The sequence below is a fragment of the Panthera tigris genome, chromosome F3 (genome assembly GCF_018350195.1).
Source record: "Panthera tigris isolate Pti1 chromosome F3, P.tigris_Pti1_mat1.1, whole genome shotgun sequence".
Taxonomy (NCBI): Eukaryota; Metazoa; Chordata; class Mammalia; order Carnivora; family Felidae; genus Panthera; species Panthera tigris.
In genome coordinates this window covers 44220716-44360310 of record NC_056678.1, presented here as the reverse complement: position 1 = coordinate 44360310, position 139595 = coordinate 44220716, and the positions used below count along the sequence as shown (strand labels likewise).

The window sequence follows — 139595 nt, the reverse complement described above, 5'->3', positions numbered from 1 at the left end:
CCCCTCCCCTCCCCTCCCCTCCCCTCCCCTCCTCTCCCCTCCCCCTTCGGGGATCTGAGCCATGTGAGTGTCTTTGGGCAAAACCCATACATCTGCAAAGCCACCAGGGTGGATGTCGGCCCCCAGTGGACACAAGGACAAAGGCTTTCCAGGCAGAAGGGACTCTCCACCTGACCTTCAGCTCAGGAAGGCAAGAGTCATGCCCTTGTTCATTGTTCTCTTCCTCACACAGAGGCACAGGTAGACACTAAACTGTATCTGAGGAACAGCTGAATGAACTGTCCTCAGAAAACACCAGGGTAGAAGCTTCCACAGCCTTCTTCCTGGACCCATGTCAGTACCTCACAGGTCCCTTCCTGCCGTCTCACCTCGGTCCTTTCTTGTTTAATCTCTGATTGTTAGGTCAAGAGTCTAATAAATAAGCCTCTCCAAGTTCTTGAATGGTGATAAGGCGTCCCCTCAGCCTTTGCTGGAATAAGCAGTCCTAAAAATATCTTTCATCACTTCCTCGGCTCTCCTCTTGGCCCATCTCCAAGCCCTTCCTCACATTTCCTCCTTGGACCTGAACCTGAGCATTCCTGGCTGGCTCTGCCGGGGAAGAGAGCTCTCCTGTGGAGAAGCTTGAGGTGGGGGTGGTGTGGGGGTGGGGACTGAGACGTGAGAGCAATTTTCCACTTCAAGGGCCTCCAGCCAGGAGACTGCCTTCCTGCCTGGGTTTCTGAAACTCTGCTCATTCAACCGGTCTTATCTTACCGCCACCAACCCAGACTCCTTCCTGGCATCCTGGGAGATTAGTCCCTCCCCGGCAGGGTACAGTGTGATGATCTCATGCCATAGCTTTTGGCTCCTGACCTTCATCATTTCTCAGAGCTGCTTTAGGGAGGCCGTTAGAATGCAGATTCCCAGGCCCCATCCTCAAAAATCCCGGCTGGGGTAAAGCTCAACCAGCTTGTTCTTAACAAGAACACCAGGTGCTGATGGTCCAGAACCCTGTCCACGGGCCACCTCTCCAGGAGACCAGAGGGTGGAATGAGAGGTGGATGGCTCCTGCAAGGAAGCAGAGACCTGATGTTGTTGCCCACGGCAGGCAGGAGGCAGATGGAGGGATGGGGCAGGATACCAGCCAGGACCTTGGAACTAGCCACCATGGGAAAATGAAACCCTCTCCCACCATTCCCCCAACTCAGGGCCCAGAGAAGCAAGAAGTCAGAGAGGGAGAGGCGGATAAGCCCGAGAGAAGAGAGAGATGACACGGCCTGGCCGGGCAGCTTCTGTAGTGACAAAGGTTTCACTGGGTGCCAGGGCACCAAACAGGCAGAGACCGGATGCCTGGTTGACAGGGACATCTGATGGCTGGATAAGGGGACAAGGGCGGGCAATGGTCCGCTTCTACACTGGGTGAGTGGCCCCTCAGTGACCTGAGTAAGGTTGTGCAGCTGCCCCCCTAGTCTCTGCCTCTGTCTTTTAGGACTCATTCCAACAGCCCAGCTCAAGGCTTTTGAGCTTCCCCAGCCTAAACGCGAGCAAAGAACACTCCCCCGTTGCCCCTTCATCCCATCTCTTCACGGGACCCTTCCACAGTCCTGCAGTCCAACCCCTAGATTCAACCAGGCTCCGGGCGAACTTGCTGTGCCCTCCCCAGCCGCACATCAGGGAGCTCTAGGGGGTCCCAGGCAGCATGGGGTTCAGGAAGCCTGGCCCGGGAATTCTGGCTGTGCCAGTAACAAGCAGTGTGAGCTGGGGCAGGCTCCTGGCATTTCTGATCTCTGGTTTCTTCGTCTGTAAAGGAAGCCCAGAGTGTCTGTAAGGATCAAACCATGAGATACCCTGTGAGGAGGAGCCTAGTGTGAAACACTCGCTCCGAATGTTCTCCATGCTCCTGCCATGGTCATGTCTGGGGGAGAAAAATGAAAGGAGACGCCTATTCAGTTTCTCTGGTGCTCAAGGAGGTGAATTCCAAATAAAGATGTCCTCGCCATTGCTCCTTCTGCGTGGTGGCTGGCACTCTCTGGAAAGGGAGAGCTTGACCAATCAAATAAATGCATGCTCTGTTGACTAGACAGCTGGCCTGGCCTCGTCACTGGCCTTCAGACAGCCTCCCTCCGTAAACCCCAATCCTAAGCAACTCCGAAGTCTGCAGACTCCAGCCCAGGCCAAGTTCTGCCATCAGTGCCCAAACCAGGTCACCTGTCAGCCCTCTCTCTCCGCATAGGCCCCGCCCCCCCCCCCCCCCTCCAAGAGCAGGCTCTAGGCCTTCCTGTTTAAGCCCAACCTCACATGATCAAGTTCCAAAGAATTGAAATGCCATGAAAGATACACCACTCAAACCATCCTGAAGCTCATCCCGCTCTGGGGCCTTAGAAGCTCCTGACGGTTGTACAACATCAAGTGAGGTCACGGTGGCCCAGCACGGAAACTCAGGGTCAGGGGGCGTTCTCGTTGATGGCCTGCCAGGGACAGTGTTCATTGCTCATATTCAGCAGCTTTGGTGAAGAAGAGACCCTCCCTGGCAGTGCTGGCCACTGGGAAAGACCTTTCTGCTCACAGCCCAGTGACAGTACAAGGAACTGGGGTGTTTTGCAATACTTTCTACTTTCCAGAGCACGCTGAATGTTAGAGCTGGAAGGAGCCTCGGGGACCGTTTCGTCCCACATCCCCTTCACATCTCCACTTTACAGATGAGGAAACAGGAAGTGACCTACCCAAAAGCACCTTGGGAGGGAGGGGCAGAGCTAGAATCCAGACTTACTGGCACCCTGCTCTTACTCTGAACCCCACTGGGAGGGGGACAGGACAAGGGGCTAGGAAATGTACACAGTGCTCAGCAATCATCTTTCGTTTAATCTTCTCTAACCTGTGAGGTAGGTGTTCTTAGTAGCATTTTAGGTGTAATCTTGTGGGAGGGGGCTCAGAGGGGTTAGGGCGCTGGCCTAAAGTTTCACAGCTGGTGTATCTGGAGCTCTGTGCCTGGGAAGCCAATTAGGACAAACTCTATTAGAGACTTGAGTTCTTCCAGTTTATCTGGGCTTAAGGGAAAAGGGCCCCTTGCCTTCCAGGCAGGAATACAATAGTGGGCATCGTGCTGGGTGGGAGGGAAACTCGCTTCCTAAATTCTTACCCTCAGAACCTCCTGAGGGGACTGTTCCCAAGGTTATACAACTACTGGAAGTTAGTGGCAGTTCTTGAGACCAGGCCAACATGAAGATCTTCTGTTCTTAGGCAGTTGGCTTTCTCTGTAGCCCTCCACCTTCATATAAAAGTCCCATGATGGGGACAGCTACCGCGACCCAGAACTTAGTCACTTACTCACTCATTCATTCAACAAACTCCTACCGAGTGCCAGTCATGTGCCAGGCAGTGTGTTAGACGCTGAGAATGCCAAAGTGAATAGGACAGCCCAGCAGAGCCAGACGGGCTGGGTCCACCCTGGCCCTTGAAAGATTTGCCACCAGCCTATATTCGAATTGACCACTAGCCTATATTCGAATTGGAGAGACAGACACGTCAACAAGGAATTTGTTGTTCATCATGCTAGGTGCCATGATAAGGCTGTGCAGAGGCTCAAGGAGCCCAGAGAGGGGCACCTGGTTGTGCTGGTGGATGACAGAAGGAAAAAGCAGGCTGAGTTCAGAAGAATGTATAAATATAAGCCCAGCAAAGAGAAGAAAGGGCATTCCAAGAAGCAAGAGTAGATAGCATGAGCAAAGGTGTGGTGACACAAGTAGCCGGGCATGAATAAACTGTACCTGCTTAGAGAAAGATCTGGAAGGGTGTATGCTTAGCTGCTAAGGCTGGTTATCTCAGGAAAATTAGATTGTGGAGGCTTTTGCTTTCTTATTTGCACATTACTATTTTGTTTGAAATTTTCGCGATCAGCAAGAATTACTTTCATAAGCAGAAAAAGATAATACACAAGGAGATAATGTTGCGTGTGTGATGGAACTTTAAGAAGCATGGTGTTTGAGGAGCATGAAATCGGAGGGGGAAACACAGGGAGCTGTTGAAAGTCCCCAGGGCCTGGAGAAGCGGTGGGTCTGACTGTAGGCCCCAGGCAGTGGCTGGAGTGCTCTTCAACTTGGTGAGTCCTTTCCTGGGATGCCGTAGGGCAGCCCAGGGGGAATGTCCATCAGCTTGAGCTGATGTATTCGCACCGATCCTGGGGTGCTGCTGCCCATCCTCCCCCACCCCCAGCTAAAACTCCCACTTTCCGTTAGGCTGGGACCAGGCTGAAGTGAGCCGAGGGGTGGTTTCACTGGTAAGCATCAACGGGTCCCAGGCTCCTAACTGGGGTTTCTCTCTGCCCCTGTCTCTGTTTTACCGCCTCACTCTCCCAGCCTGAACTTGAGTTAACCTGGTGAAGGACAAAATGCCTGAAGCTCTTTGAAGGTCATTTACAAGAAAAAAATATTTTTGATCTTATTGACCTTTCAAAGGAGTTTTCTACAGAGATCACTTTTCTTTTAAACACCCTCAGTATTAGTAAGAGCTTCCTCTATTTGTCCTTTGCCAGAGAAGGAGGAAGTTATACATAACTTGCAAACTATAATTCAGGTGAATCAATCAAACACACACATATTTACAGTTTCTTCATTCAGTGGAGACTGTAGGAAATGGTTGCAATTTGAGGGACACCAACAATGTCCCCAGTCCAGAAAAACTTCTTCACTGCTGTTTGAAATTTTATTTAAGGGTTAGGCACTTCTCACCCTCTCCCTATAGAGGGTTTTTTTGTTGTTTTTTTTTTTCCTTCTTCTTCTTCTTCTTTTCCCCTATGACAAATGCCCTGGAAAAGAAAGGATGGGAGTTAGATCCCAATAACTTAACTCAAGTTTGTTGGTGCATATTTCCCTCTGTGGGGATCACAGTCCAAGATGGTATTATCCACTGCTTACAGGGCTCAGAAAGGGGATGGAGCACCTGGGGACAGGGGGATGAGGGGAGGAGTCCAGCCCACTTAGCACTCCCTCCAACAACCAACTCCTGATGAAAGGACCAACTTGGATTTCCCTTCAGGTCCAGCAGGAGGGACTGAGAGCGATTTTCTAGGCCTCTTAGACTCCATGTACCATTTCCCATGTCCTACCAATGCCTAAAATGCCTTTGCCAAAGTTTGTGCCTCTCTATCTAGGGGATTGGCAGGGCGGGGGGTTCAGGGGAAATCAGAGAACCCCAAGCCAAGGGAAATCTTGGTACAATCCTAGAACCTGCTTTTACTCAGAGATCTGGCAAGGTTTGGGCGGTGGGGTACTTTTCATACTGTGAATGAACCTGAATGTAGAGCATAGTGGGCTAGGTCACTCACATGCACTTTTGAGGAAATACACAATTCTTCGATGACTCTTCTGAAGCTGCTCCCATCTGGTCTGCTCTCTTCCCTAATTGCTGTTATTTGGGGTTTTCTGGCAGCTACCTTTAGGTCTTTCAAAAAACATACCATTCCGTCCCTCCTCCCTGTTCCTGCCGGCACAACATTATTGTATATCATCAAAGTTTTGAGCCTTCAGTGCTATATCTATGGCTTGAGTCTAATAAGGACTAAAAATCTATGATGCCTTTTTCGAGAAACGTCGTGCCCACTGAGCACTGCCGAGTGAGGCCTTCGGGCCCCCGTGGGGACGCGGTCAGGGCTCCCTGTCCTTAGGGAGCCCCATGGGAGTCGGAGAGGCACAGGGCTGGGCAGCCTATCAGGGCCCCGTTGGGAGATAAAAGCGAGAACAAGTCAATACCCAGTGGAGGCCGCAGCTCTGCGAAGGCGGTCCAGTTACAGTGTAACTGGCTATCAGTTATCTAATGTAAATGGCTGGTTATCAGATCCTCTGGTTTGGGGTAGGGAGGTGGGGGAGGGTGTGAAGAGGGCAGAACCCTAAGTGCACAGAGTGGGAAGAAGCTATGAAATGGGGGCCGGGGGTGCCCGGAAGGGCAGTTTGCAGCAGAGAGGAGGCCCGGGGAGCTGAGAAACCTCGAGCACCTCACAGGTCTCGGTGGGCTCAGCCCTGTTTACCTTCAGCTGGTCAAGGACAAACAGAATGGGCGTGCTGAGGTGTTGATCATGCCCTTGTAAACACAGCTTCCCTGCATTTAATGAAGATTAGATTTGGGGATGTGGTTTTGGGTGGTTTAAGTAAAAAAGGTCTGAGGGGCACCCGGGTGGCTCAGTCAGTGAGACGTCTGACTCTTGATTTTGGCTCAGGTCATGATCTCACAGTTTGTGAGTTTGAGCCCCACATCCAACTCTGTGATGACAGGGCAGAGCCTGCTTGGGATTCTCTCTGTCTCCCCCTCTCTCTGTCCCTCCCCTGCTCCCTTGCTCTCTCTTAAAATAAATACATAAACTTTAAAAAAAGTAAAAGTCTGACTTTATAGAACATAGACTCTTTCCCAAAGAAGGTGGAGCCATTATGCTGAGGGAAAGAAAGCTTCCCAAGAGTACTTATTGTATGATTTCAATTATACAAATGAAGTTATAGAATGGGCAAAATGAATCTGTGGTAGAAAAACATCAGGACAGTTGTTGGGTGGGGGTGGGGAGGGAATAATGGGGAGGGGGCATGAGGGAACTTTCTGGAGCCGTCACCAAGTCCCGTATCTTGATAGGTGTAGGCATTTGTCAGCACTCATACATGGTACACTTGAGATTCATGCATCATCACGTGTAAAACTCAAAAGACGTAACTGCAAAGGATATTGAATTCTTGTTAATGCTATGATGCTGAAGTATTGGCCAAATGGGTACTAATGTCTGCACCTTACTTTAAAATACATCCAAAACTACGAAGGGCGGATGGATGGATAGAGGGATGGAGAGCTGGACAGACGAGGGATAAAGCACAAGTGGCAAAATGTTCATGGTAGAATCTAGATGGTGGGTCTACGGTGCTCGCTGTAGAAATCTTTCACCTGTTCTGTAGGTTTACAATTTTCACGATCGAACATGGATATAAAGAGAACCCAATCATCGCGGCATCATCCTAGTTCCTCAGGACCCTCTCAGCCCTCTCCAAGCCCTCTCCAAGCCCAGGGTCTTGCTTCATTCAACTTGGTGGCTTCTGACTGAGCAGAGAGGCAAGGCACCCCTCTTAGCACTTGTCACGCGGCTCCCCCCCCCCTCCCCCGGCTCTGTCACCTGAGTTCACTTCCCCGGGCAGACCCAGTGACCTGCTGACCACTCCAGATGTCGTGGGCCCGCAGGGCACAGGGAAATGCTGCATCTCACAGACTCCTCACCACTTCCCTGTTCTAAGGACCAAGGAATCTGCTTCCTTGGTAACTGTTTGGCCGGCAGGCAAGCAGCCCCTCTCTGCTGTATTCCAAGCCCAGAATCTCTCTCTCTCTCCCATTCCCAGGCACAGAAATCAGTAAGGGGTATAGCTCCTCTGCACCTCTTACTTCGCTCTTTTATTGCTTTTCTTTCCACCCGGGCTTGAAGATGTTCCCCAGTAGGGACTTACTTATCCAGCTGCCTCTGGGCGAGTCCAGTTTAAGGGTCTCCCCACCCCCACCTTCATCCCCACAACCAGAGAGCTAAGCCTTTCTTTCACGCTTGTGACGACTACCATACTTCTTTCAGAAGGTTCCACGCTGTTCAGTCTCTGATTTAAGATTCTCACCGCAAAAAGTTCTCCTTTGTGTCTAACTTAAATCTTGCATGCTGCTTTTCTGTAGAAGCCAGCGAATCCTGGGGCCTGGGTCTGTGGCTCTCGGCATGTGGGTGTTCTCATGTCGGGTGTGCAGGGTGTGTTTGTATAATTGGTGGGGCAGCAAAAACAGGGGCACTGGGGTTAAACCAACCTTTCTTCCCCACTGGCCCTTTATCCTGAGCTCCACCCAAGCACCTGGTATGGCTGACCCACTCGAGGTGAAAGAGCGAGTCCCCATCCCCCCCCTCCATCACCAGTCTCGCTGGGCTGAGGACTTCCCAGGGGCAGCCTGGCGAGGTCTGCCCCAGCTGGTTAAGCGGCCCACCCAAGTTTACACAATGCCCTCTTTTCAACGTTGCGCTCAGTGTCCAACGCTTCCTGAGCATAAGTCAAAACACGTCGTTTTTCAGCCTGGCAGGGTACAGAAGTGAGGACACAGGCTAGAAGGCAGGAACCTGGAGGTCTGGTGCAAGCCTGGGTATTTCCCAGCTGTGAGTAACGCATCCTCAGCTTCCACATACGTAAGACGGGGACGAGTAGCCTGTCCACATCACAGGACACGGCCAGCAATTAGATAACGCATGTGCACGCTCCCTATAAACCGTAAGTATTCAGGGGCGCCTGAGTGGCTCAGTCGGTTAGGCGTCCGACTTCGGCTCAGGTCATGATCTCACGGTTCGTGGGTTCGAGCCCCGCGTCGGGCTCTGGGCTGACAGCTCAGAGCCTGGAGCCCGCTTCGGATTCTGTGTCTCCCTCTGTCTGCCCCTCCGCTGCTTGCACTCTGTCTCTTGCATTGTCTCAAAAATAAACAAACATTAAAAAAAAAAAATTTAACCGTAAGTATTCTGCAAATGCAAGGAGTCATTAAAGCATTATTTTTTCTCAACCTCCATTAGTGGCACAACTACATATGTCACCTGCCTGCCATTCCCAGGGAGACTATCAAGGACAGCCCACAAGTTACCAACCCACAGGGTGCTTTCCTGACCCTAAAGACTCCCAACTCTTCCCCCTGTCTTCTCAAGCAGGAGGGCTGAGCCCTCACCCCAGGAGGGCTCACCTTCACTGGGGACCTCCATCATGAAGATTCTGCTGTTAGAGATGTGGAGGGCTGGGCATCCCAGCTGACCCCAAACTGGGATCCAGAGTCTGGGTGTGTCTGATGAGCCCATGAATCAGAGGCCCTCCAGACCTCTCTTTGCAGGAGAGAAAGAATCTCTGTGGTCAAGTCTTTGGGACAGAGAAGGAGAAGCCAGGAGATGGGCCTCCATTGGCCCTTTGCAAGCCGAGCCCTGGGAATCGGTCCAGCCCTTACAGTGCTGGGTGCGGGTCTACAAGCAGAAGCTGGAGGGGACTGCGTCCTCATCACACTCAGACCCATGTGTGTGTGAAAGCTAAACTCCAGTACAGTGGAGAGAACCCTACTACCGCGGATTCCAGAACAGAGGAGTTTTTCTCCAACAGCCCTAAACAGTCTCAAGGTGAACAGTCCAGACTGATGGAGCCCTCAGCCTCGTGAGGTCATTGGTGGGCTCAGGTCCTTTCCACGTGTTGCTCTCCCATTTGCCAGGCCACTGTCATCATGCACAGTGGAGGCTGGGTCGCCAGCATGGCATGGGAGGTGTGCCCAACACTTTGAGGCCAGACCCGGAAGCGGGCCCCCCCCCCCCCCCCCCCCCCCCCCCCCCCGCCGCCTCATTCTCCACTCCACTGCTGAGGGCTCGTCATGTGGCCACACCTCACCGCAAGGAGAGCTGGGAAATGGAGTCCAGCTTGCCTCCATGTGTCCTGCTGTAATACTGTCCCCAATGGTAGACAGCTATAGTACCCCAGACCACAGCACCACCAGGGCTGGGCCAACGCAACGTGACACAGACTGGAGAAAAGCCACCACCCGCACTTCTGTGTGACACGTGACGAGGATGTCAGTTACATTGTGCACTGAGACCGTGGGCCCTGAAGGGGTGGAGCTCTAGGACGCAGCCCGGAATTCTCAAGGAGGGCCCCTCTCTCCGTGACTGGTGGACAATAGGCAGCAAGAATGCATTTGGAACAGAAAACCCCAGAGACACCCAGAGCCTCCCAAGGCTGACCATGGGAACCTGCAGCCGAGGAAGGGACTCAGGCTCTGAGTCAGAGGCAGGGGACACAAGCCAGAAAATTGTGGGAAGATCACAATACCATGAACTCACCACCTGATAGGGTGTGGCTGTACCTAAAGCCCACTCTAGAACCCTTGGGCCCTCCCAGAGCATGGCTGAAACCACAAGAAAGAAATGATTCTTCTAACTGCCCTGGGACAGGACCCAGGATGAGGGCATTCAGTCAATGGTAAGCACTTGCGTTAGTATGCCGAGCACATTTTCGTCCGAAAAGGACACAATAGAAGCAGAACACCCAAATCCTATGCTGCAGGAAGGTAGATTTTTGTAAACCATTAGAGCCAAATCCCAAACAGCCCGTGGTCAGGCGTCTAGCTTCGGTTATCACCGGAGAGTAGTATAGGAGCATAGATGCAATCAGAGCAAACAGGGCAGGCTTCATGGAGGAGGTGTGGCTTGAGGTGAAGGACTGGGACAACTGAGAAGGGAAGGGAGAACATGTCAAGCCGAACGGGGAGGCGGCACGAAAGAAAGGACAGTGTTGGGGGGGTGGGTACTCGGGAGCTTCCCTGTGTGTTTCATGCGTTACCTTGTCTTATCTGCCCAGTGTCGCTCTGACGTGGGTGCTGTCATGATCCACATTTTGCAGAGGAGGAAACTGAGAGCTCAGAAAAGTTCAGGAACCTGCCCGTAGGCACACAGCTTGTTCCCGGGGAGCGTGAGCCGATCCCATGTTGCTCTGGTTGGCGGGTCTGCTCTCAGCCTCCTTGCCAGGGCCAGCAGCGGCGTCAGAACCTCCCAGGCAAACTTGCCGCGGCCCTTGGCAAACAGCCCTAACGGTCACACCACAGGCTGATGAGCCCCTGCTGCTCCTGAGCTCCCCGCTCAGTGGAGAAGCCTGGGTTCTGCCCACAAGCCTGGCGCCCTGCCTGCCCCCTGAAGATGTCTTCAGTGGGAATCACAGCCAACAAATGTACCAGCAGGACGAGACAAGCTAAATGCTCAAGAGGCTCCCAGGGAACAATGCCGCTCTGTGAGTAGCCGGGGCTGGAGCGCGTCCCTGGAGCACTGACAGGAACTAGCCCCAGCCGACCGAGGCGTCCCCAGGACTCCTCAGGACCTACTCACGCTGGAGCCTGCTCTCTGCACTCTGGGGGTTAGGAAATGCCCTCCTGGAACCTTTGGACCCCAGAGCCACTCAGCCAGCTTCTGTCATACCCACCCCTGCCTGCTGAGACCCAGAAAAGCGGCCCAAGCTGAAATCCCAGAGCGCCATCCCCTAATTCCCTCATACTGGGACCACGTTCTTAGGAAATTCTGTGCACAGCGGGCTCAGGCCAGTCAGGCTGAGCAGCCTAAGGGACCCTGAGTATGTCCCCGGCTGCAGCGCAGGCTCGGTCCCAGTCCCAGTCCCCACCCCGCGTGGACAAGCCCCTTCTCCAGGGCTGAGAACCTAATCCCTGAGCATGCTCTCACCCCTGTCTTACCCCTTTATGAATAGCGTGGGGCAGGGGGTTTGCTGGAAGGAGGGAGAGGGAAGAATCATGGTGCTAAGCGCCCTGACCTTGGAAGGTTAAAAAACAAAACGAAACGAAATGGAAAAACAAACTGCAATAGGGTGCTTATTTGGGAGAGGGGCGCTGACAGAGTCCTAGACTTGTCCCCCAAATAGCCCCTGGGAAAGAACTCAGGGTAGACACGACCTCCCTTGAACGGAGGGTAGCCGCACCTGTAAGGCTCTGTTCTTGCAAAGGCTCGTGAGAGTCTAGTGCGAGTCTGACACTAAAGAGTCCAGTTTATTCCTCAGGCAGGAGGGCTCAGGACCTGTGGGGTCAGTGGGCTCACCCCAACCCACCGGCTGGCCAGCTGCATCAGGAGCCGGTGAAGGACCACAGGCAGAGGGTCATCGGGGAGGATGCGGGCGAGGGAGGGTGTATACGTGCCCTGAGTCCCACTCCCTCTCGGAAGAGCATCCCTGCTGTTGTTCAGCACCCACACCACAGATGTTCACACTCCCAGTCACGCCCTCTCTCCTGGGCACGTCCCAGAGGCAAAAGGGGACAGCAGGGGCCGGGGCTCCAAAGCCCAGGTGCAGGTGATACGGTGATGGTCTTGCTTTACCACAGCAGCTCGGGAGAAGAGCCTTTCCCGAATCCCTTCTGCCAACTGGCTGCATCCCGGGAGGCTGTGAGGTCAAGACCTGTGGGAAGAGCTCACCACTCCTGGTCCCCTGGGCCAAGGGATCAGGGGCACTCGTTGTGCAGGGGGAAGAAGGGTGTCCGCCGGGGTGAGGTTGAAGCAGTCGGGCATCGGAGAGCCGATGGAGAGAAACAGTCGTGGCGGGGGGGGGGGGGGGGGGGGGCGTGTGTGTGTGCCCGAGGGAAAGGACCTTACCTTATGAAAGCACTTCAGTTTTGCCGTGTGTCCCCTTTCACAGATGAACAAACCGAGCCTCGGAGAGGTTAACGCTTTGCCCAAGGTCGCACGACTAGCAGACCCAGAGTCAGGGTTTCACCATGAAGACTCTGTTCTTCCCGGTATATCTTGATGCCTCCCGAGGGCAGGCGATACGGTCCCTGACAAAGAGCTGTCAGGGAGACGACACCTCGGGGACCTAGGACACCCCCACTCCTGCCAGCAGTGGGACTCAGAGAGCACAGCCATGGCCCTGGGAGAAGAGAGGCCTGTGTGGTGGGGATGGTGGGTGAGGAAGAGTTGGAAACACTGGACCGGGTATTGGGGGGCAGGTACCTTCCATTCTTGCTCTTTCCTGGAGGACGAGAACTGGGAGAGGGGACATGGGAAGGCTCATTTCCTTATGACTCTCCCAAGGTCACAAAAACGACACCTTCTGACCCAATTCTCTTGCAGCCCAGGCTAGGCCCTGGAACCCACGCTTCCCAATTCCGTGTCTCTCCAGCTACCACACTGTTCCCCGAATTGTGTGTCTCGACCCTCCATACCTCACCCTTAGAGGCAGCCCCTGTACTCAGGTTAATGTATGCCTGGCTTAAGGCCCCAGAGCAGATTTACGGCCAGGAGGCCATCAGTCAACATTAATAGACTGGAACTCACCCCCTCCCCACCTTCAGCCTCATTCTCAGCATGTCCAGGGCGGTGTGAACTGCCTTGAACACCCTCACCCAGCCTGCCAATTTCTGGTTCTGAGCAGAATCTTTTCCTCTGTCTGGAAGCCGCAGGACTGGCCCACCCAGGAACCGCATCCCCTGGGCTCTCAAGCCCCAACACGCAGGCCTGCTTTCCCCAAAACCCCTCCCTTAATTTCTGCTTCTCCCAAACCCCTCCCTTAACGAAGTCAACTGGAACTCAGTGAACAGGACAGTGCCCCTCACGTGCCCACCTTGAAAGAGCATCATGTCTCTGGGTAACGACTGAGTGACACCCAGTTGAATGGGGACCGGGAGGGGGTCCCCAAGTAATCTCCTCTTCCCTTTGTGGAGGGAAAGCTTGGTTTGTGCTGGAGTCCTGGGGCGAGCACCGACCTCAGCCCTGCCACTGCATCCCTGCGTGACCTTGGGCAGGTCCCTCCCATCTCTAGGGCCTCGAGCTTCTCATCTGTGACACAGGGAGGTGACTCAGGTGAACCCTAAGGCTCCTTCCTCTTCTCCCTGTTCAATAGGTCTGTGACACTCCCTTTCCTCTGACCTCAGATGCCTGGGGGTCTTGGCCAGCTCCAATCTGACTCTCTCCTGAGAGCCTTTACCCTCCATACTTCAGACCCTGTTCCTCGGTTCCTTCCAACTCCAGCCGTCATTGTGTGTACTCTGAGAAGCTCTCGACCTGCTCCTTTCAGAGTCTTGACCTCCAGGGACTGGCTCTGAGAGGTCTTGTGTCCCCAGAAGCTGGGACCGTACTGGGCACATGGCGGGAGCCCAGGTTCCCTGAACTGGAAGGCCAGACACAGGTTGGCTTCCCCCTACTCACCCTGCTTCCCATACGCTGACTGGTCTAAGATGCTCACAGTTGGGGCACTGAGCCCCTGGCTTCCCTGGGGGAAAAGGTGAGAATTGACCTTGGTATCCCCGCAGCCCCGATCACTCCCATGCCCTCGTGAAACTGGCAGCCGCAGGGCCAAGTCAGACCTTGCCACCTCAGGGCAAGGTGGTGAGACTTTTCTGTCCCCAGCCTTGAGGTGTTTGCTTAAGTCACTGCCCAAAACATGATCCTGCCCACACCTTTGGCACAGGCCCCGCACAGAGCACACGTGCAAGCAGCCAGCAGGTGTAGATAAGGTGACAGGCCCAAGGATGGACAGAGGTGGCAGAATTAGCCTCCTTCTTGGGGGGTTAGCCTCAGTTCGCTCATCTGAAAACTAGCTGTGCCCTAACGGAACCAGCTCAAAGGTGACGTGTGTCAGCAGGATAATCTGTGAATACTTCGGCCTTGTCGGCATAACTCAGTAAATCCCCAAAACTTATTCGGTGTAAGTGTGTATGTGTGTGTGTGTGTGTGTGTGTGTGTGTTCATACTTCCTCGTGAAAGTGGCCACCCTGGGGTTTAGAGCTCAGGTCTCTGGGCACAAGCCATAGCAGGCCCTCTGTGCTCCCACACCTCCCACACCAGGGGAAGTCTTCTCTGACCTCCTTTCTTCCCCATCAAGGGCTGAGACGGGTGCCTCCGCTCTGTTCTCCCGTAGCACTCCTTGTTCTAGAGGACAGTGTTCTCTTCATCCCCTGTCTTCCCCACCAGAGCGAGAGCTTTTCAGGGAAGAGATTGTGTCTTATTTATCTCAGTATCCCCAGAACAGGATCCAGGCACTCGATAAGGGGTGTTAAGCGAATGAATGAATGAATGAATGAATGAACACAGCTTTCAGTCCTGGAGGTGGGGTAAAGTAGCTTTGCTAGCAAAGGACAATCTATGCTGCTCCACTGAGAGGTACGGTGATGCTCACCAGTCTTCACTGTGAAAACAGTGATTGAACAAACCTCAAGACTGAGCTGCTTTGGAAGCAAAACAGTAGTGTTTTTTGCTTTTCTCTCTTTGTTTCCAAGTCTGTCTTTTTTTCTCTGTATTTCTTCTTTCTAATGTTCATTGATTTTTGAGAGAGAGAGACAGAGTGCAGGCTGGGAAGGGACAGAGAGAGAGGGAGACACAGAGTTCGAAGCAGGCTCCACGCTCCGAGCTGTCAGCACAGAGCCCGACGCGGGGCTCGAACTCACGGACAGCGAGATCATGACCTGAGCTGAAGTCGGAAGCTTAACCGGCTGAGCCACCCAGGCGCCCCCATTTTCTCTGTGCTCCTACTGCTATCATCTGTCTGTCCCTCCATGTCTTTGTGTTCTTCCCGCCAGCCCTAACTCTGTCTCGTGGTTTAACTCTACCCAAGATCCCCCTGACATGCCCTTTTGAGCCGTCAGAGCTTCTACCTTGCCTGTCCTCTGCTCATCCAACCTCTGGTCTGGCTTCCTCCTTCCCGGGTCTCCCACCCATGACCAGGGCCCAGATTCTGAGGCCTCCATCCATCTCCCTTGGTGACTTCACAGAAACCTCTGGGCTCATCTAATCCCTCCTCCCCTAATTATACAAGATCTACCGATCTCGAATTTTGCCAAAATGGCAGGAGAAGGGTTGGAGAGGAGAGCTAACAAGGTCTCAGGCCCAGAATCTGTTCTGGAGGCCCCAGCCATCTTCATCGAGGTTACTTTTGGAGATATACCTAACAGGGAGACTGAAAGTGTCTAAAAGGATCTCGTATAGGGCCTCATTCCTAGCTTTTCAGGTTCAAACGTGAAAGTGATATAGTGGACAAAACATAAGATTGGAAACTATAATATCCAGGTTTGATTCCGTCTCTTCCGTCCAGATCTTTCTGACCTAGTGGCGAGTTATTTCACTTGAGTCAACCTCAGCTTCTGCATCTGAAAAATGAGAACAACATGCCTCCATTACATGATTGTTATGAGAATTAAACCAGATCACCTGTGTCGAAGCCACATGTTACTACGGAAAGTCAATCACACTCAAGGGAGACTGACTCACATTAACAAAACTCACACTAGACCAATTGGCAGAGCCGAATGTCCATAGGTCATTTAAGAGACAAATGTACCTGCAGGCAGCCCCAGATGCTCCAGTCAGTTGGGCAATGCATTCTCTGTTCTGAAGGAACCAAATTCCGACCAGAAGTTTCCTCGTCAGGCATTGTACCCCAGGAAGGGGACTTAGTTGTTTGATCTTGATGGCCACTGTCACCCGGGCTATAGGGAGAACCAGATGACTCATCTGCTTTCTAGGAATTGCCTGCCCAAAATTCAGAATAGGTCAATGCCACTGGGCAATGCTGGAGATGCCTAGACAAATCCCTGCCCTCTGGCTCTGCTTTGTTTAAAGACTCCATCACACAGGCCTTCACTTATTCCATAAATCTATCCTAAGCTCCTTCTAAGTGCAGGAGCTAGGCGAGGTGGTAGGGATACCAAAACGAACAAAACTGGCACTGCCCCACCCTTCTTATGGAGTACCAAGCCTTTGGAGAAACACTGACAATGGAAGGCATAACTACCATCAGTCATGATCAGCGTATGGTTACCATGGTGAAGCGAAGGGAGTCATGGGAACCTAGCAGCTAAGCCAATGCAGGAGCCTGGGGAAGTGCTCCCGGAGGAAGTGGCCACGCACACATCCTTCCTTCAGCAGGTGGCAGGGCACGCCCTTTACCCGGTGGCAGGGTGGCTTGCCGTTCTAGCCCTCTTTCATCATGTTCAGGCCCCTGGCTACACCCTGACAACTCTCAGTGACCTCTGGCATTTCTCTCGCCCCCACAGGCAATGCATCTGTAAACTCTCCCCTGGGTTGGGCTTACAGACAATCCCTTCTTTCATTCATTCAACACATATTTATTGAGCCCCTACTAGGTGCCGAAACCAGCTCATTTTGCCTTCCCGCTGGGACTTTCACCCTGGCTTCCAGGGAGGCCTTGCCGAAGCACCCCGTACTGGTTTCAGCCCACCTCCGAGCATCCGTTTTCTTCTGGAGAGATGGGAGGACGATTCAGAACCAGAGCAGCGTTGCTCCAGATGTCCCAAAGAAGGAGCTCTTGGCATCAGGTGGGGACTCTCCCTCCCGGGAGATATGTGGAGAAAGATCCCCCGACCCTCCTACCCACCCTCTTTGAGGTTCTCCCGCAGCACTCAGTGGACATGGGATGGGCAGGCGGCTCTAATCCAGAAGGCAGGTAGCAACCTGAGCAGAGCCGTGACCAGGCAGACATTAATTCCTGGAAGTGACAGAGGCCTATGATTTAGAGACTTGCCAGCCTTCCTGTCACCTTACATATAGTTGCCATAAGTCCTGTTTCTTGAGCTCCTTTGCCTGATCCCAAACCCCGATGTTCCCCCTGCACCCACCTGGGAAGTTAGGAGGGTGAGGAATATTTCCCCTGTGGCACTGGTGGGTAGACCAAGGCGCGGAGCTTACGAGTGGCTTAAAGGCCGGGACAGAGCTGGGAACCGGGTCTCCACTGCAGCCCCAAACCTCCCAAGGGCGCTCAGGGCTTCCTCAGGGCTCATCCCCTTACTCAGGGGCGCTCAGAGGTCTACCGTCCCTCCAACGCACGCCCAGCTCTCCAACCTTCAAAGCAAGCAGCCCCGGGACCCCACCCCTCGGGTGGCCTCAATGGGTTCCATTGTCCAAGAGGCTCTTTGGCTTGACCCCAGCCCTACAAGCAGCAGGACAGCAGGCTCGGAGAGGGGTCTGCCTTGTCCCCTCCTCAAGCTCTGCTGGCTGCCTTGGGGGAGCCTGTGGGCCAGGGGCCCCGCTGAATGTGACCTATTGTCTTCGGGGTGGATTTAGGAAGTGCCAAGCTCCCATCAAGCAGCTCTGCTCCTCAGGTAAAACAAAAAAAGGGCTGTTCATTTGGGAACTTTTTCCCCTTATCTCCTTTTCCTATCTCCTCAGGCTTAGCTATGGTGTAGTGTTCAAAACCACTTCCCCTCGGAGCCAATCAGAAGCCGGGGCTCACCCCGTGGCCCTGAGGTAAAGTTATTTATAAACGCCTCCCTGGATTATTTGAGCAGAGCCCTTTCGCACACCTCGGAACACCTTTCGGCTCCCTGCTCCCCAGACACACCTGCAGCCCTGCCCAGCCGGCCCTGCTCACTCACCGGTAAGCCCCACCCAGCCCACCCCACGGGGCTGGGGGTCATCCCTTGAAGAGGGTGGGCACCGGGGGGCACCCAGAGGAGGAGCGACAGGAGACGGCCGGCCACGGGGGTGGGCTGTCTGCCAACCTGAGCACGAGTGGGAAAGACGCTGCGGCCCCTGAATCTGAGAGCCACCCCCAGCCCTTCACATCTGAGGAGCCCGCGGGGTCCTCACTCCCGTGTAAGGACCTCGGCTGCAGGGCAGGAGGCTGCGGGGAGCTTGCAGGATGGAATCTAGTGGAGGAGGCCTGCCAGACCCCAAAACAGAGTGAGGTGAAAGAAAGGGCTGGCTGTTTTGCAAGGGCTGCTTTCCTCTGCAAAGGAAAGAACAAACATCTTGGGCCTTCCTTGGGGGACCAGCCTTTGAAGCTGCTGGCTGCACGTCTCCCCTCTTTTCAAGTCTTGCAAGCAAAAAGCACATAATGCTGGGCTCCCCAGCCTGCTGTGTGGCTGTCTCCTTCTCCTTCTGCCCCTTAGATGCTCTCTTGCACTCCTGTATCTCTCCACCAGCTTGGGGCTCCCACATGGGCTGCATGGAGTCCCATTTATCCCCATTAATCCTGAGGGGCTGGAAGAGGCAGAAGGAAGGGAGACTGAGGGTTAGGAGAGACCGAGCGAGGGAGGAGTCCATCAGACCGGGGAAACAGGACCCAGGGGACATGGCTCCCAGGTGAAAGCTTCCACACAAGAGGGTTTTGGTCAGGACGGTGGTTTGGGCCAGCTCCCCCAGCTCCCAGCTTCCTAACCCCCCATCCTGAAGCTCTGAGGGGTTCCAAGTCACCCTCAGAAAATGCCCCCATTCCTCAAAATCAGACCGTGAGGTCTCCAGCCAATCTTTTCTCTTTCTAGCATGAACCCCCCCACTTATACTTGGCCCTGTTGAATCTGAGCCACCAGAAGGAAGACCCGAGTTAAGAGTGTGCCCCTAGGAGTGGCATGGTGCCCCAAGTAGGGCAGATGAAGAGAGGGCCATGCCCCTGGATGGCTTCACTCACAGAGACAACCCTCTCCCAGAGCCCCCACGGTCCTTCCCACTCCCTCTTCAAGCCCAGGGCCCCACAGTCCTCCCCACTCCCTCCCCACACCCAGAGACCCACAGTCCCCCCACTTCCTTTTCACACCCAGAGCCCCATGTTCCCCCACACCCTCCCCGCGCCCAGAGCCCCACGGTCCTAGTGTTCAGAACCTGGCAACCCCCCCCCCCACCTTGGGCAGCATGGAGACTAACACACATGTCCCCTCCACCACCTTGGCCTTCCCAGCACTTCCCACACTCCAGCGACTGTTCTAAATACCCATTTGTAAAAAACCCTGGGGGCAGAGATGGACTCTTCTTTTACCTTTTAATGTCCAGAGTCTTCCTAGAGATTGACAAGTAGTGGGTGTTGAGTGAGTGTGTGTTGATCTGAACTGAATAACCACAGCCGGCTCCCTGAAGGAAGGAGATACCAGTTCGGTGCTGACCAAGCTCTGGAGTCCTTGAACCAGACCGAAGGGCCCTTCACTGGTCTCCTTGTCCACTCGCCCGCTTCCAAGTAAGACTAAGCCTATTTTAAGTGTCTGTTTCAGGGATCCCGTGACCTTGGTCTGGGCTCACTGCGGGAAAGTGCTTTGCAAAGTCTGACCTCAATCCCTTTTGCTGGAGCCTATTCCCTCAGCCCAACTGCTGTCCCCAGTAGGGCAAGCAGAGAAGGAGGAGAGAGTGGGTGTACTGAGGGGATTTGGGGGGTGATGGCCATGAATCTCTCCCCTGCAAAGGTACCAGTCCCTAGAACTGCCAGAGAGCGGGAACACAACTCAGGGATATTGCATCCTTCTCTCCATGTGACTGATGAGGAAACCAGACCAGGGGGAAAACGGAGTGAGAAATTTGCCCAAGAAACACGCGGGCAGTAGGAATAAAAGGAATATTGATAAAGCGCCAGGGAGACCTACAACCTCTACCCTCCCTCCACCTGCCAGGGACGCAGTTCCCAGCTGAGAGGGCAGCCCTCCTCTCCCGTCCCCACCTCCCATCCCCAGCCACAGCCACCAGCCGCTCAGAGATGGCTCTTGCCCTGTGGCTCCCACTTTGGATGAGGCGGGAAGGAACCAGCAGCTAGAGCAAAGAGAAAACCTCAAAGTGACCTTTCCTTTCCCCAGAACACAGCGACCGCCCCGGTAGGGACAAGTGATAAGAATGCCAGGGCGAGTCGACCGTGCTGGGGCTGCTCCCGTGCCTGGCACATGTGCCCATCAAAGAACCCCCCCCCCACACACCTTACACATACACACACACACACACACACACACACACAGCAGGGCTGAGGAGGAAGTCAGCCTGGGCCACAATGACAGGATCACCTCCAGACCTAACCAAAACCCCACAGATGGCTCTTACCTGCTCCCGAGAGCATCCGCCCTCGTCTAAAAAGATTCTCTGCTTCTCTTCTAACCAGTCCTGGGAAATTTCGGAGGGACAAGGGCATGAAGAGGGAGGGCGGACTGGATGAACGTATGCAGGAGGATAGGAAAAGAAAGGCCAAGAAAGGCAGAGTGACCTGACTGTGGTTGCAATGCAAGGAAGAGAATCCTCCGGAGTAACCAAAGTAATGGTAATAATAACACGGTCAGAATCCGTGGCACGCTCACCGTGGCCAGGCACCGCTCTGAGCCTCTCTATGCATTAACTTGGGTGCCACGCTGGAGCCCATCTCTGTCCAAAGTATTCTGCTGATGGAGAAAGACCTATGCAGAGATACGCCTGGGAAGAGATACCTGTGGGCTTTCTGTTGTACAAACTCACTGGGGCGGGAGGGGGGCATTAGGGTTCTATGAGGGGCCCTGAAGGAGCCTGGGAGGAAGTCTGCTTAGCCCATAACCCCTCCCCCCCCACACACAGAGTCTAGCTCCCCTTTGTCCTGCCCCCTCCCCGGCTCCTTAGCTCTTCAAGAACCCTGGATCCCCCTTGCCCCAAATGTGACCCCATTTCCCTGCCAAGCCTTGGAAACTGTCCACACACCCACGTCTCCTACGCTGGGCATGCTCTTCCCTTCTGGCCCTCTACTTCCCTCAAGCCCCACTCCTGCCCTCCCCAACCCCCCCCCCCCAACCAGGTCTCTCCAGTAAATCAGGACCTGCCCCTCCTTCCCTCCACAAAGCGGGAGGCGACAGGGGCACCCTTTTGTTCCTCAATATTGTCACATGGCACCTGCTGTTTATCCCTGCTCCCGTGGGGGATGGGAGGCGGAGAGGGGCTGACACTGTTTGATGAGAGGCAGGGCTGGTTGACACACACCTATGGCAATGGGGCACTCGACTTTTTTCAGCGATGCTGACATCACTCGGTAGGGCTGTGTTTGTTTAACTAGGGATCAAGTCTTCACGTCCTCTACACCTCTCTCCCTTTCTTGCTCCCTCTTTCATCTTCCCACCCCTGACCGGGCATTGCAGGAGCCCTGTCTGGGGGTCCCCGAGAGCCCCTTAACTCTCTGAGAACCCCAGAGCTGTCTAAAAGAGGCGGGGCCTCCCGCCACCTGGCCTCTCCCATCCCCCTTTCCTCCTCAGCCTACAGCACTGGCCAGGGATGAAGTAACCCCCCTCCTAAGCCCCACCCCACCTCAACCCTATTCTTGGAATTAGGAAGTGTGCCCAGGGCACCTCCTCACCAGCCGCTGGGGCAGCTCCTGTGGCTACAGATTTGCCACTCTGTCTGTCATTGTCCTGAGGCAGCCAAGGCCAGAAGAGAGGTCAGAACCACTGCAGAGACCTCAAGGGGAGAAGCAGCGCTCAGAAGTCTCATCTCGCTCATCGGCTGGGGTAGAAGGTCGCCAGGGTGGTGCGAAAGGGGCACTCTGGATGCCACTCAGGGGACAGCCCCCAGGAGCAGGAGGACTGGGGCCCAAGAGGAGCACTTAAGTGCTCCCATACCACGTCTCTCTAAGACTCAGCTTCCATATCCACAAGACGAGAGGATTAGACCAGTCTGGCGCTCAAGTTCCCTTCTAGACAAAACTTCCTGAGTCGAGCCGGCTGCTGGGTTCACCTTCTTTTGTGTGGCACAAACTCAAGATTGGGAAAGCTCCCAGGGCCTTCTCCTCTTCGACACCCTATTTCTAGAATGAAATGGGCAGAGCATATGGGAAAGGACAGATTTGGCATTCCAGTAAAGCAAGGGAGCTTTTTTTCCTTGGTTAGCCTGGATAGGTGGGAATTCCCCCAGCATCTGGTCCCTGTCCGTAGGAGGCCTGACACTGGGGCAGAAACAATCCTGAGTCACCCCCTCCCAGAAGGATTTCCACCAGTGTCGCCCCTTGCCTCCCTCCCTTCCCTGGAAACGACAGCCAGGAGTGGCCAAAGCCAACATTGGTGTGCGGGCTGGAGAGGCCCAAATAAAGGAGGTCTGAGGAGAAAAAGAGATCCCAGGCCAGGGTGGTCAGGAAAGGCTTCATAGAAGAGGCGAAGGAGGTAGGCGAGGGCAAGGCAAAGAGGAGAGGGAGGGGAGGGGAGGAGGAGGGCCCTAAGCAGGTCTTAAGGATGGGCAGGTCTAGGGAGGCAGAATGAGTCAGGGCATCACAGGTAAGGAGGATAGTGTGGACAGAGCCCAGGGGTAAACCTGAGCCCGGCCTGTCTGGCGTGCCGGATGGTGCCAGGAGACCCAGCCAACAGCTCTACCGAGTCCCCCAAAACAGGGCCAGGTGGCAGAAGAACAAACACACCCAAAAAAGGAGTTTGGGCTTGATCCTCCTGGAAATGAGGAGGCTGAGGGTTTCTGATTAGCGGGTATAGGCTGGAGACGGGAAAAATCAGTCAGAAGGCTAATGTAATAGTCCAGGTGTGAGATAAGAACTGAGGGGGTGGGGGACAGGAGGGACACTGGAAGAAAAGAGCAATGGGGCTTGATGAACAGCTGAATGTGGAGGCTGGCAAGGGGTAAAGAAAGGGCATATGTGGGGGTGGCCGGGGTGACAGGGAGGAAGATCCCCACTGGGAAAATGAGGAAGTGAGGGGGTGCTGGGTTAGCAGGGTTCTGTGGGATCAGACGTTGACCTCATCCCCACAGACACACTACTAGAACTGAGAGCCTTTGAAAAAGCAGCCTGGGAAAGGGCTTCGAGGGCCACCCGCCACCTGCCAGGAGCACGAAGCGAGATCTCCCATCACCCTCTCTTCCCAGGGGCTCCCTCTTCTGGGTTCGGTTCCCCTTGAACATCTCGGCTATTCCTTCGTGGGCAGTCTGTTCGGTGGCCAGGGACAGACTCCTTCCTCCGAACCGCAAGTCTTCCTCTAAAGCCAAGTTGGACCTCTGGGTTCCTCTAGACAATCATGCTCCCTACTCATTGCTCCCAAAGGGCCTACCAGGGAAGCCACCTCGAAAGCCAGACCCTTGCAACCCTCGGAAACGGGGTGGGGGGGGGGGGCGGCAGGGAGGAGAAGGAGAAGCAGGGGCACCTGCCTCACTGGAGGGTGAAGGACTGAAGGCCTCTGAATAGTCTCTCCTAAGAGGAAGGCAGCAGCCTCCTCCCTTAATAATCATCACCATTACCGCTTACCAGGTGCCTGGGAAGGCCGCCCCTTCATGCACACAGTCTCATTCCACATCCTCATGGCAACCACCCAGAACCGTTACTTTCCCCATTTACCGATGAAGAAACTGAGTCTTTGAACCCAGGCCATTCTGGCTCTAAAGCATGTGCTGTTTTCCTTATGCCACTCGGCCTCTCACTTCTCTCACTGAGATGTCTCACATGCCATCGCTTTTACTCATTTCTGCCCATGTCTCCTCCAAAACACCGTGTAGTGATTCATTCCACAAGCATTTGTTGAGTGTGTACTGGGCACAGGCACCGTGAGGGGATTCCTTCCCCAACTCCCTCCCCGCCCGATATCACCCCAGTGATTTGGCGGGGCGTCCAGCCCTCGCTCGTAGGTTCTGACGGACCGCGGGGTCCTGCGACCAAATGAATTGAATTCCCCAGCCCAACCTGCATCACCTTGGGTACCATCTCATTGATAGTAACGACTCCCATTTGCCTCATTTCGGGTACATTTCACATACCCCTTTCTTGCCCATATCTCACCTCACGGTCATACCCACCCCGTGAGATGGATGTGTTTCTCCCATTTTACTGGCCAGGAATCTGAGGCTCAGAGAGGTGAGGTCTGCTCCACCCCACCATTGAAGCCTGGACTAAAACCCAGGTTTCTGGACCCTTCGTGAATGTACTTTCCATCTTTCTGCCACGTTCTCTTCCGCAAAAGGCATCAACCAACCCGCTCGCCTCCGATAACCCCTAGGCAACCAGGCTCTCCCGCGGGAAGCCGAGGGACATCCCTAGCCCCCTGTGTGGTTTCTCACTTTCAACTCCAGCTCAGATCTTTTGCCAAACTGGCCACAGCCACCCCACACTGGCCACAGCCACCCCACACTCCTTCCTCCAAACGTGCCCCACCTCTTTCTTCTTTCTTCTTCCTCAGAGGTTCTCCTAGGGAGTTCTCCCAGCTCCCAAGGGCAGGGTACAGGAAGAGGGACTGGTGCTTGTAGGAGGGAGGGGGAACGGCTCCCACGGGGAGCTCCTCTGGGCCTCAGGGGCCCTGGCACTCAGCTCTGCCCTGCGCAGCTCCTGGAACGTCAGCCAGGTTGCGCAAAAAGCAAGGAGGAGAGAAACACCAGAACACAGGGTGGGGGAAAGGTCAGGCACAGGAAGCCGTGGGAGAGCCAGCCGGTACAGACCATCCTGATTTCCCCAGACACACCATTATCCCCCTGGGAAAACCTGTTGGTAAAGTCCTAGTTGTCTCTTTCCAGAAGGGCCCTCCTGGGGTCACCTCAGTCATCCCCCTGCCTCCGGGCAGGCTGTTTTCTCTATTTCTTCCAAGCTGACTGGCTGAACAGCATGAGCCTTTCTGCCAGGAAAACTGAGGTCCGGGGAGGGAGAGGGGCTTGTGGGGGCACCAGCAGCGGGGGTTGGGGCGGGGGATGGGACCAATGTGCTGACATCCAGTTGCGACTCCTGCCCTTGCACTCCCGCCTCCTTTTTGCCCGGTGCTCGGCGGGGGTGACGGTGATGTCACAGGTGTGGCGTGCCAGCCACGTGCCGGGCGCCAAGCAAAACAGCCAGGGCAAGTGTGTGCATCATCAGTACCTGGGAAGGAAGGCCACCAGAAGAAGTGAGTCTGGTGGAAAGACCTGAAAGAGGGAAGGGAGGCACCTTGCTGGATGGGGGCGGGGAAGAGACCAGAATAAAACCCTGCTGTGGCCAGAACTAGAGAGAGAAAGCCAGAGCTGGCACTGGAGAGAGATGCCCCCTCATCTTCCCCTCCTCTGCCTCTCCCAAAGCTTGTAAATGCCCCAGACATGAGCCAGCCCAGGCCCCGCTACGTGGTAGACAGAGCCGCGTACTCTCTCACCCTCTTTGATGATGAGTTTGAGAAGAAGGACCGGACATACCCACTGGGAGAGAAACTTCGCAATGCCTTCAGGTAACGTGGCCCAGAGCCCAGACACCTCTTTCTTCTGCTCCCCACCAAAATCCTTTCTGCACCAGAGCGTGGCTCCTGTACCAGCATCCCTAAGACAGCGCTTGGGGAGGTCTCGGGGAGGGGAGGTTCGGAACCCTGACTTTAAGATCCTACAACCCCTCCTGTACTGACACCCACCCTGTGGAGGATGGGGAGTAGCCGCAAGGACCATCCACAGTCTCAGAAGAGTTGTAGGGCATCTCCAACCCGTGCATGAAGTCTTGCCATCTTCTCAGTCCACTCAAGTCTCTCTTCGTTTCTTAAGGGAGCTCTAGATGGGCCTGCTACCACATGGGGCAGAGGGAGCATCAGAGCCTTGCTGAAAGTCCTCTTCCCTCCTGATCACGAAAAATCTGAAGCCACCACCACTCCATGGCCTTTGTCCTCTTTCCCTCCTAGATGTTCCTTCCTTTTCCTGATCCAAAAAATGCCCAAAGGCAGCCCCTAAATTCCCGGGCCCTCCTAAAGGATACCTACCAGGATGTGGTCCTGCCAGACCCCCGGGCTCTCTTCACTCTCAGATCTGTGAGACTGCGCTAGTGGGGAGTAAAACCTCACCTCCGAGGAGGGGGCTTCAGGAGGTGATCTATGCCCATACTCCAGGAACCTGCGGCTATGAGCTTCACCTTCCCCCTCCCTACACTTCTGGCAGACCTTGCTCAGTCCTGGCTGTGGGCTAACTTGCTCTTCCTCACTCCCCTGGGGGAAACAGCTGATTCAGGTACCTGGATTGAGGTCACTGGCAATGCTGAAGTAGAGGTGCAGGTGGAACAGGTTCGGACCAGGGGAATCACCCACTTGAGTCTTCACCAAAAGCCCTGGTCCAACCCTACTTCTCCCGGGAGGCTCCATTCCCGCTGGGTCACAGCCAAAGCCTTGGGTGTTCAGTGTCCAGACACCCTACCGACAGCTGGGCTCCCGGGACAGCTGGGCTCTGTCGACCTTAGTTGCCAGACAGTTTCAGTCTGGTTTGTTGCTGTGCTGGAGGGACGAGGGTATCTGCTGTTGTCCTAAAAGACTATAGATTAAAACTACAAAGTGATGTAGGGAGCTAACAATTTCCACGAGGCTGGCATTGAGCCTTAAGCAGTGCCTGACACAGAAGGTGCTCCAATAAATATTTGTTTAATGAATGAATGAATGAATGGCTAGAAAGCTAATCCCTCTGTCCACTTCCCCCTTGGCCTCTGAAGCCTCTGTATAGGCATCTGTTTCCAGCTATGCTATCAGGCCTCAGATTGCCTTGCCCAGCGTACGACAGGCCTGCAAATAAGGCTGGACGGATACCGCCCTCAAGGGGGTTGTTTGTCTTCCCCTACTCAGCTCTCTACATGTGAGTCCAGTTTTCCTTGCCACAAACAAGCCTGAGAGAGTTCCTGCAGCGCTGGTGCTCCCTTATGACAAAGCTGTAGAGATGCTCGGAGCTATTGACCAAGGATGGAAGAGGCACACCCACCCGCCCCAGAGGAGGCCGGGGACTCAGATGTCGAGGGTGATGCCCTTCCACAGAGTATTGGTTGGGACAGAAAATCTGTCCAGACTCCACAGGGTACAAAGCATTGTCTGCGTTGCTTTTAGTCTTGGGTGACATCCAGGGAACCAAGTGTTGGGGAAATTATTGCTGAATAATAGCAAAGAGCAGGGATTGGTGCCGGGCGGGAAAGGAGGCCTAATCAGAGCAGGCTAGTGAGTCACCAAATGTGCCTTGAGTATTTGAGTTCCCTCGACTGGGAGAAGAAAAGCAAATGCCTCCCACTCCCTTCCAGTCATCAATCCATGAGCTGTCACCCCTGAGTTTTTTAGGCCCTTGTTCCTACCGCTCCTGAGTTTCTATGAAAAGACCTCAAGGTGTTCAACAAACAGGGAAGGAATCAACTTTCCCCACCCTGCGTTGGCCAACAAACAGCTCCCCCATTCCTTCCGCCCCCAGAGAATTAACAGTGGGAGGAACTCCAGCACTGGAGTCATGACACATGAAGGACGGTCGGTCAGCAGAGGCACACCCTGCAGGGACAATGGAGCCTTCTTTGGGGGAAGTGTTAAGAAAGATGGCAACAGCCCCCACTCAGACCGAGTTTCAACACCAGCCAGTCCTTTCACTAATTCACTCATTCATTCATTCAGCAAATATTTACTAAGCAGCCCAATGCAATGTGCAAGGTACAAAAGATGAACCAGAGAGATAGACTTTTGGTCATGGTGGGGTTTATTCTCCAGTGAGAACGACAGATGAAAAGCAAGCAGTTATAACCCAGTGTGCGCACGAAGCCGTAGGAGCCCGCACGAGGGTGCCCGGCCTGCGTTTGGTCAGACCGGAGAAAGGTCATCTGAGATGGGGGGCTGGACTCGGCAGCTCGGAAGGCTAAGTGACCGCAAAATCCATGCCTTTACACAGAGTCTTCTGGATGTCCCAAATGAGCAGCTGTTTCCAGACACCCAGCTAAAACCAAGAGTGTGTGAATGGCTCTCCAAAGAAAGCCCCTGCCTTTTTTTTTTTCTCAGTGTCCCCGGCCTACTGCATGGTGTGGGGGCTGAATTGGTGAATGAATTCTGAACGAGTGAATGAATGAATGAATGACGGATGACCAGGAACAGAATATATAATATCCCTCCCCAACTCAAGAGTATCCAAACCGTGCAGTGCCGACTGGAAGCCTGCCCTCTTCCCCTCCAGATGTTCCACGGCCAAGATCAAAGCCGCAGTGTTTGGGCTGCTCCCCGTGCTCTCCTGGCTCCCCAAGTACAAGATCAAAGACTACATCGTCCCCGACCTGCTGGGCGGACTCAGCGGTGGATCCATCCAGGTCCCGCAAGGTGAGGGGGTCTGTCCCCCAGGTTGGCTTGGCCTGCTACTCTCCCCCTTCCTCTCCCCGTCCCCTGTGACCCCCATACCCCAACTGTGCCCCCGAGCCTTCAATCTCCTGTTCTCTGCAGGCATGGCATTTGCTCTGCTGGCCAACCTTCCTGCAGTCAACGGCCTCTACTCCTCCTTCTTCCCCCTCCTCACCTACTTCTTCCTGGGGGGTATACACCAGATGGTGCCAGGTAAGGCCTCTCCCCTCTCAGCAGGCCAGGTGACCTGGACCACAAGGACAGGGGATGTGGCGAAGGGGCTTTGGGTGTTTTCCATCTGCATTCTCCTAGAGCTGGTGCTGGTCCCTTCAGGACCGCCACTGTGAGCGTCAGTCCCAGGTCCGCTGTGACCTTGAAGAAACCACTTAGCTTCCGTGAGCTTGGTTAGCACTACCTGTTCTGTCTCCCTCCCTGGCACGTGGGGAAGACTTGGTGGAACAAGGTATACCATGTGCATAAAGTGCCAAGGAGATGGGAGGGATTACTCTCAGGCTGGTCCCTGCAGGGATATTTGGAGCTCTCTGGTGCTAAGTGACATCGAGAAAAAGGGCCTGGTCACAAGGTCTGTTTCTGGGTCAGGTACCGCTTGTATTTCCAAGCTCATTTCCTCACGTGTCCAATGAAACAATTTTAACAGTTGAGGTGAAAGCATCTTGAAAAGCGTAGATCGTGGTGACATGTGAGTGTTGGTTTTCTTGCTGGAGAGGAGCCTTGGAGATGCGGGGGTCCATCTCCTCGGGGGTCGGGAAGCACTCCCTCCTGGGCCCCTTTCTGTTGTCCCCGGGTGTGGTCCAAACCTCTGACTCCTGCCGGCTGGGTGGGCACCACAGGTACCTTTGCCGTTATCAGCATCCTGGTGGGTAACATCTGTCTGCAGCTGGCCCCAGAGTCGAAATTCTGGGTCTTCAACAACGCCACCAACAAGAGCTACGTGGACACGGCAGCCATGGAGGCTGAGAGGCTGCACGTGTCAGCAACCCTGGCCTGCCTGACTGCCATCATCCAGGTGAGGGGACGGCCGTGGCCTTGTCAAGGGCGCGGCCTCAGGGGGGCATCTTTCCGTCCTGCCCCTGCCTCAAAGCCCCAGTTTGACATTAAAGCTGACTCAGGGCCCTTCCTCCTCCCTCTCCCCCATCCCCAGGGCCACAAAAGACCTTGAGGAATTGGTGTATCTCCTCACCTGCCTCCAGCAGGTCTATGAGACCAGTCTCTGCTCCCAGTAAAACTGTCCCGACTTAGACTGTCTGGAAGGCTCACGGGCTCTCTCTCCTCTCCAGCACAGCCCTCCTGTTTCTCTAACATCCCTTATCCCTCCTCCAGCCTCTTCTGCCCCAAGCCACAGCATCCCTCACACAACATAAATTGCACAAATTGCAAAGGAATCTGCTAGGTTTTACGAGGGGAAACCCTGCGTGATGGAACACAAAAGCAGGAAGCAACCTCCGAAGACACCTTTCATTCATCCATCCATTCATTCTTTCTGTTAACGTTTTTAGTTGTGTCGCTGTGCCAGAAACTGGCCTAGGCCTTGGGGGGGAAGCTAAGTAAAGAAGAGGCCCAGTTCTCCAGGAGCGCACAGCCCAGCAGAGGAAGTAACCACGTCAACAGATAAACTTGTAGGCAGGGAGATAAGCAGCATAATAGAGCTATGTTCCCATAGCGGTGGGAGCACCAAAGAGAGAGTCAGGGAAGGCCTCGCCTCAGAGAGGAGATGACATTTGACTTGAATATTAAAGGATGAATAGAGCTTGGCCAGTAACCAAATGAATGAGGCACGGGAGGACAGTCTGGGCAGAAGGATGCACCCCAGAGCATTGAGGCTTGAGTGTGAACTGACCAGGGAATGACAAGGCAAGACATTTTGGTGCGGCTGGACAGCAGGAGGCCTTTGGGGGATGGGCCCGAGAAGGGGCCAGAAAGGTAGGCAGAGCCTAGACAATGAAGTCTGAAGTCTGTCCCCCCCGCACTGGCCTTGGGTCTGACTGGCAGTTTATAAAGATCATTCAGGCCACGGAAAAGAGAGGTGGGGAGGTGGATTACAGTCAAAGTTAGGAGACTATGCAGAAGCCCGGGCAAGGCTGCCGAACGCCTAGGCCAGGGAGGCGGCCGTGGGGAAGGCCACCGAGGTGGGGTGGACTTAAGGAACGTTTTGCCGGGAGCATTAAAAGGCTTGGTGAGATCCCTGACATGGGGGTGAGGGAGGATGACTCCTAAGACCTGGGTTAGGCAACCGGGTGGAGACGAAGCAGGGGTTGAGGACCAGGGTTATTTTTCAGATGAGAAAACTAAAGCCAGAGAGATGATGTGACAAAGAGGCCTGTGCCCCAAACCAGACTAGAGGTCTGCTGGCACCGTAAAGGGCCAGACAAGGTCACAAAGGGCTCACTTGCCCAGGGAGGCCGCACGGAACTGCAGCCTGGGTTTGGGTCAGGCACGCGGGGGAGCTGCGGACCGTTCTTGGTCTTCCCCACCCCCACCCCCACCTCTCTCCCCACAGATGGGCCTGGGCTTCGTGCAGTTCGGCTTTGTGGCCATCTACCTCTCCGAGTCCTTCGTCCGGGGCTTCATGACGGCAGCCGGCCTGCAGATCCTGATCTCGGTGCTCAAGTACATCTTTGGACTGACCATCCCGTCCTACACGGGCCCGGGGGCCATTGTCTTTGTGAGTCTAGGCACGCATCCCTGCAAATGGGGAGGGGCTCAGGCAGACACAGAAGCAGGGTTTACTGTTTTAAGAGGTCGTGAGCTCCTCCTTACAAGACGTCCTCAAGCAAGGGTCTGGCTAGCCCACTGTTCAGAGAGGATTCCCAGGGGGTTCCCACTTTGGGAGGGAGGGTCAAACACATGACCCTGCGGGCTCACTGAGGTTCTCTATGGTGAATTCCTGCGGAAAAGGAGATGTTTACTCTCCATCAGTTCCCTGACACAGTGCCTCAACCCCTCCCTGCCTGGGAGGTCCGTCCTTGTGTCTAAGCTCCATCCTTCCTCCTTGAGCTTGAATTCTTTCTAGAGAAAGAGAATCACCATTCCCATCCTGGCATGAGATCCCAGCATGCCTTTTGGGAGAGGGAGGTGGAAGAGGGGATGCTATTCATGACCGAGGTCTGGATTCTGCTTTGGTGTGCCCCCATTCACATTGATGACATCCTTCTGCCGGGTTAGACCTCCAAGGGTGGGGATAGTAGGGGAAGAGGAAGTGGGAGCCCATGAGCATGATGCTCTCTCCCCCAGACCTTCATTGACATTTGCAAAAACCTCCCCCACACCAACATCGCCTCGCTCATCTTCGCCCTCATCAGTGGCGTCTTCCTGGTGCTGGTGAAGGAGCTCAATGCTCGCTACATGCACAAGATCCGCTTCCCCATCCCTACAGAGATGATTGTGGTAAGGACCCTGCACAGGGCTGGGGGGGCGGGGGGCCAGGCTAGAGAGGCCATGAGAAAAGGAATCCAGCCCCAGCCAAAGCCACGGGAACCCTTCCCCACCCTCCCCGCCTCCTCCGCCGGCGGCCAGCAGAACAGGAAGTTGGGTGAATCCATTCCATCCCCCCATCTATAGCTCCCGCTTTTCCTGCTCCTTGGGTTGCTCCCCTTTGAGGAGGCAGGGGAGTGGGAGTTGGAGTCCCCAGAGAAAAGGGAGGCTTGAGAGAGACCCCTGTTCTGCCAGTCCCCATTCTCCATTTTGGGCTTTGCAGGTGGTGGTGGCAACAGCTATCTCCGGGGGCTGTAAGATGCCCAAAAAGTATCACATGCAGATCGTGGGACAGATCCAACAAGGGTGAGTCCGGGTGGCCAGGAAGCCTGCCCCCCCCTACCAGCACCTGCCTGTGGAGGCCTGGGCTCTGAGGCCAGGATGAGACAATCTCTCATGAAGGAGCCTTGTCGACTCTGTGACACCCACCAAATGTGAATTATTTCTATTACTTATTACGGAAGACAGCCGTACAGCCAGCCAATGCCAGCCGTGTTACAAACAGTGAGTCTTAGCTGCCACACACACCCCCAAAAGTCTCACTCAGTGGACACTGCCAGAACAAAGACTCTCTGATCAGCCCTTTTCCGGCTCCTTGCCTCGCTCTGCCGTGTTGGTTCTTTTCATGGGGAAGAGAAGCTATTAGGATCAACAGTGAGCGTCCACTCCGTGCCTGGCACCACGCTGGGCCCGGTGGTGGGAAAGGGTGGGGCTTGTGCTGTAGGGTTGGAGGAGGAGGGTGGGAAGAGGGCAGGGGAGGGCGCCGGCTGTGGGTCTGTGGACTAGTGAGCATAGAGCCCAGAAACTGGGCGTGAGCAAACGAGGCCCCACCACTTACTGGTTCTGTGACCTTGGACAAGCCAAGTTGCTGCTTTGTCAATGGGAGTTATGGCTGCCGCCATCACAGTGTTGTACTGAGGGCTCAGACAACAAGGTCATGTAGACCTTGGCACACACTGGGGCCCTCCTGGTCCCCGTGGGTTGAGGAAGGACTCGCCATGCCTCCCCTCTCACCCTTGGGCCCTGCCTCCTTTCTGGCTCCTCGGCAGGTTCCCCACTCCCGTGTCACCTGTGGTTTCACAGTGGAAGGACATGATGGGCACGGCCTTCTCACTGGCCATCGTGGGCTACGTCATCAACCTGGCCGTGGGCCGGACCCTGGCCAGCAAGCACGGCTATGACGTGGATTCTAACCAGGTAGGTCCATGCGGGCAGGGCCAAGCAGGAGGCGCTGGGTCCCACAGAGGCCTGGCCAGAGATACAGTGGGGCTCCTCGACCTGATGGGAGCGAGGTGCCGACCAGTGAGGAGGAGGGGCTCTGACTGCAGGAGGCCAGCTTCCGCTGGGCTAGGAGTGTAGGGCTTTCTAGAAGCAGGATCATTCTCAAGTCCTAGGCCCAGGATCCAGCTTGTACGGACGACTAGGTTTGGACAACACCTGCTGCTCACCCCCCGCTGCCCGTGTTTCCAATCCTCCCCCTGTCCCCCACAGGAGATGATCGCCTTAGGCTGCAGCAACTTCTTTGGCTCCTTCTTTAAAATCCATGTCATTTGCTGTGCCCTCTCTGTCACTCTGGCGGTGGATGGAGCTGGAGGAAAATCCCAGGTGAGCACTGTACCAGGGGAGTGGGGAAAGAGGGGAGAGGGTAGCAAAACAGTTGCCCCAGAGAAGCCAAGGCACATGCAAAGCCAGGCCAGCTGCTTCCCCAACCTTCCTCTCCCCTCACCGGTCTCCACTCCACCAAAGAGAGCTGTTGGAAATCAATCAAGAGCGAGAATTCCACACTTACACCCTGTTCCCAACTCTTTCTCCGAATAGGTGGCAAGCCTGTGTGTGTCCCTGGTAGTGATGATCACCATGCTGGTCCTGGGGTCCTATCTATACCCTCTCCCCAAGGTAAGAGCGCAGCAGGAGAGCAGAGGTCAGCCGGAGACTCCAGTAAGAACAGTCCCTAAGAGCTGCATAACCCTTTACAGTCTATAAAGTGCCGACACTGTCGCACTTTGTCCTCGTCACAACCTGTAGACACCATGGTTTTACTATCTTCGTTTTACAAGTGAGGGAAACTGAGGCTGAGAAAGTCTCAGTGATCTGTGGTGACGCAGCTCACGAGCGCAGGGCTGGTGGTAATCTCCAGCCTTCTGACCTCAGGATCGATTCCCCAGTTAGTGTTTACAAGTGCTTATGAGTGCCTGACTAGGAAGGCCCTGGGCATGGATGGTTTGGAGATGAGGGAGGAAGGGAGGGGCCCCATGGCCTAGCACCTACACTCCACTCTCCAGCCCCGAGACTGAGTGCAGAGATCCGGGGGCTCTGCAGGCAGAGATATTCTGGAACTGCAGCTCTGTCCTGCCAGGCTCCAGGGTCAGGTGTCTGTAGTCAGGGCAGGAAGGAGAGGCCACCACAGGTGAGAAAGAACAATGTTCTGTTTCCCCAGTCTGTGCTAGGAGCACTGATAGCTGTCAACCTCAAGAACTCCCTCAAGCAACTCGCTGACCCCTATTACCTGTGGAAGAAGAACAAGCTGGACTGTGTAGGTATTGGGTGGCCGCTGGGTACCCCTTCGTGCCCTGCCCCTTCCTCCAGCCCCACAGCCGCGTCAGCTCTTCTGTCGGTGACCCCTCCGTTCTGCTCCCTAATTAGCCTAGCCAGCTGTTAAGAGCCCAAGTGTTGGAGTGACACATCCTATGTTCACATCCTAACGCACCTGTTCACTGCCTCTGGGTGGGCCCTAGACTAGCAAGTCCCTAGAAGTCCCTTAACTTCTCTGAGTCTTGATTTTCTCATCTGGGAAATGGGTGTCTTATACTCTACCCCACCCCCCGCCCCAGGGTTGTTCATGAGAAAGAAAGGAGATAATACAAGTAAGGGGCATGTTATCTAAATCGTATTCTGGGTTCACTAAAAAAAAAAAAAATTAGCTATGATTACTTTTACGACTCGTAGTTCCAAAAAAAGCAAAAAGAAGTAGCTTTAAAAACCACCACGAACAACAAAAAACTAGAACAGAAAGCCAGCAGACCAGGATCTTGAGCAAGTTGCCAGACCTCTCTGGAGTTCTATTTCCTCATCTCTAATGGGGGTGACAGTCATGACTTCATCATACATTGGTTCTCAGGATTACATGAGATCACATGGGTAGGTACCATGTAACTGTAAAACACTCAGCAAACATGACCTGTTGTTATGATTAGTCACCGGCCCCGTGCACCTAGCATCAGACAATAGTAATAAGGTTACCATATATTGACGACACTGACAAAAACCCCATTTAAGCTCCACCATAAGAGGATTTACTGACCTCCTTGCAAGATGATGAAACAAAGGGGTGTCTGGCTGGCTCAGTCAGAAGAGCGTGCCGACTCTGAATCTCGGGGTCGTGGGTTCAAGCCCCATGCTGGGTGTCGATATTACTTAAATAAATAAAACTTTTCTAAAAAGATGATGAAACCAAGGCTCAGAGAGGTTAAGTAACTTGCCAAAGGCCACAGAGGTAGTAAGGGGTAGAGTCAGGATTGGAACCCAAATCTTAGACTGCAAACCTCTGGGTGGCTCTGTCTCCTGGGGAAGGAGGCTTACCCGCACGGGACACAAAGAAAATCCTTAAAGCCAGAGAAATGAGTGGCCCATCTGAGTCCCCGAGTGAGTGACGAGGATAGGGGAGTATACGATGTTCCAGTTCCCACCCCAAGGATCTGCTCTTACCACATCCCAGCAATCCCCCCCCCCCCCTACCAAATATAGGCTCTGGTATTTACATTGTGCCTTGGGCTCGCACCTTATCTTCACAGTTCTCTGGGGGAGTGTGGGCAGATTGGTTTTCTTTAGAGGAATTGGGAGGACTGTAAAGGACCATCAAGGGGTCAACTATCAAAACTGCATTCAATCCTGCCCCCCACCCACGCAGCCAGACCCCAGACCGTCAGGCCAGGAAGATCACTGAGCGTGTGTTGGAAACACACAGCCTCCCGTTGGGTGGAGAGAGGGAGCTCATGTTTGTTGAGTGATCACTAGGTGCCCATCGCTGGGCTGGGACCTTTAGCTGCCTTAGCTTTTCAATCCCTTTATGAAACAGGTAATATTATTGCCCTCTTGTGGATCAGGCAACTTGGCTCACATAACTGGGAAGCGAGAGAATGAAACTTTGAAACCAGGCATGTGTTCCCCTCATGCTCTCAGCGTGCGCCATGCCGCCTCCCTGCGTGGGCTGGGGTTGTCTATCAAAAACCAAGCACGATCGCTAGGCACACTCAATCCAGGCAAAATGTGCAGGTGTAACCAGAGCACCAAGACATAAGACGGCGCAAAGGTGCCATGACAAGGGGAGGGCCGGTCTGAGGTTGTGGAAACAGGGAACGGCCTTGGCTGTTCCAGGAAGACTCCCCAAAGAGGCAGCCTTCTCCCCAGGCCTGCTCTGACATCTCTCTCCTCACAGTGTGTCTGGATGGTGAGCTTCCTCTCCTCGTTCTTTCTGAGTCTTCCCTACGGTGTGGCCGTGGGTGTCGCCTTCTCCGCCCTGGTTGTGGTCTTCCAGACTCAGTTGTAAGTAACAGCCCCCACACGACACAGCAGTGGGGCCCCAGGCCCGGGCTGGGCTGTCTGACTGCCATATCCTGAAAGCCCCAGAAGGAAGCCCCCATGGGCTTGGAGGGCTGGGGGCCATACGAAGTAGGAGAAGAACAGGAAGGTAAGACCCCGAGCCCATCCAAAGGCAATGCCGGTCCCCAGACCAGATGGGACCCTCCCCAGGGGAACACCAGGCCAGAGGACAGACGCTGTGTCCTTCCCATAGAAAGGCTAGGGAGTACAGGCCAAGGGCACCAGAGGAAGAGGCCAGGGCAGGAAGAAGATGCTCCATGTTAGAGAAGCCCTGTCTTCTCTTCTTGAGAACTCAGAACCAGGAAGCGGTGACTTCAGGGCCACCTAAGCTTGTCACTTGTGTACCACACCTTTTCTCCGTGCTGAGCCCCACGCTGGGAGCTATGTCAAGGGCTGGCCTGTCATCCCTCTAGTTACAGCCCAGCCATAGGCCAACAGGCATGTGTCTCTGGTGCGGAAAGACCAACACAACAGACACTAGGGATGAGGAAGGGCCCCCACCCCACCCTGCTTTTGCTCCAGCTCCCACCCCAGCGTCCTTCCAGGCCGATTTGCTGTTAGCACGCTCTTATGTGTTTTTGTTTTTTGCGTGTTCTTAAGTTTTTCTTCTCCTTTCTCATCTAGTCGAAATGGCTATGCTTTGGCCCAGGTCATGGACACTGACATTTATGTGAATCCCAAAACCTACAATAGGGTGAGTAATCCAAACTTATGACCTCCCTCTTTTGCCGTACCCCCCACCCCAAACAAAAGAAGGTTAAGGGGTGCCTGGGTGGCTCAATCAGTTAAGCATCTGACTGTCAATTTTGGCTCAGGTCATGATCTCCCACTCATGAGATCAAGTTCCACGTTGGGCTCTGTCCTGAGCGTAGAGCCTGCTTAGGATTCTCTCTCTCTCTCTCTCTCTCAAAATAAATAAACATTTTTTTAAAAAAAAGTAAAAAAAAAAAAAAGCCAATAACAGCATTTCTGCCACCTGAGCTCAGTCTCCCTGTTTACAGGTCCAGGAAATTGAGGGGGTTAAGATTGTCACTTACTGCTCCCCTCTCTACTTTGCCAATTCAGAGATCTTCAGGCAAAAGGTCATTGCCAAGGTAGGGTTCAGAACTCTGGCGACCAGAAGGGTTGAACAGTGAGTAACCAGAAGATGGGAGAAAGGGGACTGGGGGGGCAGGCCACTCCAAAGAGGGTGGACATCCAAACTGCTGTTGGCTCTCTCCCTACAGACAGGTGTGGACCCCCAGAAAGTACTGCTGGCCAAGCAAAAATACCTCCGGAAGCAGGAGAAGGGGAGAACGATGCCCACACAGCAGAGGAAGTCTCTGTTTATGAAAACCAAGGTGAACTGAAGCTAGGAACAGCCTGCCCACTCTGATCTTGCCCCTTGGTGCCCCACCTCCCAGCACCCTTTGAGGCAAAGACATAACGTCTCTGTAGCCATTGCCTGGTGGCCACAGAATCTTCTTCTCTTTGGGTGGGGGGATGCCAGCTCCTGGGGGTAACTACTGAACTCCCACGGCCCCTCCCCATTTTCTGGCTAAGCTATGATATGGCCCATAGACTTCTGAACAACCCCAAATGGGGGGCAGCAGTGAATTTCATGGGGTGTCCAGACGTTTTGACGTGGGTATGGAAGTTGTGGGGAGAAGCAGGCAGGCACAGACGAATATCAAAAGGAGCACAATTGTTTCCAGAAGCACTTTCTCCCAGAGCAGAGTGGGCCAAGGCTTCTGTGCCTCTCTTGCACGGGTTCTCCAGTTTCGTCTGGTCCGTGGGAGTCTAAGCGTGCAGGCCCTGCCTAAGGACAGGGCACTGGGAGATGCCTCCCCTGTGGGGTTCCGGGGGCTTATACTCACCACCACCTAATTCAGCCATTCACCTCCACACGCACGCTCCTTGCCCCTGCCTCAACTACAGCCAAGTCTGATTCAGTTTGCTGATCCCTGCCCCACCCCCACCCCCATCCCCGCCCCCCAGACTGTCTCCCTACAGGAGCTCCAGCAGGACTTTGAGAACACCACCCCAACTGACCCCAACAACAACCAGACTTCTGCTAATGGTGCCAGCGTGTCCTACATCACCTTCAGCCCCGACAGCTCCCCAGCTGCCCCTTGTGAGCCATCGGCCTCCGCCGAGACCCCCAGTGAGCCCAGTGACATGCTGGCCAGCGTCCCACCCTTTGTCACCTTCCACACCATCATCCTTGACATGAGCGGGGTCAGCTTTGTGGACTTGATGGGCATCAAAGCCCTGGGCAAGGTGAGGGCCCAGGCAGAGGGAGTGCCGGCCCGCCCTCCACCCCAACACCCTCACCCCTGCTCTCCCACACTCCCTTTCCTCGGGGCCCTCATTTGGACAAGCTGAAAGACGAAGTTCACCAAGGAGGCAAATGGCTCGTGAGGACCGCTTTTCCCCCAGACACGACCAGGACAGGCTGTTCTCCGCAAAGCAGGCCCAGATAGCCCAAGATGACAAGTGGCTGGAAAGGGATACTAGAGGGATATCTGCTGTCCCACCCTGCCTAGCAGAGGTCATCTCAGGTTCCCTCTCAGGCCACCAGGAACCCACCCCTAGGTCTTTTGAGTAGAGTCCAGATTGGCCCCGGTTCGTGGTCTGCTGCTCCTTCCCACGCTCACCCAGACGCTCCAGCATCAGCCAATTCCAGTCCACTGAGAAGAGAAGGAGAAATAGTATCAGTGCCCCACATTCTCATGCCAAACTGGCAGTTCATGGGACACCCTGAATAAAGATATCCGTCCATCTGATAACCTTTCAGCAGCACCTCCGATGGCAGGGAGTCAGCAAACCTCAGAGTTGGCTCAGACAGAGGCAGTCCCAGGAAACCGAGGGGTCCAGAGAGTTCAGAGGCTGAGTACCATCCAGAGAGCATCGGCCAGGTGCCCAGAAGGCCGCACCCCCCAGCCGTGGGCTCAGCCTGCTTCCCTAGCCTGGGCCTGGAGCCCGGCGGGCCTCCGTCCTCCCCTGCAGATTCTGCCTGAAGCCGCAAAGTCGGGAAAGAGGCGGAATCTGGGCATCTAAGCTGCTGAGAGAGAAGACCTGACCCCATAAGAAGAGGCCGCGGTGGCTTTAAGTGCCCGCCTCGTTGGCAAAGCCCCATTTCTGTCCTGCTTTCCAGAAAAGCCGACAGCCAACACTCCAGGGAGAAGCGGCGTGCCTTGCTGCTATTTTTATCTTTGGCTGCCAGGGCTCTTGGGGTTGCTTATTTGTTTGGCTTCCCCTCTGAAGTGCGTTTTGTGAATCACTTTTGAGACCCACTCAGAACATTCCTTTCCTTTTATCTCCCGGTCCCAATACCCTTCCCCCACCACCTCTAGCTGAGCTCCACCTACGGGAAGATCGGTGTGAAGGTCTTCTTGGTGAACATCCACGGTAAGAGGAGGAGGACATTTTGGGGACCAAAAGGAGGGGCGTGGGTGGGGAGCGGGGGAACAGGTCGGTGGAACGCTGAATGGGGGACTGAAAATGAGAGCGCCCAAACATTCTCCCAAAGCATAAAGCATGCACGTGCCGTAGCTATCTGGGGAACACACAGACACACACAGTTTTACATACACACCATCTCCAAAAGGTGCATATACACGGCCCCAACAACATGTCCACAGGGCAGTGGGTTTTCACATCATTAGCGCATTGGCAGAGTGCAGGGATGTGGACACACGGCAAGCACACACAGACACACAGCACAAGGTGAAGGGATCCGTGCACCTTTCCTCCTCCAGAAAGTCAGAACCCTTCTGGAGGCCTCCCCAACTTCAGAATTGGCCTGAGCAGGTCCTGAGCCCTGTTGAACCTGCTCAGAGAGAGAATCTGCAATGGCAGTTAGAGTCAGTGGGCAATCCCCACCACCCTCACTGGACACTCCTCAGGAAGTCATCTCTAGGATTTGGCAAAAGTGAGGGCTCTGCCACACACTGGAGGTTCCAGGATAGGTCCGGAGAAACAAGAGGAAGAATGAACCATCCAGGCAGAGAAGTGGCAGCAGCCTCCTTCACGACACTTTAGCCTCTCCCTCTCAATTGCCACAAAGTACCGACTCCCTGAATCAAACTGCTTCCTTCTGCCTGCCCTGGGTTGAAGGTTCAGCATCCTCAAGCTCATGTTGCCCTCTGCTGTCCAGCACTGATATTGCAAGACCCATGCCTTGGCCTGGCCTTTGGATGACGCAAAGAACACAACCCACAGTCCTCTCTCTCCTTCCCTCCCCCTGCGCCTCGCCATCCTTCCTTCATCCCCAGCTCCAAACCACAAGGCTGTTATCTTTCTGAAGGCCTTTTCCTCCTTCCAGCCCAGGTGTACAACGACATCAGCCATGGAGGTGTCTTTGAAGATGGGTGTCTAGAGCGCAACCACGTCTTTCCCAGTATACATGATGCTGTCCTCTTCGCCCAGGCAAATGCCAGAGAAGTGGCCCCAGGACGTGACTTCCAAGGGGTAAGGTCCTTGGGAATCCTAGGCCCCAGGGCACTGAAATGGCAGGACTAGGGGCGTTAGAAAGAACACAGGAGAAGGTTTGAGTTCCAACACCGAGTCTGTCATCTGACTTTTCTGAAACTGCCATTTCAGAGTTCCTTTTCTGTAGAACAAGCACCCTAAATTAACATTAGCTACCTCACAGGGCTTTTCTTTTGCTTCTGTTTTAGCATTAACTGATAATTAGGCCTTTTCTGTCACTTGAAAGCACTTTGTATACTGTAAACCCTTTTATTAATATTAATTTCCAAACACTCTAGGCATATTAGGTTATGCCCAGTCTGCTGGCACTGTTCACCCACCCTCCTCCTTCGGTCTTTCTAGAAGAGGCTTTGGGCAAGGGAAGGGAGTAAGCCTGCCCGTTTTAATTTAGCAGAGCTTAGAGATTTCAGACTGGTGATGGATAAAGAGACTGGATCCAAGTTTTGTCTCAGTTTCTTGACATTTAATTTACTAGCTCACTAAGTGGTATGCAAATGAGCCACAAATAACACTGTTTAGGACTCCTGAAAGCTGTGGAAGCAGAAAAGCTCCACCCCATGGCGGGGGGGGGGGGGGGGCCTGCCTTGGCGTCTCCAGCCGCCCCCACCCCCGCTCCCAGAGCCTCTTTTGGTTCAGCCCCTGCCCTTGGCCTCCCAAGACTCTGTGCCCCAGCCTTCTTTATATATGAAACCTCCTCCCACCTTCAGGGGGTCATAAGAAAGGTTTTACTGGTCCTCGAGCGACAATTTGCCCTCTGCTCTAAGAGACCGATGAAGGTGAAGCCATCTGTTCTAAGTGCTGTAAGACTGCCCTCCCAGGAAAACACAGGGCCCTGGTGTCTGCCCTCCATGCTTAGGGAGAACAACTGTGTGGGAACAGGCTTTCTGGTTTCACAAGCCTTGTCCACAGAGCAAAAAGAGCGAGATTCTGGAAGAATCCTCGCCATTTGTTATTGCACAAATAACGTCTAGTTATTACGGTTATACATTTAAAACAACTTTTAGATACAGAAAATATTTATATTTGCATATTACAAAATGTATTCATATATATAAATTACACACACACACACACACACACACACACACACACCCCTTTTCAACAACAAGGTGATGTAGAAAGCCCACAAAGTGAGTTTAATTATCCTACTTTTACAGATGAGGAAACATTTCCAGAGAAGGGAAATGGATTCCCCAATGTCAGGCGGCTAGCCAATCTTCCTCGTAAGCTAGGCCAACCTCCCCTGCCTCTAAGATGCCCACAGGGAGGGCAGACCCTGACACATGCCTCTGCTGAAAGGGGGAAGGCCACCCCGTGCTACATTTTGTGAGGCAGATGGGGGAGGGGAAGGAAGAAGCAACAGGGCGACTCATGTGGCAGAAAACACGGCGCCTACCCGGAGGCTGCCATTTGCACCGCACTGTGTCACTCGGTCATGGGGCTCATTCTCCTCTCGTTTCCCCCCCTTCCAGGCTTCCGTGGACCCTGAGCTGTCCTTATGTGATTCAGAAGAGGACAGCCCCAGCTACTGGGACTTAGAGCAGGTGAGCTGAGGGGCAGGGGCAACCGGGAGGCCGGGACTGGGAAGGAGACCCTCACGAACCCAAGGGGTTCACTGGGCTCTCTCACCTCCAAGCCAGAGCAGCCCCCTTGGAGGCAACATTTCTCTCACCTCTCTTATCACAGCAGATCCTAATGCTTCCCACTCCCTGAAAGGCATCACTGGGGGAGGGAGAGGCACTGGAGGAAAGTCTCGAGAACGAACATCCATAACACACATGATCTTGGACAGGCCACATAACACACGGGGTCCCGGTTTTCTATCATTGCAAAGTAGGGGAAATATAGGTGGTACCCGCCCCCTCAACCTCACAGGATTGGCGGGGGATTCGTGTGTCCTTCATTAATCAGCAGATATGTAATGACCGCCGGCCTGACACAGTTCCAGGGTGGGCAGACAGCAGTGAACCAAACAAAGACCTTAGGAAACCTTAGGAAACGTAGATTGGGGTGGGGCCAGATGAATTCGAGGGGTACAAGTATTACTGCCCTTAAGCACTGAGGGCTGTGCAAATGTGAACTGTTACTGCCGCCCCAGGGCCCTGTCATCCTGACAAAGTAGCCCAACGCCCTGAATTAAAAGAAACCCAGATGTCTAGTTGAGAGAAGTCTGGCTTTGGGCCTACTAGAAATCACATCTCACTTTGTACCTCTTTGCACCCCTTTGGGGCTTGAGTTCCACGTCCCCTGGACATGTCTCTGGGAGCACTGATGGCATGGGGGAGACATTAGGAAATAGAGACAGACTGATCTCTGTGCCCCTGTGGAATCTCCAGCACATTCCAAAAGCCTGGGATAGGCCCCCAAATAGCTTATCAGAGCAAAAAAGGACTTCAGAACGGTCTCATCTCCACCGTCATTTCACTTAACAATGAAAGCGAAGCCAAAAAGGACTGTGACACGTGGAGGTCACAGAGCACGCCAGAGGTGATGCAAAGTAGATTCCAAGTGGGGCGCCTGGGCGGCTCAGTCGGTTCAGCATCCGACTTCGGCTCAGGTCATGATCTCACGGTCCGTGAGTTCGCGCCCCGCATCGGGCTCTGTGCTGACAGCTCAGAGCCTGGAGCCTGCTTCCGATTCTGTGTCTCCTTCTCTCTCTACCCCTCCCCCATTCACGCTTTGTATGTCTCTGAAAAATGAATAAACCTTAAAAAAAAGAAAAAAAAAGTAGATTCCAAGCATCTTCTCTTGTCACCTCTGTACCAGTTCACCTCTTGGGCTTCCCCTGCCCCTCCCCTGTTCACACACACACTCACACTCACACACACTTATTCATGAAGCTCTCTCTGGCCAGGGGCTCTCAGGGTCACCTCGTGGTTGCAGCCATTGTGAACTCAACAGGTCTAATGCTCTCCCTTCCCCTCCCCTGTCCTTCCGTGGTCCCGCAGGAAATGTTCGGGAGTATGTTTCATGCAGAGACCCTGACTGCCCTGTGAGGGCCCAGCCAGCCCCCACACTGCTTCCAGAGTGCGTGGCATCTGGGACTCCAAGAAGGAAGAGTCTGGGGTCACAAAGAGTGACCGGTAGAGGAGAATACGTCCACCAGGACCTGAGCTCCTCCCTCCCCTCCTCCCCCTCCTCCTCTCTCCCTCCCCTGCCCCCCTCCTGGCATCTCTGGAGTCAGCCAATCTCAACAGGAAGGAGAGCCACCTCTTCACCCTCCTGCTGACTCTCAGGGCCCTGGCCGGAAGGAGAAAGTCTCCTGCTCACCTTACCACACCCACCCATGCCCTGCCCAAGGCAACTGACAGGGAACCCCCCCACCCCGACTGCCGACTTCTAAGAGTGAGCCAAGAACAGAAGGGAAAGTACGACCCTGCTGACCTAGGGTGCAAAAGCCCTCGGGTCTGCACAGCTTGGTGACAGATGGCATCGAGCTGTCACGCGACACGGAGCTGAACTTGCTTAGGACTCTGAGGCTTGTCCCCTCCAGCTGCCCCAGCTCTGTCCCTGGAGGTTCTGCACTCCTGGGACCACGTGCTCCCTACAGCCCGGAATCTCCATCTTCATCACTGCATCCCCTTCCTCCTCATCTCAAGGCTGCTGGGAGCTCCACTGCTATTCAGCACTTCAGACTCGAGGCTGGGGGTTGGCCCCCTCAGGGCCACCAGAGCTACCTCTCCAGGGGCACCCCACCAATGTAGCTGCCCCAGTCTCTGAAACATGATCACTTCCCGTGCCTTCGGGCCGGTTCCCTTCCACTTGAGGCTGGGTAGGAATCTAAAAAGGACAGCGTGGGTAGCTACCAGAATCCTCTGGCAACCTAGTAACAGATGCCAGTTGTTCTGTATAAGTACTTTTTGGAAGCCTTCTTTGTACGGAGACTGGAGGGGGAGGGGTGCTAGTGCCAACCCAGGGCCAGCTGGTGGGACCTGAGCCCCGACGGTCCCCCTGACTTCAGAAATGCCTCCCCCTGCTTAGGAAGTTTGCCTTGTGCTTTTTTCACTTGGCAAAGAGCCAAAGATTTTAACTCTCCCTTATCAGCTTGGGGCCTGAAGCCTTCAGCCAGGCAAGGGAGGAAGCTCCCCAAGGGCCAGCCACATCACCCCACTGGGTGCAGAATGTGGCAAAGGGCTGATCCAGATTGGGTCTTCCTCCGCCGGGTTCCTTAATAAACTCAGGACCTGAGGTCATCCTCTTCTAGGGCAGATGAGAAGAGGGGTACATTTTCCATGTATGTGAGGAGGTCATAGAGGAACCTGACTGTTGACTTGAAAATAAATAGATTGCACGCGCAAGTGTCTGGGGAAATTTCCATGGAAGTGCACAGAAAACCTTTCGGCCTTCTCCCCACTGCTTCTCTCAAGCTCCTTCAACTCAATGACCCTGCCCAACAGGTTGGGCTGGCCCAGCCTGAAAAAAAACTTCCCAATTCCTAACTTCAGCCTAACCTGTGTGGTGTGTCTGTGTGTTGAGTGAGCCGGTCAGCTAGCGAGTCTTTTTAGAGTTAAAGGAGAAGGTGCTGGCAAAGAGCCAACAGATTCTTGGCCTTCAAGCACTGCTTCTCTGTGATTTCATTATGCCATCTGGCTGCCAATGGAACTCAAAATTTGGAAGGCGGAAGACAATGTTATCTGGGATTCACCGTGCCCAGCACCCGAAGTGCCAAATTCCAGGAGGACAAGAATTTCAGCCAATGACAACTCACCCTCCCCTACTCCACCTCCTTCAAAGTCCAACTGGGGCCCAGGAGGTGGGGGAAGGTCACAGAGCCTCCAGACACCCCAAGTAGAGGGGTCCTTTGAACCGAGTGTCTAGACGGTGGAGGTAAAATTGGAAACACACGGGGGGAGAGGGAGACATTGAAGAAAACTTCACCGTTGGAATACTTTGAAAAGAACACAAGCAAATTCAAACAGACCACTCTCTGGACACGAGTGAGGCAGAAAAGGAGGGCAAGGTGATGAAATAATCCAGAATTTCAATACTTTTGAATGTTCTTAGTGATACTGACTTGTGATGATGGGGTTCCCAGGGGAGACCGGGGACTCGAGATGTTTGTGTAATTTATTTAATTTAAACAGCATTCTCCTTTTGTTCATTTTGGTAATAAAGTGGTTTTGAAATGTGAATAAATGCATGTGTTTGGATGGCTTTACAGCAAGGCAAAGCAAATCACCTCCAGAGAAAGCGGACCTTGCTTTGAACTGTCCTAGAGGGAAACAAGGAGCTAAGACAAATCCACCAACACGATGGAAGATTTCAGTACATTTCTCTCACTGTTGATAAATCATATGGATTAAAAAAAAAAAAGCGTGGTATGAGAGAGTTAAACAGCAAAGTAAACAATCTTGATTTAATGGACATGTATTGAATGGTGCACACAATTAAAATGTATATTTCTTAAGTACACATGAAGTACTGACAAAAGTTGATCATAGTCTAGGCTTTAAAGCATTTTTCAGCAATTTCAAAGAATAAGTATCCTTCCACAGTCTCTAACCACAATGCATTGAAGTTAAAAATCAATTACAAAAGATAACTTGCACCAAAAAATACACATTTAGAATTTTTAAAAATACTTCTAAATAACTCAGAGTCAAAAAAGAGATAATATGGAAAATTAAAAACACTCAGACTTAAACAATAATGAAATGCTACGTACCAAAACTATGCAAGGAGCACCTGGCTGGCTGGGTCGGTAGAGCATGCAACTCTTGATCTCCGAGTTGTGGGTTCAAGCCCCACGTTGGGCGTGGAGATTACTTGAAAAATAATAAATCTTTAAAAAAAAAAAAAACCTGCCGGGAATAGTGCTTTGAAGAAAATGTATAGTCTTTAATGTTTCCACTAGAAAACAAAAAAGATGGGGCACCTGGCTGGCTCAGTCGGTGGAGCGTATGATTCTTGATCACCGGACTGTCGGTTGGAGCCACACTTTGGGTGCAGCGATTACTTAAAAATAAAACCTTAAAAATAAGCTTTTATTACTAGAAAAGAAAAGAAAAGAAAAGAAAAGAAAAGAAAAGAAAAGAGATGAAAATTAATGAACCAGATGTTCAACCATGGTAGTTAGAAAAAGAAAACCGATTCAAAGAAAGCAAAGGGGAAAAGATAGTAACAATGGTATAGCTAACATTTCTTAAGTGGTTACTATAAGCTATGCACTCCTCCAAGTACATACTAATTCTCCAAGCACATACTCATTCATGGACGAGGAAACTGAGAGTCAGAAAGGTTAAGTAAGTTTCCCACTCAACACAACTCCATGAACATGTAGGAGCTTAAGATTTCAACCCAAGCAATCGGGCTCCAGAGCTTAAATTCTTAACTACTACAACGTTGAAACCTTAGGGAAATGAATAAATCACTAATAAAATATGATGTACCAAAGTGGACTCAAAAAAGCAAACAAACAAAAAAAGATTGGAGGAGGGTCACTCCTTTAATAGTTTAAATTTAGTAGAAATACACATCTCTCTCTCTCTCTCTCAGTACAAATAACCCCAAAGGTAGACAGGCAAGAGCTTGTCTAGTGGTTCCACGAGGCTCCCCAGGGACTAAGGCTACTTCCAGCTCAGCTCTCTGCCCTCCCTTGGTATAGAACTCACCATCATGGCCCAACATGGTTGCTAGAACCAGGGTCATCACATCTGAGCAGGGAGGGAGGGATTTATAAAGAGCATGTCCATAAAAACAATTCCTTGAATCACATGCAACACTTCTGCTTCTCTTCCATTCTCCAGACGCAGTCACATGGGGAAATCCAGCTGCAAGGGCCTGGGAAATGTGGTCTTTCAGCTGGATATCAATACACTGAGCTAAAACTCAGGATTCTTGTTAGAAAAAAAGGAGAATGGATGTTGGGGGCGGTTAGAAATCTCTACTGTATTCTCTAATTAGATATCTCAGGCTACTATACCCTTGATATCAAATCCACAAAAGGACATTATAAAAAAGAAAAACTATAGCCCAATCCAATTCATAAACAGAATTGCAAGAATCCAGTAGGGATTTATCTGAGTAGGATTTATCCCAGGACATCCCAGGAATGTCAGAGTGGTTTACATTTTTAAAATTTATTAATGTGATTCACTATATTAACAGACTAAGGGAGAAACATGTTCTACCTGATATGGAGACATATTTTAAAGCGATAGTAATTAAGATAGTCATATTAGCATAGAAATAAACAAGCAACCAATACAAAAAAAAAAAAATAGGAAGCCCAATTACAGGACCATTCATGTCTGAAAACATAGTAAATGACAGAGTCAGCACTACATATCTTTGAGGAAAGGATAGGCTATTTAATGATTGGTGCTGGGGAAATTGGTTATCTAGTTGGAAAAATAAAGTAAAATTAGACCCTGATGTTATACTATTTACAAAAAGTCAATTCCAGACAGATTAAGAACTTTACGCTAAACTGTAAAAGTTTAAACCTTTAAAAAGATAACATATTAAGACATGTTTATGACTTTGAAATACAGACTTATTATAGAAGAGAACAAAAAGTACTACTGATTTAAAACACTAACAAATTCTGGGAATGCAAGCTGGTGCAGTCACTCTGGAAAACAGTGTGGAGGTTCCTCAAAAAGCTAATAATAGAACTGCTCTACGACCCAGCAATTGCACTACTAGGTATTTATCCAAGCGATACAGGTGGGCTGTTTCGAAGGGACCCATGCATCCCCGTGTTTATAGCAGCACTATCGACAATAGCCAAAGTATGGAAAGAGCCCAAATGTCCATTGACAGATGAATGGATAAAGAAGATGTGGTATATATATACAATGGAATATTTTTTTCTATATACAATGGAATATTACTTGGAAATCAAAAAGAATGAAACCTTGCCGTTTGCAACTATGTGGATGGACCTAGAGGGTATTATGCTAAGTGAAATTAGTCAGAGAAAGACAAATATCATATGACTTCACTCATATGAGGTCTTTAAGAGACAAAACAGATGAACATAAGGGAAGGGAAACAAAAATCATATAAAAACGGGGGGGGGGGGGGCGCCTGGGTGGCTCAGTCAGTTAAGCGTCCGACTTCAGCTCAGGTCACGATCTCACGTTCTGTGAGTTCGAGCCCCACGTCGGGCTCTGGGCTGATGGCTCAGAGCCTGGAGCCTGCTTCCGGTTCTGTGTCTCCCTCTCTCTCTGCCCCTCCCCCGTTCATGCTCTGTCTCTCTCTGTCTCAAAATAAATAAACGTTTAAAAAAATTTAAATAAAAAAAATAATAATAAAAACAGGGAGGGGGACAAAACAGAAGAGACTCATAAATATGGAGAACAAAATGAGGGTCACTGGAGGGGTTGTGGGAGGGGGGATGGGCTAAACAGGTAAGGAGCATTAAGGAATCTACTCCTGAAATCATTGTTTCACTATATGCTAACTAATTTGGATGTAAATTTGAAAAAATAAAAAATAAAAAATATTCTGCCAATGTTCACACTTATAAAAATTCATTTCAACTCAGGGCGTCTGGGTGGTTCAGTTGATTTAAGTATATGTCTCTTGATTTTGGCTCAGGTCATAATCTCCCAGTTTGTAGGATCAAGTCCCATGTTGGACTCCTTGCTGAGCACGGAGCCTGCTTGGGATTCTCTCTGTTTTTCCATCTGTCCCTCTCTCACATGCACTCTCTCGCTCTCAAAAAACTAAATGAATAAAATAACTCATTTCAACTCTTTTAATGTTCTAGATCTTAGGCTGGGTGGTGAATACAGAAATGTTCATTATATTACTTTTTTTTTTAAATTTTTTTAAATGCTTATTTATTTTTTAGAGAATGAGAGACAGAGCAGGAGCAGGGGAGGGGCAGAGAGAGAGGGAGACACAGAATCAGAAGCAGACTCCAGGCTCTGAGCTGTCAGCACAGAGCCCCATGCAGGGCTCGAACCCACGAACAATGAGATCATGACCTGAGCCGAAGTGGGGCTCTCAACTGACTGAGCCACCCAGGCGCCCTACATTATATTACTCTTTACACCTTTCTGTATGTGTGACATGTTTCATAATACTGGTTTGTTTTTTTAAAGTTTATTTATTTATTTTGAGAGAGACAGATTGCCAGCTGAGCCGGGAGGGGCAGAGAGAGAGGGAGGGAGGGAGAATCCCAAGAAGGTCCTCAGGTGTGAGCTCAGAGCCAGACATGGGGCTGGAACTCACTCAATTGTGAGATCATGACCTGAGCCAAATCAAGAGTCCAGCACTTAACCACTGAGCCACGCAGGCACTCCCATAATACTGTTTTTAGATTGTTACTGAAAAGTAAATACATGATTGTAGTTTTTCTGGGGAGGGCCATGTTTTGTTTTGTTTTGTTTAAATAGGATTACTGAAAGGGGCAAAGTACTCCCTCTCTGAGCTTTGGGAAACACCAGGAGTGTGAATTTGCAGCTTTGGTCATGAGTAACTATGCAGCCCTACTATTGATTTTTTTCCTAGAAAATTCTAAAATATGTGACTGGTGGCAGATCAAATTGTATCAAGGGATCTGAAAGGAATGGTTTCTTCTGGTTCCAATAAATCTAATTTTATTCTCTGTGTCTTTAAGGTTTTTTTTTTTTTTTTCCAAAATGATCCTGTATCCTGAATAGCTATGAAATCTCATTTTATTAAATACACCAAAATTATTAATACATAATCTTTCTCAAAATCCTTCAGTCTTAATGTATTTGCCTAGAGTTGCAAAAATGCACTAACATTAATATCAAAAACACTTTCAGTGAATTGCTAAATAGGAGCAAGCCCTCTGAACTGATCATCCAAAGCAATGTCTATAGATGGAGTAATACTGTTTCAATCTCAGAGTAAAGAAAGCCAGGGGCCCCGCAGAGCTCCAACACAGAATCTGGGGGGATGGTAATCAAGTCCTGAATTTCAGAAGTGAGAAGCAGATTAAGGTCTGGTACGCTTTGTTCATTTTATTTTACCTTTTCGCCCTTCAGTTTGACTTCTCATAGAGTGACCAGGGATTTCTGAGTATCTCAAAGCAGATCAAGCGCAGATAAGCCCTGACGTTTAACCGGAGCCCTCACCTCTACCCTACTTTTGCCTGTCCCAGGCGAAGAAACCACAACTCCCAAAAGACCCTGCGGCTCTGGGCGGAGCCTTCCCGTGAATTGGTGTTCCGTAGCCCCAGGCAAGCGGCGATTGGTCAGGTCTGGGAATAGGGTGGGGCTAAGGCAGCTGTGGTAATTGGAGCGGTGACTGGACGACCTACGCGGGCTAGTCGTTGAGGTCCAAACTCCAGCTGCAGACTGGAGAGAGGCATGGCTCCGATGCGTGTTTGCGTGCTGGCCCTGGCGGCTGTGCTGCTGCTGGGTATCTCCACAATGTCCAGATCGAAGGGCCTGGGGGGCCAGAAGCATCAGAGGGCGTCGCAAATCCCTTCTCAGTTCAGCCAAGGCGAGCGCGTTGCGATGAAGGAAGCGCTGAAAGGTGAGCCTGGGCCTCTTCGCCCACCTATGCTCAGATACAGGTCCCTCTCTCCTTGGGCCAAGGAGAAGAAGTGGGCTCACTCCCCACTTCTACGGCACTGGGTCCGCCATTGGAACTGGAGTTCCGCCACACGCCCCAAGCCAACCCTAGCCCGCGTCCCAGCACCTCGTCCCCAGACTTGCCGATGACACTCTTGCCCCAGACCTGGCTTCTGCGGACTCTGGTGTTCCCTGCCTAGCCTGGAACCTTTCTTAGCTCCACCCTCGTCCCTGTGGCCTTGACCTTCACCCTGGCCAATACTCTCTGTCTCAGTATTGAAATAGATTTTATTTGTACTTTTAACCTTCGAAAGTTTTCACTTCTGTTAAGTCTCTGCAATATCTTAAGATAAGACTAAAGTATCTTAATCTTATCTACAGAGGAGGGAAATTGAAGCTTAGGTCAATTAAATGAACTTCCCCAGGGACCCCACAGCAAGGAGTGAGCACTGGATGATAACACCTATGGCTTGTAGGATCCTCCCAGCTCCAGATGACTCCAAAAAGGGGTGTGGGGTGTTCCAAACTTCCTCTCCTGATTAAAAGACGTCTTTCCCCTAGACCTCAAACCAAGGTTAAAAACTCATTTGCTTTCTCAGTCTGCATTTTCTGGGAGAAAAAAAAGGAAAGTGTCTGTTGAGTGCTAGATCCTATGGGATAATGACATCCTTCCTCACCACTGGGCTTAGCTCCAGTCTTTTCCCTTTCAATAAGTAGTGGATCAAAAGAAACTGCCTACATAAACATGTGCAGGCAGATTCAGGGACCAAAAGCTAACCCCTGTGGTTGAATGTATATTGTGCATGTGCTTGAGCGATTGGCCAGGAGTCAGAGTAGAGCTTTCCCAAAGCACAGCACGAATAGTTAGTTCTCTGAAAGCCAGTGGACAGCTGCTCACCAGTCTCTTTACCCAGAAGAAAGCAAAAAGCTTTCCTATTTAAAGAACCCAAAGTAGAGACCTTATAGCCACATGGCTATATGGCCTATGTATACTTATATGGCATACACACACACACACACACACACACACACACACACACACACACAAACAACTATATAGCCACATGCCTCCTGCTCCAACTCTGAGCACTTGAGTTCAGATTTTGAGTTTGCCTCATACAGGTTCATCTTTTTGAAACTTGACTTCTCCATCTATGTGTTGGGCTGTGATGTAGAGTTGATCCTTAGAAAAACTGATTCCAGAGGTGTGAGAAATAAGCCCACTGACCCAAAGGAGGGACACGGAGGCTTAGAGGGGAGTGAGGTGAGGCTTTAGTCAATATTCTTGCAAGAGCGGGTGTCTGATGGACAGACACACCGGGGCGGTTATGCAGGCAATTTTATCTCCTACTGTGCAACTCCCTCCACTGATTCCTCATTGGCTGAGTACTACAGAGGTTATAGCCTTACCCGGAAGTCACCTATGCCCACATAAGACAAAAAGTCTGATTGGAACAAATGTACATTCCTCGAGGTGACACAGACTTCAGTTCTTTGGTGCATGCTCATTGCCAAGCCGTGAAATGGAGGGGGGCGGGGGAAGAAGAACCAGGAAGTGAAGTGTCTAAGGGTTTGGGACTCGGTGAGGGGGGGCGGTTCATACATATTTCTAATAGGTTGTAAACCTATTGTTAATTCACAGCACAGTTTTTATTTCATATTTCTGAAAATGAGTCATCTCACTTCTCACAATCCCTCTTCTAAGTGGATTCCATTTTCATTTATAGGTTATTTTGGGCACAAGGCACACACGTTTGTTTCTTTTTTTTTTTTCTTCTTCTTTTTTTTTTTTTAAATTTGCATCCAAATTAGTTAGCATATAATGAAACAATGATTTCAGGAGTAGATTCCTTAGTGCCCCTTACCCATTTAGACCATCCCCCCTCCCACAACCCCTCCAGTAACCCTCTGTTTGTTCTCCATATTTATGAGTCTCTCCTGTTTTGTCCCCCTCCCTGTTTTTATATGATTTTTGTTTCCCTTTCCTTATGTTCATCTGTTTTGTCCCTTAAAGTCCTCATATGAGTGAAGTCATATGATTTTTGTCTTTCTCTGACTGACTAATTTCACTTAGCATAATACCCTCCAGGTCCATCCACGTAGTTGCAAATGGCAAGATTTCATTCTTTCTGATTGCCGAGTAATACTCCACTGCATATATATACCACATCTTCTTTATCCATTCATCTATCGATGGGCATTTGGGCTCTTTCCATACTTTAGCTATTGTCGATAGTGCTGCTATAAACATGGGGGTGCATGGGTCCCTTCGAAACAGGACACCTGTATCCCTTGGATAAATACCTAGTACTGCAATTACTGGGTCGTAAGGTAGTTCTATTTTTAGTTTTTTTGAGGAAATTCCATACTGTTTTCCAGAGTGACTGCACCAGCTTGCATTCCCACAGATGTTTGTTTCTTAAGAGGAATCTTAAGATTGCTCCCAGGATTGTTCCAAAATGTGTTTGTTTGTTTGTTTGTTTGTTTTCCACCCAGGGACCTCAAGTCCTAATCTTTTCCCTCTCTGCCTACTGAATCCTATCTTTTCTATCATATTCCGCACCCCCCCCTTCGAACACGTGACTCCTAACTGCCATTAGGGATTGGGACGACAACTGATCTTAACTGCTTCCTGCTGAAAGGGGGGGATGACGGGTATGGCAGTGAGGGCAGGTTCAGAAGTCCATCCAGAGGTCCAAAATAATGGAAAAGTATTTGGAATGTCTGGGCTAGCAAAATTTTCTTATTTTTCTGATACATGCAACAGCTTCTACAAATGACATACAAAAAGATTATTAGACTAACAAGCATTAATATTCCAAATGCAATGTCTCCTAGGGAGGAGGTCACACTATGGGAAGATGCATTGTAGCCATCCACAAAGTCCCTGACCTGTCTGGTCTTTTTGTTTTTTTTAATTTAAGTATAGCTTTTCTTCCCTCTTCCATATTTATTTGGATCTTGTGATATTGTTACTTAGAATAGTTAAGCATTTGAACTAGTTTTTGGCTCTCAACCCTCAAATCTTCCTTTGGCCATCCAATTTCCAAGGAACAACTCCATGAGGTGTATTTAATTTTATCTCAAGGAAAAATTGATCTTCTATATCCAGATTACTGTACGCTTAGACAACTGTTTATCTGTCCTGGAGCTAGTAACACTATAGTCCCTAATTCAGTCATAATTGTCTCTTTCTAGCAAGGGAGTGGGGCTCTCTGGCATTATCAAAAAAAATGTGAAAAAAAAAGTCTCCCCATATGCACCCCGGTGGCTGAGAGAAACGTTTTGTCAAAAGTTTTCTGGAGACACTGTAATATGCCGTGTTTGGACGGCTGTGGCCGGGAGTGGAAAGGAGGGACACAAAAGGTGATTCCAGTGTCAAGAAGGAAATCAACCGGTTTTCCTTCTGCTTCCACAGTTACCCAAGGCTCTGGATTTCCAACAGTTGGTTCAAAGGGAGCCACCGTGAAGAACCCCAGGTCCATCAGTCTCTTTCAGGGACACTGGTTATCTGAGCCCTTGCAGACTGAGGCCCCCAAGGGCATTCAGATTTTCCAGTGAATGTCTCCACACAAGGGGCATGGCTTATGGGGTTTCGACTTCTGTTGTCCCCTCTGACATTCTTGTTTCCAGTGCCGTGATCGGCCACATAAATGGCACTTGGTGCCAGAACCTCGGGATGTCTAATCTGACCTAGTGCATAAGGCCACGACTATGGCCTTAGATTTTTTTTAAGCCTCCTTTCTTGTTCCTTATTCTCCTCTCTATCTCAGTTGTAATATGCCCAATTGGTAGCTCGTAAGAGCTTCTCCAGGGTCCCTTCCGGGCCAACAGCCAATTTTTGCAGCTTCCTTCAAATACCTGGGGCCGATTGAGTGACAAATTTGTCCTTTAGAATCGTCTCAGCTTCGGGGGCTATCAGGGAGATAGCCGTATATTTAACTTTAACCTTTCCAGGAAGGCCACCAGGCTGTCATCCTGTGTCTGTAAAATGGTGGCTAACTTAGCATAATTTAAGGGTTTAACCTTAGATTTCCTTACCCACAAAGCTTGGAAGTGGCAGCAATACCCTTCTCCAATGGGACTATCATAGTCCCAGTTAGGGTCTTGGGGCAGAACTGCCTGAACCCCAGTAGGGAACTGGGAGTCCCTATAGGACCTCCAGTCCCGTGAGAATTAAGGAGTTGCTCATCCCCATATCTCTCGGCTGCTGCCAAAACATCACGCTTTTCTGTCTCGTGAAGAGTCTAAATCAATAAAAGCATTGTATCTTTCCGAGTCCACTCAAAAACATACCTAATATTCTGAAAAGCCTCTATATACTTATCTGGATCATCAGAAAATTTACCTATTCTTTTACCTGTCTTAAGTCATGCAATGAAAAGGTTTCTTGTAAATCTTATTTTGGTGGTGCCTTCCCGTGTTTTCTCCTTCCAGCACTCTAGCTTCTCGTAGTGGCAACGCACCTGCTACCTTACGGGGAGGGCCTGGCTAAGGTGGGCAGTAGGGAGCAGAAGTGCACGTTTTTAAGTCTGGATCGAGGTCCCGAGGAGAAGAAGGTTGGGGTAGAAGACTTCCCTTCCTCCTTTTCTAGGTCTGCTTTGGGTACGGGCAAGGGGACGTTAGTTCCCTCCCTTCATCATTGTGAACCCTCGGAAAGAGTTGCCCATAAGGCCAGGATTGACCTTACACATATCTCGATTTTGTCTTAAGGTCCCCAGAACACTGAACATAGGAGATTTCTCCCCGTTCCCCTTCACGTTTGCAAAACAGGTCAGACTGTAGCATAGCATTACAATTGGTATTTCCCTATGGCCGGCAGATTTCCTCCTCCAATTTGTATTGGGGCCAAGCCTTGGTGCAAAAGAAAATGAATCACTTTTTCTTTAGGGTTTGTGGATCAAAATCATCCCAGTTTTTCCGAATACATCCCAAAGGAACATTGGCCTTGGTTGGGGATTTGCCCATCTATAGGAAAAAGAAGGAAAAGGCATCCCTTATCTCAATTTCCTATAGCTAGCCGGGAGAAACCTCATCTTGACTCTGACTGCTGGCCAGCAGAAGCCTCATCCATAGGCCCCATGTTTTGGCTGGCTATCCAACTGGAAGTCGAAAGTCCTGTCAGTCTTGCAAGGTGCTGGGAGTACTTGCTCTTACCCAGCCTTGACCCTACCACCGAGAGTTGACCTGTCTTCCCCGGTTTCTCCTACCCCTCCAGTTTCCTCCCTGTGGGACTTTGGGGGCATTGACTATGACCAAGCAAGATTCCCTTGGTTGTCGAGGGATGCATTAATTTTATTTTGGCCCAACAGAAATTTACATATCAATCATAATAAAGCTGTTCCTCTTTACAATATATTTTAAAAGGCTGGCAAAAACCTTTTCCTAAGGATAAAATCAGGCATTGAGGGGGGCTCAAAGGCCCAAAGCCAAGGTCTATTCCCTTGCCTTTTTTTTTTTTTCCAGCAACGCCCACACAAATATGTTCCAGCCATGTGGGTGTCCATTTAAAGTCACTAGATTGGTACAAGTTGGCACACACTGGGCTAAGTGTAGCCAAGTGACTCCCATGTATCCCAGTAAAAGCCCTTCATGTGTCATCCCTCACATGACACAGGCACCCATTCCTCCGCCCTGCAGAAACAACACACATGCGGAGCATTTGGAAGCCGCCAGTGAGGACACTGCTTCCATCTGCCCAGCCTTTGGATCAAAACAGGGGCAGTTTCAACCAAGGCTTGAGCAAAACAAGTCAAAAGAGAGAGCTGCCCTGCCCTTTTGGTGCAAATCATAGTTCTTTCCATCTTTTTGGGCGCAGACAAAGGAGAAAAAAAAAAAAAACTTTACCCTTTTTTTTTTTCCTAAAAGCATTTTAACCTTTGTCCATCCTGACCACACATAAGATTCCTTTCCAAAGATTTCCTTTCACAAACCTTCTACAACTTTCCTTTGCATTTAGATTTTGTCCCAAGCCATTCCTCTCCAAACGACCAGTCTCACTTAGGACAAAATTATTTTCTTTTACCTCCAACAAAAATGTATTTCCATTTTTTTTTGTAATTTTTTTTACATAGCTACTTTTACGTACAAAGTTGCTTTCCTTATTTCCATCAGTCTTAACTGCATCTAGCAGAATTTTAACTTTTAGAAACCTTAGTCACCAGTGAAAAATAAGTAGTTACCATTTGTGAACTGTGACTTATGGCAAATTTATGAATCTGTCAAGCACAAAGCGTGTTTACCAACAGACCCAAATAGCCTCAGTTTCTCTACAATAAGAACTGAAAAGCACAAACCTATGTTTAGCAATCAGTGTTTTAGCATTTTATCTCATTAGGTATCCAATGGACTTAATCCCTTGTATTGTGCAAGCAAAACTTTAAAGTTTCAGGCTATCAAAGACTTTGAAAGCTATCTTAACAATTACCCATGAAAACTTGAGATAGAATAAGCCATCATTTTAAGTCATCTTATTGCTAACAAACTGCAACAGAGACAACAGGAACTCATTAACCTTAAGTAAACCCGGTTAATAAAACAAAAACATCACGGCTGCCATGAGTTCCTTGAGGAAGGTCACGCTCTGAATATTTCAGGTGTCAGGGAGCTGCAGGGAGATTTATTTCAGCTACATTTCTCTTGCCTTTGTTTTCTTAATCATTTTCCACCCCGAGGGGGTCCTCTGTTTCTCCCTTTCCTTTCAATCATCTTCTCCACAGTAGTTACCATAATCTTTACTTTCTGGTTTTGTCTCTCCTCATCCCTCTTTACGAATCTTTTGTACCTCCCTGAGCAATTCTGTCCACCTCGCATTCCATCCATCCATCTTCTATAACTTTCTGGAAATATCAGGCCAACTTCTAGTGACAAAATTAACCTTCAGGAGACCTTGCCCCATTGGGTCCTCTGGATCTAGGCCTGAATATTTCCTCATTGGATCCCTAAGCCTCTGTAAGAAATCAGTTGGGGCTTCCTCCTCTTACTGTATCCCAAAAGCCTTACCAACATTCTGCCATCTTGGAGCTGATTCCCTGATTCCTTTGATTATTAGCTCTCTTAAATCCTACATCCTAACCCTGTCCCAAGGTCATTACTGTCCTAATCAGGGTCTACATTGGGAAACTTTTGTTCAGCTGGCTGAACACCCTGGCCAGGAGAATAAGTTTCATATTTAATGCTGGTAACTCTAAACACGTGTCTGTCTTAGTTAAACAACAAACTTGCAAATTAGTTTTTAAACATTGACTATGTTCTACCTGCATCCGCTTAAAAGTCAATCACTTGTTCCCCATTATCAGTTTTTACCTGGGACACCAGTGGGAGAAATCTGAAGTGGGCCACCCAAGTGGGTGCTCTTTGCTCCTTGACATGGAGGGTGGGAGGAGCCAATGGTGTGGGAGGCACCAAGGAGGGTTCGGAATCAGTTATGCAGGCCGCACCCTTAGGTGGTGCCAGAACAGGAGGAGAGGGAGGGGAAGGCAGAAGAGGTGAGGTGCTAGCAGAAGGCAGAGAAAGAAGATTCCCAGTTCTAAACCTTGTCAGCTCAGAGGGAGGAGCAGACGTCCTGGGGTTTTTTGTTTGTTTGGTTTTTGTTTATTTGTTTTTCCAACTGAAGTGGAAATACGGAGTCTATGTCAGACCTGAGAAGACAGGGAATTTCCCCAAAACAAAAGGAAGGAGTTTCGGCAGCTGCTTGGGAGTACTGCTTAAAGACTCCCTCCTAGTGTAGACTAACCACAGACAACTGGCTCTAATTATCATAGTCATTAACCCAGGAAATGAATGAGAGAGACACCCCCACATACAGCTCCTCCAGCAACCTCGGGTTTTTTGGAGGCCTGTTTAGACAATCATCCAATATATCAAGAGGGAGTTTACTAGCCAAACACATTGGGGCAAACACGTTCTGCAAAAGGCCCTCAGTGCTGGATCCTTATGTAGGGCCAGAAAGCCTGGACACGGGGTACCTCAGTCCATTTGCCCTGTTTCTTACAGAAGAGGTCTGTATTAAAATTAGTGTCCCGTTAATCTACTTCATCTCCTAAGGAGTGTTGACCGACCCCAGTATTACAAAAGATCAGTTTTGTGGTTTTTGTTTTGTTTTGTTTTGTTTTTTAGATCTTGCAATCTGAATTGATTCCAGTGGGTTAAAAGGCATCCCAAGGGAGAGTCCTTGGTGACTGAAGAACATCCCGTGTTTCCTCAGTTTCAGAGAGTATAATCCCTTTCCTCCAGTGTACTAGAACTTGTCATTCACATAAAGGGCCCTATAGATCAGTCTTCCTCTGAGCCAAAAAACAGATGGCCCTTTAATTGGGTCTTTAGTCCAAACGAAACAGCAGAATTTGATCATTTTATGTTTGTCCTTATTCCTTGTACAAGGAGTGTCCTCCCAGTACCATAACGTTCACCCCAGCAGACTATCTGGGGGAATCCGAAGAGACCCGCCTCTTTCTGGGTGTCTCTTCCCTTACCCCTAAGCCTGGAGTTTTTGTTCCTCATCCTCCACCAGGCTAGTTCCTGCCCCTGAGTTTCCCTGGGATGCTCAATCCCCCTTAATGGAGGTTTCTTGCACTTTCCAGAACCGACTGCATCTGTCGCCAGCCGTTTCCATTGCGGGAGAATGGAACCATGGGTAGAGACTCCTCATTCCCTTCGTATCTGGGATATGTCTCAGTCACACGCACTCAGTCTCTGAGGATTTCCCAACCCCCAAAGCAGTACTTATTGATGGGGTTTTGGGGTGATGGTGGGTGGCCTGGATCCAATGACCAAGGAAGAATTCTTGAAGACGTCTTTGGTGCACAAAAGTAATTTTATTAAAGCACAGGGATAGGACCCATGGGCAGGAAGAGCTGCACTGGGGTTGTGACAGGTAACTGATTATATACTCTCAGGTTGGGAGGGGATTAGAGACAGTGTAATAAGTCTTTAAGGAATTTTGGAAGCAAGGTTTCCAGGACCTTGAGGGGCTAGCTGCTGTTAGAAAAATCACCATTTATTACCATTTAGTAAAACCTCAGTCATGAGACCCTTCAGGTGTCTATCAGGGGACCATAAGCTTGGAGTATGATTCCCAGCATATATCTTGGGGGGGAGTTGAGATAAAGGAAGTTTCCAAAGGAATTTTTATGTATTAGACTTACAGGACCCTGGGAGGTCAGGATAATGTTGGGCCAAGATTGTCTTTTGCTTCTAACAAAGTGTCATCATCAAGGCAGCTGAGCTCCTAGAAGGACGTCACTGCCTGTTTCAAGGACTTGTCAATGGACTGTAGGCAGTAAGGGGATTTAATTTTTCACTTGCCTTTGTTTCCCACGTCACCATGGCAAGCACTTATACCCCCTCACAGCTTGATGAGGGTGAAATTAGGGCTCCAGGAATCGGAGTCTATAGGTTTCTGGAGATTAGGCTATGGATCAGATAGCCTTTTTCTTGCAGTTTACTAAGTTATCTGTAAACTGAAGGAGACTCCTGTCTTGCATGACTGTGATCTCTATTAATCATTTGCTTCCTTTCCTTTCCCCTGTTCTTGGGCCACCAGGAGTGTCCAAGGAGTATCACACATACTCCACGGGACGGTGGGGGCAGGCCGTGCTGTTAGCCTGTACTTTGCCCTCAGCTTGCCCCATGCTCCCTCATCACTTATATTCCAATTTTCCTACCTTGGTCCATGCACGGAGTCACCAGGTCACTACAATGTCTTTTACCCTTTTCCCAGCATCACTTCTTCTGCCTCCAAAGGTAAAAATTCTCGGGCTCCATGGATCCTGCCAGGGGTCAGGGCCCTCCCACAGAAAGGCCACCCAAACCGGGGTGGGGCACGTCTCCCCTGTCACAGGAGGACCTGGACCCCGTGGGTCCAGGTGAATCCCAGACAGCCCCCAAATATGAGAAATGGGCCTACTCACTCAGTCAAAGGAGGGACACAGAGACTCGGAGCAGAATGAAGTGAGACTTTAATCAACGTTCGTGTAAGAGTGGGTGTCTGATGGGCCCGCACACTTGGGGCAGTTACAGCAGGCAATTTATCTCCTAGCGTGCAACTCCCTTCCCTGATTCCTCATTGGCTGAGTGCTACAGAAGTGATAGTCTTACCCGGAAGTCGCCCATGCCCACGTAAGGCGAAAAGGAGTCTGATTGGAACAAATGTACATTCCTCGAGGTGACGCAGAGACTTCAGTTCTTTTGGCACATGCTCATTGCAAAGCCCGTGAAATGGAGAAGGGAAGCAGAACCAGGAAGTGAAGTGTCTAAGGGTTTGGGACTCCATTGTTGGGGGGGCGGGTCATTCAAGTTTCCAATAGGTTGTAAACCTATTGTTAACTGGACAGCACAGCTTTTATTTGGTACTTCTGAAAACGAATCATTTCACTTCTCACAAGAGATGAGTTTGTCTTTCATAGGCCTTCCCTTGACAAATACACTGCCTAGGTGCTTTTGCTCTTCCCACCGTGTGTTGGGATATCTAATAAAACATTCTCATAATTTATTGTGTTTCCCCTCCCATTGGTGTTTACGTATAATAATGGAACTCTACAGTGTAAAGCCTTCATGGCTCAAAAGGATAAGCCTAATGACAATTAGGTAAATATTTGGAGAACATGGATGAGACTACTCAGGACTAAGGAGTTTGTTTGGGAACTTCTAAATCTACCACTTCCCAGGCATCATGTGCCCAAAAAAGCTGGCCTTGGCTGAGCGATCAGTTAGACTCCAGATGAGCCAGTCCATGAGGAACAAGCTTCCTCATTCATGTAGGAACCCAGGATAGCGGGCTCCTCTGGTTCATCAAAGGGATGATGGTTTCAGAGGCAGAGTGAGACTTAGAAGCAATTTATAGCAGCTTCCTACTTAAGGTTAGGGTCCAAAATCTACTCCAATCCATCTTCCCTACCCCTATCTTGAACTTTATTTTCTTTTAAGAATTTGGGGCGCCTAGGTGGCTCAGTCGGTTAAGCGGCCGACTTCGGCTCAGGTCATGATCTCGCGGTCCGTGAGTTCGAGCCCCACGTCGGGCTCCGTGCTGACAGCTCAGAGCCTGGAGCCTGTTTCAGATTCTGTGCCTCCCTCTCTCTGACCCTCCCCTGTTCATGCTCTGTCTCTCTCTGTCTCAAAAAATAAATGTTAAAAAAAAATTTAAGAAGAATTGTATTAGCCTAACCAAACACAAACCACCTGGGTTGAAATCCCAGTTCTGCTGCTTGTCTCAGGACAGTCCTGAGCAGCTCACCTAATGCCTCTAAGCTTATTTTCTCACTTTAGAATTAGGGAAAATAGCAGTGCCCCCCTTATAGGATTGTTCTGCCCTCCATAATAAGTTTGTGAATGCAAAAGAACTTTCTATGCACAGAGGGATGTGGGAAAATGAATGGTTGTTATCATCTGTAACCTTCCATCTCTTGACTCCCTGACCCTGACAGGTGCCATCCACATTCCAACAGTGTCTTTCGGCCCCAAGGAGATAAACACAACAGCCCTGGCCGAGTTTGGAGAATACATTCGTTCAGGTCAGCCACAAGCTGTGGAAGCCGGGCGGGGGGCGCGCGGGGAGGGGGCAGTAGCCCTGGAGACATGATTCTTTTACAAGGTGATAAAGAGCTTCTTTTGTTACTGACCAGAGGACAGCCAAATTCTGTGGGCCTATTTTGAGTTTATACACCATGGGGAGGAATAGAAGGTCTCCAGGAGTCAGAACAGTGGCAGAGTACAGACCGTAGATTTATTTGGCCTTTGAAGGGGTCCCTGGGTGGCTCAGTCGGTTAAACGTCTGACTCTTGATTTAGGCTCAGGTCATGATCTCACAGTTCATGAGTTCAAGCCCGTGTTGGGCTCTGTGCTGGCAGCGTGGGGCCTGCTTGGGATTCTTTCTTTCTCTCCTTTTGCCTCTGCCCCTCGCTTGCTAGTGCTCTCTCTATTTCTCAAAATAAATAAATATTTTTTAAAAAACCTTATTAGGGCACCTGGGTGGCTCAGTCGGTTGAGAGTCCAACTTCAGCTCAGGTCATGATCTCACGGTTCATGAGTTTGAGCCCCGTGTGGGGCTCTGTGCTGACAGCTCAGAGCCTGGAGCCTGTTTCAGATTCTGTGTCTCCCTCTCTCTGACCCTCCCCTGTTCACGCTCTGTCTCTCCCCGTCTCAAAAATAAATAAAACGTTAAAAAAAAAAATTAAAAAAACAACAACAAAAAAAAAGGCACAGCATAAGAATAAGTAGGACCAGGAATTCCTTCTTCTATGCAAGTTTCCAGAACTATACCCCATGTGCCTCCCACCCCTACCTCCATATACACCTATGTACACACCCCACCTACCCAGGCCCTTTCTTGGATTCTTTACTGCCCCATTTCTGAACTTTGAGTCAGTCAGCAACTTTGTGAGCTGAAGAAAGGATGGGTCAAGAAGAAGAAGAAGGAGACTTGGAACTCCCCACTCCCTGTGTGAAAAGCTCATGGAGAGTAGGGAGACCCTCTTCCTAAATCAAATAAAAAACCAGCTTCTCCAAAGTTGTTGGGGGTGGAAGAGGCTGGCCTAGGTACTTGGCTGCACCCAGTAGTCCCTTCTCTACCACTACCTGTGACCTGAGTAATTGACCTTGAGAACATCCACACCCTCAGGCAGAAGTATGGCTTTACGCCAGGCAGAACAATCTCTCCATATTTGCCATGTACAGTAGGAATATTATTTTTAAAAAAAGGTCTTTCTTCTTTTTTTTTTTTTGATATAAGGGTCGTGTTTGGTCCCAGGTAATTTGGATATCAGAGACTACTATATTTAAAATTTAACTGGGCGCCTGGGTGGCTTAGTCGGTTAGGCGTCTGTCCGACTTTGGATCAGGTCACGGTCTCATAGTTCGTGAGTTCAAGCCCCACGTCGGGCTCTGTGCAGACAGCTCAGAGCCTGGCACCTGCTTCGGATTCTGTGTCTCCCTCTCTCTCTGTCCTTTCCTTGCTTGCTCTCTGTCTCTCTCTCAAAAATAAATAAACATTAAAAATAAATAAATAAATAAATAAATAAATAAATAAAATAAAATAAAATAAAATAAAATAAAATAAAATTACACACCCCTAGCATCTGTATAACCCTGTAGCGTATACTTGACATAACATGTTAGAGATCAGACCAAGTCAGATCTTGATCTTTTAGCTGTCATAATGATGGAATCTTGATGTGCACATTATTACATAGTAGTGGCACATTAAAAGATGAGGAAGAGGAATTTTAGAGATTGTCTCGGCAAATCAGAAATCAGACTGACTTTGTTCCAGAAGGCTTCCTAAAGGACGCTTATGTTTTTTTAAAAAGGGAGGGGCACTTGGGTGGCTCAGTTGGTTAAATGTCCGAGTTCGGCTCAGGTCACGATCTCACAGTTCATGGGTTCAAGCCCCATGTCGGGCTCTGTGCTGACAGCTCAGAGCCTGGAGCCTACTTTGGATTCTGTGTCTCCCTCTCTCTCTGCTCCTCCCCTGCTCTCACTCTGTCACTGTGTCTCTCAAAAATAAGTAAACGTTTTAAAAAAGAATCTTTCTTAAAGGGACAGGGGTGCGCATTTTGTATCAAATGGTAGAAAAACCAAAGGCAATTGTTATATCTGGCTTTCTCTCTCGCTGCTTTTCATCCCTTTCCCTCTAGTCTTTCCTACAGTTTTCAAAACCAGCGTTGTCCAGCATGAAGTCATAGGAGAGTACAGTCACCTGTTCACCGTCCAAGGCTCAGATCCCAGCCTGCAGCCCTACATGCTTCTGGCTCACAGTGATGTGGTGCCTGCCCCTGACGAAGGATGGGAGGTGCCCCCCTTCTCTGGGTTGGAGCGTGATGGCTTTATCCATGGCCGAGGCACACTGGACAACAAGAACTCTGTAATGGTGAAATACTTTGTTCCCTTCGCCTTGGGGCCCTAAGGATTCGCCCAGGATGGTGAAGCTCTCACCTGACCCCTGGGAGGCAGGAGGTTATGGTAGAAAAAACCTTAGCTCCAGGAGACTTGGGTTCTAGCCATCACTTCTCTCGGTCTTGATTTCTCAACTGGGAAATAAGGGCTAGAGTAGGTGATCTCCAGGGATCCTTGTAGCTCTGACAGCGACACATTTATCCTTTTCTCCAGGTGGTAAATGTTTTACGCAGAGCCACGCTTCCTCACATCGCATCCCCCGGGACCACTTGAGCTTGTTCTCTTTAAAGACAGTCTGTCTGATCGCACCAGTCCTGATGCAGGCAGCTGACTGTCGCCAATGCCCTGATACTCCTTCTTCCATTGTGCTTCTATCCCCCAGGCAATCCTGCAGGCCCTGGAGCTCCTGCTGCTCAGAAACTACATCCCCCGAAGATCTTTCTTCATTGCTCTGGGCCACGATGAGGAGGTAGAGCCTCCTTACCCCATAAACTATCTCTAGGACCCCTGTTTGGAGTGGGGGGGGGAGGGTGTTTAACTCTAGTCCAGCTTGCTTCCCAGCTGCAGGGCCTCCAGAATATGGTGTGGTGGTTTGCCACCTTCTCTAGGTATCTGTGTGCCAAAACTGTCTAAATCCCTTGACCAAGATGCAGATTCCCAGGCCCTGTGACACAGATTTGAATTTGTTGTTACAAGACTTTATATTTTTTAGAGCAGTTTTAGGTTCACAGCAAAAATGAGAAGGTTGACAGATTTCCTTTATACCGCCTACCCACACACATGCACAGCCCCCGCCATAATCAACGTTCCCACCAGAGTGGTATTTGTGACAGTTGATGAACCTACATTGACAACTCGTAATTACCCAAAGGCCTAGTTTACACTGAGGTTCACCCTTGGTGTACATTCTGTTGGTTTGGACAATTGTATAATGACACGTATCCACCATTTATAGTCTCTTACAGAGTAGTTTCACTGCCCTAAAAATCCTCTGTGCTCCACCTCTCCATCCCTCTCTCCCTCCCCCAACCCATGGAAACCACTGATCTTTTTAGTGTCTCCATAGTTTTGCCTTTTCCAGAATGTCGTACAGTTGGACTCATACAGTATGTAGCCTTTTAAGGTTGCCTCCTTTCATTTAGTGATACTCCTAGATCTGAATTTCTAACAGACTCCCCGGTAATATCTGAGGCGGGCAGGTGTTCCATCAGTGACACCTGAGAAACACTGGTGTGCTAGAAAGAGAACCAACAGGGAGCAAGGGATCAATGTTTTATTTCCAGTGATGTCAGTTACTTTGACCTTGGGCCAGTCACCTTGTTCTGTGGGTCCCAGTCTCCTCGTTTGTGAAACGAGGGCAATTTGGCCCTTTCAGCTGTGACATTCCAAGATTCTGTGAAGCAGGGTTGTGTAAGGCCCTTGCCCTCCCTCTCCCCCACCCCAAGAAGGAGACTGGGAAGGGAGGTTCTGGAGTCCCTAGCAATGCTGAATGGGTCTTCATTAGCTGTTGGAGGTCTGGCTGAGGAGCACTGTGGGTGTGGGTTCGATGTCTACAGATCTCAGGCCACGATGGGGCTCAGAAGATTTCAGCCCTGCTACAGGCAAGGGGTGTCCAGCTGGCCTTCATTGTGGACGAGGGTAACTTCATCTTGGATGGTTTCATTCCCAACCTCAAGAAGCCCTTTGCCATGTGAGTAAAGTACCCCATCCCCCCTGCCCCCACCTTGGAAGGTGTCCTCATCCCATTTCAGATGACTCCAGCCTGGTGTCTGTGGGCCATACTAAGACAACTCTTTCTTTTACCCCTCTTGCCCTGATCTTCAACCAGTTCTGGGCTCCCCCTTCTCTTTCTCCTCTATTGTAGATTGTTTACAGCAGCATGAAGCCAACCTCCTAGCCCTCTAAACCACTGGTCCCATGGGATAATTCAAGGGGGGAGGAAGTCGGGAGGGCCCTCTCTGATCCTCTCCTACAGCATTGCAGTCACAGAGAAGGGTGCAATTAATCTCATGCTGCAAGTAAACATGACTCCAGGCCACTCTTCAGCTCCTCCAAAGGAGACGAGCATTGGCATCCTCGCAGCCGCCGTCAGCCGGTAAGCAACACCTGCCTCTGCCCCCTTGCCAGACTCCGGTTGGAAGACTTGGCGCTCTCCCACTTTGAGTTTGAAGGGGCTGAGCTGCCTGGCCTGAAGCTGGGCTGAGAAGCCATGACGGGGCCACAGAGAGGACAGAGCCAACAGTACCCAGGCGGGGGCTAGAGATCAGAAGAGGGTTTATCCATATTGCAGGCGAGAGCTGGCCAATAAAAGCTAGGTCAGGACACGAGGGCTGCAGGCCGCAGGTGAGCATTTCAGGGTCTCACCTCTGGCTGGGTTTTCTTAGCAAAGTGGGAAGATCTGTATTAAGTCAGTGAAATATGTAACCGATTATCTAGCAGTGTTTAAGGCTTTGTGCCCAGTGATGGGCATACAATGGTGGAAAAAACAGACAGTCCCTTTCCAGAAGGAACTCACAGTTTGCAGCAGAGACTGATAATTGTGCTACAGTGTGGTAGGTGACATGACAGTGGGGGTGCCTCCCTGGACTTGGTAGACAGGGGCAGCTTCTTCCGATGGACTAGAGGTGGTTCCATCTGTGCTTGGAGATCTCCAAACGGGTGGGTCGGTGGAGGTGATAGGAAGGTGAATGAGAGACATCCTCACCAGGCCTGTTGAAAAATCCTGTCTCCCTCCTTCTCTTCAGACCCCTGACCTTTGACTGGGGTTGGGGAAGTCTTGAGAACCCCATTCTCTTCTAGACTGGAGCAGACACCAATGCCGAACATGTTTGGAAGCGGACTACTGAAAATGACATTGCAGGAACTGGCACATGAGGTGGGAGAAGGAGTCTCACACGCTCCTGGTCAGCTGTGGAAGGGGAAGAAAGGGTGGCAGAGGAGTAGCTTCTAGAGTAAGAGAAGGGCCCACTGCTGACCAGGGCTCTGCACATGCTCACCTGTTTTCAGCCAGAGGCTGAGCCAAGGCTTAAAGATCTGGCTTGGTCCCAGGGCTTTAGTGCTTCTCTGAGACCCTGAGACCTGCCACAACCAGGCACCCTTTGGGAACTGGTTCCCACCCATCCTGGAGGCTACCACTGAGGGCCCTCAAGGCAGATATAAAGCAGGGAGAGACCCAGGCCTCAGGTACAGTGACCCTGGTAGGCTGACGCCTCTGAGATCCCGCTGACCTGGTTCTTTCCCTTGCAGTTTCCCTTCCCTACCAATATAATCTTGAGCAACCTGTGGCTATTTGGGCCCCTTGTAAGCAGGTAAAGTTTTCTCTTTCCTTCTCGCTCATCCTCCCCTCCCACCAGACCTACCCAGTCCCCACTCCTTGGCTTAACTGGGCTTGACTAATCATCCCTTAGCCACCAGATGCTACATCTAGTTCACATACAGGATGTCCCTCTTAGTCTTAAAGATCTCCAAGATTCAGGAAACTGGGTGCTCTTCAACCTGTTTTTTCTTCACATTAGATGGTTTTCCTATTGTCTGATCTTTGTCCTTTTGCTTTAGGTTAATAGAGAGGAATTACATAACCAATGCACTGGTCAGGACCACCACGGCGCTCACCATGTTCAATGCAGGAGTCAAGGTAACATCTCCTGGATCCTCCCCTATACCTTTTCTTCACTGCCCACCCAGCCCTCTACCCTTTGGCTTTATCTCCTGTCTCCTTCTTCCTTCTCGGATTACAGTTTGAATAGTAGGAAGGCCCAATGCTGAATTGTACAATGATATCAGTTGGGTAAGCCACAAGAGCAGGTGTTCTAGCTGCGGTCCATAAACCCTCTGAAATTGCCAGGTTTTATATATGTGTATTTCGAGGGGTGTCCGTGGCCCCTCTCAGGTTCCTTGGGTCCGTACCCCTTCAAAAGCAACCATTACACTAGTATGAAGGAGGGTGGTTTGGGAGTTAATTTTTGTGAACTATACTCATTCAACGTGATATATATTTACCTAGCATGTTGGTCATGTAGACTAAATATTCTAACATGTATACCATCAAGGCTCTTTTGATTGTTCTTCATCATACTTTGGAAGATTTATCCACCTAACAAATTTAATGAATGACTAATGTCTTTTCCCCTAGTGTTACCCTGTGTTGAAAGAGAGAAAGTCACCTGCCATTTATAAAATCTATGATAACATTCGTGATATATACAACACATAATATGTATACATTGTCATTTCCCAAAATACACTAAATAATGGGTAACCTTAGCAAACATAAATTCTATAAAGTTTACTCTCACAGTAATAAGTTTTGAGTGATTGTTTTTTTCCAAGAACTACTTTTTGGCAAACTGGTCTACTTCCATTTAGATTAGCCACTAAGGGGCATCTCTGTTTAAAGGAAGAAGCCATGGAGTGCCTGGGTGGCTCAGTCAGTCGAGTGTCCAACTCTTGATCTCAGCTCAGGTCTTGATCTCAGGGTTGTGAGTTCAAGGTCCACATTGGGCTCTGTGCGGGGTATGAAGCCTGTGAAAGAAGGAAAGGGAGGGAGGGAGAGACAGAAGGAAGGAGGGACGAAGGAAGTCACAGCCACACTGGTTAGCCTGGGCCGAGGCCTTTCCGAGAACTTGAGAGAAGTGACACCCTTCCAGTTACTACCAGTACCACCAGCACAACGTTAAGGAGTGCCATTCACCTTGCACACAGTGTGGCCTTGCGGAGCTCTGGTAATCTGGGGCCCAGGCTGAGCCTGGCACCCCAGTGAATTCCTGGCATGACTGACTGAAGTGTCCAGTGCGTCGGCCAGACCCGAGCTGTCTTCAGCTGCCTTAAAGTGTTCACCGGAATAACAGTACTGTGTCCTTGCATTTGAATCCCACTTTATCTGTCCAGAATCCTTTCATATTTGTTACTCTATTTGATCCTTTTCACAGCTCTCCTAGTACTATTGTTCCAATCGCCATTTGGGAAACAGAGGCACCAACAGGTTATAATTATTCAAAATCACACAGGTGCTTTATAACAGCCCAGTTCTTCTGTCCCTAGTCTGGTGCTGTTTTGCACCAAACCAGTGCAAAGAAAGATTCAGAGTCGAGGCATCTGTTCTCTCATGGCCCCTGAGGAAAAAATCCACTCTCTTCTCCAATTAGACCTGTGTTCTTCCTGGTCAGGCAGAGAACGGAGTCAAATTTTGCAATTAGACATGGGAAACCACCCTCATCGTCCCCTTCGGGGAGCAAACACACCATGACTGGCCTGCAGAGGCCCTGGGTGCCCTGTCCTGAGTAAGCTGTAACTGCTGCGGGAATGTCCTGGGTGCCCTGGGAAAGACAGCGTATGCACGAGACTGCCAGTGTGGCGCTGCACGGGGCCAAAAGAGACATGTCCGGGTGGTCACAGAGAAAACGGTCTTGCTCTGAGCAGCATTCCAGGCCCAAGACCCCCCCTCCAGGCCCAAGAAGCATGGAGATCTGACCTAACACAGAAACACATCTCTAGCTCTGAACATTACCACTTGTCAAGGGCCCAGAAGAGACAAGGGGCTGGCCAAACCGTAAGCCCTGGACCTTTCAATCAAGTCAGCTTCCTTTTTCTCTACTGGGGATGGTTGGCCCTTCCGGGCAGGGAGCACGGGTGGCTCAGCCCAGGGTTTGTGGTTCCCTCTCCAGGTGAATGTCATCCCCCCGGTGGCCCAGGCCATAATCAACTTCCGGGTTGACCCTGCACAGACAGTCCAGGAGGTACGTAACCTGTGTTTCCAACAACTGGCTCAGTGTCAGGGAGGTGTGGTCCTCTGGATTTGGGTTTAGCTGCAATCCCAGGGCCGGCCCACCTGCTTTTGTTGACTTGTTCAATAACATCGCAATTTTCGAAGGCTTCTGGGTAGCTGGCTAGGAATAGGAGACCTCTGGTACAGGGAGCCTGGGGGCGGGAGATGATTCCTGATAAATGGTGACAACTGCGTGTGGCACTGTCCTAAGGGTACACGTGCTCATTGAATGCCCACCGCCCACTATGAGGTAGGAATTGTATCATCCTTCTTTAACAGGGAAACTGAGGCACAGATCAAAAAGACAGGTAAGTGGGCACCTAGGCGGCTTAGTGAGTGAAGCATCTGGCTTCGGCTCAGGTCGTGATCTCACGGTTTGTGAGTTTGACTCCACGTCGGGTGAGCTCCAGCCCCGCTTGGGGTGAGCATGAGCCCCATTTCTCTTTCTTCCTCTCTCTCTCTCTCTCTCTCTCTCTCTCTCTCTCTCTCTCTCTCTGCCCCTCACTCACTTGCACCCTCTCTCTCTCTCAAAAACAAAACAAGACAAACAACAGCAGGTGAGTGACTTGCCCAGGATTGCACATCTAGCAGGCTAGTTCCAGAACCGCCATACCGGATGACGATTAAAACAATTAGGGGTGAACAGCCGAAGGACCAGTGCAAGGAAGGGAACTGTCACTACCTCTGAGGGTCAAGAGAGGCTTTTCTGATGGAGAAACTTGAGCTGCAATGGAAAGGACAAACAGCACCTTGTAGAAGCCAGGCGTTCAGAGTCAGGCTAAAATAACATAAGGCTAAAGAGGAGGACCGACCGGGCAAAAGGGGCAGGTGGTGAAAACGGAGTTGTAGCGTGGGGGTCAGGGCCTTGCATACCTTGCTGAGGATTTGGGGCTCTGATTGGCGGACAGAGGGAACCGTTAGAGGTCTTCCAACAGGGCCGTGATGTCCCCAGCTGTGCTTTTAGGAAGCTGGTGCTGGTGGCAATGCAGAGGAAGTGTCAGAATAAGAAGAGGTGTTTGGGAAGCTGTTACAGCCTCTCAGGCAGTGGACTGGGCCCGGGTGATGGGGCGGAGAAGGGCACTTGCCAGGGACGTGGGAGATGGGGTCAGCAGAATGCGGTGCGTCCCAGGCACGGGGAGACAGAAAGGCAGGATGGCTCCAAGGTTTGTGACCTGGGTGGCTGGCCAGGTGCCGATGCCTTTAACCAAGATCAAGAGTGTAGGAAGCAGAACAAGTTCACAGAGAAACGTAATGGTCGAGAAGTTTGAGAAGCTTATAAATTATAAATAGGCAATTATAAATACCTCGGGTTTGGAGAGCGAATGAACAAGAGATACAGGCTGGAGTGTTATTAACATAAATGAAACCTCTGGAGTCAATCAAATCCCACAGGAAGGATGTGTAAAATTAGAAGTAAAGAGGATTGAGGGCAGAGCCTCGCAATGGCCTGCAACAAACACCAAATTAAAAACTATTAAAATCAGTGTGTAATTGCGAGCTGTGCCCTGACGCAGAGGGCCCAGGTGCTAGTGGAGAACCAAACGGAGAACCAGACGTGGCATGGGGGTGGGCAAGCCTTCCCCGGGGAAGCGGCATTTGAGCTGAAAGATAAAGGGTGAGTAGACATTATTCGGAATGTTTGTCATCTTCAGGAGAGGCTAGCTTATTTAAAAGGCAGGTTAAGCTAAAAAAAAAAAAAAAAAAAAAAGAGTTCAAAAGGTAAATCTAATCCTTCAAAAAATGACCTCAAGAGGCAACCCAACAACTCTCAAATGAATGATATGTTCCAGAATTCAGCAGGGGCAGGGGCAGGTGGTGTTCCCTGAGTCTCTGGTGCGGATCCTCGAGGCGCAGCCCCCCTTAGATTTCGTGGTCCTTTCTCCCTAAGTTCTTCACCCTGAGGGTTTTGTTTGTCCTCACGCAGGGTGGGAGGCACACCCCTCAGTGCGGGGGGGGTGGGGGCAATGGACTGATGGCCTGCCCAGAGTCACCCAGCATTCGGGGGAAGCTGGGACCGGTGTGAGCCCTGGGCTCTGCTGCTTTTCATCAAGTGCCAACCTTTGTCCTCTCCCTGGAGGATCACGGGGCCAGGAAATCACTGAATTCCCCCTATTGAACTTCTTTCAACCAGTTTTTTTCCAGCCTCGTTCCAACTCCATGCCCTTTCCAAGGGCTGTTTTCCACCAGCTGGGGTTTTCGTCTCCCCAGATTCTGGCACTCTTCCCTCCTCTCTGTTCCCGTGCCATAGTGCCCTTCCCCAATCTATCTCATGAAATCCCTGGAATCCCTGGACCCAGCCTGCCCACCTGCCCCAGTGAGGAATGAATGGAAAGTCTCCCATCATACTGAAAGCACACAGCACCCTTTTGTTCTGGTCCTTTCTCTCCCTCATGCCCTGGTGCCATGCATCGGGTTCTGTCCTCAGACACCATGCTGGTCCGAGGGCCAAGGGTGCAGGGCCTAGGACTGGATCTGGCAGGAGCACAAACAGTTCCCAGAACCCTCTTCCTCCACCTGTAACTGGGTTCTCCCATGTTGTGGCTGTAAATAGGTCCCTGGCATCTGTCTATGAGGAACGGTCTTCAGAAATGTGCCAGGCTACCCTGTAGAAGGTTTGTGCTGAATGGGCCTCAAGGAGAAAAATAAGGCTACTGGGAGATGTTTCAGGAAGCCCCCACTTAAAGGAGAGTTTGGGAATATGGTACCTTGGATGATAATGAGTTTCTCAGAGGGTGGATGTCTACCTATCTAGAGTGTGGTAGAAAAGATTCTTTGCTTTCTTCATTTCTTCACCAAGTGTTTATTGAGTGGCTGCTATGGTTTAAACACCCGGGGAAATGGTGAGCAAGATGGCCAAGATTCCCATTCTGGTGGCACTACGCTCTAGTGGGGAAGGGACAGCAATAAGCAAGTAATCAAATACCTTAAGAGGTTAAGTACCATAAAGAAAATCATGTGGTGATGGGTCCCAAAGCGATTGTGAAGTGGGGGTAGAACAGAGAGTCAGTCCTCCAAGGCGACATTTACCCTGACACCTGAGATAGAGCAAAAACCTGGGAATGGCAACCAGGCAGCAGGGGCACAGAAGCCATTCAGGGGCGCCTGGGTGGCTCAGTGGGTAAAGCAGCCAATTCTTGATTTCGGTTCAAGTCATGATCTCACAGTTCCTGGAATTGAGCCCTGTGTCAGGCTCTGCATGGGGCTCCATAGCCTGCTGGGGATTCTCTCTCTCTCTCTCTCTCTCTCTCTCTCTCTCTCTCTCTCTCTCTTCTCCTCCCCTACTATGCGCTCACATGCACACATGCTCTCTCTCTCAAAGTAAATACACACACACAAAAAAGAGGGGCGCCTGGGTGACTCAGTCATTAGGCAACCAACTTTGGCTCAGGTCATGATCTCACAGCTGGTGAGTTCAAGCTCCCATCCGGCTCTCTGCTGTCAGTGCAGAGCCCTCTTCAGGTCCCCCATCCACCTCTCTCTCTGCCCCTCCCTCACTCCAGCTCTCTCTCTCTCTCCCTCTGTCTCTCAAAAATAAATAAACATGAAAAAAAAGAAGACATTCATAACCAAGTTGCTCAAAGGCAGAATGGATTGTAACTCGTGATGGTGCACTTACTGCCATGGAAGAATTCAAGCACAGGCTGGATGGTAATCTCGTGGGTGCCAGTGAGAGGCCTCGCCTTACAGCAAGATGGAGGCTGGACTTGCTAAGTCTAACTCTAGAGCCCTTACCAAGGTGTTGATATCCCTTGTCCTTGCCTTCAACAAACTTATCATTCCCTTGAGGGGAAAACATATCTACACGTAAAACAGAGGGAACACGTGATGGCGTGGGAATGTGCGGTAAGGGCTGTAGGAGCTCAGAGAAATGAGAGACCAATGTGCCTTAAAGTAACCTTCGAGGTCCCTCTTACCACCGGCGGGTCCCTCCTCTTAGTCCCATCCTTGTGCCCCTGATTATTGCCCAGGCTGGCCCCTCTATCCTAAACAAATAGCAGCTAGCATATATTGAGTGCTTACTGTGTGCCAGGAACGGGCCCAAGCACATCACGTAGGTTAATTCCAGTGGTGGTCACAACCACCTTACCAGGTAGGTGTTCCTGTTATCCTGACGTTAACAGGTGAGCGTGCAGATGGCACAGAGGTTAAGCAGTTAGCCCCAGGTCACACGACTATAAGTGGCTGTCCGTGGCACGAAGTGTGGTGTCACTGCTCAATTTTTGTGCATGCCCCTCTCCAGGCTCAGACTGTCCCTGCTTCTTCTCCATCAGTTTCATATCCTCTCCGCAAATTCTGGATTCTTAAAATCCATACCACTAAGGAATCCATCCTCCTGGGCCGCCTGGCTGGCTCAGTCAGAAGACCGTGCAACCATTGATCTCAGGGTCGTAGGTTAGAGCCCCACATCGGGTATAGAGATTACTTAAAAAAATAAACAAACTTTAAAGAAAGAAAGAACACCATCCTCTTTCTGGCCCTCCTTCCGATCACCTCGACCTCTATGTGCTTTGGAGACAGTAAATCATCACCCTTGTGAAGTCAGAGACCAGATTCAGATACCCAGCCCAGTGATACTCACTGTATAACCCTGAACAAGTTACTTCATGAGATAACTCCAACTATTTTTTTTTTTTTGGGCTCATATCTTTTAAATTTCTGGTATCCAGCATTCATCACATGCTTTTATGCTCCTGACCAGAAACACAGAAACACGAAATGAGGTAGACATAGCCCCTCCTCTTATGTCAGGACCTGGCCTAGCACTTAGTAGGAAACTTGGTCTCTTGTGGCCTCTCACTGAGGGGTGCTCCCATGTGTGCCCTCTTCCATTTCTGGGGGCAGGAATCTTCAAGTAATTTGGGACAGGGGGCAGCAGGCACAGTCCTAACCCACCTTACAGGGGATGACTGGGAGCCTCCCAGTTGGTTGAGGATATATCAAAACTAGGCATTAATTCTTATATTAGAGAATTTCAGACAGAAGCGTAGAGCGAAAATGAGCTCAGATAAATGAGTTGTCCCTCCTCCTTCCAACTAATCCAACAGCAGGGAATTGGGGTTGGCTCAATGGTGGTTTCTAAGCCAGAAATAGGAACCTTCATTTCCTTTCCAGACTCAGCTCCTAGCATACTTCTAGGGGACACTGACCTAAAAAGGAGTACCCTTGAGATAATGTCCCCCGTGCAGGTGATCCTCAGCTATGGGACACCCCCCTTTCTAGGACAGAAGCAGTTCTAAAGCAATTGCTGATCAAATGAGTTGAGGCTAGTGCTGGGGCTTTCCCTGTGTGGTGGGGTGGGCTTGGGGACCACCCTAAACCAGCCTCCTGGTCCATTCCCACAAGGCTCAGGTCACATGGAGCTGGGGTCTGGTCTACGTCCTGCCTGAGACCAGGACCTGTGCTGGATTCAGCTCTCGTTGTTTCAGACTGAATTCTCTAGGAGCTTCCTCAGGTTCCTTCCTGAGGAAAGGAAGCAAAGAGAGAGCTTGAATACCAGTCCCCCAACTCCTGACTTTTTGTCTGTGTTGAGCTCATCTTCCTGGCTCCAGTGCAGTTAGTTACAAACAGGAAGCAGGGATGCCCAAAGAGGAGAAAGAAAAGTGTGTGACCTTTTCCTCAACTGTCTGTGGCTCCCAGGTTGAATGAGGTCATCACATCTATCACCCTTGCCTCAAGATGGTTGAGTTCCCCTTTCTGCTGTCTCTTCTACATTCCACCCGGCCCATGACTCATGGCCCAAGAGGAAGGACACACAATTTACTGATTTCCAATTCTCTGCCTGCCTCATGGCTGTAAGGCAAGCCTCCTGAACATTTAACCTAAATCTACCATGCTGTAGATTTCTTTCCAAGAAGACCCAATTCTTCTATCTCCTACTGCCAATCAGCTGAAATTGAGGTCCCGGTGCTAAAATGAGCTCCTCTGTAAGCTCCAAAGTCCTGCCTTGCTGGAGACAAAGCAGGACTATTTCGATTCATATGGTACTTGCACGGCAGATAGTAAGAACTCAAACCCCCATTTGTTTGCTCCCTCAAGGTCCTAGAACTCGTCAAGAACATTGTGGCTGACAACAGGGTCCAGTTCCACGTGTTGAGTGCCATTGACCCCCTACCTGTCAGCCCCTCTGACCATCAGGCCTTGGGCTACCAGCTGCTCCGCCAGACCATACGGTCTGTCTTCCCGGAAGTCAACATTGTTGCCCCAGGTAATGACTTCATCATCTGTGACCACAGGGAGGCAGGGGCTGGAACTGTTTCCTATCTAATGTCTACTGCCCCACCTCCACCCCAGCTGTTCAGCCTGGAAACATCTGGCTGCTTCCCCTCGTGATGGGACTGGAACTGTATTTTCCTCTTGGAGTGGAAGTCAGAAAGCAAACAGGAAAAGAGCAGAAACAATAAATTAGATCAGTCATGCCCGGGTCCTGGCTTCACCTAGGCCAGCCACTCTGGCATGGAGGAGAGGATCAGCCCAGACCCCACCCCCACCCCCACCCCCACCCCCACCTTACTCCTTGAGGAGCCACAGAAGAGGCCAAGTTTCCCCCAGGCTGGTTCTGATCTATGCAAGGATAATAGCTCAGCAACAGACCTCAGAATCTGCAGCCCAGAAATGCCTCCCCACCTCTACCATTTGCATTAACCCCCTTCACCTCTCCCAGCCCAGACAGCAGTGCCTCTATGCCCTTTCCCTGGTCTTCCAGCATACCTTCCATACCTATACTGGGTAGATGGTGGCTCTCCAATTTAACAGTGGAAGAGGGTTACCTAGGCCACTTATTACAGTGAAGGGTTAGGGCTCCCAAAGATTCAGCCTAACCAAATCTGGAGAGGACACTGGAGTCTGCCTTTTTAACATCCCTCAGGAGATTCTGAGACCAGATGATGGCTGACCACAGTTTGAGGATCTCTGGTCTGCAATGTGAGGATGGCCCATAATGCTAAGACCTGTGTCCAGTTTTGTCTTTTAAATCTAGGTTTATCACGGATTCCCTCATTTTCTAAGCACATACTTAGGACCTGCCTCTGTGCTAGGCATGGGCCCATAAAGAGCGTCCAGTGAAACTCTGCCTCCACAAGATCAGCTGTGAAAAGGGCAGCCTTGTTTTTTAATCAACCAAAATCTAGCTATAAGCCCCACTCCTCAGGAAATCCAACCTGAGGTATTACTGAGACCTCCAGGCTCCCCACCACCACCCTCATTTTGAATCAGGCCCCGAGGTCTTACGTAGCAACCTGACATGGGAGTCCCTTGGCGGGTGGTCATAGGTCCTTGGGGCTCCCTCTGAGACATCCATTACCTAGCTAGAAGGTCACTTCAGGTTGGAGATTCCCTCTGAATTCCGGAGAGTAGGATCTTTGACTCTAGACCTAAGACCCCATCTCCCTGAACATACCAGGCAACCATCCCCTCCGAGGTCTGCCCCCTACTCGAACTCCTGCCACAGAGCAGGGCTGGGTCTCCACCATCCAAGGACCCTGGCCCTCACAGTCCCCGATTCTTCTCTCTTGGCTCTCAAAGCTCCCTACGCTACCCTCTCCCCTCTGTGGCAACCGCCATAATCCTAACAGGGTTAGGCTTTTACGGGGGAAAAAAGATAAGCAGGCATCAACTGATAGAAATCCCTAAAGCAAGGAGTTTGAAGAACTAGTTACCCATTTGAAACCGGAAGTGGAAAATGAAACAAAACACAAACTAACATCTCAGATCATCCCACCGCTCTTCACTGGGTGCTTCAGGGGGTCTTTTCTCAGAGAATGCTCCCCCCGGGGACAAGGCCCAGCCCTCACTGGAGAGGGGGTGAGCTGCTCCTACCTTCAGGAGAGCAAGACGCTGGAGAATAAACAGCCTGGGACTTTCCTAACCTGAGGTTTGACTCTTGGAAAACAGAAAATAACAGGAAATTATGTTCTACTTTAAGGGGACTGCATTTTATAACAGTAAAACTCCCGGGGGTGTGGGGGGGGGGCGTGTTTATTTCTGACCTAGGGTGGTGTAAAGAGAGCTGAGGCAGTAAAGAGCTGATATCTAGATTTCCGAAATAGCCCAGGGAAGGGTATAAAATGAAGGTACTGGCTTCCCTGATCATCGTGGAGCGAGGACACTTGGCTCTGGATCGTTCGGGGATAGCTCACTAACGCCCTTGGGAGGAGACCCCATGCTTCTGGCCGAACGGTGTTTTAGAAGGTGTTGAGAACGGGTAACCCGAAGGTTAAAAATTCAGAGCGACAGGCTCCCAGGAGGGCCCAGGTGAAGTTCTTATTGGCCCAGAGGCCCTAATTTTCCAGCCAGTCCACCTCCCACCAGTATCTTGGCTTGATTATCCACATCAAGCCTCACCGTCCTTCATTTTCTCTGTCCAGGTGTTTGTATCGGCAACACAGACAGCAGACACTATACAAACCTCACCACCAGCATCTACCGGTTCAACCCCCTCTACCTGAATCCTCAGAGCTTCCAGAGGTGAGTGAGTGGAATAGGTCTGGAGAGCAAGGGGCAAAGAGGAGGTACATCTGACCTGTCCCCACCCCCTTTCTCCTGCCAGCCCACAGAACAGGAGAAAGCTGGGGTTTGCACAAGCTAAAATGAAGAATTCTAGAACCCGACTGGCCAAACTTCCTCATGGCCAGAGCCTTGCCACTCCCCAGAGTGCGTGGAAATTGCCCACTGGTTTTCTGGGATGGAGATAATCAGATGATTGGAAAGTCTCTGGTGGAAGTCGGACCCTTGGGTCTTAATCCCTCCACCTCTTCCCTTTGGGAGCATGCTTACCCTCTGGACGTCATTTTCTCCCCAGAAGGGGAGACTCCAGACTTCTCAGTTACCATTCAGTGAAACAGACCCGCTTGTGGTCAAAGGTGGACACATGCTTTGAATTCTCAGAAGAAAACACTCTATAGGGGAGCCTGAGTGGCTCCATCGGTTAAGCCTCTGACTCTTGGTTTCAGCCCAGGTCACGATCTCAGGTTCGTGAGATCGAGACCCGCATCGGGCTGTGCGCTGACAATCTAGAGACTGCTTGGGATTCTCTTTCTTCCTCTCTCTGCCCCTCCCCTCTCCCCCTTTCTCTCAAAGTAAGTAAATAAAACATTAAAAAAACGAAGAAAACACTATAGGGATCTAAGACATGATCTTCAATTTTAACTATTGTATGTGAATTACTACTTTGTGGGTTCTTCAGCAAAATGTTAGTCCTTGGGCGTGGGGGGTTGACTTCCATCTACCTTTCTGTTCCTTGCCATATCCAGACCTGATTTCCCCACTCTAAGTCAGTTGCCAGTAGAATGAAAATACTGTATTTGAATACGAGCTCAAGAACAGCTTTCATGGTTTTTGTTTGTTTTTCAACTGGAGCCGCAGGCTGCTGCTCTTTATTTCCTTTCATCTTTGAGGTTACGTGTGTGGTGTGGTTGTGTGTTGGGTGGTGTGGAGGCTGGTTGTGGGCACAGGATCAGGTGGAAATTTCCTAGGTGAAGTAGAGGTGCCCTGGGCAGTCTCCCTCTGTCTCCTTTTGTGCCCCTAGCAATGTGGGGGCCAGGGGACTCTAGCCTGAGAGAAAGAGAATTAAAAAGATAATTTCCCCTCAGGGGACAAATTATCAAATCGATTCCAGGGCAGGAAATGATTCTGAACTCCCCAGGATTTTAGTATTTTCTTCCCCCCACCATTCTTTGCCACGGTCGTGGATCCAGGAAAGATGACCTACGTGTCACATGAAACCTCACGTCTTACAAACAGCCTCTCCCACGTGCCCACTTCCTACCCCTGGAGGGTCAAAGGCCAGTGGCTTCAGGGCATGTGAGGTGGGGGCACTCTGCACTAAGGCTTGTGCTAAAGCGGTTGGCTTTCTCCAACCTTCCCCTAAATCTCTCCCACAGCATCCACGGCATCAATGAGAAAATCTCAGTCCGCGCCTACGAGACCCAGGTGAAATTCATCTTTGAGTTTATCCAGAATGCTGACACAGACCAGGAGCCAGTTCCTCACCTGCACGAACTGTGAGGTCAAGGAGCCAGCTGGATTAGGGGTGCCCGACCTCGGCCGAGGCTAACTCAAGGGCAAAGCTAATGCTGATGAAACTTTGGGTCAAAACCACACTATGATACATCACCCTCCTGCCTTGATCACTCCGGATTCACCAAAGAACAGGCCAAGGAGTAGGGAAGGGCCAGCAGAAATCTGGCTTCTCCCTTCCTCTGAACATCTGCATCCCTAGGCTGACCAGTGCTTACTGCCTTCTTGTCCCCGTCTTAGAGGTTACCCGGCTTGTTTGTCTTGCGCTGGTTATTTAACCACCCCTTATTAAGGCCAGACTTAACAAATGCAGATTTGGGAAAATCTCAAGGTTTTACCTTCTAGAAATGTTTAATTTAGGGCATGCTTGCCAGGCTGCCTTCTCCGTTGCTTATCTATTTCTTTTTGCTGTTAACTTCCTTTCTCTCCCCGCACCTCCCTTGGATTTTTTAGCTGGCTTTTCATCTCTCCTCTCCTGCCCCTGCATCCCTTCGCCTGCCCTCCAATTTATCCTACATCCGGAGCAGAACTTAGTCAAACTGTGATACCACTGTAATCACTACAACAACTAGTCAAATAACGTGAGCTCTGCGGCATGAAGCGGTCGCCGAGGGGTGGCACTGAGGCAGGGGAGCTTTGGAGGAACCCCCAGCCTCCCGGTTCTGGAGGCTGGAGCCTGGAGAAAAAAGCCTCTGTCCTTGGGCTCTTCCCAAGGGCTCCCTGGGCTTTGCTCCCTCCCTTGCCCTGTTCCCACCACCTGCTTCTGCCTCACCCCAGGAGGCACTAATCTGTGGAAACATTTCCCTGGCACTTCCTATGGGCTGAGCTCCCAAGAGAAGGGCACTCGTGATCCCGCCTCTCAGTGGAGCCCAGGACCAGCAGGCCTCCGGCCCTGGCATCTGGTCCTGGTTCTGACCTGTCAAAGGGAAGGTGAAGGGCATGGGGTGGGGGGGGAGCCAGGAGGAGCCTGACTTGAGGGTCTCTGCCCCAGGCGGCGGGCAGAGAAGGAGCAAGCTGCACTCCCTTAGGGAACAGCAGGGCTCCTGTCTTCTCTCTGCGGAGTCCGGAGTCCGACCCTGAGGGTATTTGAATCTGCTTAGTAGCTGCCAGGTAGGGGGCATTGGAAGGCACCATTTCTTGGCTCCAAGCCGGGAGCTGAGTTTTGTGGGTCACTAGGGAGTTGGGGTCAGAGAGCGAGACGCAGAGGGAGCAGGGACTTGAGAGACTCCATTTTTCCTCACCAGACAAAGACCTTTCCCGCCTTCCTGGGGTTTGACAGCCGTGGGCTCTTTTTCCCTCCTCAAACTCCCCGGCCCCCCCCCGGTTCCTCACCTCCCTCCCATGGCTGTGAGCTCTCCCTTGAAGTTTAGGCTTAATGGAAAGTGTTAGAAACACAGTGTGAGGATTATTTGAGCTTTTTTGCTACTCCCCCTAAGATTCACATTCCTTCCCTCACCCTCCCTTTTTGTTGCCAATTCAGTACTTACTCAGCCTTTGTTGGAGGGTGAGCTGAAGAACAGAAATAATCCTTCACATTCGTACAGAGCCGTACAAAGTGCTCTCGTCCACCTGATTTCGTCAGAGCCCCATGAAGAAAATATTACTGCCCCTTCTTACAGAGCAGGAATTGGTTCTCAGACTGGTTACACAGCCAGCTAGGGGCAGATTCAAACCCGTGTCACCTGGCCCCAGATGCACCATTTTTCCATGATCCTAAATTAATGATGGAATCTACTTCCCATCTGTTATCTGACTCAATCCCGACAACAGCTCCAAGGGGCTATTGCCCCTGTTTTACAGATGAGGCAACTGAGACTCAGAGGTTAAGCACTTTGCCCAAGGTCATGCAGGTGTTGGGAGCAGAGTCTCTCTGAGTCCAAAGCCTGTGCTAGTAGTACTGAAGGGGAAACTGAGACTCAGAGAAGTCATCTGCCCAAGATCACACAGTTCTTAAGGGGCAGCCGTGGAATTCAAATGCCAGTCTAAAATCCCCAAGTCCAGTGCCTTTTCAATCGCACCACATTGCCCGTCCCAAGAACCTGTGGTGTGTGGCTCATTCATTCCGATCCAGGGAGATCTCAAGGACAAAGGCTGTTTTACCATCGGCTTTGATTCGTAGCTCAAGCTCTCTGTGTTCCCCTGGCCGACCTCACTCTATTCACACCTCTTCCCTCTGTCTGCCAACACTCCTTACCACCCCCACCCCAGCTTCTGAGTTGGGCTCCTCTCCCTTCTTTGAGTTTAGGGACAGCTAGGTCTCTAATAACCCATGGGATAATTGGAAGGAGAATGAGCAGGGGACCTGGTCCCCATTGGATCGCACCACTCTCTTCTAGTGTCAGAAAGGATAGTCTCTTCCAGCGTCTGGAGTGGGAAGGAAGACCCTTGAGAGGGAACTGCTCCAAATCCTGGTTCTGAGAACGCAGACCTTCCAGCCCTATGGCCCCCAAAGGCTTCTGGAAAGAATGAAAATGCTGGCCAGACCAGGACAGCATGAGCTCTAAGACTCTGGGCAGGAAAGAGCAATGAATCTGAAACTTTCCCCCACCCCTCCCCACATCCATCTACCACTCCCGAAATCCTCCTGGAAGGAACCTCGGCGATAATCACAGGAATACCCTACATCCCCATCCAAGACTTCACTCAAGCTTCTTACTCATACCTCAGGTTGGAAAGAAGGCAAAATCTTCCCAAGCAAAGAGGATGGGATGGGAGTCCCTTGATGTTGCCCCAGGTTGCTAAAAAATGTGGCCATTCTGGATCCAATATTCTCTCCTTCTGGAGGAGATAGTAGAAAAAGACAAAGTTCCTACTGGAGAACTGAACGCTTCATTGGTCTGTTTGGGTTTTTTTGAAAATTTAAATCTACATAATTTTATAAAAATGAAACTACCTGCAATGTCAGGGTTCAGTGTCCATGCAGCTGCCAATAAAGAGGATAAGCATCATGCTTCATATATGTGACGTCCAGACCTACAAATATAAAAATGTAAGAATAATAGAAAGCGTTTAATACCCAAAAATATTCCTCAGCCACCATGTGCAATGCTGTAAATACTACACTAATTCGTGACGACCCCCAGAACCAGAAACTGGAACTCAAAGAGCGAGAAAATGGACAGTCAGCCCTGCTGAGAAATAGCATGTTGTACAGGGATCCATCGCAGTCGTGCTATCTGAGAGGAAGGATTTGACAAGTCGATTTTCCTTTCTCTTAGCTAAGCACTTTGACAACTCAGTTCCTCCCTGCACGCCAAAGCCATGTCTGTCTCTAAAGTTCACAGTGACAAAACCTATACATCTTCAGGGTGTTCTTTTTTTTTTTTTCCTGAAGACATCGGGCAAGCTCTGTAGAGAAGTGTCGCTCTGGGGCCTGAACTGAACTGTGTTAGTCTCAGGACCATGCGTGTAGGGTGACAAGTTGCCCTGTGCCAGCACTGAGTGCTGAAACCCGAGTGACCGAAACACTGGGTTTCTGGGGTCTTTCGCAGCTTTCATTATTTCGTTGTGTCCTCAAAAAGTCAAACATAGAGTTACCATAGGACCCAGCAATTCCACTCCTATTTATATACCCGAAAGAACTGAAAACAAGTACTCAAAAGTTTGAGTACTCGTAGCTTCGCCCTTCATAATAGTCAAAAGATAGAAACCACCCAAATGTCCATGAACAGATGAATGGATAAACAAAATCTGTTATATCCATGCTATGAACGATTATTCAACCATAAAAAGGGATGAAATACTGATACATGCTATAACATGGATAAACCTTGAAAACGTTACACCGAACGAAAGAGGTCAGACACAAAAGGGTCACATATTGCATGGACCCATTTGTATGAAATGTCCAGAATAGGGAAATCCACAGAGACAGAAAGCAGACTAGTAGAGCGGGGGAGAGGGAAGTAACTTCATGGGTTAAAAGGTTTCCTCCGGGGGTGGGGGGAAGAAAGTGCCCTGGAACTAAATAAAGTTGCTGGTTGCACAGCATTGTGAGGGTACTAAATGCCAATGGATTGTGTGCTTAATTTTTGCATGTAAATTTTACATCAACAAAAAATGTTTGAGGTATTTAGGAGGTGGAGTCCATGCATGGCCCTTGGTGGTTGATGGGTAGGGGGGAGGCAAGGTAGAGCAAGGGGTCCAGACGACTCCCAGGCGGCTGACATGAGCCAATGGGAGGGCGGCTTCATTTACCCAACCGGGGAAGACTGCAAAAGGAGCAGATATCCAGGAGATGACAAGCTCCATTTGGGATGTAACAAGCTGGACGTGCCAAGAGATCCAAGCCTGGAACTCAGAAGAAAATAAACCTGAACAGTAAGAAAATAAACAACCTGAATAAAAATTGGGCCAAAGACCTTAACAGACACCTCGCCAAAGAAGATACGTGGATGGAAAATAAGCATATGAAAAGATGCTCCCTATATGTCATCAAGGAAATGCAGATTAAAAGAAGAAGATACCAGGGCACCTGGGTGGCTCTGTTGGGTTGGTGGGTTGAGCCTCTGACTTCCCCTCAGTTCATGATCTCACTGTTCTTGAGTTCGAGCCCCGTATTAGGCTCTGTGCTGACAGCTCACAGCTCAGAGCCTGGAGCCTGCTTCGGATTCTGTCTCCATCTTTCTGCCCCTCCCCTGCTCACAGTCTCTTTCTCTCTCTCTCTCTCTCTCTCTCTCTCTCTCTCTCTCTCTCTCTCAAATATAAATAGCATTAAAATTTTTTTAAACATTAAAAGAACGAGAAACCAGTACATACCTATTAGGACGGTCAAAACCCAGAACACTGACAACACAGGTGCTGAAGAGGATGTGGGCCAACAGCCACTCTCTTCCATCGTTGGTGGGAAAACAGAACTACAGCAACTCTGGAAAACAGTCTGGCAGTTTCTCACAAAACTCTTACCATATGATCCACCAAGTGCACTCCTTGGTATTTACCCGAAAACGTTTATCTACACAAAAACCTGTTTCGTAATTGGCGAAACTTGGAAGCAAAGAAGGTGTCCTTTAGCAGGACAAACTGTGGCCTAGCCACACGATGGAATATCATTCAGCACTAAAAAGAAATGAGCTATCAAGCCATAAAAAGACCCGGAGGAAGCTTAAATGCGTATCACTCGGTGAAAGAAGCCAATCTGAAAAGTCTACGTACTCTATGATTCTAACTACATGACATTCTGGAAAAGGCAAAACTAGAGAGACAATAGAAAGATCACTGGTAGTGGGGAGGGGTGTTACGGGCAGGCAGAACTCAGACGATCGGTAGGGCAGTGAAAATACGCTACATGATATTCTAATGATAAATATATCATTAGGGGCTCAGTTGGTTGAGTGTCAGACTTTGGCTCCGGTCATGACCTCATGGTTCATGAGTTCGAACCCCGCGTTGAGCACCGAGTCAGGCTTGCTGTCAGTGCAGAGCCTGCTTCAGATCCTCTGTCCCCTCCTCTCTCGGCCCCCCTCCAAAATAAACATTAAAAAAAACATACCATTAAACATTTGTCTAAACCCATAGAATGTGCAACACCAGGAGTGAACCTTAAGGTAAACTATGGGTGATGACAACGTGTCAATATCGGTTCATCCTTGGTAAAAAATGCACCACCCTGGTGGGGCACCTGGGTGGCTCAGTTAAGCGACCGATTTCAGCTCAGGTCATGATTTCACGGTTTGTGAGTTCGAGCCCCATGTCGGGCTCTGCGCTGACAGCTCAGAGCCTGGAGCCCATTTCGGATTCTGTGTCTCCCTCTCTCTCTGCCCCTCCCCCACTCATGCTCAGTCTCTCTCTTTCCTTCAAAAATAAATAAACATTAAAACAAAGAAAATTTTTTTAAAAAAATGTACCACTCTGGTCAATGGTATTGATGAAGGGGGAAGCTATGTATGTATGAGGGCAGGGGATGTATGGGAGGGCTCTGTACCTTTCTTTCATGTTATTGTAAAGCTAAAGCTACTCCTAAAAAAAAACTGTCTTTTTAAAAAATTAGAATATGTCCGCAAACAAATTTTAAATGTACTATAAGGCATTAAAAATTAGTATAAATTTTAAAATATAAAGTATCTATGCTTGAGGACCTTGTAATCCACTTAGCAAAATAAAACCAGCCCATCAAACAAAAAGCCCCTGTAAAGTCCCAAGCTTCGTACCTGATATCATCAGAGAGCACTGTCATCTTTCTCTCCCACTCCCCACCCAGCCATGTATTAAAAAACGTGCTGTTCTCCAAAACTGCCACGTTCTCCCTGGCCTGCCTGCCATTTCACTGTTTCCTCCGACTAGAATGCTATTCTCTGTTCCCAATTCTTTTGGGCATTTACTTGGGAGTGGAATTGCTGGGGATATGGTAATTATATGTTTAACTTTTTGAAGAAACAGCGAACTATTTCTACAGTGGTTACACCATTTTACATTCTCACCAGCAAATGTACGAGGGTTTGGATTTCTCCACACTCTCGCCAACGTAGGCTTATTTTCTGGGCTTTGCTTTTTTTTTTTTTTTTTTAATGGCCAACCTGTGAGTATGAAGTGATATTGCATTGTGATTTTGATCTGCATTTCCCTAATGATTAACCTAAATAACTTTAAAAAAATCTTTTTTAATGTTTATTTACTTTTGAGAGAGAGACAGACAGACAGACTGTGAGCAGGGGAGGGGCAGAGAGAGAGGGAGGCACAGAATCCGAAGCAGGCTCCAGGCTCTGAGCTGTCAGCACAGAGCCCCATGCGGGGCCCGAACTCACACACCATGAGATCATGACCTGAGCCGAAGTCCGACGCTCAATCGACTGAGCCACCCAGGCGCCCCAAACCTAAATAACTTTTAAATATACCTAGGTTTCTCCAATCCACAGACTTGTTTTTGACCTATTATATTCCAACAGTCTACTTCATAGGGTAATTATTAGGATTAAATGAGTTAATAGATAAATCCACACAGGAAGAGTCAACTGAAGCATCTCCATGTCTTTGAAGACTTCTAGAGCCTTCCCAGACAAAGTTCAATGTTTCCTCCTATAACAAAGGTATATTTTTGTTAAACCTCACCCAGGAGTTCTAATATGCAGCCATGGTTAGAAACTACCAGGCTGGGGCACCGTTCCCCAAACTGGTCAGATCACAGGAGTCATCTGGGGCACCAATTAACAGGGCGGATTTCCCGGCCTGGCACCAGATTTTGGAAACAGAATTTCCAGGAGAGAGGCCTGGAAATCTATATTTTAAAAGACATGCCCACAGGTGATTCCTTTGACGGGGCCAGTTTAGGAACCCCTGGGCCGTTGGCTAATCAAAGAGCAGTAAACACGGAGGGCGGGGTGAAACAATAATCTGGTTTGCAAATTGTGATCTTGCTCTGGAAAGATAAAGATTACTCGTATCTGGCTGATGACCCACCACAGGGATGCTGCCCTGAGACTAGCTCCCCACCCGCATCCACGGAGCTGAAGACTGCCCATCTTTACCCTTTTGCAGGTAGGCGTGCCCTTCACGGTCTGGGAAGGCTAGACTTCAGCGTGCACCCCAGGGAGAGCCTGAGCGGCCCTTGCATATGCCTGATCCTTGACGGGGCCTCTCCCTTTTTGGTGAAGACATAATATCCCTACTATGCGCAGGAATGTCCCGAATGCTCTTATTATCGCTAATGCTCACAGCATCTCTGAAAGAGTAGTGTCTCCGTTTTATAGACATGGCTCAGAGACATCAAGGAGCTGACCCAAGGTCACACACCTAATGTGTGGCTGAGTGTGGATTCAAACCCATGTGAGCACAGAACTGGGGCACGTGCCTCTCTGCGGCACTTCCTCTCAAAGATGACCGCTCTGTCCCCAGTGGATGCTTCGCCAGGCTATTTTGCTTGCTGCTGGGGCTTCCCAGTAACACCCAGTAATTTCAGAACTGCAGCTTCCAAATAGTCGGAAACTTCCTACCCAGAGGAATCCAGAGAGGGTATCCAGGGGACTTTGGGAAAGGGGAGCTGAGTTGCAGACAAGCGAAGGAGATGGTGAGAGCAACTGGCCCTGAGCACAGATGGCCACACTTCCCTATCCCGCCCCCATAACTACATCCTCCTAGAACTGAATGAAGCCGGAAGGGGATATCACCTCAGCTCTGGGCAGCAGGAAAGAAATTGACCTCTGGAAGGGAGATAGGAGGGGAGGGGTTATAGCAAGGGAAAAATGGGAGGGGGCACCCCTTGCCCAGCAGAGACAAAAGACAGAAAAGTTTCCAGCCGTGTCAGGCTAGTCTTGTGACTTTACCACACTGGTTAGAGGAGCCAAGATTTACAGGGCTCTGGAATTTTATGATGTTTCAGGATGAGTACCCAGGTGGCCCATGGAGAAGCCATTGGTAGACTTCAGCTGTCCCCGATGGAAGGCCATGGGACCTGGAGACCTCAGGACCGAGGCTAAATGAACCCCGTGTTAGGAAACATGCCAAGCAAGACTGAAGAAGCCTGCCCCACAGAGACGCTTCCTCACAGGCTCCTCCACAATGAGGACCACCCCTCCCCAAGTCCTTCACCTCTGCCAAAAAAGCCCACGTTCTAAGTGAAAATGCTGTGGTTGCAATACAAATGCCATTTCATGACACGTCATCTAGCTCCTCTCCAACCAGTCTTCTACCCCAAACCCATCCTATATAGAAAATTCTGAAGTCACCACCAGCCTCGTTGTCTTCTAGGGAACCTGGGAAAGGAGTGCTGTGAGTTTGTCACGGTGTTGCAAGGGAGAAATCCCTCCCCTGTGGAGACCCCTGACCTGACCAGGTATCTGCTGTGTCCGAAGGAAGAGAAGGAGAAGGACGGTAACAGAGAAGTGCCACAGGCCTGGGGAAAGACTTCCTGGAGAGGGACTGCCAGTGACTGGATCATTTTCCATCTGCAGGATGGACATTACAGGCCACAGGGAAGTCACACCTAGACCTGAAAAAAAGAGTTCCCCTCGGGGAGGTGGGAATGAGACCCTGCAACCAAAGAGTCAAGGCACCTCCTTCAGAGAGGGAATAGTGTTTCTAAGTATAGAAGAGCTCTTTAGACTAACGAGCTTTCAGAGTGAGCATGTCCCGAGGGAGGAGAAGACCCACGTGGACTTTGGAAGTCCTTGTCACATAAAAGTCGGCTGTGATGCTCGCTGTCTCCTTGAGGGTGTCTGAGCATCCACCCCCAATGGAGTCTCTCCTGAAGCATCTGTCTGGCTTGCTACCTGCTGCTAGTTCCTGTCTTTTCATCTGTGACCTCCGCTCCCTACTTCCGTGCTTCTCTCTTCACAGATTGTAGCTATTTCTGTTCTTTCAGTAGGGAAGGGCTGCGTGTCTTCCCCTTCCCAAGGTCACAGCTGGCTGGGCTGGAAGGAAATCTGCCCCCGCCAGCCCCTCTTGATGTTTGACCTTAGGGATCAGCCCAACACAGGGCGAACTACCTGGATGAGTCTTACCTATCCCATCCGTTATTCATTCAACATACTTGCTGAGTCCTACTAAGTGCCAAGAGCTGAGACTACACTAGTGATCAAAGTGGACACAGAGCCCCCAGTCTTGTCCGAGTGGCCCTGGGGCTTCCGAAGACCCCAAAACCGAAGTCCTCTATTCATATGCTCATAGAAATACTTGGCAATCCCTATAACCTACAAAGGACTCATCTTTGAAATATTTAAGAACTCCTACAAAGCAGGAAGACAGAAAGTCAAATACAAAAGGGACCCCCAAAATGGACAAAATGCTCGAACAGATATCCAAATGACAAATAAAGGTATGAAGAGGCACTTAACCTCATTGGCTGTCAGGGAAATGTAAATTTAAACCACAATGAGATACTACTACATACTCACCCGAATGGGTAATTTTTTTTTAATATTTTTTTATTTTCAGAAAGAGAGAGAGCAGGGGAGGGGCAGAGAGAGAGGGACAGAGAGAATCCCACGCAGGCTCTGCGCTGACAATGCAGGGCTCAAGCTCACGAATAGTGAGACTACGACCTGAGCCAAAATCAAGAGTCGGGTGCTCAACCAACTGAGCCGCCCCCTGAATGGCTAAAATTTTTCAATCTTTTTGGATTGACCATGCAGAGTGTTGATGAAAATGGGAAGTAACCGGAACTCTAAGACACTGCTGGCAGGAGTGTAATTAATAGGAACACTTCAAAAAATTATTTAGGAGCCTTTACTAACACTAAACATATGATTACTCTAGGACCCAGTAATTCTGTTCCTAGGTACATACCCAACAGAAATATGAACTTAAGTGTATCAAAGGACACAAACAAAACTGTTACAGCAGCATTACTCATAATAACCCCATACTGGGAACAGCTCAAATGTCCATCAACAGCATAAAAGCTAAATTATACTATATTCGTTTAATGCCATACAGTAAAGCAACGAACATGAGTGAGGACTGCTACCACAATGTGATATTCATGAATTTCGCGAACATAATATTGAGTGAGAGAAACCAGACGCCAAATGATACCTACTGAATGGTTTCATTTATATAAAGTTCCAAAGCAGGCAAAACTATTCTGTGGTGTTAGAGGTTGCCTTTGGTAAGGAGGGTGGGGTAGTGACTGGGAGAGAAAATGAGGGCTTCTGGGATGCCAGTAATGATTTCGTTCTGGATTTAGGTGGCGGTTATGTGGGTATGTTCATTGTGTCATAATTTGTTGACCTGTAAACTCTGGTTTTGTGCATTTTCACACATGGCTGGTATACTTTGATTTAAAAAAAAAAAAAACCCACAGGAGAGAACTGTTTTCAGGTGGGTAAGAAATACAAGGTGGGAAGGGAATAGGGGAGAGAGCAAGATTTTACATACAGGTGGCTGAGCTGTAGGAAGGGTTAAAGCAGCAGGAAAGACTGTTGAATGCAGCAGGACGGGAATTGTCTCCAGCCCCTGACTGAAATGTCTCCAGATACATCAGCCTTAATTTTCTGCCTAATCCTACACCCCCTCTTCAAAAACGGCTCCTTTTTGGTGGGGCCCACTGTTTCCTAGTCTAGCAGCTACTTCTCCCTCCAGGAAGAGAGACCCAGTGTTTGAGGCCAAAATTGGGGTTCTAAGACACTGACATTTCCTCTAGAGGCTGCAGGCCCTTGATGCAAATGTTTTAGCAGCTAAACTGAAATAATCCTAAATACTAGCATGGGAAGGCGGGTGGGGGCGCCAGGTTGCACATGTCTGTCGTCCTTGTCCAAAGGAATTAGATGCTCAGGTTGCTGTGGGTGTTCATGTGTATCCGAAAGAGGAAAGGGCAACCAACAGCTTCAAAGCCAGCACTGCGTTCTCCTCTCCCCAGGCACATCCCTACTCCAAAACCCATCCAGGGGTCTGGAGTCATGCTAGAACGCCCCCCGAGCCACTTTCCCAGTGGAAAAGGGCAGGAAGGAACCACTGGTCACAGGTTCCACTGACAAGAGGGGAAAACCTGGGGGTGGCAGTTCCTTTCTGGGGGAGGTCACATCGCCTGCACAAAAACATCCCAAAGAGAGCTGGTACTGAGTTTGCGTTGGAGAGGTGGAGATACCCCAGGGAGGAAGTGGCAAAAGGCGAGATGGGAACACCCCTCTTTGATCCCACAAGGTGCGTCAGGGAAAGTTGGATTTCGTTTCGCCCAGGATGCAGAGATCTCTCCCCTATGTTGCCACCAGGAACGGTGGGTCAGAGGAAGCTCCCCTCCGCCCCTCCCTCAGGTGGGGCCTGTGGGACCCCAGCCGCGAGTCTGACCTGTTTTCGCTCCCGCCCGCCCATCCCCACCCCTTCCAAAACTGGGACGTTATTAAGGCCGGTTCCGTCAGGGCCGAGCCATTTGCTTAGAGGAACGCGGGATCTGGAGGCAGCGCGAGGGGCCGAGCCAGCAGCAGAGGGGCTGAGCCAGCAGCAGAGGGGCTGTGTCCAAGAACGAGGTGGGGATGGTTCTCTCCCGGTGCCGAGCACGGGAAGGAGCGCGGGGATGGTTGCTTGAGCCCGCGGGGTCAGAGCTGGCTGGCTCCACACCGACGCTACGAAGGCCACGGGCTGGAGGAAACACTCAAGATGCGCGAGGAAACGCGCACAGGCGCACAAGCCTTTAAAGGGCGAGGCGGCGGCGGCGGGGGGTGGGGGGGCTCGCGGCAGGGCGGGGCCGGCTCGGGGGAGGCGGCCCCGAGCGGCGAGCGCCGGGCAACGGAAACCTCGGGTCGCCGGCCGCCGGGCGAGGGGACCCGCGAGCTCTCGGCACACGCCGCCGGCCCGCAGCCGCCGTCACTCCTCGCACTGCGTTTCCCCGGCGCCCCGCCTCCCCGGCACAAAGCGAAGGAAAGGGGCCGGGCCGAGGCTGAGCCCGCCCCCTCCCCTGCCTCCGATTGGCTGCCGCAGTTGTCCATCCTGAACCTATTTTTGATGGAGGGGGGGGTGCCACCCAGTCTGCCCCAGATCACGTTTGCCACTAGCAGCCAACCAGTCGGGCCCAAGTCCGCGGGCAAGAAGCGATTGGGGGCGAGTGAGTTCAGCCCCACGGTCCCCCGTCCGGGTCCCCCCCGCCCGGGCCCGAGGCGGTATATCCTGCCCTCCCCGGCCACCTACCCCTCGGGGAAGCGGAGCGGCGGCCTCGCTTTAACGCAGAGGCGAAATGTAGCGAGCCGGGTGTCGCGGCTGGACGCTCGCCTTGGCCGGGGGTGCGGGGGGGTGGGGGGCGCGCACGCCTGGGGCCGAGGAGGACTGCCGAGGAGGAGTGATGAGAAGAGGGGGAACCCTGCACCCCCCGAGACCACGGGTCCCTGCTGCCACTCGCCAGGCGCCCCCCTTCCTCCCAAGCGAGAGGCAGGTCAGTCCTGTTGGGTCTGGGGCGGTGGGTGGCGGAGGGCGGGAGCCCTGGCGAGCAGCGCATTTGCTGAGTCTGAATGCGGGAGAGGCGGGGTAGGCCACCCAGTTACTTCTCCCCCGCCCAGGGTTTGGAGATACTAAAACGGGTCTTTTTTTGTCCCCTCCTCGGGGCATCCTGGTTTACTTTTGCTTCCTTCATCCCAGGGCCTTAGGCCCGTCTGAAGTCTCTTTACTGGAAGGAGTGTGGTGAGGGACTGGCTTCTCTTCCTGAGAGCCCCCTTTCAGTTTAGGTGGCCTGCCAGGAAGACAGGAGGAGGAGGGAGGGTCAGGTTCTAGCAGGCGCTGCTGGGATAGGAGCAGTGGACTCTCCTGCTCGGAGGTCTCGTTCTGGATTTCTAGTGAGGGTCAAGGACCACAGGACTGTGTTTAAAGAGGTCTGAAAAGGGAATCTGGATGTGTGACTTGAGTCCATAGAAAGAGAAAACAATTCCCATGGGTCAGTTACCGGAGTTTGAATCACCCTTTCCCAAACTGGAGTTGACTAATTGTGTTTGGAATACTTAAGTACTTGTTCATCCTACCTAGGGAAATTCTCTTTAAATGTATTTTTTGCCTGTAAGAACTATTTTGGTGAAATGGGCTAGGGTGGGATCAGGGCCTGGGGGGGGTCGTAAACAGGAAAAGTGGGACCGTTACACCTAGACACATGCATTTGGAAACAAGTGCATTTTGGCTTCTGCTGCTCCTTTATATTTTGCTCTGCTTTGTTTTACTTTTTTTTTTTTTTTTTTTTTTTTTTTTTAGTTTTGCTGCTTTTGTCTTTTTGTTTTTTAAGAATTCCACTATATCCAACTCTTAGTAACACTGGGGAACAGGACGGACCTAGGGAACTGAAATGTGTGCATAATAACCAATAGTTTTGCGCTCTCCCCCTTCAAACTGAGATAACTCTCTTGTCCTATCTGACAAACCCACAAGGCCAAGAACAGGAGGAGAGAAGTAGAGACAGAAGCCTGGATCCCAGTCAGCGTCTGAGCTTTTTGTAACACTGCTGACTCTCAAGGGCAGGAGTGGGTAGGCCTCTGGCTCTTGGCCTTGGTCTGGCAGCCTTGCCCCATTGCCCAGGGAGTCCTCCTAGGTTTGGTTGTTTTGTTTTGTTTTGTTTTTTCTCCCTCAGGGGCTATGGCTGTTTGGGGGTCTGGAGACTTTCATTTAGTGACCAGATTCTCCCTATTTATTTGCCTTGCACAGCTGTCTCGTGACTGTAAACAATCACTTTTGCAGTGCAGTGCCTCTGCTGTGTGGCCGGGAGCTTGTGACTAAATTTGTGACTGACCCCACTGGGAGACCACACTTAAATAATCCCGGGTTCTTAATAAGCATTCAAGAAGGGATCTCCCCCAGGACATCCCTGTCCACCCCTGGTTGCCAAGAAGACAATGCCAAGGTCTCCTGAACCACATCTTCCCACTCCCAGGCTGGCCACATCTCGCTGCTGTTGACCACTGCGGTGACCCCTGGGGGACGGTGGGCTGCCAGTTGGGACGATGGCAGGGTCAGTGCCTGCTGGCCCTCCAGATGCCACAGTGCGGGAACGGGTAGTTTTAGTGAAAACTCAGTGCCTGCCTTTGTGGGAAAACTGTCCCAGTATGAGCTCTCCTTTGCCATATCATAACATTCTCTTTTTCTTGTCTCCTTCCTTCCCACATCAGGTGTTCCGCACAGATTCTCGTGACTTTAAGGACCAGGGATTCAACGCGGGACAAGGTCTTCCCAGGAAGGAAGGAAATCTCTGGAGGAGAGGGGAAGGGCGGCAGACACTGCCCTGGGACCACAGAGCCCTAGGAGCTGTGGGAAGCTGAGGGAGCCGCAGCCGCGGCTGCCTTCTCAAGGATTTGAACTCAAGCTGCTTTTCATGACAGAAGGGCCACCTAAGAGGCCGCCCCAGACTTGGCTGGGCTCTTCTACTCTGGATGCCCCCTGCCCCGAGGAACCTGCCGCTCAGAACCAAAGAAGATAAGGGGCCAGATAAGTTGCCCCCGAGCACAGCGCTGGCCGGCCGGAGTCAGGCACCTGCACCCCTAGCGGCTGGCCGCGGAGCCTGGTGAGGAGTTTCTTGTTTCCTTCCAGCTCGCCGCTTCAGTGCTTGATGGGGCTGCCTGTCGGTGGAGCAGTTTTTGCAGCGCCCGGTAGGAGCAGAGAGCCGCGGGAAGAGGTCCCGCGGCACCCAAGCCTGGGTTCACCCCAAGACTAAGTTCTTTCCCAACTTAGAAAGGGAGAGAGAAAGCAAACAAAAAGAGCGAGAGAGAAGTTCTCCCTTCCCCTCCTCCCTTCCCGTCATGTCCTCTAAGCCAGAGCCGAAGGACGCCCACCAGCTGAACGGGACTGGCCCTACTCCCTCACCTTGCTCTTCCGATGGCCCCGGGCGAGAGCCCTTGGCTGGGACCTCAGAGTTCCTGGGGCCTGATGGGGCTGGGGTGGAGGTGGTGGTGATTGAGTCCCGGGCCAACGCCAAGGGGGTTCGGGAGGAGGACGCCCTTCTGGAGAACGGGAGCCAGAGCAATGAAAGCGACGACGTCAGCACGGACCGTGGCCCCGCACCACCCTCCCCTCTCAAGGAGACCTCCTTTTCCATCGGGCTGCAAGTGCTGTTTCCCTTCCTCCTGGCAGGCTTTGGGACTGTGGCTGCTGGCATGGTGCTGGACATCGTGCAGGTAGGACCTGGGTAGGGCAGCTCTTGACCATGAACCCAGGGCCACCTTTTCCTCCTGGGAAACTGACTCTTGGAGTTTTCTCTCCACCTCCCTGTCAGAAGCAGCTGCTGCTTCCTAGAATATTGTTTCCCTTTGGATCACATCCTCAGTTTCTTCTTGGTCTAGTTACTTTCTACAGAAGCCTCGAGGAAGCTCAGTAGCCCTGAGGAGGTGTTCAGGGCAGCATTGCTTAACAGAAGCAGAATTTGTTCCAGAGCTCAGGCTTGGATGAGGGGAGATGGAACAAGGTTGTTGCCTGCCATGCCTCCTGGGCGTTCCTCCTGAGCCCAGCTCAGTAGGAGACACTTAGATGGGACTCCTCTTTGTGCTGTCTTTTTCCTTCACTTGGGGTTTCAAGGATACCCACAGTAGAAAGCTCAGTTTCAAGTCTCCCCTCCTTCCCCCTGCTGGGCAGGAATTTGTTCAGCTGCCAAGAGGGTCTCAAATTAAGTGGGAAGGTTCTTAAAGGCATTTTGTGTTGCTTATCTGCCTGTAACCTTGGTACGATCTCCTTGGAGAACAGGGGTAAGCACATGCGATCTGATGCATGATTTGGGGGGGGAAGGTGAGGGGGCTGGGGGTAAGACCTAGAAGTGCCAATTCTGTGATGTAAATGGGGACAAAAGGTAACCAGGCCTGGGCAGAACCATCTCTCCTCTTTGTTTCTTACCTGCCGTTCATGAATCTGCCCTGAGCAAAAAAGGCTTCTCGTGAGGCTACTGGGTAGAGGTGAGAATAGCAACTGGCAGGCCCTGGAAGCTGAGGGCCAGGGGTATCCTGTGTAGCAGGTTAGGACTCACCCAGAACCTTCAGGTCCAAGAGAGAATTCAAGTCTTGTTTCCAGGTAAAAGTTTTTGAAGTGTAGTGAGGCACACAGAGTTCCCCTGCCCCAAGGTGCTGGGTTTATCAAAGTTAATCATTAGCAGGTATCAAATTCCTGCTGAGTGCTGAGCTCTGTCCTAGGTACTTAGAGAAATACAAAGACCAGGGAAAATCTGGCCTTTGCCCTTGGGATCCACACGTTCCCCCCACCCCCCCCCCACCACCACCACCAGTTTGTCCCTAACCATGAAATCCCCCATGTCCATGAGGACGTGGAGCTCAACATCCCCTCCCTGGGCCAGGCCAGCCCTACACACAATGCATGTGGTGATGCAGAGAGTCCTGCTGGTGGACGGGTGTCACTTTGCCAGTGTCCCAGGGAACTGAGGGTGGTGGTTTCTAAGTGGCTCTGTCGACAGCGTCCCCCTGGACCACTTTGACTTGAGCCCTTACGAGAAGAACCCTGCACTTCCTGTTGCTGATGAGGACGGTGTTAATGTCATGCCAGAGTGCCTCGGCCTGGCCTGTCATCTGGACAGGACCTTCCCTCTGCCCTGACTTGTCGTCCTCAGGGTTGTTCCTCATGGAGGATGGGAAGCCAGTCTGGAGCTGGGAAGGCAGGCTTCGGATTCCTCCCCCAGTGGCTGCTTCTCCTCCTCGGGCAGGGAGTGGGGGCAGGAGCCGGAGGAGAAATGAGCCTGGGGTAGCAATGTCCACACCTGTTCCGTCCCTTTCCTGTGGCCTTGGTTCTCATTCTTAAGAGTTTTGGGGTTCTGGTTTGGTGCTTACAAAGGGGTTATACAACCAGGGTCCAGCTGTTTTATTTTCTGCATAATAATGACAGCAATGGTAATGGCCTGTAGGCCTGTAGGCCTGTGAGGTAGGCACCATGATCGTCTCCATTTTGTAGATAGGGAACCTATGGCTGAGAGGGATTAGGGAACTTGTCCCTGGTCATCCTGACTCAGAGCCTCCCGGGCCGTTAAGCCCTGCAGCCTTCACCATGCCCGTGATTTGCCAGTTGGTTAAAGACTCAGGGAGGAATGTGCTCTCCACGTCTTCCCTCAAAGGACAGAGTGGATCAGAATCCTGAACAACTGGAGTTATAAAGTGAACAAGAACAAAGGTTCTTAGCGGTCCCCCACCCCCACCCCAGTCCCACACACTCAGAACTCTAGAGATGGAAAAGGCTTCTCACATCTTGCCCCACCCCCACCCCACACCCATGAGCCTGAGACAGCGGTAGGGACTTTTGGAGCCTGCCCGGCGTACCCACAGAGGGCCAGCAATTGCCCTCAGTGTGGCACTTAGGCTCTCACCCCAGAGCTAGGATCCATTTGGTATAGATGACAATGGCTGGTTTGTCCTTGTCCCCCTCCCCCAGCCTTCCTGTCACAGCTGGGTTGGAGCAGGCCTTGCAGATGGCTACAGTGATATCAGGGCAGGAGGAGGGTGCAGAAAGACCAGGACACGGGACCACAGGGAGTTTCTTATTCCACATCCAGGAGAGCAGGGGGCAGGGGGAGAGGGGTGACTGACAATCTCAGATTCAGGAAAAGCAGGACGATTTCTAGGGATTCACACTTGTATTCCCCCTTCACGAGCTAAGATGGCCTTCAGTGGGACAGAATTTGGGAGTGCCTAAAAGACTGGGGCCATCTGGAGGGGTTGGCTATAGAGCGTCCCCAGCATCTCAGAGCAAATGAACCAAAGTCCGGTGCTGATGGCTCCTTGGTCCAGGGCCCCCCATCTTTCCACACGACTGCAGAAGACTTAGTCTCTTCCTAGGAGGCTCCTTTCTGTTGCCTCTTATCTGCCCTCCCCTCCAATGTGCACAGCCAGCCTCTGCAGTGAGATAAGAGCCTGGTGTACTGTCCAAAAGTCAAAAAAAGAAAAATGGACTGCCATCTGCTCCAGCGTCCAGACCGAGGCTGAAAGTTCCTGTGACATTTAGGAAGGAAAGCAGGGTTGGGCCCATTGTGGGAGTGGAGGCGGTTGGTCGAATGTGGTTGGATAGGGATCTGCCGAAGGTGCTCTGTGCCCCGCCCCCCAGTCTGCTCCTAGGCCTTTGCAGGGCATCTCACTCCCCTCTTCCGTCAGCCTTTTGAGGGATGGGGGTGCCAGGAGGTGCTGTGTACCAACCTTCCCTGGAATTCCCAGCTGTGTTAAGACAGGTGAGACCCCTAGGTCCTTATTTTAGCTCCCTACTCACGTACTGAGAATCCCAAGGAAAGGCGACAACCCCTCCCCCAAACACCTCCTCCTCCAGCTGCTCATGTGGAAGAGTCCACGGAGATGAAGGCGGATGGCGAATGTGGGCTTGGGGAAGTGGAGGGAAAGAAGCGTTCCTGCCAGCCTGGCCTGCTCCCAGGGCCGCCGGCGCTCCCGGGCAGGATGCTCAGATCCCATCTCCGTTGACCACTCTCTTTCTCGCCCTTTGTACAGCCCCGGATACCCAGGCTGGCCTGGGGCTCGCCTGCTGGGGCACCTGGGATGCCTGCAGAGGGGGAAAGCCTCAGGCAGGTGACTCTGACTTAGTCCTCAACTCCAGCCCAGCTTCCGGGGTCCTCCCACAGCCTGGTCAGAGCTTATCTCTAGGGATTTTAGTCTTTTTTTTTTTTTTTTTAATGTTTATTTATCTTTGAGAGAGAGAGAGACAGAGCATGAGCAGGGGAGGGGCAGAAAGAGAGAGGGAGACTCAGAGTCTGAAACAGGTTCCAGGCTCTGAGCTATCAGCACAGAGCCCGACACGGGGCTTGAACTCACGAATCGCGAGATCATGACGTGAGCCAAAGTCGGACGCTTAACTGACTGAGCCACCCAGGCACCCCAGGATTTTGGTCTTCTTAATGTCTTGAGTCCACCTGTTCCCGGCTGTGACTCTCCGCCCTGCCGCTACCCTCCTGGAGGGGGAGAGAGCACAGGGCAGAATGCTCGAAAGCGGACGGAAGTCAGTATATGAAGCCAGAGGAGGTAAGGGACGGGAGAGGCGAGTTGGAAGGAGGGGGAAGAGGTCCCGGCAGGACCACTGAGGTACGAAACTTAGGGTGATCGCTTTGGATCAGGATTATTTTGGAGTGTGGGGGGAGCGGTCTCATTTCTCACCCCCGGATATCAGGAACCAATGAGCCCCCAGCCCCAGCCAAGGACAGAGAAAGGGAAGAGGAGCTACATTCTGAAAAGCGGTGAGATCTGTAGATGCCCTCCCCTACCGAGCGGGGCCGTGCCTCCTGGACCGTGCCCTTTTCTGTCCCCAGCAGAGCAGGAAGGCGTGGGTGAAGGCTTGGCTGACAGGTTTGATTGACTTCAGGGGCAGGCACTCCTCACCAGGATGAACAGGATGGGCCTGAATGAGGCCAACGGAAGGAAGAGAGACACTCACTGTCTGCCCCTGCCACATTCTAGCCGCTCAACCTGAGGGCCGCCCTGCCTCCCAGGCCGGTTCCACATCACCCGCCTCTCTTCCCAGAGACACAGAGCGTGTGTGCATGTGTGTGTGTCTCAGAGGCTCCCTCCTGCCCCCGCCTGAGCCGCCTCTTTGAGCAGGCTCGGTGGGTGAAGCAACTATGTGTGTGGGAATTGGCTCCTCTGACCCAAGTGCCAGTTCAGGGCTTTGCTGGGCCGAGGGTCAGGCGGTGCGAGATTCCAGGCCGAATTGTGTGTGGGCTGGGAAAACTTTGGCACAGGGGCTCTTACGGTGACTGCGTGTTCCCCTTGCCTCTCCGTCTCTCATCTTGCCACTACTGAGACCCCCGTACCTTCTAGGTCCTTCTAACGCGTGTGCTGGGAGGTGGAGGGCTTTGGGAGTTCATGGCTTCTGGCTATCATGCCAGCCAGAGGGGCTTAGCTCGGCTTCCTACATTTTTTTTCTTAAATAATCACAAAGACAAACAATACGCCTCACAAACAGCGGAGCCGACATTACACGCAGACACTTAAAGTATTTCTTTCCAGGTCCTTTCACTCGGCCCGCACGTGCGCGTTACCCGCGCCCACCAGGAGAGCCAGGCTCTGGGAGGGGCGGATGGTTTGCAGTGAGGAGGGGATACGAGGCTGTGCTCTGAGAGAAGCTTCGGAAGTCCCCAGTCAGCCACCCTCGTAGGGGGAGGGGAAGTCCTCCCCTCCCTGGAGCTGTTTGTCCAGTGTAGGGAGAGAGGATGAGGTGAAGTAGAGCAGGCCGGGTCCGCAGGGAGCTGGAACCCCAGTGGTGTGCCCTGGCCGTGTCCCAGAGTAACGGTCCCCAAGTTCCTCCGGGGTGGCCGGGGCTCGCTGGGGACCCCGGGAGTGAGACGGGGTTCACGGTCCTCCAGTGTCTGCAAGGGGCTGGCTCTCTCCTCCTGTGGGGACCTCAAAGCTCAGCCAGTGGCGCTGGGGGAGAGGGGGCAGGCAGGGGGTGGGGGCTGCTCTCCCATCCTTAGTCTTGGGGAGGGGCTCCCCTAAAGAGAGTCCTAGGCCCTCCAGCTGTGAGGGGCCAGACCAGGAGCTCGGGTGAGCATACACCCCAGCGACATGCGCACACACCCGCGAAAAGAACTCTGACGAGAAGAGAGAAATCCTTACCTTCTAGGCCCTCCCGGTAGGTATCCAGGCTGCTCAAGTCTCTGGCCCTGGCCCCAGCCCCCTCCGATAATCCCTGCTCATCTTTTATGATTATTATTGTTATTATTATTTATTATTGTGGTAAAAAAACACACAACAAAGTTCATCATCTCAACCATTTTTAAATGGATAATGTAGTAGTGTTAAGTATATTCACATGGTTGTGAAACAGATCTCTAGAACTTTTTCAGCTCGAGAAACTGAACGTCTATAACATTAAACACTAAATCCCCTTCCAGCCCCTGACAACCAAGCATTGTCTTGTTATTTCTATGAATTTGACTACTTTGGGTGCCTTATAGAAGTGGAATTGTAGAGTATTTGTCTTTTTGTGACTCTGGCTTATTTCACTTTTGTATAATGTCCTTACAGTTCATCCATGTTATATAGCATGTATCAGAATGCTCTTCCTTTTTTTTTTTTAATTTATTCATTTAGTTAGTTTTTAAAGGCTGCTCATTTATTCTGAGAGAGAGAGAGAGAGAGAGAGAGAGAGAGAGAGAGAACAAGTGGAGGAGGGGCAGAGAGAGAATCCCAAGCAGGCTTCGTGCTGTTAGTGCAGAGCCCAATGGGGGGCTTGAACTCACGAACCATGAGATCATGCCATGCGCTAAAATCAACAGCTGGATGCATAACCGACTCAGCCACCCAGGAGCCCCAGGATGTCCTCTTTTTAAGGGTGAACACTGGTCCCCTGTCTGCGTATACCACCTCGTGTGTATCTGTCCATCAGTGGACACCAGGGCCGCTTGTACCTCTTGGCCGTTGTGAATAATGGTGCTGTGAACATGGGTGAGCAAATATCTCTTCAAGACTCTGCTTTCACTTCTTTCGGATATACACCCAGCAGGGAGATTGCGGGATTATAGGGTAGTTTTATTATTCTCTACATTTTTTTAAGTTGTTTTGTTTGTTTTTTTGGGTTTTTGTTTTTTTTTTTTGTTTTGTTTTGAGAGAGAGAGAGCACAAGTGGGAGAAGGACAGAGAGAGAGACACAGAATCCGAGGCAGGCTGCAGGGTCTGAGCTGTCAGCACAGAACCGGACACGGGGCTCGAACTCACGAACCGTGAGATCACGACCTGAGCCGAAGTCGGACGCGTAACCGACCGAGCCCCCCGGGTGCCCCTAGGGTGGCTCTATTTTTAATTTGGGGGGGACCCTCCATACTATTTTCCACAGTGGTTAGGGTATTTTACACCCCAACCAACAGCGCACGAGGGCTCCAGTCTCTCCACTTCCTTGCCAACCAACACTTGTTTTTTTTCTGGCGATTTTGCATAGTAGCCAATCTAATGGGTGTAGGTGATACATCTCCCTGGGGTTTGATTTACAGCTGTCCTCGTTCTTAACTGGAGTGTCAATGCTGGAACTGCCTTTAGAGACCATCTGAGTTGGCCCCTGAATTGTACAGTTTACAGTCAGGAGCTTGAGGCCCTTGTAATGTGTCTGAGGCCCCCGTACAGGTTGTCCTGGTCCGTGTGGGAGGCCGCTAGCGGGGAGAGCATAAGGCCCACCCCTGTGGTCTCTGTAGGAGACCCAAGGCTCTCAGTCCAGTGCCTTCGAACACACAGCACTCTACTTCCTGCCCACAGCTCCCTCATCAACCTGCATACGCTCGCCTGGCCGCCCACCCCCTCCTCCCTCTCCAAAGGTGGTGACCCATTCCTAAACAAATGAAGGAACAAATACTGGAGCCCACGGGGCAGCCAGCACCAGGGAGGGAGACGCAATCCCAGCCTTTTTTGCACATCTTCAGTCTCACTTGCAATTAAAGTAGCTTTCAAATAGCCAATCCTGGCTCTTTCTCTTTCCCCTCTTAGCACGAACAAGTATTGCGCCCCCTGGACCTCTCTTTCCTCATTCACAAAACGGGGACAAAAATAGCCCCCACCGAAATGGATTGTTGATAGGAAGAGATGAGAAAACATATGTAGAGCACTTAGCCTGGCACACCGTCGGCACTTAACAGCTGTTAGCTGAAGAAACTGGGTGGAGAGCCAGGCCTGATAGTCCCCGGACTAGAACCTCTGTCTCCTGACTCCTAGTCCAGTGCTCTTCCTACAGGGCCACACCTGCCTTGCCTAGCTGAGAGACTGGGGAAGGGATGTGAGGTGCGGGAATGCAGAGGAGGCATAAAAAGCCTCCTGCAAACCAGCACGCAGAGATTTGGGGGCCCCGGTCTTGATTCAGAGCCTCGTAAGGAGACTTGCTGTGGCTGAGGCCCAAAGCCCTTGGACACAGAAACCAAACAAACTCTAATCTCCTCAGCCCCAGCCCTGTGGAGCCTGGCTCTCGACAGCTGAGACAACACCACCCAAGGCTGCAGCCGCAGAGAAACTGGGCTGAAGGCGAAGAGGTTGGGGACTGCCATTTGAGGGGGGCCTGGGAAGGAGTTCTGGGGTGTAAACCAGCCTGGGGTGACAGCTGTGTGGGTCCTCACCTCCTCTCCCCCCGGCTCCAGAGAGCAGGCAGAGGAAGTGGAGCCAGGCCGGAGTTCCTGACTGGAAGCGACCCTCCACGTCTCCCCATTTCTGGGTGCCAGGAAGCGGGGGCCGTGTTGTTTGCAGCGCCATGCTCTTGGTTGGGTTCCAGGGTTCTTGGAGAAAAGGCGCTTGGTGTGCTCATGCCCTGCTGATTCCATTTCCTCCTCGAGCCCCTGATCCCAGACTATCTGCTCGACCTGATGCCAACCGTTTGGGGCACTGAGATTCCTGGGTTCTGTTTTCACCTTGTAGCACTGGGAAGTCTTCCAGAAGGTGACAGAGGTCTTCATCCTGGTGCCTGCGCTGCTGGGGCTTAAGGGGAACCTGGAAATGACCCTGGCATCGAGGCTGTCCACTGCAGTGAGTGTCCTGGCTGGGAGGCATGGGACACACAGAGGACTCCGGGCGGCACAGAGCCAGACTGAGAGATCACTACAGGCCTCTCTCGAGTGCCCGGGCCTGGAGTGTGGGGCTGGGGCGGGAAGGGGTAGGGAGATCCCAGCCTGGGCGTCCTGCTTCTGGGCAGGGGCTCCCCGCCCAGAGTGGTTCCCAGGCTTGGTTTCTGGATGTCCCAGCTGTCCCTGGACTCTTGCCCCACCCCCTGCTTTGCAACCCGCCTCGTGACTGTTTGTGCAGCTTTGACAGGCAAGCGTCATGCTGGTCCCTCGACCTGCACAGATGGGGGCCTCCTCTGATCTCCAGCCCTACTCCACAGCTGGGCAGGAGCAGAGCCAGGCCTTCCCAGCCCCCCTCGCATCCCATTCCCTTTCCTCCATTGCCGCTTACTCTTCATCAAGTGAATAGACAGGGAGGGGGCTGCTTATCACTCCCCCTCCCCACAGCCCCAGAGATCAGCCATGACGGTTCAGAGAAGGAACCAGATTCAGGGCCACAGGGTGGGAGGTGGGAAGCAATAAAACTCAGGAGGCTGGGCAGCCAGCTGGCAGGGATGTCCCGCACGGCTCCAAGTCCGGAGAGGGCAGCAGAGAGAGTGGCAGCGGGTCAAGCCCACCCCATCTTGCCTTACTTCTGGCCTACTCCCACGCCACCTCGCTTCTTCCCAGACCCTCTTGGAGCCCCAGTCCTGTACCGGCAGCTGACCTTTCCTGCCCGAGGATGGCAAGCGGGCCTCAGAGCCAGGGATTGGGTCATTCTGACCCACACGGGAATGGGCCGCCCAGATGAGCAGCCGGTGGGATGGACTCTGCCTCTGCTCAGCGGCTGTCCTGAGAGGAGGCGAGAAGGAGAAGAGGGGGCTGCCTTGGGAGCCCCCTTCCGGCCCCCCGCCCCCAGCTGCAGCAGCTCAGGCTCTTTAGCTCCTTCCCTCTCCTGGCCCCCTTGATGCTGCTTCACTTTCCCTGGGGGTTACGCCCTGGTCCCAGAGTCTTAGGCCACATGCACTGCCTCCTAATCCAGGCAGGTTCCTAACAGACGGAGCTGCAGGCCTTTTCCAGCCTGGAGCTCCAGCCCCTCGCCCTCCCTCTCCCAGGCCAACATTGGGCACATGGACACACCCAAGGAGCTCTGGCGGATGATCACGGGGAACATGGCCCTCATCCAGGTAAGAAAGCAGAGACCAGAGAGGGTGGGCTAAGCTTCCCCCTTAGTCAGGAATCTGAACGACTGAGGTCAGCCCCAGCCTGCTTGGGAGCGACACTCCAGCATCCTGCCGAGCTGGCGTCTCCTGAAGCAGCTCTAGGAGGTAACCAAGTTTCCCAGGAAAACGGCCAAGATGGGGAGGGTCCCAGCGGGCCCCATGTCAGTTCTCGACCCGCAGGGGTCCACTGGGTGTGAGTTCCCACAGATCAGACTCAGGAGTGCTGGGGTGCCATCGACCACGTGAAGTTACACAGCTTCCAGACTGGGAGTCCTACCCCTGGAGTCCCAGGCCTTGTCTGTGGACTGAAGGCTCAGGCTCTGCTGAGCCTCACCCCAATCCCCAGAGGGACAGTCATCCAGCCAGTAACACGTCCCGGGCGCCTGCAGGGTGCACTGCCCAGTACTAGTGTCTGGTGTGAAACTAAATAAATAAAGACTTCATTCCAGCCCGGGAGGACTGCACAGTCCAGCCCAGCCTGCCTCCTGGGGCTGCCGAGAGCCAAGAAGAGGTCTGGCTAAGTGCTCAGTGACCGGTGCTAGGAATCTCTCGGTGCCCCCACCCCCTCCCCCCCACTCTCTGAGTTACCACTCCCTCCTCAGGTGCAGGCCACGGTGGTGGGCTTCCTGGCATCCATCGCAGCCGTTGTCTTTGGCTGGATCCCTGACGGCCACTTCAGCATCCCGCACGCCTTCCTACTGTGTGCCAGCAGCGTGGCCACGGCCTTCATCGCCTCCCTGGTACTGGGTAAGGAAGGAGGAGAAGGGCAGGGTGTCAGCCTGGCACCTCCAATCTCTCCTTTCGTTTGCTAATACCCCTTTATCTCTTCTTGCCCCGCCCGGCCCATCCCCTTCCTCCCCAGGTATGATCATGATTGGAGTCATCATTGGCTCCCGAAAGATTGGAATCAACCCAGACAATGTGGCCACGCCCATTGCCGCCAGCCTGGGTGACCTCATCACCTTGGCATTGCTCTCAGGCATCAGCTGGGGACTCTACCTGGAGCTGGGTGAGGCTGAGGCCACTGAGGGTGTGACCAGGGTAGGGGGGTTTGGGAGAGATGGCAGTGGGTTTACCGGCGTGTAAGGATTTCCTCTAAGTTCTTAACTATCTGGTTGGAACACAGTTTTGTAATAACTCCCGAGCACGGAGACAGAGGCTAAGTACTCTCCAATGCATGCAGGCAGCAGGGGCACGGGGAAAAGGGTCTGAGAAATCTATTCTCGCCTGATCCGGTGGATTCCTACTTGCCTTGGAGGCGTAAAGGTGGAAGGGGTGAGGGAAAGGAACTGAAGTCCGGAATCTGCTTGCAGAGTGAAGAAGGGGAGGGGAATTAGTGATTTCTGGGGATCAAAGCAAAGGAAGCTGGAATCTGGTCTCTGCCCCTAACGAGCCCCATGCCTGGGGAGCTCTCAGCTTGGTGTTCCTCATCGACAGAATGGAAAAGGCTGGCCCCACCTCTGTCCTGGCCTTACAGGGAGGATCAATGAGGTCATGTGTTTACAGGCACCTAGGGTGACGTTCCCGTGGATCTGCCGGCACACTGGCAGGCCGAGCCGGGGGAGGCCTGAGCAGGGAGCTGCGGTGCTCACCTCCCTCTGATCTCTGCCTCTCTCAGATGACTGGCAATACATCTACCCCCTGGTGTGTGCCTTCTTCGTGGCCCTGCTGCCTGTCTGGGTGGTGCTCGCCCGACGGAGCCCAGCCACAAGGGAGGTGTTGTACTCAGGCTGGGAGCCCGTCATCATTGCCATGGCCATCAGCAGGTAGGCTCAGGCCCTCGTATGCACCCTCACCCTCCTCCCACCCTGCCAGAGAGTCCTTGGGGAGCCCTGGGAAAAGGGGAGCGGTCTGGTGCTGACCCTAGAAATGCCTTCAAGAGTGTATCGGCTCCATGGCCTTCTGTTGCATGTGACAGAAGCCATCTGAAATGGGTTGCACTGAGAAGCAGAACGCACTGGCTCAGGGAACTAAAAAGGCCCGGCTGGGCTCAGGCGCATCAGCGATAGCATCAGGGCTCCGCTACTGTCCGCCTCTCGGCTCCGCTTCTCCCTGTGATGGCCTGCAGCTCCAGGTTCATACTTTCCTTACTCTTACTAACTCCCGTGGGAGGAAGCCTCTCGACAGTTCCACAAAGTCCCACTACAGAATTTCACCGGCTCTCAGCCAGTCACACGGCTCTGCCTGAGCCCATCACTCTGGCTGCGGGAAAGCGATGCCGTGATTGGCCGGGCCCGGGGGCCTGGCCGTCGCTGAAGCAGTGTCACCCGAACCACAGTGACTGAGTTTGAGAGAGGCGATTCCCGAGGAAGAGCCCCGCGCTGTTTCCACAAGGGGAAACGAACACCGAGCAGGCACAACCAGGCGGCCCTCCCGGGCAGGTCGCCCTTGGCTCCTGCAGCCAACCTGCGGGGCGGGTACAGGAGGCGGCTGCCTGACCCGGTGCCACCAGTTAGCTCTGGGGCCGCTCTGCCAGCTCTGAATATCATAAGCAGCAACTGGTTCTGGCAAAGGGGGCAACACCTGGGAGACCGGGGAGCCTGGGAGCACCTCCTCTTCCTCCCCGAGGCCAGATGGGCCTGTGCCTGGCATCCCCAGGACCAAAGCACAACCCTTAGGTGATCTTTGTGTCACTTTGTCTTCGTCTGTGTAGTGTGGGAGGTCTCATCTTGGACAAGACTGTCTCGGACCCCAACTTTGCAGGGATGGCCGTCTTCACGCCTGTGATTAATGGTGAGGTCTTGGCATCAGCGCCAGGAGAACGGAGGCGGGCAGGAGAGGAGGGTGTGGGGGGCTCTGCGTCGGGATTCCGGCGGGCAAATGTATCCCGCTCAGAGAGTTCAAGACTTTAATGAAGGGGCTGCTCACAGAGCAGGGAGCAGAGGAAGGACACACAGATTAGCAACCACAGGAAGCCCTAGTGCTCAAGGGTCAAGGGGAGGAAACGGTGTTATAGGAGGCCCAGAGGGAACACACCTCTGCCCCCAGCAGGGGTAAGCCTCTACCTAAAAGCAGATTGGGATAAGGAAAGACATACCTGACCCCTCTCTCCTTCCCCCCCCACCCCCTCGTCTCTGACTGGGGTACTGGTGCCTCCTGTTGAACTAACCCGATTAGAAGCAGCCAGCAGGGGAGCCTGGGTGATGTAGTCTGTAGAAGTCAGCCTCTAGGAGCTCCAAGCAAGGCTGAGAAGAGCAGGGAGTAGGTCAGTGGTGGGAGGGGCAACAATAAACCAGCACGGTTCCTAGGAGAGGTACCAGATTCCAGAGTCCAGAGCTCAAACCTGAGACCTGAAGTCAGTTCCTGGAACCAGCACAGGGGCAGGGGCTGCCTGGGTCTGCTCAGAGCTGAGGAGAGGGGCTGAGGCAAGGCAAGGCCTTGTCGCCTCGGCCGTGTGGGTGGGACAGCAGGGGCTCAGGTTCCCTGAGTCTACAGATCGGCCTGCACCCCTTCCCGCACTCTCGGCCACCCGAGGGGCACATGGGACTGCCACGTCTCCATAGCGGGGAGGACGGAAGGAGCCTGGAAGACTCCCTGGAAATGGGGGCATCTTGGTCTTCCTCCTCAGTGCATCCCTTTTCCCCGGGGGACTGGTGAGTGTGTCCTGCCCTCCCCACTCCTCACTCCCCTTCTGTCTCTCTGCAGGTGTCGGGGGCAATCTGGTGGCCGTGCAGGCCAGCCGCATCTCCACTTTTCTGCACATGAACGGGATGCCAGGGGAGAACTCGGAGCAAGCCCCCCGCCGCTGCCCCAGTCCCTGCACCACCTTCTTCAGTCCTGGTAATGGCAGAGTCCCAGCCTCCCAGTCCCTTCCGGCTCTGGAGGGGGCGGCACTCAGTGAGCTTCCCTTGAGAACCAGCTGGGGCCTAGATACGCAGCTGCTCCTTCTCTCTGGAGAGCAGATCCCAGGCAGGAAGACGGTCCTTTCCTGGGACGCCACGGGGGCTGGGGACCACGGCGTGGAGAGCAGAGACAGCCCCGCTGTCCTGGAGCGTAGTGTGGTGTCCCCTGACTGAAAGGCCTTCCGGGGCCAGAGCTCCTCCTCCTCACCTCCTCACCCCCTCTCTCCCCTGGTCCCAGATGTGAATTCTCGCTCGGCCCGGGTCCTCTTCCTCCTTGTGGTTCCAGGACACCTGGTGTTCCTCTACACCATCAGCTGTATGCAGGGCGGGCACACCACTCTTACGCTCATCTTCATCATCTTCTACATGACAGCTGCCCTGCTCCAGGTACGGACGGCAGGGGCGTGGGAGGGCCTGCCACACACTCTGCCACCACTTCTTCTGGGACCGGGTGGCCAGGAAACACTGGGCTCAGGGGCTCAGAGAACAGGCTGCAGTTCCAGCAGAGTCACGAACGTGCTGTGTGACTTTGGCCCAGTTGCTTTACGTCTCTGAGCCTCAGTGATCCATTTGTAAATTGAGAGGAATGGACCCGAGGTGGTGGCTGTAGGGTGCTGAGCAGGTGGGCCTGGGCGCCACCCCCACTGGCCTGGCCACGGAGCTCCACTTGGCTGTTTTGCGTGCTGGGCTTCCTCAGGAGATGTCATTCGAACGGAGGGTTTCACGGCTTGGAAAAAAAAATGTCAGCACCACCACACTAGGATCCTGCCCAGCCTTGCCATCCTGGACCACAATACACTCTCTCCCTGCTAGTAATATTCCATTTTTTTGCAACCTCTTATTTCGAAATAATTATATATTCACGGGAAGTTGCAAAAAACACGTACCAAGAGATCCCGTGTACTGTTCACCCAGTTTCCCTCGGCGGTAACATCTCACGTAACTCAGCACAGTAACGAGACCAGGCAGTGAGGGTCGGAACGGTCCACGGACTGCATCAGTTTTATATACACTCATGGCACGCGTGTGTTTAATTCCATGCCGTTCTGTCTCTGTGCCGTAGATTTGTGTATCGTCGCCACAGAACCATTCCTCCATCACAGGCCCCGCCTTACGCTATCCCTTTGGAGCCACGCTCACCCTAGTATTATAGTTTCAATTTCTATAGACCTGACTTCCGACCGGTAATAACAGCCCCATAGTTCAAAACATTTTAATTAGCACTAATCGCGCCTCGGATAAACCTCATTGGCTACGATACTGCCACTGTGCCAAGCTTAAACATTTTAAAGGTTCATAATGAGTGCTCTTCCTTTCCGCCCTCTCTCTGCCACCCAGTCCCTTCCTTCTGGCCACCCGTGTCATCCGTTTCTTGTAGATCCTTCAACCTTTTCTGTATTTATACAAACATAATTTTTCTTCTTTTCCTCCCCCCCCCTTTTTTTTGTACACACATGTAGCACACTGTCCACACCCTGTTTTTTCACCTGACAGTTTATCCTAGAGGTCAGTGCACGTCGACACATAAAGAGAAGAGCACCCTGATTCTTTGATGGCTGCAGTCTTCTATCGTATAGATAGATGGACATGATTTCATTTAACCAGTCCGCCATTGGGAACCTCTTATCCCTCCAGCCCCTCACCCCACACCTTGAAAAGGCTGTGTGTTGGGACGTCTTACCAAGGGCTGGGCTGGGAATCAACCATCCATTCTTGCCCCGCGGCAGTTACCTAGGCAGCACGTTCCCTTGCAAGTTGGGTTAAGTGCCCTTGCTGGGAAAGCGGGGGCGGGTACGCCAAGGGTCTGTGGCTGGAGGTTAGCCCTCGGCCTCCATCAGGAAGGATACACCTTGGCTCTGTTCCCCATTTGGGGCCAGCTGGAGGCACCCTCACCTCTGCTCTCTTCTCTAGGCCTGTGGAGGGCCAGAGCTGGGCACTTAGTCCGCTGTAAAGGTTCTTCCTGCGTACTTTGCCCCCTCCTCTCAGCCGTGTGTCCTAGAGCTGGCTCGGGAGGCTGGAATGAGGGGTCAGCTGCTGCCGTGCCCTTCCTGAAGCTTGTCCTGAAGTCCTCATGGCCACACTCTTTATTTGGGACTCTTCTGCAACTGCTGGGAAGGGTGAGAAGTTAGGGGGCGGGAAGGGGGGGGCCGGCCCTCACCCAGGGCCAGGGGCAGGCCACGTACAAGGCTGCTGTGTGCAAGGCAAGGGGGAACGTGCAGGGTGCTGAACTGTAACCTCTGACTGCCTTCGAGAGAACAACCAAGTTTGCCTAAAATTAGGTATCGGTTCTGGCTTCAGGATCCCCCAAGGGCCTCCGGTTCCTGCAACTGAGCCCCTCAGGGCAGAATTTACATACCAGTTTTTGCAAAATATGGTTAAGAGCAAAACCTCCCAAATGACTGTGTTGGAGATTTACGGGTAGAAACCTCTTCATTCGCACGCAGATGCGGGCATTTAGGGAGCCCAAATGATGCTGAGGATATAGAAGACACGGTCCTGCGTCACTCTCCTCTAGTGTTCTACATCAAGCGCTTTGCCAACTTAAAAGTGTACGTGAATCTTGTTAAAATGCAGATTCCGATTTAGAAGATCAAGAGGGGGACCTGAGATTCTGCCTCTGTAACCAGCTCCCAGCTGTTGTTGACGCTACTGGTCCTGGGGCCCCCTAGCAAAGTTCTAATCTAGATCATTCTTGATCTGTAGAAGTGGGAGGGAAGTAAGGGCCCAGATAAATCAAAGCAGCAGATGATCCAAAATGTGTTTTGAATTGATATGTGCTCTGGTTTACATCCAGCTGACAGACTCGTAATTCTGTTTTGCTAGGGCTAATGTTAAGCTAGACCTGCTGTCCAGGAGCCCACGGCAGCAGAACCGAAAGGGGCAGGAGGAAGCTAGCTTGGGATAATCGACTGTTATTTAGACAACGGTACAAGTGTGCTGGCAGCAGCCTCAAATGCTGTCCTTATTCTGCTCTGCTCTGCTCCGTGGAGAAGCCCCTGTATGGAAAGCCAGCTCCAGTCCCCAGCCCCTTGCCAGGCTCCCGGAGAGGCCGACATGGCAGGCGCTGGAGGGACCCGAGAATAGGATGACCCAGAATTAGAGGCAAGAGCGCTGAATTTCTGCAATAAGTAGGATTTAGATTACGAAGTCTCTCGTTTGGGACTGGAAACAATGCAGGGGTGGAAAGATGAGCTGTCCCACTGTGGATAGCCGAGCCTTGTGAGGCAATGGGTGTGTTCCATCGCGTGGCCTCTGGCTCCCCCTGGAGAGAGGGGATGGCTATAGGCCGGGCCCTTCTGTCTCCCCAGGTGCTGATTCTCCTGTACATCGCGGACTGGATGGTGCACTGGATGTGGGGCCGGGGCCTGGACCCAGACAACTTCTCCATCCCGTACTTGACAGCTCTGGGGGACCTGCTTGGCACTGGGCTCCTAGCACTCAGCTTCCATGTCCTCTGGCTCATTGGGGACCGAGACACAGATGTTGGGGACTAGCCTGGTCACTCAACCTTTTCCCCCACCCTTCCTGCACTTTCTGTTTGAGTTTTTTCTTTTGTTCCCCTTCCCCCAGCCCCACTCCACACTCCCACCTCTTTCTAGGGACTTCACTTTGATACTGAATTCTCATTATTTTCAATGGGAATTTTTATACATTGAGCCAAGTTTGTATAGCAAGAATTCAGACAGGACAGATGGACTGAGATGAGCAGTACAAGTAGATTTTTGAGACAATCACCAAGTGCAATTTCCTGGTGGGTGCCTCCAGGCGATGTGGATTGGGGCAGGGGTTTCTGTCTGGGATCTGGGGGCATCTGGTTTAGCTTTAGCAAACTCGGTCATGGCCCTAATGAGAAACGCTTTGTAAGTGGGTTCTGGTTTTTTGGGTTTCTTTTCCTTCTTTTTTTTTCATTTTGATTGAACAGAGAGATAAATATCATTCCCCCCTCCCCACCCCCGTTCCTCCAAAACACACACATATTTTTTTCTATAAACGGACCAACTTCAAAGCACTAGGAAGGAGATAGCTGCTCCTGGCCCTGTGTAATCCTAACCCTATTCTCTCTCGGTCCCAAAAAGAGTGAGGCAGACTGACTATTCAAATTGTACACACGCCCCTTACCCAGCTGTCTGACAAACACCACCAACCCCTCCCTTTGATCTTTTTCCAATTGATTGTCACATCCGGGAAGAAATGAGTAGGGTCCTGGTCTTCCTGTTGACCCGTGTCCACCAACAGGTTTACCAAGATCTACATCCTCCCTGGGCCCAGAGGACCGATTGTTTATCTCTGTTTAATCTTTGTGTCTAGTTGTCTCTCAACACCACCTTTTCCAGAGCTTTCCAGGTTGGGTTCCAAGATTAGGGACAGGGAATGAGTATGTGGAGGGTGGCTGGGAGGTGGAGGGCGGCCGGGGTGGCTCACTGTCGCTGTTTCTCCCGAGGGCATTTCACATCGTCACCTTCGACTCTGTCCCTTCCTGAAATCACTCATGCCGTCCTGCTGTGGAGGGTCTTCTCTCTTGGCTTCTGCCCTCATTCATCATCCATCCATTCATTCATTCATTCACTCATTCAACAAATACACAGCCTCCCCAAGAGGAGCTCATGTGCAGGCCTGGTCTGAAGCATTCACTGAGCTATACTGATGGAGGGCCGAGCACGTGTTAGGAACCATGCCGGCGGTCAGGGAAACGGCTCTAAGCTCCCCTGCTTCCCCGACACAAAGGCCGTGTGCCCCTTCCAGGGTGACAGAGAAAGCTTCCTCGCTGGAAGTGTTTCCATCTGTGTCATCAGGCCAGGCGCTGCCTCTAGATCCCGCCTCCGTGCAGTGCTGACCCCAGCTAGAGCCCCCAGCCCCACTGCTCGGCCAGCAGGTCACTTCCCTAAACCAGCCTTCCTCACCTTTTCTTCCCCCTGCCAGCCACCCAAAAGACGATTCCGACCTGGTAGGCTGGGCGTCACCAGCTGCTGCTCCTCTGCTCTGCCTAGTGCAAGACCTGGGGAACACGGGAGCCTCCCCATCCGCCCCCGCCCATTACTCTGACCAGATCGGAAATCTGTCCACACTCACGTGTGTGCATAGCCGAGCGCTTGGATGCAGGCTTCTTCTAGCCTCTCTCTCCCCCGCCCCCATAAACCCTCCTCTCTCTAGCCGGAAGGGCCCGCCTCCAGCAGCAGGCCAGGCACTGACCCTGTGTCTTCCCAACACCAGGTCTCATCCCAGGAACTCAGCCTGTACCTCCAGAGACTATCTTTTCTGTCCCTCCATTTCCGCCCAGGCCACTTTCTGGAGTCTTAGAACTGGAAGGAACCGTGGGGGGGTTATCTAGCTGGGGCCGGGTCTGGCAGAGTTCGTTAACACCAGCCTTGTTTCTGCTCTTCCCTCAGGCCCTCTTTTATCCTGCCCTCCACCTCCAGACACATTTGCACACAGACTCTTCTTGTACAGGCACCAAAACCAAGTCCTCTGCCCCCGAGGCTGTGCCCCTGTGTTCCCCGGTCACCCCTGCCCCCAGTCACTCACCCCTTCCTCGTCCCTGGAGTTCAGCCAGGCCGCCCTGGAGACTCGGGAGCATCCTCCTTTGCTGAAAAAGCAGGAAGGTAGGCGTGCCCCAAGCCCTCAGTGTGTGAGCAGAGGGAGGACTGTGGGATGAAAGGGAAAGAAAATGAAGCGGACTTTCCCAGAAGACTCGTTTCTTTTCCCCTGATTGCACAAACTGCATGTCATTTTGGCCTGGCTGAGAGGAGCAACATTGGTTTACTCTTGTATCCTTAAAGAGTTACAGAACTGTGTCTTAAGAGGATTATTTATAGTTACTATAACTGAATTGACAAATGTCAACGTAACTGATAAATTATATTTGGTAAAATAAAGAGGACGTTTATTTAGGTGGTTGGCGGTTCCTGTGTGTCTCACCCTGAAGCAGCTCCAGCTGTTTAGCCTCCCCTCAGTAGTCCCACCCCCTCCTCGCCCAGCAGTGGCAAGAGGCCAGAGTATGACAAGAAATGAAACATCTCTTACATACAGAGCTGTGTGCTAAAACGCACACATCAGTCATTTATTGCAAAACGATCAGCAGTGCTCTGGGACTTATTCCAGAAGTCCGTGCAGTGTCCTCGCCTTCCACGCACTGAGTCGGCCTCGGGTGGGGTATCGTGCTAAGGGGCACAAGCGTCTATGGGTTAAGATTCCTTCCCTGCAGAGCTGACGGTCTGGTTGCGTCAAATTAATAACAGCTAGGATTTGTTGAGGACTTACCAGGTGCCTTCACTATGCTCCGCCCTGTAAGCCCTTAGAAATTTACAATGGCCTTCGAAGTGTTTGGAGCCAGACAGGCCTTGGTTCAGATCCTCGATCTTCTGCTTGCACTTGTGTGACGTTAGCAAATCATTTATCCTCTCTGAGCCTCAGTTTTCTCATCTGTACTAATACCTATTTCCTACAAGTGCTAGGAGATTTCGGCGAGGTAATACATATAAAGCACCAAGCTCTGTGCCTAGCACACTAAACCCCCAAAATACTAGTCATTGTTTAAAGGGCGGGGGGGGGGGGGGTCGGCCAATGACAAAGCAATGTCAATACAGTGACCATAGGGGTAAATGGAGGGTGGCTACGGGAGCAGGCAGATGGGGAAGACACTTAACCCAGTCTTGAGGGTCAGGGAAGTCTTGGAGGAAGTCAGGGGGAATAGGAGTTAGCAGAAAGTGGGAAGGGAAAGAGCCATCTCACAGAGGGAGCAATATGCTAAGCAGGGAAGTGAGCCTGAAGCTTTGGAGAACTACAGAGAGTTCCATGTGACCGGAGTTTGGAGGGCAGAGCGTGACACAGCCTTAGCAGACGCACACAGACACACACGTTTGTGACAAAGCAACGTTTCTGAGATGGCAGATATGGAAGAGCAGAGCCCCAGTGCGGCTCCCCCTAGGTCTGTCTGACTCCAAAGCCTCCGCTGGGAACCGCTGTCCACCCGGGACGCTTGCCCCACAGGACGTGGGACAATCTTACAGAGCATATACTAAATGCCGAGCATTACTCACCCCAGTAATCAGCCTTGTTTGTTTGTTTGTTTCAGCTTTATGGAGGTAAAATTGACAAATAAACTTGTAAAATATTTATAGAACATGATGATTTGATATATGTATATGTTGTGAAAGGATCCCCCCCCATTGAGTTAATTAATACATTCATCACTTCACGTATTTACTTTTTTTTTTTTTTTTTTTTTTTTTTGGTGAGAACATTTTAAAAAATCAGCGTTTTATAACAGGCCCAGCCTCTCGGACTAACTCTTCAAAGAAGCAATACGTTAGTAAGGTGGTTAAGGGTTAACAATAAGAGGATAATTGCTTATTACTTATTATTTGTACAATGTTTTAATATACAGTATATTATACTATACAGTATACCTTTAAATAATGGCCTCATTTGCAACTCCAGTATTATCTCTAATAACTCTGCAAAATTGATATTATCACCATATTATGAGAGAGAAGTAGAGTCTCAGAGAAGTTAAGTATCTTGCCCAAGGTCATGTATTCACACCCAGGTTTCTCTCAGCCCAGTGCCTTCCCACCTTGCCTCGGGGCCAGACGAAACAGCTAGCCAAGGTGCCCTATATAGAGAAAACAAAAGCATTGCCGAAGTGATCAGAAATATGGAGCCTGTTATCTCAATTTTGCCCATGAGACACCTCACATTACTGCACCATGTTAATTGTCTACTGAAATAGATCATATCTTCCAGTGGACATTTAAAAACATGCCTCCCAGGCGCCAGTCTATCCCTGATGATATTTTTGCAACATAATTACAGGCAACAACACCAACCCTGAGAGCTGCCAGCTGCCAGTCTCCTGGAATCCTCTCTCCTTCAGCTAAAATCCAGAAACTGAATATTGTACAATAGAGCGCTGTTTACTGTACTCTACTGTATCTTATTACATTATCTAGACATAAAATCTTTCAGTGTGGCTCCCAAGAAAATGACTGGCTTGGAAATTTAAAACAAACAAGCAAACAAACAAAAAAAAGCTAGAGAGAAAACAGAAATTGCAGAAAAGCGAGAACGGTTTGGCCAGCCAGCAAAGATTTTTTAAACATAATTTGAAAGACTTTATGGGAATATTCATGTTCAGTTAAGTGTGGGTGACTAAGGCTGCCTAGCTATTGGTGATTTTTTTTAAGTTAAAATAATCCCAAACAAGTTTAAATGTTATGTCATATTCAGTGCGTGGCAAAAGTTCCCTATTTTGAACATTATAGAAATTATTTTCTCTTAGCTCCTATCAAAGAAATGAACAAGTAGAGAACATTGCTTTAAGGGAGCTCCAGATTGTGGTCAGCCTGGGACAACCCCATGTTTTTCTGTCCTTGACTCTCCCACAGACTGTCACATGTGTGAGTTTCAAGTACATTACCTAAGTTGTTGAGGACCTCACAAATAATTCAGAAATGGAGCGTTTGATTTTTTAGGAGTTAGAAATTGGTGGACACTAAAGCTTCAAGAGAATAAATGGTCTGTCAAATATGAAATATTTACTAAGATCTCTGGATTGCCAGGCCAAGATCCAAACCGTCCTTCTGTACAAGTTCAGGAAGCTTGGGGTGGAGGAATGTCGCCAATGCCTGAGGTACTCTTGGGGCAACCACTCCCAAGCTGGGGGTGCAGTTCAGATCCTTCTCCCTGGTAACTCCCATGCTGTGGAGAACAGAACAACGCATCGTGGGCCCAACCCATGCTTCTACATTCCGTGTGTCTTGCTTTGCTGAGAATCTGGGTTATCTCCTTCCTGTATCGGGGCCAAAGATGGCAGTGAGAATCCGCTGGGATGCCCCAGGGCATCCCTGGAATTCTCCTGCTCTAACCCTGCACGATGCTAGCCTGCTTTCTCCAATCAAGGCAGAATCTTATTCTTTGACCTCAATAAGTAAGAATCCGGATGTCCACTTTCAGAATGAGGAAACCTAGAAAACACGCGAAGGATGCTGTAGGCTTCTTCTGGGACGTCTCCCCAGTCTCCTCATGTAGCTTAATTGTCAAAATGATAACAGTTAAGCACAAGCTTTAGAGGTAGACAGAAATCTGAATCCTACCTCTTTCAGCTGCTGGGCATAACTAGCTGCTTCCGATCCCCCAGTTGTCCCATTGGTAGAACAGGACAATAATGCTTTCTTTGTGGGGCTGCTGGGCACACAGAAGATCCAATAAATAGAAGCTTTTATTATTATTTTATAATGTCGACTGAATTGGTGGTATAGCAAAATGAGAAGAGAAATACTGAGAATACAGAGTTTGGGATGAGAGGAAGTAGCTAGTAAACCAAGAAGCTGACAGACCCAGACCCTAGACATTACTCCTTGGTGACAGGGTACAGCGCAAGTTGGACCAAGCTGTGCAGGGAAGAGGACTGGCTGGCTTCACAGACAGGTCTCCTTTGGATGAACACACCATGAACCTGAGCCCGGCTTCATCCTCAGAGGCTCAGAAACCCAATCCCACCCGGAAATCACGTCAGGGAGGCTGACTTGGACCCACCAACTCACGGAGCCCTGTGCATCAGACCAAAGACCAAACCCGGGAAGGCCGATGATTGGAAGGGACCCAGAGAGTTCCGAATCCTAACAGAGAAGTTAGTTTTGTAACTTGAAGATATAATGGCACCAGGTCTCGTCAGTCAGCCGCATGAGTCTCCGCAATAGGGACATCTGACTGGCGGCCAGACACTCCCTTAAGACTCTGGTCTCCACCAAAGCCCAAAGAGGTGTGGCCGCCATTCTCTCAGTGTCTCCTCTCTCTGCCTCTCAGGTTGACCAACTTCCCTTCACATCAATGCCTTCCTTCTTTAGATATACGTCTACCTTCAGTCAATCTCCTGCCCGGGGACTTCTCATTAACGTTCATTTTATTTTATTTTAACCAGGCTCCACACCCAGCCTGGAGCCCAGTGCGGGGCTTGAACTCATGACCCTGAGCTCATGACCTGAGCTGAAATCAAGAGTCAGATGCTTAACCGACTGAGCCACCCAGGCACTCCATCATCAATGTTCATTTTAGAGTTTAATTCTGAGAGGGCTAGGGAGACCGTGGTATTTCCAAGTCTTGGTGGAGGGGCAGGGGCAGTCGGTAACTAAGGATGGCCTATAGGCACAGTAATCTCTGCCTTCCTCACCTCTTGCAGAGTTAGAAGGACAGAGAAAATTAGAACAGAAACATCTGCATTGGAGGGAAACACCTTCATTTTACAGATGTGACTTCCTCAGAGCCACACAGACAGTTGGGACCACACGCTCAGTTCTTTAAACCAAAATTTCCCCTCTAGCTTCTGCCCTTTTTCTATCTTCTTTCCTTGGTCCTTATTTGGGGTGGAAGGGAGGGTATCCTTCCGAGGAGGGGAATGTGGCAACAAAACCGTAAAAACTAGAGTTTGATGTTTTCCCTACACATTCCCAGGCGCAAAGTTAACCCCAGACTCGGGGCACAAGCCCACGGAGGAGCGAGCGGCATGTGGCTCTGTGAGCCTGCCAGCCTCTCTCTAGAGGGTTTCCTAGGGCACCTTGCTGTGCAGCCTTCCAGCTGAATGCTCAGCTAGGTCACGGGCATCTCACCAAGCTGCTTCCTGTGCCCAAAGCAATCACCAAAAAGTTACAATCATTTAAACGAGCATGGAGTTTGGGGCTGAGGGACAGCTCACCCTGCCCTGGGTCTGTCCCTCTCCTCCCTCCGTGCTGCTGGGCCACTTGCCATGTCACTTCTGTCTCCGTTTCATGTCACAATGCATTTTTCCTGTCTGTCCTGGCACAGTGGTGGAGGCTCGGGAGACCACACAAACCCTTTTTCTCTTCTATTTGAAGTCAAGCTCCCGAGTCCTTCAGTGATTGCCTGGTGCTGGGTCACTTCTTTAATAAGTACTTACTGAATTCATACGGAAGGCATCACCAGCAGGCACCTGAAATCAGTGCCGTAAGATAATGTATGCCACATCCTCCATGTAGGGCTCTTGCCAAGAAACGTTTTTTCCAGAATCTAACCTTGAAAAAACAGACAGTCCAGATTGTGGGACTGTCTACGAGAGAATGGCCTGGACTCTTTAAAAAGAAAGTAAAAAAAAATAAAAAATAAAAAAATAAAATAAACAGCAAGCCAATGTTATGAAAAGCAAAAAACAGGCAGGGGATTGTTACAGACTGATGCTGTCTCATAGAACTGTCTGCGACAGTGGAAATAATCACGTCTGGGCCGTTCACGACTCACATATGGCAACTGAGCACCTTGAAATGGGGCCCGTATGATTGATGAGCTGAGTTTTAAATGTATTTAATTTTAATTAATTTAGATGTAAATAACCACACATGGCTACTGGCTCCTGTATTGGACACAGCACAGCTCTACATTAAAAAGACATACGGGGGGGCGCCTGGGTGGTTCAGTCGGTTGAGCGGCCGACTTCGGCTCAGGTCATGATCTCGCGGTCTGTGAGTTCGAGCCCCGCGTCAGGCTCTGTGCTGACAGCTCAGAGCCTGGAGCCTGTTTCGGATTCTGTGTCTCCCTCTCTCTGACCCTCCCTCGTTCATGCTCTGTCTCTCTCTGTCTCAAAAATAAATAAAAAACGTTAAAAAAAAAAAAGACAAAAAACCCACAAAAAAAAGACATACGGGGCGCCCGGCGGGCTCAGTCAGTAGAGTGTGTGACTCGTGATCTCAGGATTGTGAGTTCAAGCCCCACACTGGGTGTAGCGATTACTTAAAAATAAAATCTTTAGGGTGTCTGGGGGGCTCAGTCCATTAAGCGTCCGACTCTTGATTTCAGCTCAGGTCACGATCTCACAGTTCGTGAGATCAAGCCCAGAGTTGGGCTCTGTGCTGACAGCGTGGATCCTGCTTGGGATTCTCTCTCTCTTTCTCTCTCTCTCTCAAAATAAATAAACTTAAAAAAAAATTTTTTTTTAGATAAACTCTTTAGGGGGAAAAAATGACGAAAGAAATAAAACAACCAAATGCAACGCATGAACTTTGTATTCTAGATCAGAGGCAGGAAGAAAATGAGAAAAAAAATATTTCAAGGCTATAGACAGGTATAAATATACACTGTGTACGATATTCATGAACCAAGGTGAATTTTCTTGGGTGTGATAATGGTATTTTGGTTTTGTAAGTAAACTTCATCATCAGGAGCTGTGTGCTGAACTATTTAGGGATGAAATGTGCATTACTTTCAAATGGTTCAGTACACACACAAAGAGACAAAGCAGATGTGGCAAACTGTTAGAAATTGAAATCCAACTGAAGGACATACTGGTATGCATTGTACTCTTCTTTGAGCTTTTCTATGGGTTTGAACATTTTCAAAATAAAAAGTGAGAAGTAAAAAGGAGAAAGGCAGACAGTTATAGGAAGTGTGATAGTAACAAAGCAAGGCTGGCCACTTTCCCTAGCTTCCAACAGACTTGTGTTCCAAACACGTATATGCAAATCAGTCATTAGGCCCCCTGAATGTGCTTTCCCTCCTTCTCTGCCTCTCTGGGAATCTGCAACTTACTGTCAAAGAATTCCCCGGGGGGCACCTGGGTGGCTCAGTTGGTTAAGCATCCAACTCTTGATTTCAACTCAGGTCATGATCTCATGGGTTTGTGGGATCGAGCCCCTGCATTGGGCTCTGTGCTGACAATGCAGAGCCTGCCTGGGATTCTCTCCCTTTCTCTCCGCTCTTCTGCTCCTCCCCTGCTCATGCTTGCTTGCTTGCTCTCTCTCTCTCTCAAAATAAATAAACATTAAAAAAAAATTAGAAGAAGAAGAAGAAGAAGAAGAAGAAGAAGAAGAAGAAGAAGAATACACCCCCCCCCCCAACAAAGGAACTGTCATCCTTCGATAGAAACTCTATGACTTGGCAGGGACACCAGGAACTTGCTAATCTACCCTCTTAAATCTTTGCTCCTCACTTTTTTTTTTTTTAAGTTTATTAATTTATTTTGAGAGAGAGTAAGCAGGGGAGGGGCAGAGAGAGAGGGAGAGAGAGAATCCCAGGCAGGCTCTGCACGGTCATCGCAGAGCCCAATGAGGGGTTCCATCCCACAAACCGTGAGATCATGACCTGAGCTGACATCGAGAGTCTGACACCTAACCTACTGAGCCACCCAGGTGCCCTGCTCCTCATATTTCTGATTTGGGAAACTTCAAGAAGTTCCTCTACCGGACAGCAGGGACCAAAGCCAAAATTTTGTATTTGAAGTCCTTGTTTACTTTGCAACATGCTGATTGCTTATTTATAAGTTAAATAATCGTAAATTGGTCGCATGCTTACGTGACCACAAGTCAAGCAGCTTGTAGATGCTAAGGTGATGAATAAGGGCTGCAGAAATAAATGAAATGTTCATAAATGAGTTGCCACTGAAGTCAGGCCTTAACAGCATTTCTCAAAATGGAATCTAGTCTAGGAGTCACCCTAGTACGAGACACAAAGACAGATTCCCTTGGATCAGAATGTCCACATTTAACAAGTGCCCCAGGTGAGTCTTATACACACAAAAGTTTAGGACTTTTGGAACTTGAAGCATGGGAAGAGTTAGGTATGTCAATACTGAGAGTATTCTGATAGGTAAGGCACCAGACAAAAGTGCAAGGTCAAAAATGAAATTGGGCTTTTAAAGAGTGTAAGGACCCTGACCTTGTCAAAGGGGAAATTCTCCTTTGAGATCAAGTTAGGGAGGGTGGGGCCAGTGCATAGGTTATGGATACTGGGGTGCCTGGGTGGCTCAGTCAGTTAAGTGTCTGATTTCAGTTCAGGTCACGATCTCCTGGTTCGTGGGTTTGAGCCCTCCTACCCCACCCTGTTGGGCTCTCTGCTGTTAGCTTGGAGCCCTCTTCGGATCCTCTGTCTCCCTCTCTCTCTCCCCCTCCCCTGCTTGGACTCTCTGTCTCTCTCAAAAATAAATAAACGTTAAAAAAAAAAAAAAACTGCGGGTGCCTGGGTGGCTTAGTCAGTTAAGTGTCTGACTTCAGCTCAGGTCATGATCTCACCGTTCGTGAGTTCAAGCCCTGTGACCGGCGCTGTGCTGAGAGCTCAGAGCCTGGAGCCTGTTTCAGATTCTGTCTCTGTCGCTCTCTGCCCCTCCCCCGCTCATTCTCTGTCTCTATCTCTCTCTCTCTCAAAAATAAATAAACATTTTTTAAATAACTGAAAAGAATTAAAAAAAAAAAAAAAGGTTTTGGATACCATCTCAGGGAGGTTGGCCAGTCTTTGGATAGTTGGTAGACAGTTGAGGGAACAATGATGTTTTAGGGAAATCATCCTGGACAATGTGTAAGATGAATTGAGATAAAAGAAACTCCAATCAGGGAGACCAAAAAACAGGTTATTGGAGATGACCCAGGTGTGACATAAGGATAGCCTGAACCAGGAAAAGAGCACTGAATAGGAAGCAGAAAGTGTGGGTGGACTAATGTTTTTGAAAGAAGAATCAGATGATGTGGTGACTGACTTTTTTAAAAGGAGTCTGTAAAGTGATGTGTGTAAAAGGAAGTGTTCATAATGCTCAAAGTCTGCAATAGCAAAAGAACAAAAAACTAATGTGTGATTAAAAAACTGGCTGAGGATTTGAGTAGACATTTCTCCAAAGAAGACATACAGATAGTGAACAGGTACATGAAAGAATGTTCAGTGTCACTCACCATCAGGGAAATACAAAACCACAATGAGATGTCACTTCACACCTGGCAAGATGGCTATTATAAAAAAAAAAAAAAGACAAATGTTGGCAAAGATGTGGAGAAATTTGAACCCTTGCCCACTGTTGGTGGGAATGCAAATGCTGCACCCATTATGGAAAACAGTATGAAAGCTCCTCAAAAAGTTAAAAATAGAACTATCATATGATCCAGAAATCTCCCTTCTGGGTATTTATGCAAAAGAATTGAAATCAGTATATCAAAGAGATATTAGCACTACCGTGTTCATTACAATGCTATTCACAATAACCAAGATATGGAACCAAATACCTCATTCACAATAACCTAAATGTCCTTCGATAGATGAATAGATAAAGAAAAGTGGCACATGCATACAGTGGAATATTATTCAGCCTTTTTGAAAAAGGAACCTCTGCAAGTAAGCAACAAGATGAATGAAGCTTAAGGACATGATGTGGAGTGAAATAACCAAGTCAGAGAAAGACAACTGCTGCATGATCTCGTTTATATGAGATATCTAAAATAGTCAAAATTAGGGGTGCCTGGGTGGCTCAGTGGCTTAAGCATCCAACTCTTGGTTTTGGCTCAGGTCATGATCTCAGGGTTTGTGAGTTCGAGCCCCGCATCAGGCTCTGCGCTGACAGTGTGGAGCCTGCTTGGGATTCTCTCTCTCCCTCTTTCTCTGCCCCTTCCCCCGCTTGCTCCCTCTCTCTCAAATAACTAAATATTTAAAAATTAATAATAAAATAAAATAGACAAATTTATAGAATCAAAGAGTGGAATAGCTGTTACCGTGAGATGATGACCTGAGCCGAAGTCAGACGCTTAACCGACTGATCCACCCAGGCGGGCCTAAAAAAGTTTTGTTTTTAGTGCTCGAGGTCTGAAACCTGAGTGGAGCAAAGAAACAATGAGACCAGTGACAAAAATGGGGACCCTGAGAAAAGGAGCCATTTTTGTGATGATGTACTAAGAGGGAGGCTGTGAAACCACATCCAAGTGGAGGCACCTTTAAGTACCAGTTGAATATAATTGATTGGAGATAAAAATATAAATAAAGTCAAGACTGAGAGATATTTGAAGCCAAGAGCAATTCATGAATGGCGTTTAATGAATGATCAGCTCAAGGACCAAGAATCAAGCCTTAGAAAAATAGCCCCTTTTGGGCGTGATGGGGTGGAAAGAAACCATAAAAGAAAAAGGTAATGGTCAGAGAGACAAGAGGACCAACCACAAAGCCAAAGAGTTGTCAAAGGGTCGTCAGCTACATCAAAGCCAATGGGAACTGAGAAGAGACCCTTGGAAAGGGCTCTCAGATGACCAGCTAGCCTGACCTCCCATACTTGGGTAGCAAACTTTTTTTTTTAAGTTTATTTATTTTTGAAAGAGAGAGACAGACAGACAGAATATAAGCAGGGGAGGGGCAGAGATAGAGGGAGACAGAATCTGAAGCAGGCTTCAGGCTCCAGGCTCTAGGCTCCAGGCTCCAAGCCCGATGTGGGGCTCAAACTCAGGAACTGTGAGATCATGACCTGAGCTGAAGTTGGACTCAACCAACTGAGCCACCCAGGCGCCCCCTGGGTAACAAACATTTTGGGCCAAATACCTCATGAATCATGCTGATGTTCTGTCCTCAAGGGTCATAAGAGATAGCCTGTCTATCAAGAGGCTGCTTCCGATTCTGTGTTACCAGGTCTCTCTGCCCCTCCCCCACTCATGCTCTGTCTTTCTGTCTCTAAAAATATATAAACGTTAAAAAAAATTTTTTTTTAAAGAGACCTGCGCATAGCTGTGTTTCCCAGGGCTTGCTGTTTTTTTCTGTTTCTGGCAAAAGCCCAGAAAAATAGAGCTATTTTGCTTGCCATGAATCTCAGGTCCCCTTAACTCTTTAACTAAAGGTGGGGTAGGTCATGAAAGTTATAGGCCGAAATTTTTAAATCGCTGGCAAAAGTGTAGTTTAATGATTATTTATGAGCAGCGGCAGCAGCAAATGGAGGAGGACTCCCAGTGGACTCCAGTTAGCTGCCAGTTCAAACGATGAGATCGGGAATTGTGAAGTGAGAATAAGGAACTGTCTCTTCGTTTTCTACCTTTACTGTTGTGGCCAGTTATCAAATAATAATAATAACCGACATTTAATGGCATAAGTTTTTCTAAGGGTCAGTCTCTTGATCAAATGTCCCTGAACTTGACTTATCCTAGCCACATGGCAAATGAAAGAGCTAGCCTTCATGTTCCTAAGATACTGGCGATTTGTCTGTGTGATCAAAGAAACAGCAAATGGACTTCGCTGGGAGCATGAGGGATGAGGCTGGAACTTCTATTAGTTGAATCATTTATGGAATCTATGGAACAATTTTTAACCTTTGTTCCATAAAACCTTTAATGAGAAATCTGGGGACGGAATGAGGCAGGTGAGATCGGGTGGAATAAATCGCCTCTGAAGGATCTTTTCCATTCCGGGCTTACTATAAAGTAAGATCCCGAACCACCGAAGAGGTTTGAAAGCCTTGAAACTTTGTGCAGCGTTTCAAAAAACAAAAAAAAAGTGCATAAACTACCTTTCCCAGGAGGCCTCGCGGGGCAGTCTCCGCTCTCCGCTAGTTTCTCTTCGCCTGGAGGTAAGCTGGGGAATGTAGTGCCCCAAGCCGCCCTGCACGTGACGCGTGCGGAGGAAGACAAGGGGCCCCGCGCCGCCCTAGGCGGCCCCGGGTCCCCGGGGTCTAAGTGTGAGCAGCTCCTTGCCCGGAATTTGGTTTGTGCAGGGCGGGGAGGGCCCCCGTCGTCTGGCCCCATCAGTGTAAGCGCTGACCCGGGTTCTCCCGCTGGCGCCGCTCCGGGGAAGTCCCCGTGGGCGACGCACCGCTGGGTCCCCTCCAGTTTCTGGGCAGCCCGGTGCGGGGGGGGTCGGGGGGTGGGGAAGGTGCGAACAGCCCGGGGGCTCGGAACTCGCGCCCTGCGCCCCACCCAGGCTGCGGCCGCACGGGGAGGAAGCGCGTCTAGGTTGAGTGCAAAGTTTCCCTTTTTGCTTTCTCGTCAGAGCCGCTCCAGCGGGCGGTCTTCGGTTTGAGGGGGTCCGGAACCGAAGGAGTTAAAACAAGCGACTCCCCCCCCCCACCCCACTGGCCGCCTCCCTCACCAGTCCAGCCCGCCAGCCATGGGCGGACGCGATCACCTGTTCAAAGTGCTGGTGGTGGGGGACGCCGCGGTGGGCAAGACGTCCCTGGTGCAGCGATACTCCCAGGACAGCTTCAACAAACATTACAAGTCCACGGTGGGAGGTGAGACGTCGCCGCGGGGGCGGGGCGGACCCCGGCGGGTGGGGAGCCGGGGGCTTCGAGCCCTGAAGGCCCTTCCTCCGTCAGGAAGTAGGTGTCTGGGATCTTGGAGCGGGTAACTGCCCGGTGTTTGATTTGCACGTTTCTCTTGGGTTTCCCCAGTGAGGTTCACCCAGCCTGAGCTGACTGCCGGGGAAGAGATTGGGCGAAGGTGTGAAGAGGAGGAATGGGGAAGGGAGGATGAGAAAATGCGCAATTGTTGCGTTTCCCCCCGGGAACTGTGAACTCAGGTCTCCTGCAACCTTCCAGGCGGTCATGGGCAAATTCGTGTCATCAGCAGAGGCCGCTGGGACCCCCCCCCTCCCACCCCTCCTACCTGGGAGGCCCGGTTGGGTGCCGGCTGGGGCTCTTGGCCTGCCTCTCACAGGAGTTCCAGGCAGCTGATGAAGGAACAGAAAGGTGTTTAATCTGTCCGTAAAGGACGCTAGTGTGTGTGTGTGTGTGTGTGTGTGTGTGTGTGTGTGTGTGTGTGTGTTTAATAATTTTTAAAAATTTATTTATTTTGAGAGAGACAGAGAGACAGAGCAGGGTAGGCGCAGAGAGAGAGGGAGAGAGAGAATCCCAAGCGGGCTCCCTCTGTCAGCGCAGAGCCCCACGTGGGGCTCCTTCGGAGAACTGCTCGATCATGACCTGAGCTGAGATCAAGAGTTGGATGCTTCACCTTAAGGCTGAGCCGCCCAGGCGCCCCTAGAATCCCAGCTTTGTTTGGGGGTGCCTACCTGGGAGAGCCCCTGACCCCCACAATCTGATGCTTATCCAGGCTGGTAAGCTGTGTGTATTTTTGTCCATGGATTGCTTAAATAAAGGCAACCTAGAAATTCTTCAGGAAATCTGAAATATATGGATTATCTGGCCTATCTTTCCACCCCTTTTTTCTCTCAAACTGGGGAGGTGAAAAAGGAAGGGAACACAAAGGAGTTCGTTCGTTTGTTTCTAGGGACAGGCTTTGGACTCAACTTTTTTTTTTCCCCTCAGAGGTAGAAATGCCTTTGTGTTAGGTAGAAGGTGTTTAGCTGGGAACGGCTGGTGAAGGGGGAGAGTAACACAACATTTATTCATTTATCTACATTAAGAGAACTCTTTTTTTTTTTTTTAAGGAAAAAACCTGCACTAATGTAAATATTGAAGATGGGTGCTGGTGTCCATTATGGAATTTAAAAAAATTAACAAGCATTAACACTACCATTAAAACATCCTCCTTAGGAACATCCAGCAAAATTTAGGGTTTATACATTTTTTTTAATGTTCATCTATTTTTGACAGAGAGACAGAGTGTGAGTGGGGGAGGGGGAGAGAGAGAGAGAGAGAGAGAGAGAGAGAGAGAGAGAGACAGAATCCAAAGCAGGCTCCAGGCTCTGAGCTGTCAGCACAGAGCCCGAGGCAGGACTGGAACTCATGACCTGAGCTGAAGTCAGACGCTTAACTGACTAAGCCACCCAGGCGCCCCGAAATTTAGGGTTTAAAGTTTCAAAAACTATTTCCTGACCATTTTGCCCCCTAACTCCTAAATAATATGAGGTCCCCTATTTCATGGATTTGGTTAAAAATACAGGGATGCCTGGGTAGCCCACTCGGTTAAGCGTTCCACTCCATCTCAGATCAGGTCGTGATCTCACCTACACTGATGGTGTAGAGCCTGCTTGGCGTTCAGTCTCTCCTCTCTGCCCCTCCCCAACTTCTGAGCTCCTGCACCCACGCTCTCTCTCCCTCTCTCAAAATCAATAAATAAAAATAAAACTTAAAAAAAAATATTTTGCTAATTAGTTTTTAGCAATTGCTCTGGTTTTCCCTTAGTAAAGAATAATTGGCTCCGGCTATATTTTTTTTTTCAGTAATTATTCTAAATTTCCCCTGGCTTTCATTTCTGTCACAGATGCAGGAAAATGTATCTCCAAATCTGGGAAATTATTCATTTTCTCTCCTTATCAAAAGGCTTTGGCCCCCTGGCAGGCTCCTTCAGGCTTAGCTCCTGGAGTCTCAGCATCTACAGATTCCAGCACTGCTCTTAAAGCATCATCCATGCGGGGTCTTTCTTCTTCCTGGGAATCCTCTGGGACCCCTGCACTTTAGTCCATTCCTGCCCCAAATTCCTAGGGCCTTATGGAGGGTATAGAATCCCCGCCCTGCCCGGGTGTGTTCTCCTCGTAATGCAATCGGATTAGAAACCAACAGCGAAATTAAATGTGGAAGATGCAACAGCTACCCACACTTACCTCATTTCCCCCTTTTGCCCGATCATCCCTAAGGAAACCCCCTAGACCTCCCAGAAACTGTGTAGCTTGAGATCAGGAATGGTTTTCACAATTGCTCCCACCCTCCTGTCCCCCAGCCTGAGAGATGTAGTAACAAATCGATGAGTTTGTTGAGAGAATAAAAGCCGAAGACCCCTTCAGAGGGTGGTTACGAATTGTCTGTGCCAGGCACACTCTCCGTCAGAAGAGCATGTGACTCTTGATCTTGGTGTTGTGACTTCGAGCCCCATGTTGGGGGTAGAGTTTACTTAAAAAGATAATAATAGGGGTGCCTGGGTGGCTGAGTCGGTTAAGCATCTGACTTCAGCTCGGGTCATGATCTCACAGTTCATGGGCTCGAGCCCCTCATCGGGCTCTGTGCTGACAGCTCGGAGCCTGGAGCCTGCTTCGGATTCTGTGTCTCCCTCTCTCTCTGCCCCTCCCGCGCACTCTCTCTCTTTCTCTCTCTCTCAAAAAAAAAAAAGAATAAACACTTAAAAAAAATTTTTTTAAATAATAATAAACGTTAAAAAAAAACAAAAAAAGAATTGTCTGTTCCACAGGTGTGGTGGACTCATCTCAGCCCATTGGGAGCTGAAAAGTAAATAGAAAGGATTAGAGTTATGTGTCTCTAGTTGAAACTGCACATTTGCTCCGGGTTTGTTCATGGATTTTTTAAAGGTAAATCTTATTCAATTCTACGTGCATTTTCAGTGGATTTTGCTCTGAAGGTTCTCCAGTGGTCTGACTCAGAGGTGGTGCGGCTCCAGCTGTGGGATATTGCAGGTAGGCTACAAAGATGCATTAGGAACAAAGGAAGAAATTTTGGTTGAATCAGCAAGCCCTCAGAAAAAGTGGGGTAGCAATCCCAGAAGGGCTTTTCTGGAGCCAGAATGACTGGGTCGCTCAGAGGGTACATAAGATGAGTCGCTGTAGATGTTTTCTGTAGGTGTTTTGCCCTGGATAAATGTCGGGCCTTTTCTCTGTGGGTGGAGCAGCTTGGCAGGGTGGTGGATTGTCCAGACCATAGGTGGGCGCTCTCACAGCAGACGGAGGGTGCTTTTTCCAGCGTTTCAGCTGACCTTGGTGAGAAACCAGATCCCCAGGAAATAGAGACAATAATAATAATAGCTGACTTTTACTGTATACCAAGCACTTTCCTCGGCATTTTAGATTCAATGACTCGTTAATCCTCATAGCAACCCCGTGATCAAAGCTACTGCTTTTATCCCCGCTCTGCAGATGAGAAATCTGAGGCGCTGAAAGCTTGACTTGGCCAAAGTCACGCAGATAGTAAATGACAGAGCGGGGATTTGGACTTGGGCGGTCTGGGTACAGAATCTGGACTCGGCCACGGTGCCTACTGCCCTGTCCCCCCACAGTGAAGACACGAAGGGCAGGGTATTGGAGGGGGTTGTTGTTAGCATCACGTTTTCAACAGCTCCCTTCTTTCCTCCCAGGGCAGGAGCGCTTCACCTCCATGACACGACTATACTATCGGGATGCCTCCGCCTGTGTTATTATGTTCGATGTCACCAACGCCACAACCTTCACCAACAGCCAGAGATGGAAACAGGACTTGGACAGCAAGCTCACGCTGCCTAATGGAGAGCCCGTGCCCTGCCTGCTCTTGGCCAACAAAGTATGTGGTTAATCTAGGAAAATGGCCCCTGGCCTCTCTCTGTGGTCAGAGAGTAAGCATGTCTAAAATGCTCTCTGATTCCAGGCATCCATTTCCCCTTCTCAAGTTGGCAAAATCATCTCTACCTCCTTTCAAGGGATGCTGGGACTTTCTTTGGGGAGAATGTTGACTAGATTTTAGATGCTGGTGCTCTTAGCCATTGGTGGAAAGGTTTTAAATCCGCAACTATCTGAGCAGTGTTCCTGCTCTCAGGAAGTTTATGGTGTTGCCTTTTGTGTACTCTCTTTGCCAGTGTGACCTGTCCCCCTGGGCGGTGAGCCGAGACCAAGTTGACCGGTTCAGTAAAGAGAATGGTTTCACAGGTTGGACAGAAACATCGGTCAAGGAGAACAAAAATATTAACGAGGCCATGAGGTGAGTAGCTCATGTTGTTCTGGGGTTAGACACACAGATTCACCTGTCTTCTGCCGCCGCTCCCTGCCTTGGACCCTCTTTCCTTGTTTCTGAACAAACAAGAACAGACTGAGCCGCTGGAATCCCAGCTTCGGAAGGTCAGGGATGCTGTCCTTTCTCCTGAGATAACTGGGGACAAAGGGGCCTTTAAGGTTGTGGCTTTACCGAATGCCATCTGGTGATAAGGCAGACAGTTGTCTGCCATCCCTCCCTTTCCTCCACCCGGTTTATCAGGCTTACTTTTTATTTGTTTTTTAGAGTCCTCATTGAAAAGATGATGAGCAATTCCAGAGAAGATATGTCTTTGTCCACCCAAGGGGACTACATCAATCTGCAGACCAAGCCCTCCTCCAGCTGGGCGTGCTGCTAGTAGTTTTTGGCTTGTTTCCCTCCCACTGTCAGGAGGTCTCTTCATCCCTTTCCCTTGGTTGCCCACCCGGCAATCTCATGTGCATTTGAACTGTCTCCTGCCCGCTGTCCTGGAAGGACCATCATCACTAAGGAAAGCCTGGGACTCAAATGCATCTCTGCATCTCTCACAGGTGGGCTCCCACTGGCTGCTGGCTGCTGTGACTCAGTTGGCACCTTCTGTGTAAGAAAGCTCATCTTATCTCTCCATTTGGGATCCGGGATTTTGTGGGAAGCATTGGAAGTCGGCACCTGTGATCAGAATCCCCACCTGTTTTTCACGTTCATTTTCCCATTTGATGTATGTTGATATCTCAACCTGATAGGACTTCAGATTGCGAGGAAAACGAGAGCAAAGGGCATTTCCCACATTCATCGTAGGTTATCGCTGTCAGATTCTTCCTGTCTTGGACTTTGAATTTGAACCTCTGATTCCAAGATGCACAGGAGTGTGGCTGGATATCCATGGGTTTTGGGCTACAGGAGGGACCGCAAAAGTCACTGTATTTTTGAAGCTTCTAAAGTCATGACTGGCTTTCTCTTACCTTGGCTTCAAGAATAGTCAAGCTTTTCAACTACTTAGTGTGTGTGGCGAGAGCATTTCTTTCCCCCAAAGGAATCAATTGTCACGTTAGAGTTTTTCAGTATCTCGCTACCAGCGGGGTGGGAGTGGGGTTAGCAGGTTTCTGGGTTGGTGTCCTGACGTGAAACACTGCAAATGACATCAGTTGGCCGTGGTGCCCTGAAATAGGTCTGTTCCGCACAGCTCGGGGAGTCTGAATGGAAGAGGGAGAGGTTAATAGAACAAAATCCTGTGGGGCAACTTGCTTCTGAGCACTTTGGGTGCCTAGCACTTAACAGCCTTAAGAAACAAATTTTATGTACAGACCTTTGCCTGAGGGGACTGAGTAGATAGACAGAAAATCTTTAAGTAATTTAAGTGCTAAATCGGGTAGGGTTTTTAGTATCAAATCACTTCTAGACAGCTTAATTTGTTAAATTCTCACAGGATGGTGATTTATAACTTACCCAAAGTTATGAATATTCTTAATGAACTCAGAGGCCTAGAATTTTTTGAAAGACACTTATTTAGATAAGTAAGCATCCTAAGTAAGCAACTCCCAAATCTGACCAATCAGAACCACTTGGGAAGTTTGTTTAAAAAAACATTTTTTTTAAATAAGGTGTTTATTTTATGTTTTAAGATTTCTCAAACCCACTGAATCAAAATTTCCTGGGGTGGAGCCTGGGAATTTGTTGTTTTTCAAAGCTACCCGGATAATTTGACTAGCCTGGTTTGGAAAGCATCACTGGGGAGTTTGGTAAAGATGTACAGACCCAGGCATTCCCTATATAAATGCCCCTGGGCTCCCCTGTGCTCTGTTAGCTCTCCCGGTGATTCTAATACACACCAGACTTTGGAAACTACTGTCTTAAGAGAATGATCAGAGGCCAAATACTCTCAGAAAGAGAATGGGAGCCAGACTTTCAGTGGTTGGTTGGTTGGTTAGTTGGTTGCTTGGTTTTTAATACCAAGTATTATCACTTGTGCATAGTCTCTTAAGACCGTGAAGTTCTCTTTTGTATTACCCTTTTAAAATAATAGGTTTTTATTACAACGGTTCTGAAGGTATTAGTGGAGTAACTAATTCCCTTTATGTGAAAAGAAAATTGATTATTATTTGCCGGTTTGAACCTCTGCAAAGTCACAAATAAAGGTGAAATAAGTCTTGTATTCATGGTAGTTATTCTCCTTTGAAGTGAGTTTGTTAAAGTGCCATTTTATACTGATGAATAATTCAAGAGTATTGTGGAAGTGGAGATTTTATTTTTTAAACCCCTTTAAAAAATGTAGGTAGGGGCGCCTGGGTGGCTCAGTCGGTTAAGCGTCTGACTTCAGCTCAGGTCACGATCTCGCAGTTTGTGAGTTCGAGCCCCGCGTCGGGCTCTGGGCTGATGGCTCAGAGCCTGGAGCCTGCTTCCGATTCTGTGTCTCCCTCTCTCTCTGCCCCTCCCCCGTTCATGCTCTGTCTCTCTCTGTCCCAAAAATAAATAAACGTTAAAAAATGTAGGTAAATGTTTATTCCGTCTATTAATTTACAGGTATCCATCGCCTAATACCAATTCAGTACTTGATGTAGCATTCCAAATACTGCTTGGAAATGTGACCATTATAAAAAAAAAAAACAAAAAAAAAAAACGATTGAATATGTTTTCTTTTCCCATGTGCTGACTCAAGAGTTACCTGCTTTTTCAAGCATTGCTCGAGGCTGGCCTGCCAGTCCTTCTGGATTTTTTCTTAAGTGGTGAACATTAAAGGGCTGAAACTAATTAAAGAAGAAATTGAAATGTAACTAATCCCTCTGTATGTCCTATCCATAAAGAAAAGGGAAATCAACTAAGATTTTTTAAAAAGAGGGAAATGTTTACATGAATTAGAATTAGAATTATACTAAAAATAATTATATCCTGTCATTGGGATGCTACATGTTGGTACAATTGCTAGGAACATGGATATTGTTGTAGCCCTTCCCTAGAGAACTTTCCATATTTGAGACAAGATGCCCCTCCAACCACTCAGCTGGTTTTTGGACAGAACGAAAACATAAGCGTGTCCTGTGGAGTGTTTTTAAGAGACCCAAGGAAGGGCTGAGAACAGAGCTGTGGAACTGTGACTGCCCTGGTTTTGGACTTTGAACAGAATAACTGAGTGACCAAACAAATAGAGAAAAAGAGATCACAGGTCAAGGAAGGCCCCTCCACAGTAAGTGACGGTTTGCCCTTTCGTTACTACTAATGAGCCAGAATTACTCCCAAGATGATTTCCCCAATTCATTTGCCCTAGCTATTGCTAAGATATGTTTGGGGTCCTCATTTTTTCCTGTCATCTCCAGATTTAACTCTTCTTTGAGTGGTCTGTCTTCTGTCCTCAGAACTCTGTCCCATCTAACAGGAGGCCTTTCCTGTGTGTTGCTGTTCATTTGTAAGCAATAGTCTGCTTTTGACGTGATCTAAGGCTATGGTTGGAAGATGTAGAAATATCCATGGTATTCTGTAAGATCCAGTGGCAGATTGCCCAAGGGAGTGAACCTCAGTGCCCTTTTTCCCTCTGCCATCTTGGTTCACTGTATAGGAAGAGGCTTCAGCTATGTAAGTGACTCAGTTATTAAAGCCAAATAATCCCCAAGGCTGCAGGTAGGAATAAGTGGGAAACCACTAGAAAGTGATGTGTGTTGGAAAGTACTCCATGTATTTTTGATCCCGCTGTAAATACCTGAGACTCAACAATATGTCTATATATGGCCTTCGTTGGTGGAACAGCTCTGCTTTTTCTCTGACTTTCAAGTCTAATTTGAATTCTCTCAAATTTTGTCTGCAGAGTTTCAGTATATAACGGTATGGTTCTGTATTAGCATTCTCCTGGAAAACACAACGAATAGGAGATATATGCATATGTAAAGGGATTTATTATAAGGAACTGATGTGTGCAGCTATGGAGCCTGGCAAGTCCAACATATGCGGAGTTGACGTTCCAGTTCAAGTCCCAAGGCTGTTAGTTAGGCTGTAATAGCTGATGACATTCCTGCTTGGAAGCCATCAGACAGGAGAATTCTGTCTCACTCAGCAGAGGGTCAACCTTATGTTTTATTTAGGCCCTCAACTGATTGGACGAGGCCCATCCACATTACGGAGGGTAAGATGCTTTACTCAGTCTACTGATTTAAGTGTTAATCTCATCCAGAAACACCCTCACAGAAACACCTAGAATGATGGTTAACCAGATATCTGGGCACTCCATTGCCTAGTCAAATTGACAAATTAACTATCACATACACTTCACAGGACTTCATTAGGCGATGGTAGTGTTTTAATACCTTTTCTTCATACTCAACTTTGATTTACACCCAAAGTCTATGTGATTAGGAACTAACTACACATTAATGAGAATAAAGAGGAGAAAGCACGTAGGAAGAGCAAGGACAGAGAGTAGGCATTTATGATGTATCATGACGTGAGAAGGGGAGCCCAGTAGCACCAACTACTAATGTCTGTGTTGGTGTAAACTCTTCCCCAAGCTCTGAGTTGTATATGCTTCTTTAACTATCTCTGAAATAAGAAAGCAAACAATTCTTCACATTTTATGTTTGAGGGAACAAATGTTTCAAAATTTGATTGACTGACAGGCAGCCAGTTGAATTTGTCATAAAGTCAAGACATAACTTCATGTCTTTGAATTTCCCATCTCCATTCTATCATTTAGGTTTCTGGGAAACATTTGACCTGAAAAACCTATTTTAGAAAATAAGCCCAGGGGTACCTGGCTGGTTCAGTGGGTGAATTACAACTCTTGATCTTGGGGTGGTGGGTTTGAGTCCTACATTGGGGGTAGAGATTGCCTGAAAATTTTCAAAAAATATTTTAAAAAATATTTTTTTAATGATTATTTAGTTTTGAGAGAGAGAGAGAGAGAGAGACAGCATGAGCGAGGGGCAGAGAGAAAGGGAAACACAAAATCCAAAGCAGATTCCAGGCTCTGAGCTGTCAGTACAGAGCTGGATGCAGGGCTCGAACTCACAAACCGTGTGAGATCATGACCTAAGCCGAAGTCGGACGCTTAACCAACTGAGCCACCCAGGTGCTCCGAAAATTTGAAAAATCTTGAAAAAGAAAAGAAGCCCACACATTTAGAGAAACAGAACTGATCCTTTTTGGGTTTGGAACTTCCGGTTTGTGTTAGCTTTTAAAACTATGTTCATGCATGGAGTAGAGACAATCACATTTCCATATTAAATTTGGGGACACATTAAGTGCAGTTTGAGTAGCATGCGGTGCACACATATCCTAAAATGTTTAATCAACAACTTCCATTTACTAAGGTGTGTCACCCAAATGCAGTGACTGACATTTAATTTTGAGTATCAGCTATGTTATTTGCAAATACAGGGATTTTAACAGCCATTCCCTTCTCAACTGTTGCTGCCAGTAGCTAACATCTAAGTGCTGCTATAAGCCAAGTATTCCCCTAAGCACTTCACGTGGATTATTTTTATTTTTACAATGACCTATTATATATAAACAGGCACAAAAAATTTAGGCTTCGCCCAAGGTGAGACAGCAAGCAAGTGGCAAACTGATTTTTAGCCTTAAGCAGTGTGACTCCGGAAAATGGCCCTTTCCTACACAATACACTGCTTCTCATTTTTTATGTGTGTGTTTTGGTGGTGGCATCCTTGAGTTTTTTCCATACAACAAATGTTCAATATGCTAGCAATAAAGAGTAATTTATTAAATGGGCATACAGATTTTTTAATACTTTTTTTTTTTTTTTAAGAGAGCTAGCGGTAGGGCACCTGGGTGGCTCAGTCAGCTCAGGTCATGATCTCACAGTTCGTAGGGTTGAGCCCCGCATCGGGCTCTGCATGGACAGTGTGGAGCCTGCTTGGGATTCTCTCTCTCGCTCTCTCTCCACCCTTCCCCCACTCATGCTCTCTCTCTTTCTCTCTCTCAAAATAAGTAACATTAAAAAAATAAAAAATCGAGAGAGGGAGGACACGGGAGCAGGGAAGAGGGGCAGAAGGAGAGAGAAAGAATCTCAAGCAGGCTTAACACTCAGCACAGAACCCGACAAGGGGGCTCGATCCCATGACCCTGGGATCCTGACCCAAGGGGAAATTAAGAGTCTGATGCTCAACTGACTGAGCCACCCGGGCGCCCCCAGATTTTTTAATACTTTTATCATGATAAAAGTTAAATCTCTTTAAGGAAAGTGAAGAAAACTCCAATCCACCCATAGTCCCCGCAACTCAAACAAAACCTCTATTTACAGAAATCCACCCAACCTTATCTTTTAACACTCTCTATTTTTTAAAAAAAAATTTTAATGTTTATTTATTTATTTTTTTTAACGTTTATTTATTTTTGAGACAGAGAGAGACAGAGCATGAACAGGGGAGGGTCAGAGAGAGAGGGAGACACAGAATCTGAAACAGGCTCCCGGCTCTGAGCGGTCAGCACAGTGACGCGGGGCTCGAACTCACGGACCGCGAGATCATGACCTGAGCCGAAGTCGGACGCTCAACCGACTGAGCCACCCAGGCGCCCCAATGTTTATTTATTTTTGAGAGAGAGAGAGAGACAGAGAGCATGAGCAGGGGAGGGGCAGAGAGAGAGGGAGACGTAGAATCTAAAGCAGGCTCCAGGCTCTGAGCGGTCAGCACAGAGCCCAATGCCCAATGCGGGGCTTGAACTCACAGATATGAGATCATGACCTGAGCCGAAGTTGGATGCTTATCCAACTGAACCACCCAGGCGCCCTTTGAACAGTCTTTAAAGTAGAGAGGAAGTTAGAAGTCTGGAGCAGAAGAAATCCACACAAGAAAATGAATTTAAATGTTTAAATTGACTTTGCCCTAATCTTTTTCTGACTTTGATCTGTGGGCAAAGTAGCAGCCTCCTTAACCATGAACTTAACCTCCAAGGTTACTCAGCCTCTGGGGTTGTAGAAAGACTAAGCAGACACACAGCTCTTCTGTCCCATCCTTTCTTATGAGTATGATGAAGCAGAGTCAGGAGATTGGAGATGGAAGTTTAAAAAAAAAAAAAAAAAAAAGCCTGGGAGAACTTTTCTTTAACTTCCTGGCAGGGTCTTCAAAGACAGGTCGCTTTCCGTGCTCCTGTGGTCGGCGGAAATAATGTCTGTCTTTAGAGCTGGTTGGATGACTTTCATGAGGTCACAGAACTAAAAGTGCCCAGCACAGAGTAAGTGCTCAAAATTTGTTATAAATCTCCCAGCTATTATAGCTTAGCCTTGAAGGAAATGCATTTTTGTCAGGGACAGGGAAGAGTCATCAGCCGGCCACCTGGCACTCCCACTTCTTAGTGTCTTAAACACTAAGTGGAGAAGAAAAGGCTGCTTCCCAAAACATAACTAAAATCATAGGGAAATTAAGCATTGATTTAAAAGGCCATTAAATCTCATTTCCAGG

At 50.5% G+C, this 139595-nt stretch overlaps 4 protein-coding genes, 1 long non-coding RNA gene and 1 other non-coding gene across 14 annotated transcripts; 4 read left to right on the top strand and 2 right to left on the bottom strand.

Annotated features, from left to right (window-relative positions):
* Positions 1–25092: 25092 nt before the first annotated feature.
* SLC26A9 (solute carrier family 26 member 9) lies at positions 25093–43940 on the top strand. Its single transcript, XM_007077140.3, has 20 exons — positions 25093–25365; positions 28079–28218; positions 28339–28449; positions 29088–29263; positions 30755–30919; positions 31489–31641; positions 31952–32034; positions 32778–32925; positions 33220–33333; positions 33547–33624; positions 34166–34261; positions 36164–36270; positions 36952–37021; positions 37329–37421; positions 37554–37667; positions 38305–38586; positions 39663–39717; positions 40634–40779; positions 42273–42344; positions 43749–43940. Exons 1-20 carry the CDS (start codon positions 25241–25243, stop codon positions 43794–43796), a joined length of 2376 nt encoding a protein of 791 aa, XP_007077202.2. The 5' UTR covers positions 25093–25240; the 3' UTR covers positions 43797–43940.
* LOC122235848 lies at positions 38722–50836 on the bottom strand. The gene is made up of 2 exons (XR_006213927.1): positions 50751–50836; positions 38722–38996 (listed from the first exon to the last, which is right to left on the bottom strand). It is a non-coding gene; the product is annotated as an uncharacterized LOC122235848 (long non-coding RNA).
* Positions 50837–50989: 153 nt separating this feature from the next.
* On the top strand, positions 50990–81294 carry PM20D1 (peptidase M20 domain containing 1). The gene is made up of 13 exons (XM_007077139.3): positions 50990–51258; positions 62720–62806; positions 64928–65160; positions 65569–65655; positions 66743–66876; positions 67162–67281; positions 67986–68061; positions 68433–68494; positions 68742–68820; positions 70850–70921; positions 76987–77155; positions 79314–79413; positions 80829–81294. Exons 1-13 carry the CDS (start codon positions 51090–51092, stop codon positions 80950–80952), a joined length of 1512 nt encoding a protein of 503 aa, XP_007077201.1. The 5' UTR covers positions 50990–51089; the 3' UTR covers positions 80953–81294.
* An 11498-nt stretch (positions 81295–92792) lies between these two features.
* SLC41A1 (solute carrier family 41 member 1) lies at positions 92793–115744 on the top strand. Of its 4 annotated transcripts, none has more exons than XM_042975998.1 (11): positions 92793–92861; positions 95472–96473; positions 104670–104777; positions 105907–105978; positions 106617–106761; positions 106877–107023; positions 107633–107780; positions 108668–108747; positions 109660–109794; positions 110095–110243; positions 113165–115744. In XM_042975998.1, exons 2-11 carry the CDS (start codon positions 96099–96101, stop codon positions 113348–113350), a joined length of 1545 nt encoding a protein of 514 aa, XP_042831932.1. In that variant the 5' UTR covers positions 92793–92861; positions 95472–96098; the 3' UTR covers positions 113351–115744. The 4 variants fall into 4 exon arrangements, with proteins under 4 accessions (XP_042831932.1, XP_042831930.1, XP_042831934.1 ...); XM_042975996.1 differs by lacking the exon at positions 92793–92861 and adding an exon at positions 93281–93760; XM_042976000.1 differs by lacking the exon at positions 92793–92861 and adding an exon at positions 94815–94833.
* LOC122236076 lies at positions 110998–111134 on the bottom strand. Its single transcript, XR_006214275.1, has one exon. It is a non-coding gene; the product is annotated as a U4 spliceosomal RNA (small nuclear RNA).
* An 11356-nt stretch (positions 115745–127100) lies between the features above and the next one.
* Positions 127101–134344, top strand: RAB29 (RAB29, member RAS oncogene family). 6 transcript variants are annotated; one of them, XM_007077137.2, is made up of 6 exons: positions 127101–127337; positions 127578–127818; positions 130821–130892; positions 131567–131748; positions 132041–132162; positions 132744–134344. In XM_007077137.2, the coding sequence occupies exons 2-6, from the start codon at positions 127695–127697 to the stop codon at positions 132772–132774; spliced, it is 531 nt and encodes a 176-aa protein (XP_007077199.1). In that variant the 5' UTR covers positions 127101–127337; positions 127578–127694; the 3' UTR covers positions 132775–134344. The 6 variants fall into 6 exon arrangements, with proteins under 6 accessions (XP_007077199.1, XP_042832513.1, XP_042832512.1 ...); XM_042976578.1 differs by having other exon boundaries at positions 127108–127266; positions 132460–134344; XM_042976577.1 differs by having other exon boundaries at positions 127108–127292; positions 132460–134344.
* Positions 134345–139595: the final 5251 nt, after the last annotated feature.

What these genes read in the sequence shown, in the direction of transcription:
- SLC41A1 (XM_042975998.1), top strand. Translation starts at nt 96,099, where the DNA reads ATGTCCTCTAAGCCAGAGCCGAAGGACGCCCACCAGCTGAACGGGACT. An exon ending in CATCGAGGCTGTCCACTGCA is followed by an intron (nt 104,778 to 105,906) that starts GTGAGTGTCCTG and finishes TCCCTCTCCCAG; the next exon opens with GCCAACATTGGGCACATGGA. An exon ending in CACCACCTTCTTCAGTCCTG is followed by an intron (nt 109,795 to 110,094) that starts GTAATGGCAGAG and finishes CCCTGGTCCCAG; the next exon opens with ATGTGAATTCTCGCTCGGCC.
- RAB29 (XM_042976578.1), top strand. Translation starts at nt 127,695, where the DNA reads ATGGGCGGACGCGATCACCTGTTCAAAGTGCTGGTGGTGGGGGACGCC. An exon ending in GCCTGCTCTTGGCCAACAAA is followed by an intron (nt 131,749 to 132,040) that starts GTATGTGGTTAA and finishes TCTCTTTGCCAG; the next exon opens with TGTGACCTGTCCCCCTGGGC. An exon ending in AATATTAACGAGGCCATGAG is followed by an intron (nt 132,163 to 132,459) that starts GTGAGTAGCTCA and finishes TTTGTTTTTTAG; the next exon opens with AGTCCTCATTGAAAAGATGA.
- SLC26A9 (XM_007077140.3), top strand. Translation starts at nt 25,241, where the DNA reads ATGAGCCAGCCCAGGCCCCGCTACGTGGTAGACAGAGCCGCGTACTCT. An exon ending in ATCCATCCAGGTCCCGCAAG is followed by an intron (nt 28,219 to 28,338) that starts GTGAGGGGGTCT and finishes TGTTCTCTGCAG; the next exon opens with GCATGGCATTTGCTCTGCTG. An exon ending in CTCTGTTTATGAAAACCAAG is followed by an intron (nt 37,668 to 38,304) that starts GTGAACTGAAGC and finishes CCCGCCCCCCAG; the next exon opens with ACTGTCTCCCTACAGGAGCT.
- PM20D1 (XM_007077139.3), top strand. Translation starts at nt 51,090, where the DNA reads ATGGCTCCGATGCGTGTTTGCGTGCTGGCCCTGGCGGCTGTGCTGCTG. An exon ending in ACAACAAGAACTCTGTAATG is followed by an intron (nt 65,161 to 65,568) that starts GTGAAATACTTT and finishes TCTATCCCCCAG; the next exon opens with GCAATCCTGCAGGCCCTGGA. An exon ending in CTCTGGGCCACGATGAGGAG is followed by an intron (nt 65,656 to 66,742) that starts GTAGAGCCTCCT and finishes CGATGTCTACAG; the next exon opens with ATCTCAGGCCACGATGGGGC.